The sequence below is a fragment of the Silurus meridionalis genome, chromosome 2, assembly GCF_014805685.1.
Source record: "Silurus meridionalis isolate SWU-2019-XX chromosome 2, ASM1480568v1, whole genome shotgun sequence".
NCBI lineage: Eukaryota > Metazoa > Chordata > Actinopteri > Siluriformes > Siluridae > Silurus > Silurus meridionalis.
In genome coordinates this window covers 5481259-5625437 of record NC_060885.1, presented here as the reverse complement: position 1 = coordinate 5625437, position 144179 = coordinate 5481259, and the positions used below count along the sequence as shown (strand labels likewise).

Here is a 144179-nt window from a genome sequence, read left to right as displayed (position 1 = left end):
TGACATAAAACTTAATCATGTAATTTTGACTTTTACAAACAGAAAATAAACAGATGTATGTATTTGTTTATTTATTTGTTTATTTGTTTGGATGTGTTGTTGTTTTTTTATTCCTTTTTATTTATGTATAGCAGTTTTATTAGTACTAATAGGGCTTTTAGTTGTTAGGAGTTAGTAGAAAAGACATCATAGAAACCTAAGCACTTACACGTGATTATTCTAAGCACATCTGATGGCTGCAGATGAAATGGGACACGTGGAGTTGTGCAGCAGCTTCGCTCATCTCGTTTCATCCCGCTTTTATACGAAACCCTCGGCATGTGATGGTGAACAAATGGGACAGTGGACCAACCGTGTCAGAGGAAAGAAGTTATGATGTGCTGCTAAATAATGCACGCCAGCCCTTTGCTTCTCTTCTCATCCTCATCCTCCTCCATCTCCTCCTCTTTCACCTCTCCATCCTACTCTTTCGCTCTTTCACCCGTGCACGTTGATTTTTTTTGTTTTTCCACTTTCGGTGATACGTTTTATCTGAAACTCTTCTGATCATGTGATAATTTGTTTCTTACATAAATTCAATGTTCCACAATCCAATATATGGATTGTGGAAGATTATAAGAAAACAAATAAATGCACAAAAAAAAAAAAAGAGTAATTCACAGAAAAAGAAAATAAATGAGTCGTGATGATCTCGGGGAAAAAAACATGGAAAGAAACAAACAAAATGAGCTTTGCAGATAGATAGATAGATAGATAGATAGATAGATAGATAGATAGATAGATAGATAGATAGATGAATAGATAGATAGATAGATAGATGATAGATAGATAGATAGATAGATAGATAGATAGATAGATAGGCAGGCAGGCAGGCAGGCAGGCAGGCAGGCAGGCAGGCAGGCAGGCAGACAGACAGACAGACAGACAGACAGACAGACAGACAGACAGACAGACAGACAGATAGATAGATAGATAGATGATAGATAGATAGATAGATAGACCCCACACTAAACCAAATAATACACAAATGAATCCATATAATAAACAATTAAATATAAATGTGTAATTGTTGATAGTGACATTTTTTTTTAGGATTTTTCAAATGTACTTTTATAAAAGATTGAAAGAGAAAGAAAAAAAGAAAGAAGAATCAAATAAAAATTGAAAATCAAAAAAAGTAGTTTTGACAAAAAAAAAAAAAAAAAAGAAGAATGAAATATGATTAAAAATGTTAAAAATTGTGTCGAGGAAATGCAAAGAAAAGAAAGAATTGAGAAAGAAATGGAAAACAAATTATCTGTGATTATATAAAAAAATACAAGAGAAGATAAATTAATCATTTGACTCTTTAATGCAAAATCTGAATCTGAAGATATCCAATATTTCTTGCCATGCAGATCAGCAGAGCCAATTTTCAGACACACACACACACACACACACACACACACACACACATCTTCACACACTCGTACACTCACGGCACTTGCTCAGATTTTGCTGAGACTCGGGGCTACATGCACGCATCATTGGCCGCTTATGAAGGGTCACAGCTGCCTCAGAGCTCCTCATTGATTTTTGATCGTTTCTCTCCTTCCTCTCTTGTCTTCTGATGATTCATTCATGGAGGCAAAAGAGGAGCTGTCCAAGACGTTTAATATCTAAACTGTAGGCCTCACACTAACACGCTGTTCCATGAAAGGGCTTCGGTGTTCAAGGAACGAAACCGAAGCTTTAGTTATCATTAGCAAACACTTGACACGTTTCACACCGGCCATTGAAAAGAAACGACACGTTTCCTAAGCTCATTCACGTAGCAGGTCAGCGATAAAGGAGATGACAGGAATGAAACCTGTCTTCTCGCAGGCTTCAGATACAGCAACCAAAGTGTACAAAGACCAGCCTTAATCTACTGACATGATGCAATCAAAGAGCAACAAACAGGATGCTGAAGCGGACAAACAGGAGCACCTGAATGATCATCTCCTCTCACATGGGCTCTAACAACATCCACTTACCACAACGCTTCACTAGATGGAGCAAATTCACCTTCTACTGCAACACGACCCTGAGCGTGAGGAGCTTCAGCTTCAGTTTTCTTTAGTGAACACTTTTTCTTCATCAGATTCAGATTGTTTTTTCTCTTATCAAGACTTCAAAAGACAGAGATGGTTAACACATGAAAAGAATTTACTATCTTGTAAGTTAATAACACACACACACATACACACACACACACACACACACACACACACACACACACATTAATATCATTATGGTTATTATTTTAAAATATTTATATTTAATTAATAGAACTAAAATAGACTTGTTTGTTATATGATATTAACTAAACAAAAATTCTTTTAATTCATGCTCATAACTGTTTGCTTTCATAATGAGAAAATCTGATGAAACATTAAAAAAAGAACATAATAATAATAATAATAATAATAATAATAATAATAATAATAATAATAATAGCTGATAATATCTTGTAACCAATTACTTTTTTTAGAATTTTTGCTTTAACTATGAGAAATTGTACATATTTCAATGGTATTGAATTTTATTATTATTATTATTATTATTATTATAATTATTATAATTATTATTATTATTATTATATTTAATTATTATTATTATTATTATTATTATTATTATTATTATTATTATTATTATTATTATTATTATTATTATTATTATTATTATATTTAATTATTATTATTATTATTATTATTATGTTTATTATTGTTATATTTAATTATTATTATTATTACATGGAAAAACAATGTCTTGTGTAACTCACGTGATTGTACATATGACTTTTATGTGATTTAAAAGACAGAGGATCCTATACATTTTATATGATCTACAATCATCTCATGTATAAAATTCAGGTGCAGGTAAGGGTTCAGGGCCTTGATCAGGGGCCCAGCAGGGGCGGCTTGGCAGTGCTGGGATTCAAAATCATGACCATCTGATTAAAAGTCTAACATCTTAATCACTGATCTACTATTTGACCTTTTCTTAAGTCCCGATGGATTCGCTGTATGTGTAATATTTATGCTATTCCATAACACTTCAGGAAAGAATCATCTGACCTTTGGTAGGTTTTCATCAGCAAAATGTGCAAGAAGGCCTCACCCTGCGATTTAAAATGTTATCGAGGCTCATAATTGTTAAAAAAACATTTAACACGTTTGCTTTGACTCAGTGAGCTTCACCATAGCTGTCACGTGCAGATCAACATGGTACACAAAGACAAAGACGTGTTTTTGGGAAAATGCGCTTCTTCTTCTTCTTTTTTCATGATTTAATGATTTTTATTTTATTTTTAATCACAGCATTCTATTATGAGTTACTGTTTCAATGTGTATTATTTTCCCCAGGTGATGGATTTTTTATTATAATTATTTGGTTATTTGTTAATGATATTTATTGTTTGTTTGTTTGTGGTTTATATATATATATATATATATATATATATATATATATATATATATATATATATATATATATATATATATATATATAAAAATAATGAATTCAATTAAAATGTATATATATATAATTTTTTTTTTATTTTATTTTTTTTACTTTTTAATATATGACGCTTTATTTATTTATTATTTATTTTTGTCATTTTTTTTATAGTAGGCTTATTTTTATAATTTATATATAATTTTATTTTATATTTGACTCATTTGTCATCTTTTACCTGCCATTTTTTTTCTATTTTTTTATTTGTTTGTTTAACAGTCACATGTTGTATTTCTTGTTTCACATGATCCCTCTTTTTCCACCAGATTTTATCAAAGAATTTACTCATTTCCACAATTTTCTCTTCTCTGTAGTGCATGTGGCTGTACCCTATCTTTACACTTGTAATTGTGTCAGTGTGAAAGAAAGAGGATAGGAACTACATTTCCCAGGAGCCCCTGCATGTCACACGTGTCAAACCACACACACACCTGTTTCATGTTTCACTTTAATCAGCAGCACTATTTCAGTTTTCTGTGCTTGTCTTTGTGAAGTTTCCGTCGGTGTTGTCAGATTGTTGCTCTGTTGGCCGGCATCTTTTTCATCATGTTCTGTAACCTTGAAGTTTTATATCGAACACGTTTCATTTATTTTCATGTTTGTTTCAAAGTGCGGTTTTGTATTTCACAAGATACACCAGACAAAATTATTTGGACACCTATAGTTTTAGAACCATTTACTTGTACTTTTCAACAATGTCCACACATCTCTGCACTGCTATTGCCTTTATATTTATTCACTATATATATATTTACATATTTACATACATATTACATGCTGTACATATTCTACATATTCATCTGCACTTGTCTAATTAAACAATTGTTACTTTTTGCACTTCTGGTAGATGCTAATCTGCATCCCCCATTGCTGTGTACCTGTACTATGGAATGATAGTTCTATCTATCTATCTATCTATCTATCTATCTATCTATCTGTCTGTCTGTCTGTCTGTCTGTCTGTCTGTCTGTCTGTCTGAATATGGTATTGTATGAGATTTTCATAATGATTATTGTTATTATAGATGAAGAGTTTGGACTAAAAGATATTTTAGCTGAGCTGATAGAAACTTCTACCATGTCACACATGATGATGATGATGATGATGATGATGATGATGAAGAGGAGGAAAGAAGGTAGAAGAGGAAAAATGTTCAGTTTAATTGTTAAGATTATTAGAATATAATTATTATTGGGAGTTCATATTTTAGGAAGAAATGAGTGAGACAATAAAAGATTGAATGCAAATGCTTGTATTTGTATTGTATTTCATTGCTGGTTTATTTACATATTTTATGCAAATCTCATTATTATTTGTGAAATTTTTTTTTATAACTTGTTTCTATGATCAAATAATAGATTAAGAGATTTGATAAAGAGATTGTATAAAAGAGGGGCAAACATTTTGTTTATAATTTATTATGTATTATAAATATTTATTATTTAGAAAGAAAGAAAGAAAGAAAGAAAGAAAGAAAGAAAGAAAGAAAGAAAGAAAGAAAGAAAGAAAGAAAGAAACAATCCTGTCACCTTGTGGTAATAAATGGCACTGCACCGTGAAGAAAAGAAGCTTTCAAATCCTTATACAAACCAGGAAGGAGGAAAAGAGGAAGGCCAAGGAGGAGGTTTAAGGATGTGGTGAGGGAAGACATGCAGGGAGTCGCGGTAAAAGAGGCAGATGTAGAGGACAGGGGGGTATGGAGACGGATGATCCGCTGTGGCGCCCCCTAATAGGAGAAGCCGAAAGAGGAAGAAGAAGAAATAATCCTATCATCATCATCATCTTCGTCGTCTGAAATTAAAATATAAACAACCAGAGAAATATTTTTAAATGTATATTATTAGCGTAGATTTATAATACTCCATTGTGTGTGTGTGTGTGTGTGTGTGTGTGTGTGTGTGTGTGAATACTAAAAAATAAAAAAGGTTAAAAAAGTACTTATAATTATTTCAGCTATTTGACTAATTTCAGTTGTAATTTTTTGTATTTATGTATTTGTGTGTTTTGTTATTAAGTGTTTTTTTAACGAATACATATTTTAATGAAAATGGTGTGGATTTTATTTTTATTTTGCAGCTCTGCGTCGATAATTAGACCGTTTATTTCATTTTTATTTAATTTATTTTATATATTTTGTATTTATTATAATTAATAAAAAATAATTTTTAACCCATACACATTTGAATATGTTAAATATATATTTTATTTATTTTCATTTTATTCCATTTATTTCATTTTTGTATTTAAACCCATACATGTTTAAATGTGTTTAAAAAATATATATTTCAATATTATTTCATTCATTTGTATTTTTATGCTTTATTCATTATTATTTTTAACCCATGTTTAAATGTGTTAAAATCAGACTTCACTTGATTGCGTGTTTGGGTTTGATATTAACATGTCCTTTATAATATTGTGCAAGATTTCAAACACATTTTTCATTTGGTTGTTTCATATTTGTGCAGTTTATTTTATATGCATTTGCAAGTTCTTGTGTTTTTTTAGGTGCATATCTTTTATTTACACCAGTGTGGTTACATTCGTCAAACTTGCATAAACTTTAACTGTATATAAACTTGTGGAAAATACTGAACACTGAAAATGTGTTTGGTTTTTAGTATTTTTCATCTCCCATGTCTTTCTATATATGTGTGAGTGAGTGTGTGTGTGTGTGTGTGTGTGTGTGTGTGTGTGTGTGTGTGTGTGTGTGTGTGTGTGTGTGTGCAGTACAATCTGCAGAATAATGTTTTCTGCACAGTGTGGATCTCAGTTCGCCTTTATACAAGTTTGATTACTTTGTTTACTGAAGCACTTTTGCTTCTTGCCACATGGCGTGAGAAAGTTTAACACTTCAAACTGTTTAACCCATTCATCATTAATCACCACCACATGCAGGAATACTGAAATACTAAAGCTGTGAGCTAGGAAAACTTGAAACACTATATATACAGTGGGCCAAATCACTATTTGACACGCTGCCGATTTTTCAAGTTGTTCCACTTACAAAGAAGTGAGAGATCTGTCATTTTCATCGTAGGTACACCTCAACTGTGAGAGACAGAATCTAAAAAAAATCCAGAAAAATCACATTGTATTTTTAAATAATTAATTTCCATTTAATTGCATGAAATAAGTATTTGATACAATAGAAAAATAGAACTTAATATTTTGGTACAGAAACCTTTGTTTACAATTACAAAGGAAATTACAGATCTCTCCGTTCTTTCTAAGTGGGAAAACTTGAGAAATCACCAGTATACACAAAAGTATAAGGACATCTGTCTTTTTCAGCTATTTGTGTTTTTTCAACAAACTGTCCAGAAAGTCAAAGACACACAACTGTAAAGGATAACTTTGAATGTGGTCTCATTAAATTATACTTTCACTTGAACTAGGAGACCGGAACCTGTTCCAGGATGACAATGCTCATGTGCACAAAGCCAGTTTCATAAAGATATACTTTACATGGTTTGAAGTGGCCTCAAGGAAGATGTTCTGCTAGATTTTGGAGTGTGCTTGTGGAGATTTGTGCTCATTCAGCCACATAGTAAAATCAGGTACTGATTCAGGTTCCGGGTTCCAATTCATCCCAAAAGTGTTTAACAGTGTTGAGATCAGAGCTCTATAGCAGGAGATCTTCCATTCCAAACCATATAAACATATCTTTATAGACCTAGTCAGGTGTCTGAATACTTTTGCCCATATTGAGCATTAGTCTATATTTAATCCTATTAAAAGTACAAGTTTTTGACAGTACAAGTCCTCACAAAATGTTAAAACACACACAGACACACACATGCACTCCTAAACAGATGTTCTTTATCGTTTCCAAATCTCAATTTCTGACTCACAATTTCCCATTTCCAGGTTAATAAAAGCCACATGCAATAAACAATAGACTCATCAGCAGGAGCTCTCTCTCTCTTTCTCATACACACTCCCATATGGAGATCCCACACACTGAAACACAGACATACACGAAGGCATTCACATTACACATTGGCTGTCTTTTCACCACAATTAGTCTGTGTTTTGCTTTTTAATTCACCCGACCGATGGTCATCCCCAAGGGGCTACAGCCCACAGGGGGTCACAGGGTTCACTGTTTTCTTTGGAGTATCCTGGAACTCAAATCGTGTATGTAGAACAGACCAAATCGCTCCTGAGAACTGTAATGTTACGAAGAACTAGTCCCATTTGTAACAGAAATGAGAGGATAGAGTGTGAACCATTTACTGAGGATATCAAGATATTTTAGAAACAGTTCATTTTGTTGCGCTTATGATAGCTATATAGAAGAACAGTTTGCCTTGGATCTTCTTCTTCCTCTTTCAGCTTCTCCTATTAAGGTTCACCACAGCGGATCATCCGTCTCCATACCCCCCTGTCCACTACAACTGCCTTTTTAAACCAACTACCTGCATGCCTCCCTAACCCTAACCCTCACCACAACCATAAACCTCCTCCTTGTTCTTCCTCTATTCCTCCTTCCTGGTGGCTCCATCCTCAGCATCCTCCTACCGATATACCCCATGTCCCTCCTCTGCACATATCCAAACCATCTCAATCTCTCCTCCCTCCAAAACGTCCTACATGCCCTGACCCTCTAATTAACTAATTTCTAATCCTGTCCATCGTCGTTACTTCTAATGAAAACCTCAACATCTTCAGCTCTGCTACCTCCAGCTCCACCTCCTGTCTTTCACCCTCTAAACCATACAACATCTCAGGTCTCACCACAGTCCTATAAACTTTCCCTTTCACTCCTGCAGATACTCTTCTATCACAAATTACTCCTGCTATCACTCTTCTCCACACACTCCACCCTGCCTGCACTCTTTTCTTCACTTCTCTAACACACTTTCCATTACTTTTGACCTTAGGTACCTAAAGTTCTCCACCTTCTCCACATCTTCTCCCTGCAACTGCACCACTCTACTGCCCTCCCTCTCATTCACACACATGTACTCTGTCTTACTCCTACTGACTTTCATTCCACTTCTCTCCAGTGTGTATCTCCCCCTCTCCAGGCTCTTCTTAACCTGCTCCCTACTCTCACCACAAATCACAATATCATCTGCAAACATCATAGTCCATAGAGACTCCTGTCTGACCTCGTCCTTCACCACTTAAAACAGGAAAGGGCTCAGAGCCAATCCTTGATGCAGTCCAACTTCCACCTTGAACCAGTCTGTCGTTCCTACTGAACACTTCACTGCTGTCACACTGTCCTCATACATGTCCTGCACCACCTTCACATACTTCTCTGACACATCTGACTTCCTCATGCAATACCACAACTCCTCTCTCCACCCTGTCGTACGCTTTCTCCAAATCTACAAACGCACAATGCAACTCCTTCTTACCTTCTCTATACATTCCGGGAGTGTAGCATCATGCTGTTCACAGAGTCATGGCTAACCAAGCTAACACCGGATATGACCGTGGCTCTGGATGGATTTGATTTACTGCGCGCTTACAGAACGATGGAGAGCGGTAAGAGAAAGGGAGGAGGACTGGCAGTGTTTGTAAATGATAGATGGTGTAAAACTGGACACATCACTATTAAAGAGCAGATCTGCTGTAAGGACATTGAGCTGTTAGCCACTAGCATGAGGCCGTACTATCTGCCGAGGGAATTCTCGCATGTTATCGCGATAGCTGCGTATATTCCCGCCTCTGCTGACGGTGAATCGGCATGCGATGTCTTGCATTCTGTTGTTAACAGACTGTTAACACAGAGCCCAAATGCACTTCTCATTATCTCTGGAGATTTTAATCATGCCCCTCCATCCTCCACTCTGCCCACATTCACTCAGTATGTTTCATGCCACACCAGAGACAATAAAACACTGGATTTATTCTATGCCAACTCAAAGGAGGCTTATACATCAGCAGCCCTCCCCCTTGGGAAGATCGGATCACAACCTGGTTCATCTCCTACCTGTGTACAAACCCCTTGTATGCAGGCAACCAGCTACCTCCCGCACAGTGACAACATGGTCTGATGAGACCAGTGAGGCTCTGAAAGACTGTTTTGAAACAACTATGTGGGAGGAATTGTGCAGTCCACATGGAGAGGATATTGACAGTCTAACAGACTGTATTACGGACTACATTAACTTCTGTGTGGAGAATACTGTACCCACCAGGACTGTATGGTGTTTTCCCAACAACAAACCGTAGATCAACCATGATATAAAGACTCTCCTTAAAGAGAAGAAGAGGGTGTTTAAATCAGCAAACAAGGAAGAGCTGAAAACTGTCCAGAGAGAACTGAGAAAGAAGATCAGGAAAGGAAAAGCATGCTACAAGAGAAAGATGGAGGATCAGCTGCAGCAGAACAATGTCAGCGGTGTGTGGAAGGGGCTCAAAACCATCACTGGTCATAAGGAGCCCAGCTATCAGGCTGTGGGTGACCAGAAGTGGGTGAATGATTTTAATCTATTCTTTAACAGATTCGATCAGCTACCCTCCCCTGCCCCCATCCAGTCCCTCCTGCTGCAATCCCCTCTCTCTGCTTCCACAGCAAGCAGCTCCAGCCCCACCTCTCTCTGCACTGCTATCAGCTCACAGACAATACACAACACACCTAACTTCCCCCCCCTGCCGATTCCCTCCAGCCAACACTCCATCCAATACACACTGCCCCTTACAGAAGCCCAGGTGAGAATGGAGCTCAGGAAGATCAAAGCGAGGAAGGCTGCAGGCCCAGACGGCATCAGCTCCAGGCTACTTAAGACCTGTGCAGACCAACTGTGCGGCATATTGCTGTACATGTTTGACCTGAGCCTGAAGCTGGGAAAGGTGCCACAGATATGGAAAACATCCTGCGTGGTGCCTGTTCCAAAGACGCTGCGCCCAAAAGACTTCGGAGACTATCGACCAGTAGCGCTGACCTCGCATCTGATGAAAACATTGGAAAGGCTGGTGCTCACTCATCTCCGACCTCTGGTGAGCCCATCAATGGATCCACTTCAGTTTGCCTACCAACCTGGCATTGGAGTGGAAGACGCAGTCATCTTCCTCCTAAATCGGGCTATTTCACACCTGGAAAAGGCTGGGAGCACTGTGAGAGTCATGTTTTTTTACTTCTCTAGTGCTTTTAACACCATCCAACCTGCGCTCCTGAGGGATAAGATGGTGTACATGGGAGTGGACCATCATCTGTCTGCCTGGACACTGGACTATCTCACAGACCGACCACAGTATGTGAGGACTCGTGACTGTGAGTCTGATATGATTGTCTGCAACACTGGAGCCCCGCAGGGAACGGTTCTAGCCCCATTTCTCTTCACCATCTACACTGCAGACTTCATGTTCAGCTCAGCAACCTGTCACCTACAGAAGTTCTCTGATGACTCTGCCATCGTCGGTCTGATTACGAATGATGATGACAGAGATTACAGAGGACTTATACAGAACTTTGTGGACTGGTGCCAACGGAGCTGCCTCCAGATAAATGCGGGGAAAACGAAAGAACTGGTGGTGGATTTCCGTAGGCACAAACAAACTCTATCACCAGTGAACATTCAGTGAAGGGACATTGTGAGAGTGGACTCTTACAAATACCTGGGTGTTCACCTAAACAACAAACTGGACTGGACAAACAACACTGAGGCAATCTACAAGAAAGGGCAGAGCAGACTCTTTCTGCTGAGGAGACTAACGTCTTTTGGAGTGCAAGGAGATCTACTAAGACCTTTTTGGACTCTGTGGTTGCCTCAGCCATATTCTATGGAGTGGTCTGCTGGGGCAGCAGCATCTCTACTGCAGACAGGAAGAGACTAGACAAGCTGATCAGGAAGGCCAGCTCAGTCCTGGGGATTCCCCTGGACACTGTACAGGAGGTGGGAGAAAGAAGGATGGTAACAAAACTATCATCATTGCTGCAGAACGCCTCTCACCCCCTGTATGTAACCGTTACATCGCTGAGCAGCTCTTTTAGTGACAGACTGATACATCCTAAGTGTCTGAAGGAGCATTTCAGAAGGTCTTTTCTCCCTGCTGCTATTAGACTTTACAACCAAAGCTGTTCCCAGTAAAACCAGTCACCAAAATACAACACTGTTATTACTTTTTAAGCTGTGCAATAACATTATCTGTGTGCAATATTACATGAATCATGTACAATATTATGTGCAATATTACCCGCAATTACGTGCAATACCACCTTGAAATATTACCTGAAATGCGTACTTTTTTTCTCCCCCTATTTGTATTTATACATTGTACTGTGTATATACTGTTATTGTAGTATATGTATATTCTCTTTTTCATATATTTGCATTTATTTTTATTTCTTTGTTTGTTATTATTATTATTATTATTATTATTATTATTATTATTATTTGTTTTTATTTCTCTGTTTTTATTTTTTTGTATATTCTTTTTTATTTATTTGCATCTATTTTTATTTCTTTGTCTTGCTGCTGTAACATAGAAATTTCCCCACTGTGGGACGAATAAAGGTTTATCTTTTCTTATCTTATCTTTCTCCATCAACATTCAACAAGCAAATATTGTGCAATATCTGTGGTGCGCTTCCTCATCATGATATCATACTGTTGCTCACAGATGGTCACCTCTTCTCTCAGCCTGGCTTCCACTTCTCTTTCCCATAACTTCATGGTGTGACTAATCAACTTTATTCCCCTGTAGTTACTGCAGGTCTGCACAGCTCCTTTATTCTTAAAGCTCGAGACCAGGACACTCCTTCTCCATTCCTCAGGCATCTTCTTTACCTTCCAAAATCCTGTTAAACAATTTGGTTAAAAACTCCACTGCATCTCTCCTAAACATCTCCATGCTTCTACAGGTATGTCGTCTGGTCTAACAGACTTTCCACTCTTCATCCTCCTAATCATTGCTCTCACTTCCTCCTTACTAATCCTATCCACTTCCTGCTTCACCATCTCCACACATCCAACCTTCTCTGTCTCTCATTTTCCTCATTTATCAGCTGCTCAAAATATTCCCTCCATCTCCTCAACACACTCTTCTCACTAGTCAACACATTTCCATCTCCATCCTTTATTACTCTAACTTGCAGCACATCCTTTCCAGCTCGGTCCCTCTGCCTGGCCAATCACAACAAATCCTTTTCTCCCCCCTTAGTGTCCAACTTCTCCTAAAGCTCATCATATGCCTTTTCCTTGTCTTTTACTACATCCTTCTTCACCTGCTGCCACATCCTGCCTACTTTTCTCATCACTCTGTGATCCAAATTCTGTTTTGCCAGCCTCTTTCCCCTTATGCTCTCCTGTACTTCCTCATTCCACAACCACTTCTCTTTGTCATCCTTTCTATCTCCAGATGTCACACCAAGTACCTTTCTAACTGTCTCCCTTATCACTCCTTCAGTAGTTTCCCAATCATCCAGCACCTCTCCACCACCACAGAGCCCCTGTATGACCTCTTCCCTGAACATCACACAACACTCTTCCTCCTTCAGTTTTCACCATCTTATTCTTCTTTCAGTCCTCACTCTCCTCCTCTTCTTCTTCACCTCCAAAATCATCCTACAGACCAACATCCGATGCTGTCTAGCTACACTGTTCCCCGCTAACACCTTACAGTCTCCAATCTCCTTCAGGTTGCATCTCCTACATAGAACATAGTCCACCTGTGTGCACCTTCCTCCACTCTTATACGTCACCCTATGCTCCTCCTTCTTCTTAAAATACGTGTTCACCACTACTATTTCTATCCTTTTAGCAAAATCTACCACCATCTGCCCTTCCACATTCCTCTCCATAAAGGCCATACCTATCCATCACCGCCTCATCACCTCTGTTTCCTTCACCTACATGCCCATTAAAGTCTGCCCCAATCACCAATCATTAATTCCTTCTCCTCCATTTCACAACCCACTTGTGGAGCATAAGCACTGATGACATTTATCATTGCCCCTTCAACTTCCAGCTTCACGTTCATCACCCTATCAGAAACTCTCTTCACCTCCACTACACTCTTACTGTACTCTTCCTTCAGAATCACCCCTACACCATTTCTCTTTATATCCACACCATGATAGAAAAGTTTAAACACCTCCAATGTTCCTGGCCTTACTCCCTTTCCACTTGATCTCCTGAACACACAACATATCTACCTTTCTCATCTCCATCATATCAGCTCCCTCTCTTCCTTTACCAGCCATAGTACAACATTTACCAAGTACCAACCCGAACCTCCACTGTCCTACACTTCTCCTTTCCCTGCCATCCCTGTAGACGTCTACTCCTCTCCTTCTCCTCCTTCGGCCAACAGTAGCCCAATTTCCACCGGTACCCTGTTGGCTAACGATACCTGTGGCGGTCGTTGGTAACCCGGGCCTCGACCGATCCGGTTTGAAATTCTGATTTGTGATCCGCATATTTAATTTGGCACGTTTTACGCTGAATGGCCTTTGTTTTAAAAATGTTGATATACACTTTATCCAACACATTAGGAGTATCACATCTTAAGGTAGGAAACACACCAAACCGACGCCAAAGAAAAGAAAAAAGCGGCCAACTAGTGTGTACGTTCTGTGCTTGCATTAGAGAACATAACTCTCCTATACCAGCAGGTGGCAGCAGTCTGTATTCAGCATCTAAACAGGAAAAAAATCATTATTAACAGATTCAATCATATCTGCTGAGTTGCAAATGACACTTAATGTCAACAGTCTGCTACACTCACTCAGAACTAGATTTTGCTTCTGATCATCATCACTGTACCCTGCAAAATGTTATATCTGCAATAAATGGACATTTGGCGCAACCCAGATGAGGATGGGTTCCCTCTTGAGTCTGGTTCCTCTCAAGGTTTCTTCCTTATGCCATCTCGGGGAGTTTTTCCTTGCCACAGTCGCCACCGGCTCGCTCATCAGGGACAAACTTACACTTATAAAGAACATCTTCATTTTTTATCACCACATTATCTGTGTAAAGCTGCTTTGAGACAACGTTCATTGTTAAAAGCGCTATACAAATAAACATGAATTGAACTGAATTTATGTGGATGAAGAAAAAAATGAAGAGTAGGGAGAAACCACTCTAAATGGGTGAAATCATGGATACTGCAGCGACACGATGCACAAGGGGCTTTTACAAACCTTCCTATCTAAATCAACTTACAATAATCTCATGAATACAACTGAGTAGTTCAGGGCCTTGCCCAGAGGCCCAGCAGTGACAGCTAAAAGAAGGTGGGATTTGAGCTCCTGACCATCTGATCAGATATCCAACATCTTAACCTCTGAGCTGCCCCTTAACCCAATACACAATTGTATAGAATGTATTTGGATGCAATAGGATTACATTTTCCGTTTGAACTAAGTTTGTGAAAAAGTTCGTAAACCCCGGCTTTGCACGGACTACATCGTTTCAAGTGAATTGCATCTGTTTCATGGTTTTCTCAGTCTGATCTTGTGTAAAAGTTATAATAATAATAACATTTGTTATAATAATAATAATAATAATAATAATAATAATAATAATAATAATAACATTTGTTTTGGATGTGACTGAAATATTCACTGTACTTTTTTCCCTCCAGTCCATCATGGCACACATGTGGCTCCAGCAGTGGGTGGTCATTTTAACAAGAACCTCTTGGCTATAAAAGAAATAACAAAACCAAAAAAAAAAAAAAAGATTATTTTATCTTTATTTTATTAAAGTAGCAGCAGTGACCTTTCCCAAGGGTTTCAATGTTTCTCTGATGGATTTGTTGATGTCAGTTATTTACTTTCACTAACAAGGAGAGTTTCCTTTGTGTGGAAAGTTTTCCTGATATTTCAGGACCTTTTTAATAAAATAGCTGCTCTGTGGGACCCTGGACTCTGTAAACAGGGGAAAAGGGAAGCAGAAGCAGCTTCTATTTAACCTTAATTAACTAAAAAAGAATAATAAATCAGTGCATGTGCATTGTTTATAATAATTATGGATCTTTCAGTTCACATGTACATTATCATCTGACAAATATTTCCATTCCAAATTTCTTAGCGGTGTAGAATGAATGATAAAATAGATCAAAAAGTAAGTGATAAAAACATACTGTATAGTTATAAAGTAATGCCGGTAGATTAATTAAACAAGAGAGAGAGAGAGAGAGAGAGAGAGAGAGAGAGAGAGAGAGAGAGAGAGAGAATTTGATAGAGAATGGTGAACAGAACATGTGGCATTGATAGAGAAATGGTTAAGGCTCTGGGTTACTGATCGGAAGGTTGCGGGTTCAAGCTGTGATTTTTGGGCCCTTGAACGAGGCCCTTAACCACCAGGGGTGCTGTATCATGGCTGACCCTGCTTTTTATTTTAAACATAAATAAGCTGCACCTGTCTATAAGCCGCACATTGAAACTAATGAACTTTACACAGGCTTTAATGAAAGACAGTGTCTGTTACATGGTGTAACGGGTGAAATATGTTGTGGCTCCTTTAAGAGCAGAGCAGCATTTTGAGAAAACGGTATTTTTTTATATATATACAGTGGAACCCGGTTATGTCGATGTCCTAGGGGGTCGCCAAAAAGCATCGAGATAACCGATGATCGAGATAAACGAAAATCAATATGGCGGCAATATATTAACGTGCTTGAAATTTCTTTATGTACATGATGTGCGTTAATAAATGAGAATGTGCATGCACTTGTTTTTAGAGGTTTTTAGACAACAGCGTTGCCGCGATTTGTTTGATGAAGGCATGCTATAAAAATGTACATACAGGCTGAGGCAAACGGAGATCTTAAAGAGGGATTTCAGGATCCTGGTGGAGACAGTACGCAGCACATCACCCACAGCGAGGATCATAGTGTCAGAACCTCTTCCCACTTACCAGCGAGGGGCTAAAAAGTTTAGTAGACTTTTAGCTCTAAATGAATGGTTACAGTCATGGTGTCGAGAACATAAACTTCTCTTTGTTAATAACTGGAACTGTTTCTGGGAGCGTCCTAGGTTCTTCCGCCCTGATGGCCTGCACCCCAGCAGAGTTGGAGCAGCAGTGCTATCAGATAACATCTCTAGGATACTTCACACCATCTGACTGGTAAGACATCAGGAAATCTTCGACAATGAGAACACGCATACTACAGACCAAATAGTTACAAGTTCACACACAGCCCAGTTTATAGAAACCGTATCTATTCCTCGTGTAGTAAAACCAAGAATTAAATACACAAGATCCAGAAATAATCTCATTGCAGTTAAAACTGAAAAATGCCAGATAAACAAACACCAAAAAGTTCTAAAGTTTGGTCTTTTAAACATTAGATCACTTGCACCCAAAGCACTGATTGTAAATGAGATGATCACAGAGAATAATCTCGATGCACTCTGTTTTACTGAGACCTGGATTAAACCAGGTGATTATATGGGTCTAAGCAGTCGACACCGTCAGGATATGTTTATAAGCATGAGCCCGTCAGACTGGTCGTGGGGGTGTAGGAACCATTTATACTGCCTCTCTTAATGTCAGTCAGATATTAGGATTCAGCTTTAAATCATTTGAAGTGCTTGTTCTTCAAGTTGTACTTTCAGACAGACATAGAAAACTCGCTCTGGTCACCGTGTACAGACCCCCAGGGCCCTACGCTGATTTTCTTCAAGAGTTTGCTTGTCTTCTTTCAGACCTCTTGATCAATTTTGATAAAGTGCTGCTTGTAGGAGATTTTAATATTCATATAGATGATGTAAACGATGCTCTAGGATTATCATTTGTTGACTTATTAAACTCTTTTGGGGTTAAACAAAACGTCACCAGACCAACTCATCGCTTTAACCACACGCTAGACTTAATAATATCACACGGAGCAGATGTCACTGATATAGATATTTTACCTCAGAGTGATGACATCACAGACCATTACCTCATACTGTACACACTACCGGTAGAGCAGATTAGCCGTGTTGCACCACGTTATCGACTTGGTAGGACTATTGTTCCAACCACTAAGGACAGATTCATAAATAACCTGCCTGATTTATCTCAATTTCACACTAAACCCATAACTGCTAATAATCTTGATGAAATGACTAACAACATAGATCTTATCCTCACTAGCACATTAGACACCGTTGCTCCCATCCGGTTAAAAAAGGTTAGAGACCAAGCACCTGCACCTTGGTATAATAGTCATACGCATGCCCTCAAGAGAACAGCCGGTAATCTGGAGAGAAAATGGAGGAAAACTAAATTGGAGGTATTTAGAATCGCGTATAAAGACAGTATGCTCAGCTACAGACGGGCGCTAAAAGCTGCTAGAGCTGAACACCTGAGCAAACTCATAGAAAACAACAAAAACAATCCCAGGTTCCTTTTCAGTACAGTAGCTAAACTAACTACAAATCAGGGCTCTTAAAATTGTGTTCCATCACAGTTTAATAGTGAGGACTTTATAAATTTCTTCACTGAAAAAATAGATAACATTAGAAAAACAATTGTGGCAGTTCAACCTCTGACACCATCTCCTAAAACAGTGTTACCTTCAACTCCACAACTCCACTGTTTTACATGTATAGGACAGGAAGAGCTGTATAATGTTATTACCAAAGCTAAATCAACAACATGTCAGTTAGATCCCATTCCTACTAAATTACTGAAGGAAGTGTTATATACAAGTGGTGAACCTCTTCTGAATATTATTAACTCTTCACTATCGTTAGGACATGTCCCTAAATCCCTCAAGTTAGCAGTTATTAAGCCCCTCATTAAAAAACCTAATCTGGATCCAAACACGCTATCGAATTATAGACCAATTTCAAATCTGCCATTTATGTCTAAGATTTTAGAAAAGATTGTCGCTGCCCAGTTATGTTCCTACCTGCAAGAAAACAATATCTTTGAAGAATTTCAGTCAGGTTTTAGGCCCCATCATAGCACAGAAACTGCTCTAGTTAAAATCACTAATGACCTGTTTTTAGCTTCAGACCAAGGCTTCATCTCGCTGTTGGTTTTACTAGATCTTAGTGCTGCATTCGACACTATAGACCATGATCTCCTCCTAGATCGCTTACAAAATTACATCGGCATTCAGGGACAGGCATTAAGCTGGTTTAAATCCTACCTGTCCGATCGTTACCATTTCGTAGATTTAAATGGAGAGCTATCCAGGCCAATGCAAGTAAATTATGGCGTGCCGCAAGGTTCAGTTCTAGGACCCCTGCTCTTCACAATATACATGCTTCCGTTAGGAAATATTATTAGAAGGCATGGAATTAGCTTCCATTGTTATGCTGATGATACTCAGCTATATATCTCATCTAAACCAGGCGATACAGCTCAATTAACTCGAATAACTGAGTGTGTTAAGGAAATAAGAGATTGGATGACCCATAACTTTCTACTTTTAAATTCTGATAAGACTGAGATTTTGCTCATCGGCCCAAAACTAGTATACAGACGCTCCAGCATCTCAACCTGCATTTAGACGGATGTTCTGTAACCACTAGTTCAACGGTAAAAGACCTGGGTGTTATTTTAGACAGCGACCTGTCTTTTAAAAATCATATCAACCAAGTTACAAAAACAGCCTTCTTTCATCTTAGAAATATTTCTAAGTTAAGAAACATGTTGTCTATATCCGATGCAGAGAAGCTCGTCCATGCGTTCATGACCTCCAGAATAGACTACTGTAATGCATTACTAGGTGGATGTCCTGCTTCATTAATAAACAAGCTTCAGTTAGTCCAGAATGCAGCAGCCAGAGTTCTTACAAGGTCAAAAAAATATGATCACATAACCCCGATCTTATCGTCCCTACATTGGCTTCCTGTTAAGTTTCGAATAGACTACAAACTATTACTTCTCACTTATAAAGCACTAAATGGTTTGGCTCCCATGTATCTATCCAGTCTTTTAACACGCTACAATCCGCCACGCTCCCTGAGATCTCAAAACTCTGGGCTTCTAGTAGTTCCTAGAATAGCAAAGTCCACTAAAGGTGGTAGAGCATTTTCACATTTAGCTCCTAAACTCTGGAATAGTCTTCCTGACAGTGTTCGGGCTCAGACACACTCTCCCAGTTTAAGTGTAGATTAAAAACATATCTTTTTAGCAAAGCCTACACATAACATACATCACATATCATAACCTTGTGCTCCAGAACATCTGATCACATGCACATTATCAACTTGTGCTGTTAATATCATGAACAGCAGCTACGCTAATTCCTCTCCACTGCTTCTCTTTCTCTCCCCATCCCGAGACACCCTGAGGTTTGGCCAGCTCCAGTCACCTCCCACCTCGTGATGATTACGGACCTTTGAAGAAGTAGATGCCGAACTCGCAAACATCCTGAACCATCTAGAGACGTACCAGTGCCATTTGGATCCCGCTACATGTGTGGAGTTTTGACATTGGACCTCCTGGAGTGTTTAAAGGCTCTGGCATGGAGAAGCTGATGCTGGATCTGTGGTGACCACGAATGCTGAGCTCATAAAACTCGGAGCTACTAACCATATAGACTGTATAAGACTGCAGAAAGAACATCACTTATAATCTTATACTCCAGTAATCATGTTAGTTCTCACTCTCCAGTGTTCTGTATTGTTGAAAGATTTATGATCAAACTCTTGATGTCACCCAGATGAGGATGGGTTCCCCTTTTGAGTCTGGTTCCTCTCAAGGTTTCTTCCTCATAACATCTAAGGGAGTTTTTCCTTGCCACAGTCGCCACGGCTTGCTCATCAGGGACAAATTCACACCATTCACCATCACTGTTGATTTGTGTAAAGCTGCTTTGAGACAATGTCTGTTGTGAAAAGCGCTATACAAATAAACTTGACTTGACTTGACTTGACTTGACTTGACTTGACGTGCCTTCCCACCGGTACTCTCTCAACGGCTGCGCTTTTCTTCCCAAAGCGCATCGCGGATTCCCCCGATCCTGCAGTTGTTCATTCTATGCTTTTGCTGCTCATCCCACGTTCTCCCTTGTGCTGTTCAGCGCCGCGCTTCTACTTTCGCCTCCCGTTCATCTCATAACATTTAACAACAAAAGGCATATGTGCACTAACTAACAGCAGAGATTCACCAGTATACAACACAACACCTGTAGCATCTGTAACGCTTGATTTTTCCGCCACTTTTGCGAGTTCTTCTGCGGCTGCACAGCGCCGATCGAGATAACTGACGTTTAAATGGCAAATTTTTTTCCCCTTGTGCTCGAGATATCAGGGTTCGGCGACATAAAAAAGTCGACATAACCGATAAAAAAAATGCTTAGACAAAGCGAGAATTTGGCGGTTCCACTTCAAAAACGTCGACTTAATAGGGTTGTCGAGTTAACCGAGGGCGAGATAAGTGGGTTCCACTGTATATATATATTTTATTGCTGTCTATTGTGTAGTGTGTGTGTGTGTGTGTGTGTGTGTGTGTGTGTGTGTGTGTGTGTGTGTGTGTGTGTGTTCCAGTTTCCTCTCTCACCTCCCATAAACATGCCAGTGACATGCCTCTTAATTTCCCCTGTGTGTGTGTCCAAGATAAAGTGCTGTACTGAAGATAAATGAATGGATGAACATACAATATATGGGCAAAAGCATGTGGTTCCTCCACAAACTGTTACCACAAAATTGGAGGCACACAATTTTATAGGGTGTATTTGGATGCGGTTACATAAAATTTTCCCTCCATGTAAACTAGAAGACCGAACCTGTTCCAGCATGACAATGCTGTGCAGATTTGCAGTCTGCATTGCTTTTCCAGGAACATGATTTTAAATGCAGCTCACCATCCGGTCTTTGGCACAATGCCGTCTGGTTGAACGTTTGCCAAAATAATCAGTGACGAAAGATTTAGATCTCTGCACGAAGTCCAGGTGTGTGTGTGTATGTGTGTGTGTGTGTGTGTGTGTGTAAGTGAACACTTGGTAGGAACTAAAAGAGACGCTTTTAGTTTTGCTGCCATAGCTAGTCTTACTGGACTATACAGCAGAACTATTGAGCAGCATCCCTGTAAGAAAATGTAATATCACATGGAGCAACATAAATGTGTTTAATGGACCTCAATGACTCCAGACCTGAACCCTATTGAGCACCTGTGGGGCATCCTCAGGCGGAAGGTGGAGAAGCACCATGTGTCTAATATCCAGCAGCTCCGTGATGTCATTATGGAGGAGTGAAAAAGGGTCCCAGCAACAACCTGTGCACCTCTGGTGAATTCCATGCCCCGGAGGATTAAGTTTTGAAACTTATAATAATAATTTTGTATATTTTTTTGTATATTTTTTTAGTATATCAGTGCACTCTTTCTAATATTTTATGAATTCTATAGCAACAACTTGTGTACAGGAATCCTGCAAATAAAATATAAATATTTATAAAAATATAAGAGAAACACTTGGCCACTCCATTGCCTCCACCTTCACCTTTAGCTTCCTTCAAGCCACCCATCAAGGCAGTTGTCCTCTTGGCAGTCTGTTTGAGGTCATTTTCCTGTTGGAAAACTGTCGTTCGGTCCAGTTTCTGCAGGAGGGCATCATGTTCTGCTTCAAAATGTCACAGTACATGTTGGAATTAATGCAGCCTCAGACCATGATGCTACCACCACCATGCTTGACTGTATTCAGGACACAATTTTCTTGGTTTTCCTCACCAGGGTGTCACCACACATGCTGGACACCAGTATTGGGCAGTAACACGTTACTAGTAACAAAGTTACTTTTGACAGTAACTAATACTGTAACGCGTTACTTTTAAAAATAAAGTAACTCCGTTACCGTTACCGTATGGTGCGTTACCCGTTACTTTTTTAAATGAATTAATTTGGGCTGAAGTGTAGACTGCAGTCTAACCTGTTTACAGCAGCGTCGCATTGTAGGATTGGTGGATGAACCACTGTAAACACGAAGAAGACACACTGTGGGCGTGTCTCCGTTTATTCAGGTCTGTGCGGCAGTAATGTGGAAATATGCTCATTATTTCACTTTAGTTGAGCATAAATACAAAAACTTTTTAGTCAAATGTAAATGCTGTGTCTTTCTGGTTCGAAGGTCGTATCTACTGCGATAGCAGCACCTCCAGGAACTCCATGCCTCGACGAAGCTAGAAGCTAGAAGCTAACCCGGTGTTCTGTTCTACATTGTTGATAGTTTTCATACTTCAGCTGTGAAAGGAACATGTTTAAGAGCTCAACACAACAGCTTTTATAATGCAGAAGCCACTTTAGTTTTTGATTGTGAATATATTATTCAGTTTGTTTTGTTATTTATTTCAGAAATCCTTGTGATATATTCAGTTTGTGCTGGTCTGACTTTAATAAAATAGTGTTTAAAAATTACTTTGTGTTTAAGTCAGTTTTGTGTTTGTAGACCATAACGCATAAAAGGGCATTAATGGGAACATTAAAGAACGTCCTTTAAAAAAGTAACTAAAAAGTTACTTTTAACAGTAACGCATTACTTTTTGGTGTAAGTAATCAACAAAGTAATTGAGTTACTTTTTGAATGAAGTAACGAGTAACTGTAACTAGTTACTATTTTTTAGTAACAAGCACAACACTGCTGGACACCATCTGTGCTAAACAAATTTATCTTAGTCTCATCAGACCACAGGACATATTTTCAGTAATTCATGCTTTAGGACAGGTCATCTTCAGCAAACTGTTTGCAAGCTTTCTTTTGAGCCAGCTTCAGAAGAAGCTTCCTCATGGGAAGACAACCTGCAAACTGACTCGCTGCGGCGTGTGATGTATGTTCTGAGCACTGACAAGAGGACCTTCCACTTCTGCAACCTCTAAAGAGATGCTGCAGCACTCATACATCTGTTTTTTTAAAGCAGTTTCTGGACCTGACACACAGCACGAGGACTCAACTTTTTGATGGACCCTTGTGAGGTCTGTTCTAAGTGGAACCCGTCTTGGAAAACCTCTGTATGACCCTGACCACTGTACTGTTACTCAGTTTCAGGGTGATCTTGATCTTCTTACAGCCTCGGCATCTTTGTGAAGAGCAACAATTCTAATTCTCAAATCCTCAGAGAGTCTTTACCACGAGGTGCATGTTGAACATCCAGTAGTCAGTATGAGAGAATTGTACTCAAAGCACTAAATATGAACTGCTCTAATACAAGATACACAAATTTGTATGGTTCTGTCAATCAGACAACATGTGGCTTTGCACGTTTACACGACGTATAGCAACAGTATAATCATTTAGGATGTACTCACTTTTGTTGCCAGTTATTTAGACAATAATGGCTGTATGTTGAGTTATTTTAAGAGGACAGCAAATCTGCACTGATATACAATCTGCACATTGACTCCTCTAAAATATATCCAAGTTGTGTTTTATTATCTTAAAGCACAATTTAGTGATTGACTTTGGAAGGTTGTGAGTTTAAATCCCAGCACCACCTTGCTGTCACTGCTGGGATCATGAGAAAGGCTTTTATCCTTCAACTGCATCGCTGAATAAGAGCATCAGCCAAATGCCATAAGTGTAAATCTAACTATCAGGATATAGTTTAAATCATTTACTATTAAGCTCTAGATTTAAAACAAAATATGGATGTAGGTAGGGAACGAGGAGCTTATTTCTATTTATATATAAAGAATGATCAACAGCTGCAGGATCTCACAAAAAATAAGTGCACCCCTCACATTTCAGCAACCATTTCATTATATCTTCTCAAGTGACAATACCATAGAAATAAAACTGTTTTTCTTTCGGTTCTTTCAGATGTTTTTCCCAGCACTTATAGCCTGATTCAGCTTTTTGCTTTAAACAGAAATGTGTGATTTAGGGATTGTATTGCCCAATGTTGACGTTACATAGAAACTACATTGTGTCTTTTTAATAAAGAACATCAGGAGAAACACCTGGCTTCAATAGGCACTTATTACAGATGGTCTCTTGAGTCCCTGAAGCTCTTTCTGGTTTCTTTGTTGTTCATCTGTGCAAAGGAAATGGTGTCGGCTGTGATTAATTTCCACCAAATCAATTTTCATTTTCAATTTTCAAAAAGGCTTGCGTCTGCTGCTTCAGGTTCGCTCTGGAGTGCTTCAGAGTCTCTACTATTGATTAAATGTGCTACATTAAATATATGATAAATATCTTTTATTTATTTTATTTTATTTATTTAATAAATGTTTAGTATTTTGTAAATCTGGTCTTCATTTATTTGTTGATGATGTGTTTGTTAGCCATTGTGTACCATTAGGACATCACTAGAAGGTTATGTGATTTCCATTACATTTCAATTTTGAGGAAGAGTGTCAACTTTTTGTAGGTGTGCTCCAAAGGCAGCGTAAATTACCATTATCAAGAGGTAATTGAGGGTAATCTATTAAACTACAGTAATAAAAAAAATAGACCATTTGTCACAAGGTCTAAAATAAGTCTAAATCTCCAAAAATGGATTATGCAAGTTGGCAAGGGTGGATTTGTTTCCAAAACCACACATCCCTCTGATTTCGGAATAATATTCCCACTCACCTAAAGTGGTAGCTAGATTATCTAAATGGACAATAAACCGTGATTTGGTGGACTTTTAACTGAAAGTGTCGCAGTTTGAGAGAACAGGATCAGAAGACCTAAATAAATGAGACATTACATGTGACTGTTTACAGTATGGGATGTAGTGTTTATGGATGAAGAATGTGTGAATTCATGAGTGTGTGTGTGTTTGTGTTTGTATATACAGTATGTATGTGTGTTCATGTGGAATAACTCAAGATTCCAGGATTTTTTTCTGTTTCATTTCACCAGATGTCAAAAGGTCCAGCCCCGGAGTCACATATCACCAGATTTGAGAAATGAAACAGAAATTCCAGAACATTCTCCTTATGTTTTTCATATATTTTACATATATTTTTTATCCTTTTAAACAGGCAGCAAACGTAATTCTCAAGGCTCCAGGTAGATATTTATCTTCTGCCTGAAGGAATTAAACAGTTTAGACTTGTGTCCTGAGAGGCATCTGTGGACAACACTAACAGGAAATGATGACTGTAGTTCGACGCATAATATGGGCAGCTCTGAGTAAACCAGTTCCTGGACTCTCTGGCAAAAAAAGAGAGAAAGAAAAAAGCATGTGTGTGAAAAAGAAAAAAAGAGCATTTAGCAGACATCTGTGTTGCTTACTCATGTTTAGAACTTTGCTCTGATGATTCATGGTCATGAGCTTAACCATGTCCCCAATACTTTAAAACTGAAAAAAAAAAAAATTTAGTATTCTTTTTCATGAAAAAAAAAAGAAAAAACCCTCGTTTGCGTTTTTTTTTCCATAAAATCTGTCTATATAATGAGCATTAATGAACATATTATGGTGCATTCATTTATGCAGCTACGTATGTTTTTAATGCATATAAAAACTCCTTCATACAAAAAGCAGCCTTTGTTTGTCACATATTTAATGGATCACCTTGAATTCTTCTAATATTGTAAGGAAGTTGCTGTCAGTGCACAGGGTCAACAGTGGTACATTGCTCATGGGGTAGAGATGATGACTTGGGCCTTAAGGCGCAGTTTTCAGGTGCTGAGGCTTGAACGTCTGCTTTATAATTAACCTTGACCATTGAGCTACAACTTCCTCTGAACCTGAACAATTTTTACCTCACCCACACTCCCTCTGATCCTTTACTACTGCTCACATGGACCCACCACCTCTTATGGCACATTGAAAACATACTATACTTTGAGACCCTTTTATGTTCTGGTGGAAAGACCTTCCGCTTGATGCCCAAACAGCTCTATCAGTCTTCAAACAATGTCTAAAGCCCTTCCTCTTCCAGCAGTACTTATTACTAGATTACTTATTACTCATTACTAGAGATTTAAAGCACTTTTGTACGTCGCTCTGGATAAGGGCGTCTGCTAAATGCCGCAAATGTAAATGTAAATGTACTTAGCATTTTGCATAGAGACGCCTTTAGTGCGATGTCACGGTTATGTTATGGAGCAAGGTAGAGGCAAAACAAAAGGAAAACTTGAGCCTGCCAATTAAAATGTTTACAAAGTCGAATACACAAGGAAGGCAAATTTTATCTTGTTGTGTTGTTGGGAACCAGAATCGATAGCTTTCAGGCTCTAATTTTATCATTTAACTGCTGACAAAAATACGGCAGCTGTGATTAAATGCAATGAAACAAGCATACTGGACAGAAACAATGATCAAAAATGCTCATGTTTGCAGTGCACATATTCTTAATCTGTCTCTATACTCTATACAACAACCGTTGTGAGCAGAAGATCTTGTGAAGATCTTGTGATAACATGTTAGACCTTCAGGTGAATGCATTACAACAGCAGAAGAACACAAAAGGTGTTACCTCCAATGCAAACACTACAGTGGGCACAGAACGACTGAAGTGGACTGTCAAAGATGAGAAAAACATCTCCATTTTTGTCCAATCTTCCAATCTTCAATTGCAAAATTTCAGTGAACCGTTACCATATCAACAAGGCGTGTATTTGTTTCCAGCTCACTGGATGTTTTCACAGCACTCTGTTGAAACTCTGGACTGTGTTGTGGGTGAAAATCCCAAGTGTTCAGCAATTGGTGAAATACTCATACCAGCCCTTTCTGTTATCAGCAAACATGCCCAAGTCACTATGATCACTGTTTTCCTTTCGTTTGATGTTTGTCGTGAATGGAAATTTGTATCTCCATGGCTAAGTGTCCTGGACTATTTGTGTAAAACTGCATTTTATATCTGTTGCTGTGAAATATAAAGAGATTGCTAGGATCAGAAGGGCATACAGTGTTAAATAAAGGTAATATTAGGGTTTAAAAGAAAATGAGAATTTATATTTTGAAAAAATTGCTGGTGTGAAATGCAGGGCACTGATGGGGCACACATTATGGGGCCAAACAAAACTCAAATCCTGATTAACTATCCCACATGGGACCTATGGAGGGACCTCTTGGTCTTGGGTTGGTTAAGTAAACCTACACAAAGCATTGCAATGCCAAAGTCTTGTATGGTCTACAATTCTCTCGACTCCACCATCTTGATGTATGGAAAACACCATCAGCCGAAAGAGATTAGAAAACTGTGAACTGCTGAACTCTCTTTACCTTTCCAGATGTATTCGCTTCAAGACTTTTGACTGCCAAGCCCATTTGATAAGCGCAAGTCTCTGATTTCTGCCATTTCATAGATGGAACACAAGATAGCGTTTACAGTACAGTCATTATGAAGAGCAAAATAAACAAATCTTGCCCCTAGGCTTCTGAGGATTCAAATCTCTCTGTTTTGTGTATTCTCCTTCTAGAAACCTAAAGATGTGTTTGATATAAAATGGCTTTCTTCCAATGATGTTGGGATGCAGGCAGTTTTAGGGAAGAAGTTATTTTAATTTACTGACATTCAGTCAAATTTGCACCAAAATGACACCAATGAAAAGATTAGCATCTGGCTCAAGTATAATCTATAGTACCTCATACATTGGGTGGCACACTAATTGACTATCTACTGTATAATTTATTTAAAAATGATGCACCTAAGAAATCCAAGCTCTATAGAAAAAGTAATTCACACCCCCACACAAAAAATAAAAATAAAATAAAAAATGGAGACCATCATCTTACAACATGATGATACAAACCTACCGCATTTAAGATCAGCTTTCACTTCTTTCAGCAAATCATGTGGCAGAAAAACAGTGCATAGTATTACACCTTTAGTTCCTGAGATATAAGAATGAGGAAGAATTTGAGTGATCTCAATGACTTTGTGGTTTGTGTTTTCAGAATCTGCTGACCTCTGATCTCAGGAAATGCACAATGAAAAGAAGAGAAAAGTCTGAAGTTAGAACCTGTAGGTAGACTGATGAGAGATTAAAGGAACTAGACTGTTCATAAAACTAACCCAAATAACCACACATTACAATTGTGGTGTGCAGAAAAATTTCTTACAATATGCTGAATTTTCAGGTGGATGGCCAGCAACAGCAGAAGCCTACATCAGTTTTTATTTCTGTCATCTGAGAATACAAAGGCTACAGTAGCTCTAATTAAACTTTCTTTCGGCTTCTCCGATTAGGGGTCGCCAAAGTGGACCATCCGCATGTTCAATTTGGCACATAAAAAAAAAAAAAAAATTTTTATTGCAATATTTCTTCATTGCTACAGTATTTTGTGTCAAATATGTTGTAAATTGCATGTTATTATGCTGTCTGTTTTTATATGTTATTATTTCTGTTCTGCTTTATTTATTTTAACTTTTCACCTTTTATTGTGTTTTAGAAAATAATCTGGAATAATCTGGAATAAAATAGCATTCTCTTGGATAGAAAATGTGCCATCACAATAACTTTTCCTTCTGTAATATTGCATACTCAACAACTCGCTATTCATCATTTCCAGCTCGAGGCTATATACTTCACTGCATTCTTCATCATGCTGTCTTTAAAAAGTCTTTTAGTTTTCCCGTTCATCAGAAGTTAACCAGCTGAAAAAACATGACTTGATGAGTACCTGGAGATGTTAACAGGGTGCTGGGTGCTGACTCAGGGGTCAGAAGTCAATGCTAATGTGTGTTACTGTATACTGATTGCATTTCCATAGGCTAATTGTTAAACCATTTCACAGATTTAAAAGTGGGAATTCTTGGACTTGAAGAGTCTAAAGGTAAATTACTCAATTCTGTTTCCGATACATAACCTATGGAGATTTTGTAATGCTTTGTTCTTTGAGACAACATCGCATTAAAGACTCAATCATCATGAACGAATCGTCACTAATAGCCACAGGACTACGACACTCTTCTTCTTCTTTTTTCGGCTGCTCCCATTAGGGGTCGCCACATCGGATCATCCGTCTCCATACCCCCCTGTCCTCTACATCTGCCTCTTTCAAAACAACTACCTGTATGTCTTCTCTCACCATAAACCTCCTCTTTGTCCGTTCTCTTTTTCTCCTTCCTGGTGGCACCATCCTCAGCATTCTCCTACCGATATATACCCTATGTCCCTCCTCTGCACATGTCCAAACCATCTTAATCTCACCTTTCTCACCTTGTCTCCAAAACGTCCTACATGCACTGTCCCTCTAATAAACTTGTTTTTAATCTTGTCCATACTCATCCATATAATGAACATCTCAACATCTTCAGCTTTGCAACCTCCAGCTCTACCTCTTGTCTTTTAGACAGGACTACAACACCCAAACCACATAAACACACGTTCACAGTCACCCAGTTTCTAATGAGATACACCTGTTTCCAATTTCACAAACACTCGTGCTGACTATTTAAAGGGCTCATTCATTGACTATTTGCAAAGTATACACTGTTTGCACTCACTTTAACTTAATACTAAGTCTTGATATTAGTGTGCTGATTTCCTGGGTGTTGATCTTTTGGCTCTTTGCCGTGTTTGCTGACTGACCGACCCATCAACAGGTTTCTGACTTTGACCCTGGTTCGCTGTTTGAATATGTTTTCTTTTGTATCATTCAACTGCTCAAACTGTGTTTGCATCTCTCTGAGCTGTAATTACAGAAATACTTATAGCATTAATCACTGAAATATGGAATGCATTCACAATATGGATTCCTTTTTTTTTAACTGGGCAACTTGTAAAATAGATTGTGATCCAGCACATCATCTTGCTTTAAGTTTTCCTATGGCGTGCTCTCGCAGCTTCTCCTTTACACCACTTGATAAAGTCATGAGATACAAAATGGAAATCATTGAATGATCACTAAGCATTCAGTGGTGTAATGCTTGAATTAGCCCACCTCTTAATACTATTATGAAAACACGGCTATAGAAACCATCAATATTGTAGAGAAACGCAGTGTAACAGAACGCTGCATCACAGACAGGAATCTCATACAGCGAGAACGAATGTCATTCCTAAAGCAAGAAACCCAATGAACACAATTCAACAAGTCTCCTTTCACTGTAGCCACAGCTGCACCGACCGCATACATCATCTCTAGCAAAAGCATTAATATTAACATATTTGAAGAACATGCTATATACGTTATATACATGTAGGTTAAGTGTAGACTAAATTTAGGCTGGTGAATGGAATACTGAACCAACATGGCTACCATTCCATACTTCAACTCACACAATGAAATTTCGCCTGGACAGCGATTATACTGGAACCAACTTCACCATACAGCAAGACAATAAGCCAAAGCGTACATCCAAGCTCTGTAAGCATTATTTCGAGAGCAAAAAGTCAGCTTAATTGGGTTATCTATCATGAAATGTCCTGCCCAGTCACTGCACCTAAATCCTGCACCTTATACCTACATCCTATCCTGGGGAGGTGGTACCTTAGTGGTTAAGGCATTGGATTTTGGATCCAAAGGGAATTAGTTCATTTCCACACCAAGGTGCCACTTCTGTGCCACTGAGCATGGACATTTAACCCAATAGCTGCTGAGCTGTATCAATGATATAAATGTAAGTTGCTATGGATATGGGCGTCTGCCAAGTGTGGTAAATGTAAATGTAATAAACGGCACTGATATGAACTGGATCACAAGGTCTGAAAGAAATCTTTAACTAGTGAAGAACACCTTTGGCAAGTTTTACAAGAGGCATGGCAAAGTATTTCAGTTGAAAGGTTGTGGAAGCAAACTGTCTTGTCCAGTGTTCTGATGGAATCCAGCTCTAGCTAATGACTTCAGAGCATTTTGTTCAGAGTGGAGCTCTGACACTTGTTGACTAATGCTTCCCGTTATAAAAGGGTCATTGACATACTGAAATATTTCTTTCACTTTAAACTAGTCATGTGATTGCCTGTAAGATGTTTGGACTGGCAACAAGCAGCTCTATAATGTCCTGACTATCGAGGGCCATGCTGATGTCAGGAAAGAGTTCAGTAACCTGGTAGAAATATTGTGTTTTTCTTGGAGTCCTGGTATTTCCTTAGAACAACAAGCTAAAAATTTTTCAAAATCAAATTTTGGAATGAAACAAACGTTTCTGTGTTTGGGTCACATTCAGATCATCGCTATTGTTAGCAAACGGAGATGTAGAAGCAGAAATAGAACCTAGCCGTCACTGGTAAACATTTGATACTGGAATACAAAGTGTCAAAGGCTGCATTAGTCGCTGGGAAAGCTCAATATGGGCCTCCGGGATTTCATGTTGATGAGCCATGAGTTAAACATTGAAAGTATAATTCACTGTTTGCAATCAGGATCAAGAGAAAATATAGGGAATGAAATGTTCTTGGGTGAATAGAGAACCACTCAGCGGGGAGGTGGCATTTTCGTGGGAAAATGAGAAACAGCTGGATGAAATGCATGAGCGGAGGTCCGAGGAAGGAAAACAGAATACGAGAGGAATACAGGAGGCCTTCCAGGCGTTCAGTCTAAAAGCCAGACCTTGTTGACTGATTACGCTTGTTTAACTCTGCCGTAGAAGGCCAAAGCAAAGTGGCGGCATAATTTAATGTCTAGACACCTGCTGATGGCTTGATTACTAAATTCTCCTTCAACAATTTGCTGTAACATTTTAGGGAGCAGGAAAAGATTCCATGCTGAGCTGCTGTTGTGTGGCAGCGTTACATACTGACATCTGGAACTGGTTGAATTACCTGCTACCAGATTCTTGGATGGAAAAAAGGGAAACTATTGAAAATGGAGCACATTTAATCCTACCGAAAGTTCATCTCCGTACCCTCCTTTTTCTCTTTCCTCTGTTTACCGGTATCTTCCAGAACCAGATGGTTGCAGTTGAAGCTGGGCCTAGAGTTAAATGGCTCCACATTCTCTGCGCTAGTGTTCAGCAGCTGTGTTGATAACTTGCAAATTGCGTCATTACGATGCAGCCAATCAGATGGCTGTTGAAGAAGAGCCAGTTGTTTTGGCCCCGATGGATGGTGATTACGCAAAGTGAATCTTGCTTCAAACTAAAAACACTTTCGAGAATCATCTCGAAAACTTTTCCATGACCTCCTGCTCTGGCTCTCAAACCTCATAGATTTGCCCTTTTTCGCTCTGCTGATACATCACAGCAACCTTCATTACATCTGTCCGTTACATTTACATTCACGGCATTTAACAAACGGCCTTATAGCGACGTACAAACGTGCTATCAATGTCTCAACATCAACATTAAAGTCCATTTATATCAATTTTAACAAAGCTTGGTGAAATTCTAAGAATGCTAAATAAATCATTGATTGTATTTAACAATGATTCATTTATCTTTTACTTCCTCAACATTTTGCTGTAACATTTTAGGAGCAGGAAAAGATTCCATGCTGAGCTGCTGTTGTGTGGCAGCGTTACATAAAATAAACTTGTGAAAAATCCAGTTGTTGGTTGGCTTTAGGAAGAGGAATGAAAGGAAGATAGAAAGAGCATGCATGCATGGTTCACTAAAAGTACAAAACCATGGTCTCAGTTTATTTTCAGATTCTATGAAACATGTTGGAATGCATTATGGGGTTGAAACGTATGTGCACAGTATGTGTGTGTGTCTGTGAGCATCCATTAGCACAGCTTGAGAAAGATCAGATTTGAATCCCCCAGTCCAATATAATAACTAGGCATGTACTTGCATATAAATAATTTCCCTTTTATAGCAGATAGTAATTTCATTACATTTCATTTTAAAAGAGTATTGTCTATGAAAGCTGAGGTCCAAACAGTGCAGATTTCTGCAGGCATGCCAGAGGCCCTGCTCTCTAAGGAACATCATTAGTCCTTCAGCCAAGAGGCTCGATTTGCCGTAAATGTGCTGTAGCAAACACACACACACAAACACACACACACACACACACACACACACACACAAAAACAGACAGGGTGTCTGTCTGATGTCAATGTTAGTCATGATTTTAGAAATTATTTCCTAGAGGATGTACAGCCCGAGGTGTTTGCTCGATGTTTATTTTAGGTATGACGCAGATCCCACGCTCCTGATATGGACATGCACTCAACTCTTATCAGCTCCAGTGCCGAACACGTCTGACAAGAGGATGGAGTGCTGGAGGAATGTGTGTCGGGTCTAATTACACTCCCACTATCAGCAAGACAAGCTTTAAGAGGCTGACAAAGGCTTTTAATGCATGTGAGGTTAGAAACCGACAGGCTCTGATTTTAAGACTTGTGTTTGTGTGTTAAAAAAAACAAAGAACCTGCGAACACCTGCAAACGTCCACTTTGATTTACGAAAAAAACGACTGCACGTCTTTCAAACTGACAAAATGGCAAGTCTGGTTATATAGATATGCAGTTTGAGGCTAGTCTATGTAAAAATGAAAAATATCGGGGTTGATTGATTGAGTTGGCGCTTGCAGGGTGATTTACTGCAGCCCTGAAAGTCAATTGTGTGCAATTAATGACCAAAGAAGGGCAGGATTTACCAACTTAATACAAAAAAGTTGGGACGCTGTGCAAAATGTAAATAAAAACAGAATGCAATGATTTGCAAATCTCCAAAATATACAATATCATATTTGATTTACAATAAAACAACAAAAAATGTGAGAATATATACTATTTTATGGAATGAATAAGGTCATTTTAAATTCGATGGCTTCAACAAGTCTCAAAACGTTGAACGTGACAGGGCCATGTTTACCACTGTGTAGCATCACGTCTTCTGGAGACTGAGGAGACCAGATGCTGAATTTTTGGGAAAGGAAAGTTGTCCCATTTGTGTCTGATACAAATGTTGCTCAACGGTTCTGGGTCTTCTTTGTTGTGTTTTTTGTTTAATGATTTGTTTAATGAAAATGCTTCATTATTTTAATACAGGGTCTTCCACAGATTGGTAAAGCTCTGCCCATCTTTACTTCTGAAATTATATGTATATATATATGTATATATCTAGCATTTAAAAAAAAAAAAACTACAATGTCTAACTGCCAAAACATTTTTATTTTAAGTCACAAAACAGATAAAGATATCAGTCTGGCGTCTTGAGCATAAGCTCTTCCCTGCACTGTACAAAAGATAGCAGCAACACGTCTCATGCCCTATGACCTGCTGTGTCTCGCAGTAAGATGATAGTGCACATTAATGTAACATACGTACATCGCAGACTCTCCGTATAGCATGGCTCCAGGAGAAAAACCTGAAGAAACAGGAGTAATGTGAGCGATGAAGTCTTTTAACACTACCCAGCTGTTTTGGTGGCCTGAAGCCAGAAATCCATTTTCAACGAGTTTACTGGCACTTTGAGCTATTTTTGAGTGAAAGTTAAATTGATTTTCCCAAATATAATAAAACAAAGTGAGAAATTCAATAAAGTCCTAAAGGTATATAAGACACCATTGTATATAAGGCATAATTTTTTATTTGTATTTTTTTAGGCAAGATGCTACAGATTTTTGTATGTATTATATCCATTAAATGTCTTCTTTTAAACTGTAATTAAGTAGATGATCTGTTTTCTTAATTCGCATCTCAGTAACATGAAATGCTGTATTTTTCGCATTATTATCTTCTCGCTAAAATAAATTAGAGGCTGATAAGCAAATAGCTGCTTATCTCAGCTTTAAAAAGAGACACAAAAATATTTGCTAAGAAAACTTGGACACATACCCTTTACCTTCATAACTGTCCCCTCCCTCATTCATATCCTTTGAACATCATTTTGATTAATTCCTCTGTAATATTTTCTGGGAATCTTCGTATCATCTCTCCCAAACTGTTTTTTTTTCCTCAATAACTCTGTTATATCTCAGCCACATGTGCACTCAGTCAAGAATAATAATTTTGTTCATTTTTTCTCTGTCTGGATTGTTAACCTGTTGCAGGACCTCCTGTGGGGTTTCAAAAAGATATCACAGAGCTATGAGCTTTTAAACACCCAGTGATACTTCCATCCCAAGCTCTACATTTCCTGGGCTTTGTGTGTGTTCTTTTTGTGCCTAGTAGACATGATTGAAATTGCTGTCAGTTGCTTTGAAGGAGCCATCAGACATATTTCTTAAATCAATAAGCAACAATTCTATGAATCAAATGATTCATTAGTGTAAATTAAACTTGGTCAAACTATCAACCCAATTTCCCCTGTTCCCACAATTGAGTACAGTGTACTGTATAAGCCATAACCATGATAAAACAGGGTATAAAATAGTGAATTCAATGTATTATCTCGTGGCACATAAGTTTTTAGCTGTTGGAGGATGATTTTTAGTGATGGACGAAGTACACAAACCATGTACTTAAGTTAAAGTAGAGAAACAGTAGGTAAAATATTACTCTAATTAAAGTTAAACTATCACTTAAGTAAAAGTACAAAAGTTTTTGCCTTCAAATGTATTTAAGTATCCAAAGTACTGTGATTTATTATGTCTATAATGTTCTTATTATTTAATTTTTTTTTAACAAGAATTTTGCTTAATCGACTCAGTTATGTGAAAAGACTGTTACTCTTAGTACATCAATCTACTAATAGAATTATATTATTAAGTCAAACACTGATTGATTTCTATTCAAATGAACATGAGCCCGAAACCACGTGTGTTGTGGAGTTTCTTCCATCATTTATTCCTCTCGAAATGTTCTGCTTGCTGTTGAATTGATGCTGAACTGTATGTTGGTGATAAGTAGATACCACAAAGTGGCAATTAAAACAAGCTTAAAACAGAGCGTGAACTCGACCCTGAGTGGTTGATCAGATTAGTTTCTATTTGCTCGTAAATAAAAAAAAAATATTTGAGTAGTGAAGTAAAGAAAAATGTCTCCCGAAATGGAAATACTTTAATAAAGTACAGATATGCAAAAAAAGCTATTTAAGTACAGTAACGAACGACATTTATTTAATTACTGTCCTTTACTGATGATTTCCATCAAATTTGTTAGAACGAATTGAAAAGTGTATAACCTGACTCGGAATACGCATAACTTTTCCGAATATGTAACACTTAAATGAAAAAAATACTGAAATTGCTGAGTCTGGACATTACCGTGTGAGTAGAAGTGCACAGTATAAACGTGTATGCTAATTCCAGTACACAGTACATGCAGACAATTAAAAAGTGGTCGTTTGTTTTTATCCTCCTCTCTCTCTCTCTCTCTCTCTCTCTCTCTCTCTCTCTCTCTCTCTCTCTCTCATCCCGCAAATTCCCCAATTTCCAAGCAAGTGCCCCAGTTAGGAAACCGCTTACGCCCCTCTCAGTCAGAAGTTTGAGCTCCTACATTTTTCCCACAGGGTATGTACCGATATTCAGGGAGCACATTTCGACAGATGCCATCAGAGAACAAGCATATGAGTTACCAGGCAGGCTGCCATCTCTGAGTTCACACAGATTGGCATTAATATAGGATTAAGAGCCCAAAACAACAACAGCACAACAACATGAAAGCCCAAAACCACTGGGACCAGGTAAAGGTTTCATCATTTTATATATTAATGTCTTGATTAACAAAGACTCAAAAAAAAAAAAAAAACTCAACCGTCAGCGACTCCAAAAGTTGATGCCAATGAAACTGCTGGTGGAGTTCAAGCACTTTTGCAAGCGGTAAAAAAAAGTCATTGAAACACATCTTAATGAATAAAATATATACCACTGTTGACCATGACTTATTCAAGAGCCATTACATATTCATGTTTACGTTTATGGAAAACACAATTGTTTTTCAAATTAATTGGTGGTAAATATTAGCATTGTCCAATTAAGTCACTTTAAGAATATTGGGAAAAAGAGATTAGCTTCTGAAATGCATGCCAGAAGAAATTATTTAAGGAATGAGGAGAGATTTGGCACATGTGTGTATGTGTGTGTGTGTGTGTGTGTGTGTGTGTGTGTGTGTGTGTGTGTGTTGTGTTTTTTGTTGTCTTTTTCCAGGCCATTTTTAGCACCCATTGCGTCTTTAAAACTTCAGAAAACTGTATACATGACAGTAAAATGTGTCTGATGTTTGTAAGATTATACAAGAACAATGTAATATCTTTAATTTAAACATGAATACGTTTATAAGTAAGTGAGAAAATGGAAAAGTTTCCAAGCTCTGTGGTGAGATTTAGGTTTACAATATATAGACGGTATTTCAAGATATTTCAATTAAATTCGATTTGTATAGCATTTTAAAATGGACATTGTCCCAAAGCAGCTTTACAGAGATAAATATTTTATAAAAATGTAAATGTATACATACATATTGTGCCTATAAGTTTAGTCTCTATAAGTTTATCCCTAATGAGCAAGACATTGATGAGAGTGACAAGAAAAACTACCTGAGATGGCATGAGGAGAAAACTTGAAAGGGCCTAGACTCCAAACTTCACCAAACTTTTTGAAACTGAGAGCTACTTCTTGGGTACTGATTATTGTGACGGGCTCCCAGTTTGATACACACAGTTTTTAGTTCGATCTGAAATAACAGATTTGCTCAATTTACCTTTTAATATATGTTATTATTAATAATTAATGATATTTATCTATGTGAAGACACTGATCATGTTAATGATTTCTCATAATAATTATCAACAATGATTTAACAAAGTAGGAAACAGCTATTTTTAGAAAAGGCCCACAGGCTACTAATGTAGTCCTTGCGGACTACCTGGTACCCACGAGCACCATGTTGGTGACCCCTGCTCTAGAAGGAAACCCATCCTCATCTGGGTGACACCGGAAGTCCATTCATTATAGCTTTATCATTGTTGAGATGTACTGTTTATTGAACTGTTTATAAATGGACGCTTAAATGTAGAACTGTTCATGCGTAGTATTTGTGTGGCATTGTGGGGAAAACTAGTTACATTTAAATAAATAATGATTAAAAATTAAAACAATAATACAAAAATAACGCTTATTACGAAATGCAATTACCAATTTTTCATTGAAAAGGGCCAATTTTACAACTGCAAAATGAAATCAATAAATAGCAACTCCTTTGAGACGATCAGTATATTAGTGACTTTTATTAAAACTGCAATTAAATGTTCTTTAAATGCAATTTCCCCCCAATTTTCATATCTTATTAAAGTTTCAAATGTGAGAACCCTTACAATGTGTTGTTTTTAAATCTGCACTATATGGACAATAGCTTGTGTACACCTGAGATTGTTATGTGCTTTTGAACTTTCCACATTTAGACCCCATTTGTTGTTATAATGACCTCCATTCTTCTGGCAAGATGTTCCACTAGATTTTGAAGTGTGCTTGTGGAGATTTTTAAAATTGCATTTCAAACAAGGGTATTAGTAAAGTCAGGTAAGGTGAGGAGGCCTGGGGTGCAGTCAGTGTACCAATTCATCCCAAAGGTGTTCAATAGGGTTCTTTTGACAGGTCTTTCAAGATCTTCGACTTCAATCCATGTGAAGCATATCATGGAGTTGGCTTTTTGCACTTTGTGTCATTCTGGAACAGGTCCCATGTTCAAGTGAACGGAAAATCCAATACAATTGTGTGCCTCAATGTATATCCTTTACCAACATGGATGTGTATTCACTGATAATTTATTTTGAAAAGAATAATAGTAACGTAAAAAAAATTCAAAATTGAGGAAAAACAAGAATTTAATCCCAAAAATGAAAAATAAACAAATGTTGGGAATATACTGTGTGGGGGGGAAAAACATTGAAACTATTTGAAAAATGGGTGAAGCGTGCAATAAGAACCACATATGTCTGGAATCCCAATACTCTGTCCATATTGTATATTGTGGATGAATTAAAATAGAAAGTCAGATAGTAGTAGTGAACTTAATGGTGCTCCTCGCTCAAGCTGATCACATGCAGAAAAAATATCCAATGTCTAATTCAATTCAATTTAATTCATTTTGATTTGTATAGCGCTTTTAACAATGGACATTGTTTCAAACCAGCTCTACACCAGTGGTGGGCAGTCAGGGCCAGCAAAGCCTTCTCTGCTGGCCTAAACACTATCAAAAGCACTGACCTACATTTACAACCTAAATTCTCATATTTGTTCCATGAAATTGTATTAATTTATTCCCAACAGTTTATTCTCTTCATTTCATAGCGTTTCTCGTGGCTGCACTGCTTCCAGTACTTGTATGTGCGTGTTAGATTTTTTTGTCCAATCAGATTTCAGCCTCTATGTGCTACAATGTCAAGTCAAGTCAAGTCAAGTTTATTTGTATAGCACTTTTCACAACAGACATTGTCTCAAAGCAGCTTTACACAAATCAACAGTGATGGTGAATGGTGTGAATTTGTCCCTGATGAGCAAGCCGTGGCGACTGTGGCAAGGAAAAACTCCCTTAGATGTTATGAGGAAGAAACCTTAAGAGGAACCAGACTCAAAAAGGGAACCCATCCTCATTTGGGTGACATCAAGAGTTTGATCATAAATCTTTCAACAATACAGAACACTGGACAGTGAGAACTAACATGATTACTGGAGTATAAGATTATAAGTGATGTTCTTTCTGCAGTCTTATACAGTCTATATGGTTAGTAGCTCCGAGTTTTATGAGCTCAGCATTTGTGATCACCACAGATCCAGCATCAGCTTCTCCATGCCAGAGCCTTTAAACACTCCAGGAGGTCCAATGTCAAAACTCCACACATGTAGCGGGATCCAAATGGCACTGGTACGTCCCTAGATGGTTCGGGATGTTTGCGAGTTCGGCATCTACTTCTTCAAAGGTCCGTAATCATCACGAGGTGGGAGGTGACTGGAGCTGGCCAAACCTCAGGGTGTCTCGGGATGGGTAGAGAAAGAGAAGCAGTGGAGAGGAATTAGCGTAGCTGCTGTTCATGATATTAACAGCACAAGTTGATAATGTGCATGTGATCAGATGTTCTGGAGCACAAGGTTATGATGTGAGACGTATGTTATGTGTAGGCTTTGCTAAAAAGATATGTTTTTAATCTACACTTAAACTGGGAGAGTGTGTCTGAGCCCCGAACACCGTCAGGAAGACTATGTCAATTTAATCTGCTCAGGGCCTTCAAAGTCAGTACTGCTGGCTCACTGGCCATTGAGAATATTTGCAAAATCTCTGTTTCTTTAACCAATCAGATTTCATATTCTCATCACAGGGCAGCTAGCTGGCCCAGAATAGTGTCAGCATTTTTTCGTTCTCTGATTGGTTGACCGGAGAGAAACTGTTACAGCCAAGTTCGACTGGCAAAACACGTGTGTAGCTCTGCACACATTAATACATCTGAGTCAGACTTTTTTTACGCCTACGGAGGAAAAGAAAATGATTTGGTCTCGGACATACTTAAAAACATCGTGAGGAGAAGTCGGCCAACCCCGAAGCTAGCTAGCTTGTCTCAGCCCTGGAAAGGGTTTGTTCTCCACTTCCAGACCAGTGAATACGAGCGGTACCACTGGATTACAGCCTCTGAGGAGCGGTGCTAATTATGAGTCTGAATCTCTGGTGAGCAGGTTGTGTTTTATTTACATTTTTAATGTTTTTGTCATGTTATTAGACAAATATTGATTTTGAACTGCTCTGAACTGTTTGAAGTTTGAAGTCTTAACTGGGTTTCTTGCTTTAGTAAAATGGTATTCACCCTTCATGTGAAATGTTTCTCTCTCTGTGATGCCATGCGTTGTTATATTGCGTTTTTGTACAGTATTGAAGGTTTCTATAATTGCGACATGATAGTGGTGGTATTAAGAGGTGGATTAAGTCGGGTAAGTTCTCACTGAAGGCCCAGGTACCAAATGCACGGCCCGCCACTGCTTTACACAGATAATGTGGTACAAAAAAATGAATAAGATGTTCTTTATAAGTGTAAGTTTGTCCCTGATGAACAAGCCTATGGTGACTGGTAAAGGAAAAACTTCCAGAGACAGCATAAGGAAGAAACCTTGAGAGGAACCAGACTCAAGGGGGAACCACATCCTCATCTTGGTGGCACCAAATGTCCATTTATTACAGCTAAACGATTTTGATGTGTGCAGTGATAGTAATCAAATGCAAACTGTAGTCCTGGGTCAGTCTGAATGGGGAAAGACTGGATTTGTACATAATCGAGACAAAAAGAATAATACAGTACAATAAACAATACATAATGTATAAGAGAAAGACTAAATGTGAAAAGCCTGAAAATGCATTTTATGTAAAAAATAATGAATGAATGAATTAAATAAGTGTTGGTGTCGTTTGTTTTTGAGCCGTGCCCTGTTTACTGCGGGCAACCTACCAGGCCTAAAAAAAAAAACCAGACCTCATTCATGAATGGTAATAAAGATATGATGTAAAGTGGTAACTTCTGCAGTATGGTCTTATGAATAAATAACAGGTAATGGAGCGTGCTGTATGTAGATAAAGATGCCCAACCCGAGCATCAAAAGCATAACGAGGGGGAAAAAATAGGCCATTAATGCTGAGTGCACGGTGATGTATGGGATCCAGGTTTAATCTTCTGCTGCTGTCTCAGCTCCTCAGCGGTCCTGTGCAGCGTGTGTGCTGGCCGTGTGTATGGCTGCCTTCTCTTCCTGCACTTAGCTCTTTGATAATGGCTCGTTTTTTTGTTTTTTGAACGCACAGGCTCGTGTAATGATCAGAGATTCACTCATGAAGATGCTGAGCTTATATACGATCATGTTTTTGCCTTGAGTTGCAGATCACTTCAGCTTAAACAGTGAAATTACTGTGCGTTCACACAGTATACGCTGACAGCAAGCGGATTTTCCCGCGAGCTCGACCACCCACAGTAGGATCATTAAAAATAGGGGGTTTCTAAAAGGAAGTTCAGGGCCTGAGCTGTTTTTTTTGACTCATTATTCACTCAGTACCTCAATACAGAACGTCAGAAATATTTATGTGCTTTTATTTAGTTCCTGCACATGTCATCGGGCACATATTTTCACATGAAGACTTTTTCATGTGTTTTAATGTTTTCATGTGAATCGTTTACTTTATCATTTATGTTCAAAGGATGAATTTTTTATTTCATTGTAAGATTTTTTTGCAATTCTTTAATTTTCACAATAATTTTTTTCCCCATTTAAAATAACTATAATAATAAATTATTATTATTATTTTTAACATATAAATTATAATAGGATGCAGTTGTTTTTCTTCATTATTTTCAGTTTCATCATTCAACATACGATTACCTTCTTTTCATCTGGATCATTTTCCTACATTTTTTTGTTCATATTATTTTTTCCTGGAAAATGTCTTCAGAAAATTAAAAGTTTTTGTCCAAACATTTTATTTATTACCCTTCAACATTTAATGATTTGATAATTATTTTTTCATACTATGATTTTATACAATTCATTGATTTTAACAATTCTTTTGTTCAACTGGTTGATTCTTTTACAGGTTTTATTTATGTACATGACTTTCTTTTCCACATCAATCAATTTTACATATGATTTAATTGATTTTTTATTTTTTTTTATTTTTCACATTTCTGTACATGTTTTTCTGTACATTTTAATTACATTCTGTATGAATGATTCTGTATGATTTCTGAAAAGAAAATGTTTTTTTTTAAAGGATTCATGTTATTTTTTTCTACATAGATAATATTTACATATCATTCTTTTTTTTTTTGCACATGAACTTTTCCCCACATGATGCATTTTTCCGTTATTTTTTAGTGTTTAGTGTTTAAGGCTCTGGGTTTCTGATTGGAAGGTCAGGGGTTCAAGCCCTAGTATTACCAAGCTGCCACTCTCGGGCCCTTGAGTAAGGCCCTTAATGCTCTAGGGGTGCTGTATCATGGTAGACCCTGTGCTTTGACCCCAACTTCTTAACATCACTGAGATATGCGGAAAAACATTTGCACTGTGCTGTGAAATACGTGACAAGTAAAAGCTTCTTTTTATTTTACAGTATATGAATCATGACATGGTTTTTGCATATGATTTATTATAAATTATCTATTTATTTCCATGTGACCTTTTACCCACATATTTTTCTCTTCTACATTGTACATTTTTCACATTTTCCTGCAATTTTTTTATTCACATATAATTTCTTTACATACAGTATGTATCTTCTAATGATTTACTGTCACATTGACTCAATTATATTTCCCTTTGCTTTTTTCATAATTTATTTTTACACTGTGTATAATATTAAATTTTTTGTTTTTGCGTTAACTTTTTTCTTCTTTAAGTTGTTTTGTTTAATTATAAAATATCTTTACAATCTCTTTCATGTATTTATTTGTTTGTTTTTATTTATCAATGTATTTATTCATATATATATATATATATATATATATATATATATATATATATGTATTACCAATTGTTTGCATGTAAGATGTGGTTTTATTAATTACAATAATAATTTAATATTCAAATTTATGCATACAAATTATTATTATTTTTTTTTACCCGTAGTCATTCTTTAAAGACGAAATAATCAGGTATTACTAAGTTTAAGGCCTCACATGATGAAATGCACTTTCACATATTTTCATGTGACCACATATTTCTAACATGAGCAGACGTGAAAAACATACTAATACGTAAAGTGTATGTGGCTTTTGTGAACAGGCAAAAGAAAGTGAAGAAAGAAAGGATGGAAGAAGGAGGAGTAGACTGACATGGGCTGTGTTTACGAAACAAATCTCCAGTGATCATCAGCAGCAGGCTGTGCTTTACGGAAAACTGCTGCTGTTTCCTTTGAGGGCTCCCTCCCAGCCAGCCGGGGGGAGGTGGAGTATCACAATCCCACCCAGTCCAAGTGCTTTTTCTCACACACACATACACACACACACACACACACACACACACACACACACACACACACACACACAGGAAAAGCTGGAGACAGTCTCCACAGCACCTCACACAGCAGCCTCGGTGCGCCTCTGCTGCCCAAACGGGATCCTCCTCTACTTTGATAGTTGCTTAATTACTCATGTGATGGCACCACGCAGATGTCTGGGATGCTCCAGCTCCAAGTTCTCCTGAATAACTCGCTGACTGACTGAGTGACAGGATCCGAGGGGAGGCAGACGTTTAAGGAGCGGTAGGTGCAAAACCAGGACTATTTATAATTCATCAGCGGAGCAGTTTACGGGCTGTCACGCAGCGTCCCTGCAGCTCTGCCATGATGCTAAACCATGATGCTACTTGAAGGGCTGTCGGTTAAATAGTTCTTTGTGTACCAGGTGGCGGCGGGGACTTTGAACAGAAAACACATCTCGCTTCTGAAGCGTTGCTCTGATGTCATGATTATTTATAAGAGGCAAAAAGGCAGGGAAGGAGAATAAGACTTTAACTTATTATTATTGCTTTTATTACTTACAGTTTTTGGTCATTTGCTTGTCAGGGTTGTGCAAATAGCTTTATTATGCACTGGTGCATATTACTATCCAGACATCTTTACTGGAGAGGAGAACATTTATGTGGATCATGGCATAGAAATTCAGTAGAAAATCAAGATTCAGTATAAGAATGTGCAAAGAAGAACTTTTTTATGTTTGGGAACGGATGAACTTTCTACTTAAAATAGAGAAAAGTTTATTATTTAATAAAAGTTTTTTATTATTATTAAATGAATATTAAAAATAAAGAAAGAACTGTTCAAATTGTGATTAACTCATATAATTAACTAAAATGAAAAAATATTCCTATTAATGAAAAAAACAGTGGATAAAGTTTAGTTCAGTTGACAATAAATTATTTTTAGGGGGGAAAAAATACATTAAATTACTTTATGCTACCTAAATAAATCGAAAGGGGAAAGGCCTCTAAAATGTTTGAAATGATTGTGTATATATAAATGTGGCTTAAAAATAAACTTGGGGATAATGTACGTACGATGTTTAAAGCAATATAAAAATAAAACTGAATTCAATTCAATTAAATTAAATTGAATTGAAATCAATGATAAATCATAAACAATTTTTTACCTTAAATAAAATCCAGCATAAATTCAGTTTGCAAATCATAAAAAACTTGAACACTAACAATTAATTACTTACGATTTTTTAAAACCATAATCCAGAGAATTGACCATTTTTATTACTCTAAATAGCAATAAACCCTGGAAAGAAAAAAATGTAAATGCACCACAAGTGTAAATAACAAGTTGAATGTTGAAAATCTCTTTTTCAAACAGAAAAAAATTCAGAAATCAATTTTCAAAAGACCCCAAAAAGAGAAAATTGATCAGAAACCTTTCGAACTGGACGCTTCACAATAAGCTGTTTGTTTAGAACTTTGAATCAAGTCTGTGATGTGACTTGCAACTGCGATAGATTTGCCGTACACTCGCAAACACTCTTATCCACCCCCCCCATTCCACCCCAGGGTTGCGTAACCGTCTTTGCGAAGCGCTCCAGAAAGTTTTGCTTCTTTCATGTTGAAGTGACTCTTTGTTTGGGAAACTGCCATTCTGAATCTTAAATCCAAACCAGAGGGAAAAAAGCATGTTGAGAAAACCACATTTGTGGAAACAGTGCACGCAAGAAAGGCATCAAGGAGACAATAAATAAATAAATAAAAGCGACAGCCCAAAAGGTCTGGCACGAAGCATTGTGCCATTAGCAGCCATGCCATCTCTGATGGGGCAGGCGACAACTCGTCCCGTAGCACGTCGGTAACTCGTCAAGGCACGCTCCATCTGTGCTGCCTCACTAAACCTCTTTTGAAGTAGTGAGGAAGTTTCACAGATCTCTTGTTGTACTTTTAAGCAATTCTCTTTGATACGTTTGTGTTTTTGAAAAGGGGATACCTACATTTGTGCTGTTTTGTAAAAAAATCTATAATATTTGGTCAGAAAATAGACTTGAGTACTAAAATTTATGCTTTCATCCTCTGTTTATTTTCAGCCCTGGCATGTACATAATTGGAGTTGATCTGTTAATCGAACCAGCCGACACGTTCAGCAATGGTCCCTCTGATCCTACGCACGCTCTTGCTAACAGCCATCATGGCCTCCAGTGGACTCACTCGAGCAAACCTCACTGATGCGGTCACTAGCAGCCTGTTTCCCGCGTCTACTATGAATTCCATGAGACTCGTCAGCCAAGCGGGAAATATCTCAGACTTTCGTAACCACAATCTCTCCAAAATCATTCCCATCAGGTGCAAGGAACCCACTTCCATTACAGACACCTTCAAGGTCATCAATACCTTCATCTCATGTGTGGTATTCATGATCGGCTTGGTGGGCAACGCCACAGTGCTGAGGATTATTTACCAGCACAAGTGCATGCGAAACGGACCTAACGCTCTGATTGCAAGCCTGGCACTGGGTGACCTCATCTACATCATCATAGACATTCCCATCAATGTCTACAAGGTAGGGTGATGACTTCAGCTCATGTAAAACTTGTCTTGACCTGTTGAAGATCTTTCTATGACACACCATAGACTTCTGTATGTTCACATTGACCAAATGTGGATCAGTGATGGATCGTGAGAACAATGGTGATCAGTGATTGGTTCTTGGAATCTATGATGAACTTTGATTTTCATTTAGCAACTATCGGGATCTGTGATTGGTTGTTGGGATTTTAGATGGTCTTTGATTTTCCATTAGGGACAATGGGGATCAGTGATTGGTTGTTGGGATCGATGGTGATCTTTAATTTTCCTTTAGGAACTACAGGGACCAGTGATTGGTTGTTGGAAATAATATGAATCAGTGTTTTGTCTTTCGGAAGCAAAGATGATTAGTAATGAACTGTTGGAATCAATGTTGAACAGTGATTGGTGTTTGGAAACAAATGTGATCAGTGATTGGTTGTTGGGGGGTAATGACAGGTAATTGGTTGTTGAACACACTGGTGGTCAGTGATTCATATTTGGCAACAATGGTGTGTCAGTAATCGGACCTTGAAAAGAAGAGACCAGTAATCGGAAACAGTAGTGCTTAGTTTTCCAACTTGTATAATCCAACTTCAGCAAAGTCACTATTGTCTGGCCAAATAGTTTGTTGTTAGGAATTTTTTTTTTAAATATAAAGTTACTAAAGGGGTCTAAAGTCAACCACTCTAGATAGATAGATGTCCTATAATAAATACAGTTTTGGATATTCAAGTTTGGGTCAGGCTGTTATGATTAATTTGGTTGAAATAGACAGACTTAGTAGTAAATTTTCAGTTATCCTGGTCTTTGTGCAATAAATACAGTGCCATAATAATAAAAATAATAATTATTATAATTTTTACATGTGCAGTAACTTGCATAACTATCACTGTGGTCTGACTTTCCTGTCATCTGTTTCACTGCTGCTATACATTTCATTTCACTAAATATATAACATAAGATATATATTTTATTTAAATTGCTTATATTTTATTATATTTCATCTTCAATTTAATTTCATTGTAAACAGCTGCAACCCAACAATTTCCCTATTGGATCAATAAAATATTCAGATTCTGATGATTCTGACATCTAGACTTTCCTGTAAAATCAAATACTCTAAAAGTTGATCAACACATTTACAGCATTTGGCAGACATCTTGATTCTGAATGAATATCAAATTATCACATTTATCCAACTGAGGTTTCAAGGTGTTGCTCAGTGGCCAAAGGCCAAACAACAGTAGCTCGATTTGTGCTCATGACTTTTCAATCAGAAGTCCAACATCTGAACCAATGGGGTACCACCTTCATAGATCTGGATCTATTTATAGATCTATGATCTCATCATAGATAGTGTGAAGGTAAAATTACTTTCTGCTAAACTGCTATTTGCCTTCCACTGTCCTCTGATTCAAAAGTTTTATATTCGAGCATTTTCTAAAAAGTGTAAAAACATTTGGCTTGAAAGAAACCTCTTTTTCACTTTCTTATGACTTCATCGACCAAAAAGTTGACCAAGTAACACAATACTTAACAAATAAGACCCTTCAAGTGTTCTTCAGTTTATCTCACTGGTGCAATCCATAAACATTCGATACAGAGCCCTACAACAGAAGGAGTTTCATATCACAATTTGAAGATCCTTAAACTATCCCTAAGAACCCTCAAGAAGTCTTTTTTCTGTTTTTGGTTTCTAAGAGTGTCTACGTTTTTAAATCTTTTAGCTATAGACAGATATCCCCCAAGGCTGGGTATCTAACCTAGTGATGCTTTGCCAGGTCTGTGATGCTAGGTCATGCAGCTATTTTTAGTCTCCTGTTTGTTTGAGGGGCATTTTGCCTTCAGTGTTGTGTTCACTGAGTGCTCAGGTTGAGGGATTGATCTAACCAGTCAATAATATTCCATGAAAAACACCAGTGCTTTCATGTGTTTCGGAACATTCTGTTTCCGCAGGGTGAAGTGACTTCTGCTGAATTTGGACGCATTTGGTTGGATTTGATCTATCATGTCCTGTCTGGTACAGCTTCATCCGCTTATAAGATTACTGTGATTTTTTTGGTTCTGAAGATCTATCAGAGCTTTAATCGGAACCTTGCGATGTTGGCGCACTCTTCAGTTTTCCAATTATTTTGGAACATGTTAAATCAGTTCCTTCACGGTTAAACACATTGGTTTGTTATGCACTGTGGTCTTAAAGACTGATTTGCAGATGCTCTTATGTTCATGCTTCCTAACAATCGGCTGCTTGTATTTATTAATTTTCCACAAATCACTGTTATGACTTTGATTGATTCACTTGGATTTCTTTTTTACATTCATGATGGTCTGCTGGTCGTGTTGAAGAACAACACCGATGGATTCCACATGCGATGTCCAATCTTAAGTCATTTAGACACACATTTTTGCCTGACTTGGATGAGATATTAAACCACTTGCTGGGCCACCACTGCCCTAGATGTCTACTTGCAGGACTTTATGATAGTGGAAATCACAAACATATCATTGAAATGATAATAGTTAACCAACTAACAAACAAATAATTAAATCTGATCCAAAACAATCTAAATTTATACCTATATAGGGTCCAGCGCCATTGTCCAACAGTGGCAATTTATAAGTGCTGGGATTTGATCTAATCAGAATCCAAAATCTTGCATTAAGCTGCCCCTTCCTTAAAAAGCATTGTTGTGAAATGTAAAAAATGACCCAAGGTGGCTTATAATCATCTCATTTATACAACAGAGTAGATGCGGGTTAAGGGGCGGCAGCTTTGTGTTTTAGACTTAAACTCATGATCTTGATCGGAAGTCCAACGTCTTATCTATTGAACTGGAAATATAAAAAAAAAAACTAAAACCTAAATATAATCATGTAATAAGTTAAAATTTCTTTTTAAATTAAATTAAATTTAATTTAATTCAATTTCACTCATTAGGGATAAACTTGATCTCTTTTAAACTGCTTTAAGACAATGGTCATTGTTAAAAGTGCTCTACAAATACAAAGAAGTTGATTTGAATATGAATTATTATAAAACATTGACAATAACTGGCTGATACTTTGCCTATTAAATCCTCTGGAAACATTGAGAGTGTACATATTCATTCGTAGTTTTTCATGGCTTTACCATTTGGGTTTTAATGAATATTAATGGCACAGTTTATGTTTATGGCATTTGGCAGACACCCTTATCCAGAGCGACTTTATCTCATTTATACAACTGAACAGCTATGGGGTTAAAGGCCCTGCACAGGGGCCCAGGAGAGGCACATCTCACATGTTGTCTCTCATCTGAGACTGTATTTATGTACATTTTTTTAAGATCTGATAAGATCCAGGTGATTTTTATTAAGTCCTGATGTGTAAAATGTAGTGAGGAGAAAAAAGCAAGGTTATAAGGTTGTAAATTGAAGACTGAGTTCGATCTCCCTGAACAATGCACTAAGGGTTAGAGAGTATGTAAAAATGAGGGAAGCAGGAATCTGGCCAGCTCAAACAATTCTAGAGAGCAGTGGCCTCAGATAGTGCAGCCTGTTATCACCAATTAAACTCTGTGCTTTTATCTCGTCTGATTGTTCACGGCAGTTCTAAACAGCACTGAGAAATACAACAGGGTCAAATATCCACTTAAGCAGGCTGTACGAGCCAAAACTGACACGTAATGTGTACTCTGAGGTTGATAAATTCATACAACTGGAGATCCAGGAGCAAATAAAAAGCTGGGGATGTGCTATTATGTGAAAATAATCAGTAGAGGGGTTTCATGATAAAGTGAGGGTAGTGTCATCAGCCTGAAGTTGATCCGTATACAATAATAAAAGTGCCGTATTCTTTTGATATTACATCAATTTTATCCAGGTACAATTATTGTTGTGTCTTATAAGAATTAAGGAAGGTGCACACAGGTGGACTATATTCTATGCAGGAGAGGCAACCTGAAGGAGATTGGAGACTGTAAGGTGTTGGCAGGGGACAGTGTAGCTAGACAGCATCGGACATAGGATGGTTTTGTAGGTGAAGAGGAAGAGGAGGAGAGTAAGGACTGAAAGAAGAATTAGAAACTGAAGCAGAAAGGCTGTAGAGTGAGGTTCAAGGAAGAGGTCAGACAGGTGCTTGTGGTGGTGAAGAGGTGGAGGATGATTGGGCAGCTACTGCAGAAATGATAAGGGAGACAGCTAGAAAGGTACTTGGTGTAGAATAAGGGAAATGTGACGACCTGCAGTAACTACAAGGGGAATAAACCATGAAGAGGTGACCTGTGAGCAACAGTATGGTTTCATGCAGAGGAAGAGCACCACGAACGCATTTGCTTTGAGAATGTTGATGAAGTATAAAGAAGGTCAGAAGGAGTTGCATTGTGTGTTTGTGGATTTAGAGAAAGCGACAGGGTGCCGAGAGAGTATATGTGGTGTTGTATCAGAAAGGAAGTCAGGTGTGTCAGAGAAGTATGTGAGTGTGGTGCAGGACATGTATAAGGACAGTGTGACAGCAGTGAAGTGTGCAGTAGGAACGACAGACTGGTTCAAGGTGAAGGTGGGATTGAATCAAGGATCGGCTCTGAGCCCTTTCCTGTTTGCTGTGCTGATGGACAGGTTGATGGAAGAGGTCAGACAGGAGTCTCCAAGGACTATGATGTTTGCGGATGATATTGTGATTTGTGGTGAGAGTAGGGAGCAGGTGGAGAAGAGCCTGGAGAGGTGGAGGTACAAGCTGGAGAGAAGGGGAATGAAAGTCAGTAGGGGTAAGACAGAGTACATGTATGTAAATGAGAGGGAGGGCAGTGGAGTGGTGTGGTTGCAGGGAAAAGAGGTGAAGAAGGTGGAGGAGTTCAGGTACCTGGGGTCAACAGTGCAAAGTAATAGAGAGTGTGTTAGAGAAGTAAAGAAACGAGTGCAGGCAGGTTGGAGTGGGTGGAGAAGAGTGATAGCAGGAGCGATTTGTGATAGAAGAGTATCTGTGAGAGTGAAAAGGAAAGTTTATAGGACTGTGGTGAGACCTGAGATGTTGTATGGTTTAGAGACAGTGGCATTGAGTAAAAGACAGGAGGTGGAGCTGGAGGTAGCAGAGCTGAAGATGCTGAGATTTTAACTGGGAGTGACGACGATGGACACGATTAGAAATTAGTTTATTAGAGGGACAGTGCATGTAAGACATTTTAGGGACAAAGTGAGAGAGGCCCAATTGAGATGTTTTGGACATGTGCAGAGGAGGGACATGGGGTATATGGGTAGAAGAATGTTGAATTTGGAGCCATCAGGAAGGAAAAAAATAGGAAGGCCAAGGTGAAAGAGAGAAAGAGGCAGATGTAGAGGACAGAGTAGTGTGAAGAGGGATTATCTGCTGTGGTGACTACTATTCCATCCTTCTATTAGTTTTTTATGAAAGACAAAAAAAGCCTGTGTAATTTAAATTTTTCTGTGTAACTTTAAAATTCAGGTTTATCTTATCTTTGTAAAGAAATGGAAATTTCCTCACTGTGGGATGAATAAGGGTTTCTCGTATCTTAACTTTTACTATAATTCAAGTCAAGTTTATTTGTATAGCGCTTTTCACAACAGACATTGTCTCAAAGCAGCTTTACAGAAATTAAAAGTTAAGGTGAACGGTGTGTATTTATCCCTGATGAGCAGCCGTGGTGACTGTGGCAAGGAAAAACTCCCTTAGATGTTATGAGGAAGAAACCTTGAGAGGAACCAGACTCAAAAGGGGAACCATCCTTATTTAGGTGATATCAAAAGTGTGATTATAGTCTTTAAACAATACAGAACACTGGAGAGTGAGAACGAACATGAGTACTGGAGTGTAAGATTATGAGTAATGTTCTTTCTACAGTGTTATACAGTCATTTGAGATTATGGAACCAGAAGCTTCTGAACAACTCATAAAATAGCTCAACAATTGAGATAATCATAGATCCAACACCAGCTTCTCCATGCCAGAGCCTTTAAACACTCAAAGAAGTCCAATGTCCAAACTCCACATAAAGTGGGATCCAAATGGCACTGGTACGTTTCTAGATGGTACGGGATGTTTGTGGAGTCGGCATCTACTTCTTTAAAAAAAAAAATATATATATATATATATATATATATATATATATATATATATATATATATATATATATATATATCAGTGCTGGCTTTTGGTAGTTTTAAATCCAGGTTGCTTGAAGATGTTGTTTAACCAATCAGGCACATTGAGGCCCCCTAGCTGGCGTCCAGTCACGGCATTTTCACATCCTTTGATTAGATGGTCAGAGAGCACGCTAGTCAGACTTGCAACCACATCTGTAGCAAACTGCACAAGTTTAAAAATGTAATAGCTGTTTTGTTTTGTTTTTTCATTCCACAATGGCTGACAAAGGGGAAGAAATTGATTGGGTCACAGATACACACAGGGATATTTCTAAGACTGACTTTTTTTTTAAGAAAAACTGAATGTTCTGAGGAAAGGTCTGATAAAACAGTTCAAGACAGCTGTTAAGCTTTTGCATGAACCGTTTATATTTTCCTGTAGAATGCAACACAATTTGCCTTTATATCAATTTATTTGGAAAACTGTAATGCAGGAGAAAATGCACAGAAAAATAGGGGTCATTTTATAAGGTTAATATCGATGCTTCTGCTGAAGATGATGTATGCGGGTGGTGCAGTTGTGGCTGCAGTGAAAGGAGACTTGTTGAAATGTGTTTATTGGGCTTCTTGCTTTAGTAATAACATTCTGCTACTTATTATTGAAGCTTTTGCTTTAATAATAAGAGCATTTGCTGTTGCACGATTAAATTTTAAATAAAACAGTTAATGGAGCGCTTTGACAGAAATCAGAGATGAGTGACAAGGCAGAAACATTTCACAGGCCAATCAGAGTTTAGCTGAGACCAGTGCCCCTGTGGCCCCACCCCTGGATTCACCAGTTCATACATATGTTATTGGATACTATAGAAAACAAAAAATTGCATTAATCTAAACCTTGTAGCTTGTAACTGCTGTAGCTTACACCTGCTGACCAATCAGATCACTGTGGTATAAAACACGAGTAATTCATTCGCGGGATTTTTGTTTTTGGGGTTTTTTTTTTCAAAAAAGAAAAACGTCATTCACTGCATAACTGCTTTGGCCTGCATTATACTGTATACTGTGATTCAGGTTCTAGACCTATCCACCTGCACCCACTCATTCATACACACATGCATTCACATACACACAGTGTTTGTTTGTTATTATAGTCAGGATGCACCCGTGAAGTGTTTCCTCCATCCTACATAATCCTCCTTCCTCCTGCTCAACAAAAGCCAGTTCCTACTCACAAGACTTCTGCCAAGGCCACGGCAGCCTCTCAGACCACCAGACCACAGGAACTTGGAGTAGCATGAGAGCTCTTTGTCCTTTGCTGGTTCCTGTAATAGATCCCAGGCTAAAGAATGCGATAAACATGCACTAAAGGGAGCGCAGCGGTTGATTTCTTTACCAAAACACCCAGAGTCTAGAATCAGGATTAGATTAGCTGACATATGGACCATGGATCATGCCATTGCCTAAAGGCATACAGACGGATACATTTCCAAAGCTTAGAAGTGGCAGACTAGCGTAATCAGTGCAAGATGGTTGACACTGAAGCACAAAAACTGAGCTGGTTAAAAAAAAATCATTTGCAGTGCATCTAGTAGTATATCTTAAAAAAATAAAATTGATAAATTAATAAAAGGAGAATTGATATAATAATGTTACAATCAACAATTAAGGTTCAGGAGCCCCAGCACTGCCAAGCTGCCACTGGACCCTTGAGCATGGCCATTAGCTGTATCATGGCTGGTCTTGCGCATTGAGCCCAACTTCTTAACAACATAGGGGAGTGTTGTAATGTACATGTGACAAGTAATATCTGTTTCTTTTTGGAGGTGCTACCTCAGTAGTTATGTTGAACTTTTGATTGGAAGGTACTGAGTTTAAATCCCAGTACCATCAGACTGCCACTGCAGGGTTCCTGAGAGAGGCTCTTCACTGCTTAGTTGTATAAGTGAGATTAAAGAAAGTCACTCTGGATACGGGTGTCTGCCAAATGCTGTAAATGTAACATACAAATCTAAAGCTTTTTATGAAAGGTGGCAGCATAGTAGTTAAGGCATTGGACTCTGGATTAGGAGGTCACAAGTTGAAATTCCAGCACTATCAAACTCCCACTGCTGGGGCCCTTGAGCAAGGGCCTTAACCCTCAACTGCTCAGTTGTAAGTCACTCTAGATTGCTGTAAATGTAAAATGCTTTTTATAGCTCAGTGGTTAAGACATTGCACTCTGGATTTAAAAGTCATGAGTACAAATCCCAGCACTAACAAACTGCTACTGCTCGGCACTGAACCCTCAACTGCTCAGTTTACGCATATGCAACACAGTCTTTTACATAACCTTGTTGTCACTTTATCTGTGTACAGCTGCTTTGAGACAATGTCCATTGTAAAAAGCACTATACAAATCAAATCCAGTTGAACTGAATTATGATGCATTTCCCATTTGATAGGAAACGTGTTATTTCTGGCAGCTTTGTTTACATTTGTCTTCGTAATTCTACTTGTGTTCTCCATACAGTTTGAAGCCTCTCTTCCACTTTCTGAAAGAGGATTCGTAAGAATTGTTTGTTACATGTCTAATGAACGTTGCTATTTAGAGTGTAGTAAAGGAGTCGGAAACACAGGAGCCATGCTAAGAAGAACGCATTAGTGAGTGTTTGTGCGAAGAGCCTATAGCATTGTTAGTAAATCAAATCTTTTTAATAACCCATTTTTCTGGGAAGATGTTCCACTAGATTGTGGAGATTTGTGCTGATTCAGATACAAGAGTGTTAAAGTCAGGAACTGATGTGGGTTAGGTGAGGGGGTCTGGGGTGCAGTCAGCGTTTTCATCCTAAAGGTGTTAAATAGGCGTGAGGTCAAAAATCAATAGTAGGCCACTCAAGATTTTCCACTACAACCAATTTAAAGCAAATCTTAATGGAGCTTAATGGGCAATTTCAATCATGTGTGGTAACAGTTTGGGGAATAAACACATATGGCTGGAAAAGTCAGGTGTCTCAACACTTTTGTCTGTATAATGTGTAAGGGGAAGTGGGGAAGAGGCGAAAAATTGAGGAATTGTTAAAAACAAAAAAAGCAATGTAATAAAAATGTATATCTCTTTTTTTGTTTAATTTAATCCCTTTCACTCTCAAGTAATCTCTTTGAAGTAGCTCAGTGGTTAAGGCATTAAACGTTGATCTGATGATTGTAAGTTCAAATTCCAGCCACGACAAGCTGCCACTGCTGGGCCCATGAGCAACCCCATAGCTGCTCTGTTGCATGAATAAGATCAATTGTAAGTCCCACTGGAGAAGGACGTCTGTCAAATGCCGTAAATGTAAACGATGCATGTGTCTCAAAAAACATAAAAGACTCTTGAGCGGTGCTGTATTTCAAATGATGATGATACCATCTATCTTAACAAGGTTACCTCTACTACTGGCAGAGAAGCATCCCCATAGCATGATGTGACCACCACCATGCTTGACCGTTGGAATGGTATTCTTAGGATTGAAGGCTTCTACTTTCTTACGCCAAACATATGCAACATCCATATGTTCAAAGAGCTCCAGTTTAGTCTTATCTGACAAGAGGATGGATGACCAGAAGTTCGGATCTCTATCTTGGTGACCCCTCGCAAAGGCCAGGTGCACACCCGGTGTCTCTGGTCAAGGAGTGATGTCCTTCTGGTTTGATGTCCATGGAGACAACCGTATTGTAGAATTTGCTGAATGGTGAAACTTGATATCATTGAGTGTCTATTAGAGCTTTTGGTGGTGATACGGGGGTTGTTGTTTGCATCGCTGTTTGATCTTTCTAGCCAACATCTTGAACTTCTTGATGATACTCTGTACGGTTGATATAGGGACACCCAGTTCTTTCGTAATGGCCTTGTAGCCTTTGCCTCCTCTATGGGCATCGACAACATGCGTACGAAGATCATGACTGAGTTCTTTCTTCTTGGCCATGGTGACAGTGACTAAAAATAATTAAAGCTTTGCTGATATACTTTACAGAGCAGGTGTTACCATTTAACATAATTAGGCCTTAATTAATTAGACATTAAGTGATGAAACTGATTATAGTTCAAAAAAGAAGGAATTTTTTCTGAGATTGGAAATAGGGTATGATTTATTTTGAACAGGCTCAAAAGAGAATCTCTGGCCATCTCTATTGGTATACAAATAAAGTTTAGCTAACACATATTTGGGTTTGTGCATAGCAACTAATATATATTGAATACAATAAAAGTTTCGCCGAAGTAATTTTTATAAATGAAAAAAAGTATTGCAATATAAAGTATTGATTTGTCCAAGGGGTATGAATTATTTTGAGCACAACTGTAAGTTTCCATAGAAGAAGTGAAGCTGTTTTGAGAAGGAGTAGCTCTTTGGTAAAGATTTCTGATCAAAAGGTTGACTTCAAATCCCACCACCACTAAATTGCAGGGCCCTTGAGCAAGGCCCTTAACCCTAAACTGCTCAGTTGTATGAATTCTAAAAGTCGCTCTATAAGGGTGTCTGTTTTAAATGTAAAAGTAAAGAATCTGATGCACTTGTCTTAGTGTTTCTCCCATTCCTAGACACATTTCCTGTAGTCATATTTTGTCATCATGTCTGCATTTTTTCTCCTTCCATGGTTGTAAATCTTTACCCTTTCAGTCTATTGGGAACAAAAAAGAAGTCTCAAAGATCTGGCAATACGGTGGATGTTGAGCAATAGACATGTTGCTTCTGGTGAAAAATGACTCAGTTGACAACTCAGGGTGTCCAGCTCTAGACACAACACAATCTCCAGATATTTTCTTTTGCTTTTTTTCCCCAGATGCTTTCCCGTACATGTCTAAACACTTCAATAGGAAACTGATGTGTGATTTACAATCTGTCCAAAAGGAAAAACTTTTCCCGAACAAGTTCGTTAATGTGATCATTATTGTCACGTCACATATGAAATCCACGAACAGTACCCTTAAGTGATATATCATACATATAGCTTTGTGTTCATAGAATCTTCACATGATTTATGCAATCTTTGTCCAATTTTAACACCCATCTCACATCCATGTGTTTTCTAGATTCATTTTCTTTCACCTAGACAGGAGTCTGGTTCTATACAGAGTGGACCGATTTTACTAGAAAGATTTGATCACTGTATTAAGTTCTAAAAACATTATTTAGGGAAGATGGGTATTCATCAATGGCATGACCAATTTATCCATTGTATATAGAAAGTCATGCACTATATGAATTCAGTAAATGAAGACTAGGACTTGCAAAGTTCACTTAGCAAACCTGAAAGTAGAATTTGTTTAAAAAAAACTATAATTTTATATATATTTCTAAAGTCATTTTAGAATTTGAATGCTCAACAATGAAGACAGCCCTATAATTACTTAAACCATTAAACATTTTACATTTACAGCATTTGATAAAAGCCCTTATCCATTTATCTCATTCCAGAACATGGGGTTAAGTGCCTTGCTCAGGGGCCCAGGAGTTGTGGAAGGGATTTGAACTCATGACCTTTGAATATAAAGTCCAATGCTTTAACTATCAAGCATGATTGACCACTGGGTTAAATCAGTTTTATTTGTATATTGTACAATGGATATTGTCCCAAAGCAGTTTTATGGAGAAAAATAGGTTATGCCCTTAATTAAAATAAAAATGTAAAATAATTAACTTAATTTTTTTCTAAAGTTTGTCCCTAAAAATGGTGGACAGTAACATGTAAATGTACTGTAAATGTAAATGTAATTTATTACTGTATTTAAGTAGCTTTTTTGTGTATCTGTATTTTACTGTATTAAGTACTTCTATTTGTGGAGACTTTTACTAGAAAGTCTTCCTTTCTACCAACTACATTTAGCAAAATCATTTCATTTCATTTATGAGTGGATAAAATGTAACTGGACAAACCCACAGCAAGCGACCAATTGGGGTAGAGCACTGTTTTGAACTTGTTTTGATTGCCGCTTGGCGGCATCTATATATATAATAAATCACAGTCCTTTGGGTGCTTGAGCACATTTGAAGGTAAATACTTTTGCACTTTTATTCAAATAAAAGTTTAAAGGGACACTTTTACTGCAGTAATATTTTATCGAGTGGATCTCCACTTTAACTTAGCTACATGGTTTGTGTAAGTTCGTCCACCACTGATCCCTAATAAACAAGAAAGTGGCGACTGTGACTCCCTGAGACTGTATAAGGAAGAAACCTCCGCAGAAACCAAACTCAAAAGGGAACCCACCATCTGGGTGGCACCGAATATCTATTCATTATAATTACTCATTTGAGGAAATCATTACAGTGTTTCAAAAAAAACAATCATATAGCACACCTTCTTGATGTGGTTCCTGATTGGTCAATATTAGATCACGGGATCATGTGATAGGGTAAAGTAGGTACATCACAAATTTTAACAGGATTCTGATAATGCTGTGCAAACTGTATCTGTACTATAGCTAAATGTATCACACAGTGCCATAATGATAAGTAACGTAAGACAATCTCAACTTTGTTTCTCTTGCAGCTTCTAATGGGAGAATGGCCACTGATTCAAACCCAATTTGGTGTCTTCCTGTGTAAACTGGTGCCCTTCGTTCAAAAAGCTTCGGTGGGCATCACAGTGCTGAACCTGTGTGCACTCAGTGTGGACAGGTAAGTTCTTCTGTACTTTCAGTTCCATCATTCTTGCTGTGTTTTCTCGCATACTGTGATGTTCCAAGCGATTAAAACATAATTCTATTGAATCATGGATTCACACAAAGAGAGGTTATTATGAAAAAAGCATGTAAAAGCAAAATAAGATGTAAACAATAGAACACCAAACAAAACATGAATAACAGTGTTAGTGTGTAACTCCCTATACAGCACTGTCACCAAAAATCTTTGTATTATTGTAATTATACTATTATAAAATGCAATTCACACATGTGCATGCTACTCAGGCCTCTAAACAGAAGATCACCAAATTACTGCACAACACACACAACTTTGACCTGCTTTTTCTTCCCACACACATGCATATAGCATAAAAAAATGCACATTATTAGCATTAGTTGAAATACAGCACCGCTCAAGAGTTTTTTATGGTTTTTGAGACACGTTTTTTTTGTTTATATGCACTCCCTTTATATGGCAAAAACACACAAGAACTGGACAGTGAATTAATAAAAGAAAGTTCTTTGAAGTCCAAATCTGACATTTTTGGCTTTAACAGAAGAACATATGTAAGATGGAGAACAGGAGAGAAGATGTTTGCAGACTGCCTCACCCCCACTGTCAAACATGGAGGTGGAGGTTTAATGGTTTGTTGTTTATTTGAAGCAGGGAAGGATGTAAACTTATTTCAGGTGAAAGAAATACAGAACCAACATGGCTACTATTCGATACTTCACCATTACACAATGAAATTTCGTCTGGAAAGCAGCTCATTAGGACCGACTTCACCATACAACAAAACAATGAGCTTGAAGCAGAAGTTCAAGTCCTGCAAGCGTTATTTACAGAGCAAACATTCAGCTGGAGTATTATCTATCATGGCCTGCCCAGTCACTGCCCTGAAATCTTATTGAACTCCTTTGTGATGAACTGGATTGCAAGGTCAGAAAGTAACTTCAACTAGTGAAGAACATTTTTGGCAAGCTTTACAGGAGACATGGCAAAGTATGTGGAGAAAGAATTGTCAGGATGCCAAGAGTCCGTAAAGCTATTATTCCTTCTAAAGAAAGATTTTTAATAGAAATAAAGTTTATATATTAATATATTTGTTTGTTCAAAAGATATACAAGTTTGGTGCATAGAAACAAAAGGAACATAAATGTGTCTCTCAAAATGGACTATTTCCAAACTTTTGACAGACACTGTAAATATTCCATTTAAATTGTATTGTATTCTAGATTTTCAATTACATTTTTAAAAGTTGCTTTTACTCTTCTAATTCTATCAATATTATATTTCATTTCATGTTATTGTCATGAAGAGCATCCAACTGCACCTCGTATTGTGTACGGTCGTGTATGTAAGAAATAAAATTCGAATTTGGTCAGGATTTCCTTTTCATCAAATCACATTTTCAAATCCTTTCAGTGTCCGTTAGATGTGAGAAATCAGAGATCACAGGAATGAAGCATAGTGCTGTAATTTTGTTCAGTTTAGTTTAACACACAACACATTCACCCTTTAGACCTTTGACCCTGAGGCTCAGCTGAAGAGAAAGTGTAGGATTTCAGGAGTAGGGTTTATGTTTGGGTTCAGAGTCAGGGCAAGAGCTGAACAGTGAGGATTTACGTTACCAAATGTTCAGACAATGTTTTAATTATTATTATTTTATATATAAATATGCAATGTTTAAGACAGAACTCCTTAAACTCCCAGATAAATCAGTCGTATAAATTTTATATTTATATAATATGGGTTCGAGCTTCTGCTTTGTAGCCAGCTGTTGATATGCAGCATCAAATCAGGAACATATGGTGCTGGAGATTGTTTGCTCAGACTGAGCAAAGGAATTCATGCTCCTTGACTTTAGATTTTTGTTTGGGAATGTCACATTGTGTGCAAAATAATGTAACATGGCAGCTTCTATGTAACATTTAGCAATTAATCTGCCATTTGTGTGTTGTAAATAATTAAATAATTTCGTTTTCTTATGCTGATAGAAATGATATGAATAACGGGACACAGTCACGCCCTGCCGTGTCTGTATAACCAGTTTCCCATGAAACACTCAGCAGGAAAGATTAATGGATTCGCTCATTTGGGGTGGTGTCTGGAAGTGGGGAAAAAAATGCCAGATGTGGGTTACGGCGGCCAGAGATGTCCCAGAAGTGTTTTGTCTTTTTTGCATATCTATCTATCTATCTATCTATCTATCTATCTATCTATCTATATATATATATATATATATATATATATATATATATATATATATATATATATAGAGAGAGAGAGAGAGAGAGAGAGAGAGAGAGAGAGAGAGAGAGAGAGAGATAGATAGATAGATAGATAGATAGATAGATAGATAGATAGATAGATTGTACATCGCTCTGGATAAGACCATCTGCTAAATGCCGCAAATGTATATATATATATATATATATATATATATATATATATATATATATATATATATATATATATATATATATAAATTTTTTTTTTTTTTTTTAATTGTTAGAAAATTTGTAGTAAAGAAAATTGCCACTACTATCTCATACACATAGCTTTGTTTGATTATTATCCACTCAGATTGGAAGAACTGTCATGTCTTATTTTATTCACATCCCTGTGTCTCTCTGTTTAAACATCTGAAAGGTATATACAACATCACTTGGTGAAATAGTAATAGCCCTTCGTTGTTGAACATGAACGTACAAATGAGTCATAAAAAATATAGTTACGCATAAAAACTTGATGCACCGTTTTACAGGAAAGCGCACCCAAGAGAGGAGTTATTAATGCAGCACACAAGCAAACACAGATTTGAAGAAAGAAAAAAACAAGCTTATTTTACATCCAGAGGTTCTTCAATATTAACACACAGAAGACTACTTTCCATTAAACTCATATTAATGTCGCTCTGCAAACACTGCAGATTGTTCTGGAATTGCTGGATGCTAACTTGTGGAAGGATTAATATATGACAAGTGCTGTGCTGTTTTAGGAAAATAATTAAGAAGAAGAAGAAGAAGAAGAAGAAGAGCACTACATCTATAACACAGTGCCTTATTCCCATTATACCACAGCAATTACACAGCTATTACAACTTTAAAATATTCATAAAGGAAACATTGAGCTTTATTGAAACTTTTTACTTTTATTCTTATCAACCATCCACAAGACAATTTTGTTCGTTGTCTCACTTCTTATAACATACTGTATAGCAGTGATAAACATTTGTTCCTCTGCTAGTCTTTCTTTTTTTGGGTCTCTTGAATATAATAAGGCAAATGCTTGACCTGTAATTAAAAAAAAATTGACACTGACACTGGAGATCCACAATAGGACTGTCACTGGAAATCCACACTGGAGACGCTACAATAAAGGTGGGACACTTAAAAAAAAGCATTTTAAACAATCACAATCATCTACAAATGCAGGTATAATCTCTATCATGCAAAGAAGAAGGCATACGTGAACATGATCCAGAAACGACACCACTCTCTCTGGGCCAAAGTTAATTTAAAATGTTCTGAGGAAAATTGGAAAACTATTGTGGTCCATAGACACCACGTCCTCTGGACTAAAGAGGAGAGGGACTATCAGGCTTGTTATATGCGCTCAGTTCAAAAAGCCTCTGATGTTATGGAATTGCATTAGTGCCTGTGTATTGGGCAGCTTGCACATTTAGAAAGGCTCCATCAATGCTGAACAACATACTATACAGGATTTACCACCTCTCTTTAGTAGAAAGGCCACGCATATTTGTGTAAGACAATGCTAACTGTAACTCCATTTATTACATTAGCACAACTTTGTAGTAGAAGACTCCGGGTGCTGAACTGGCCTGCCTGCAATCTAATCCTTTCACCATTTGAAAACATTTGGCACATCATGAAAACAAACAAAAAATATAACAAAGGACACCCAAAACTGTTGAGCAGCTAGAATCCTGTATCAGACACACAAGGGTCATCATTTCTCTCCCAAAACATCAACCACTGGTCTCCTCAGGCTCTGTCCCAAGTGTTGCATCCATCAAATTCAAAATGACCTTGTTTTTTTCTAACATGGTATACAGTCTCAGTTGAAACGTTTTTTTTTTATTTTTATTTTTTTATTGTAAATAGAAAATGGATTAATGAGATTTGCAGATCATTGAATTCTGATTTTATTTACGTTTTGTACAGTGGCCAAACTTTTTTTTACGAACACTGACGTAACTATCATGACTCAACGAGAATAATCTGTCTCAGATAATTTGGTCATGTTACACCTATGCTGTATTAACCTACAAGTTGTCTCGTAAAAGAGCAGGTGTTAACTGTCATGTTTGTTCACCATTATGTTTATTATATAAAAACATAAAATAAAAAAATACAATCAAAAATCATTAACACACAGTCGGTTTTTATTATATATTATGTTTTATATATTATATTTATTTTACATTTTTTATATGTTTATTTATTTTAATTTATGATAAATGTATTGTTTATATTTAATTATAAAATAAAAATTAACAAATGTCTTTGAACATACATTAAGTAAGGAAAATTGTTGCAGGGTTTCGTGTCAGTGTCTTCAAGTTGACGCCAGATGAAATTGGCATAAAATGTACTCAGTCTTGCTAATTTACTAATGTTTTTAAATAGTTTTGGACCAGAGTTTGACAAGATGTCACATTGCATCATGAGGAAATAATGTCTTAGTGAGTGTACATCGGATGTACACTGAAAATCAAAGTGCATTATGGGTACAAATGAGTCAACTTTTCAAGGTTAATAAATTAGTTCTGTTTGGAAACCTTTATGAAGAAAACCCTCTATTCTATAGATTCTTCAAGAGTTCACTCACAGGAGCAAACTAAAAAACTTGATTTATCTTCAAATCAGGGCTAAGGATATTTGATATCATATCGCTCGTAAATGTCACTTCTAGGTCCTTGAGCAATAGCCCTTAACCCATTACAGTCCCAAGGGTGTAATTCAAACAGTTGACCCTGTGCTCTTACCCCGGCTTCATTCCATGTGAAAAGCCAGATTCCCTTAGGGTTTACTAAAATACATACAGTGGGGTCCAAATGTCTAAAAGTAATAATGAAGGTGCTTTTGTTTGGTTATTTTTTCACAAAGCTAACACAAAGGGTTTTATTACAAATAATAATCAGAAAAATCCTGAGGTAAAAGTTAACTCCGAAATGCTTTTATGAGTTTTTCAGTATTCACTTCATTCCCTTTTTCAATTTAAAACTCAGAGAGAGTGAACTTGAGCTGTCATGGACTACACGGGTTTGTCTAGAACTTTTACGATTCAATATCAGAACAAATCCATCATGTCATCTGAACACGTTGTAATGGAAGGGATAATACTCATGTAAAATGTGACATGTACAAATAATTAAATATCACAGATTTAGCGACCCTAAAAATTCTGCTGAATTTCGAATAGTCAAGACGTTACACAATATTTCTAGTTCTAGAACTTTCTGTTTAAATCAGTTCTCTTATACTAATAATGTTGTATATGGTCTCATACTTTTGAACATGAATTATAAGTGTTAAGCCAATGCACTTAAATGATAATAGAAGTAAGAACTTATTTTCGAAGCCAAAAAGCCATTTAATTGTTATAATTTTAAGCTCTGCCCATTTCCCATAGAATAAAATTAAATAAAATTAAAGCCAAACTTGAATTATGCAACAATGTGCACAAATTATAAAAAAATAAAATAATTCTATACTTTTGATAATTAAGTTAATTAATGATGATGATAGTTAATTAATGATAATTCTAAAAAAAAAGACATGTTGGATGAGTTGATTGAAAAGCTTTGGAAATGACACCCAACCACAGGAAGGGATCTTAAGTCCAACATATTGTACTGACCTGACTTTGGCTCTATGTTGTAGGTTTAGGATATTAGGATAGCAAAAAAAAATAATATTAATCAGACCTTCAATATGCAATTTCAGAGTGTATTTATCTATGCAACGGTGGACAGTAACAAAGGAGAATGTAATTTGTTACTCTACTTAAGTAGTTTTTTCGCATATCTGCACATCACTGAATTTTTCCATTTGGCGAGACTTTAACTTTACTACAAGTCAAATATACTACTTTTTACTCAAATACATGTGGCTAAATCTCGTTCCTTTTCAGGGTTTTGAGCTTGTTTTGATTGTCGCTTGGTGGTATCTACTTAGCACGATCATACAGTTCAGTGTCAGCTTAACAGCAAATTAATGATGGAAGAAAATCCTGACACAACAGCCTTGGACTTATTTGCATAACTAGTTGAAAAGAAGGTTTTGATATGATCATTTTTAATAGATATCAACCATGTTTGACTCATTAATATCATTCTATTAATAGATTGGTGTGTTAAGAGGTCTTTTTACGTAAACTAAGTTGTTTAAGCAAAGAGTCTTGTGACAAAACATTACAGCCATAATAAATAGTATTTTGGATACTTTAGTACTTTCAAAAGCAAATATTTTTTTCTTTTTTATTTACTTTTATCCAAGTGAAGGTTTAAAGGGAGCAATTATACTTTTACTGGAGTCATATTTTTCCTATCTGTATCTCTATTTCACTGAAGTACATTGTTTGTGTATTTTGTTCTACTCAGTTTGACTGTGTCTCTGCTTCACAGGTACAGGGCTGTTGCTTCTTGGAGTCGTGTCCAGGGAGTTGGCATTCCTTTACTCACTGCTGTAGAGATTTTCGTCATCTGGGTGCTGTCAATTATTCTGGCCATACCAGAAGCTATCGGGTTTGACAGAGTTAACTTTGAATACCGCAACATATCTAAGAGCACCTGCATGCTCGACCCTCTGCTGTCCTCCAGATTCATGCAGGTAAACATTCATAGCATTTGTAAGATACATTGCTTATACATTGATCAGGCATAACATTATGACATTATAACGTTATGAGCGGTGAAGTGAATAAAACTGATTATCTCTTCATCATGGCACCTGTTAGTGTGTAGGATATATCAGGCAGCAAGTGAGCATTTTGTCCTCAAAGTTGACGTGTTAGAAGCAGGAAAAATGGGCAAGCGTAAGGATTTGAGCGAGTGTGACTAGTGCCCAAATTATGACCTCTAGACGACTGAGTCAGAGCATTTCGAAAACTGCAGCTCTTGTGAGCTGTTCCCGGTCTGCAGTGGATCTTTCAAAAGTGGTCCAAGAAAAGAACAGTGGTGAACCGGTGACAGGGTCATGGGCCAAGGCTCATTGATACACCGATCCAACTGACGAGCTCCTGTAGCTCACATTGCTGAAGAAGTTCATGCTCGATGGGTCACGACTACAGCAAAAAGGGGACCAACACAATATTAGGCAGGTGGTCATCATGTTACGCCTGACTTTATGAATCCAAGCAGTTAAGATTTGAGGACCTTGCTCAAGAACCCTGCAGTGAGCCATCCTATAATTACTGTAGCTATTTTTTTTTTACTTGGAAAAAATTTTAAACGGCATTTAATTTCACAATGTTAAAAAAGAAAAAAAACATTTCCTGTTTTCTGACTTTGTCCAGAACAGTCTGTCTCAAAGCTTTGTTGAACTCAGAAAACACTAATTTAAAAGTAAAATAAGATGGAGACAAACACGATGATCCAAGGGCACAGAGTTGAGCTTTCTTGCTTACGAATCCGGTGTAGTTAATTGATGACAGACCTTAACAGTGTTCAATTGGAAGCAGAAAGCCAAACCATATGTGTGGAGCAGAACTGATCTTTCCCCTGCAAAACATCAGCTAAAGAACTCTGAGACATTGCAGCTAGAAATGTGGGTTTTCATTACAAAAAAAATCTAAATGTGCAGGTTCATCATGTCCATCATCCAAATTTTGGATCATAAATCAGAGTCTATTCATGAAATTTAGCACTTCAAGTAGAATCTCAGTTCATGATTATATTTTCTTATAGTTTGTACTTATAGCAAACTGTACAGATGGCAAAACTCTTATTATTATAATATTATTTAAGTCCTATATTTACAATATGTGATCAAAGGTTTGTGGATTCCTGAGTATAAGAATTTTGTGTGCTTTTTTTGCATTGTTGTTATGGTACCCTCCACTCTTCTGGGAAGATTTTCCCCTAGATATTTGAGTGTGCTTGTGGAAATATATATATATATATATATATATATATATATATATATATATATATATATATATATATATATATATATATGAAAATACTCACCCTCAAAGGTATACTTTTAACTCACAATATATAATTTGAAGTCATTTTCCCTCTTAATTAATCTTTAAAATCCCTTGTGAACAGCATTCTTTCCTGCACTATCTTCAGATGGTTATCACCAATTGTGAAAATTGCTTCGATTGCTGTGCTGGATGTAACTGAGCTGGCTGATCTTAACCTAAGCCTAGTGTATATATTTTATATATTTTCGAATAATTTGTGCATGAAATCTGTTCCAATCTGCAGTTCTATGTACAATCAAAGGACTGGTGGCTGTTTGGATTTTATTTCTGCGTGCCCCTGGCCTGCACAGCAGTTTTTTACACTCTCATGACCTTCAAGATGCTCAGCCACAGAAACGGAGCTCTCCGGATTGCCCTCAGTGAACATCTCAAACAGGTAAACACAACACTAATCTTTAAGAACTGCTCATGTGTTTGTCATAGGGGTGGGACTCTCTGGGTACACTCTTTATACCCTGTAGCAAAAGGGGTCAAATTGAATGCAGTGTACTTTTAAAACCATTTTAAAACACAAGCAAGGGTGTAATTATGCCCCATGTTTTATTGGAGGGTGGTGCCATGGTGGTGAAGGCTGGTATCGTTTGCCCCCCTCAAAGCTCCATGGTTCCCTTTGCTCCTTAGTGTGAATTGTGTTCTGTATTTAACTGGCAAGATTTTCAGGGTGTATACCAGTGTCATTCCCATTGTTACTGGGATTGGTTCTGGATACATCACAATCCTAACCTGGGTAAAGCATTTGAAACTAAATATGAAGGATTGGATGAAGGTTGGGAAGACTCGCAATGTTCACTTTTCCAGTCTGAAAAACGTAGACCAAAGGTACAAAGTGTTTACTATTGAGGTTCGATCACAATGACAAATAAAAAACAATTAAAGAGTTGTTTATTACATATTTACTATTAGTACATGTGTATTTGCGATATAAATGATTCTGGAAATATAAGAAAATATATACAGGTAGTCCCAAAATTTGACTTGCATTTATTACGATGACAATAGTAAAACGACAATATTGTTAAAATATATTTTAAGTTTCCCGCAGCAGGCAAAAGTAGCAGAGCATATGAGGTATGTTGAGATGCTGCCAGGATGTTCAGCAGCGATGTTTCCAAACCCAATTTTAGCTCTCGTCTCTCTTCTTTTTAGTGGTGGACAAAGGACACAATCCATGTACTTGAGTTAAAGATACACTCTGTAAAATATGACTTTAGTTAAAGTAAAATTGCATCCTTTAAACTTTCACTTGAGTAAAAGTACAAAAGTAGTTGCCTTCAGAAGTACTAGGTAAATAGATACCACCAAGCGCCAGTTAAAACAAGTTTAAAACAGAGCATGCACTCGACCCTGATTGGTGATTTTGAGTGATTAACCAGTTAAGTTTTTGTCACTCATAAATAAAAAAGAACAACTGATTTTGCCAAATGTAGTTGAGTTGAAGGTATTGGATTTGAAATGTAGTCAAGTTTAAGTAAAAGTCTCCCTAAATGAAAATATTTCAGTAAAGAACAGAGACACGAAAAAGCTACTTACAGTAAGCAATTACTAAATTACTAAATTATGTAGTGTGATATGTTAAATTACTAACAAATTACGGTATACTAACTCATACTGATCACCATTCTTTAAGACCCCTGCATAGGCTAGGCCATGTCTCAATATTTTCAAGCTACAGTGGGGAAGTCATAACACATCTCCATCATAAGTTGGGAACTACTTGTATTTGGGTTAGTATTTTAACAAACCAATCCCTGAAGTAATGTGAATCACTGAATAAATTTAAAAAAAGTGTGTTTACAGCACAGCTAATCAATGTTTAGCAACGTGCACAAAATGGCATAAAAACTCAAGTTCACAGAAGATAAAGATGGCAAACAAGTGTTTCCTAATATAGAGATTTAAACAATTAAACCTTGCACCCGTTATTCTTCTGAAAAGTAAACCTGTACAATCTTGAAAACTCTCAAAGTACAGAAACCTTGGTTAAAAATAATGTCCAAGTTCGAATGTACAGCAAAAAAGTTTGTAGATTACAAACGATGGAATGTTGGACTCTTCCTGTTCTGCAGAGGCGAGAGGTGGCCAAGGCTGTTTTCTGTCTGGTCTTAATCTTTGGACTCTGCTGGTTACCCCTGCACCTCAGCAGAATCTTGAAGAAGCTGATGCCTGGTCCTGATGATGAAAATCGTTGTGAACAGTACAGGTGAGTGCTTATCCAGTTCCATACATTATGATCTTAAGTGTCCCTTTTTCGAGGCTTTTCACTGAATAGTTAAGAGAACTGTTATATACCTTACTCCGTTTGTTGAGTTTTGGATCATACCTGGTTAGACAAAGATCGCAATTCTCTTTAAACCGATAATATTCATCTTAGAAGAATGAAAGCACTATATACACAATAGATAAAATTTTTCTTTTTAGCTTTCTCTTGATCCTGGATTATATTGCCATAAACATGGCATCCATCAACTCCTGCATCAATCCCATCATCCTCTACTTTGTCAGCAAGAAGTTTAAGAATTGCATTAAGGTGAGTCGAGCTCTACATGCTAACACAAGTCTCCTAACACATGCAAAGCATTACCATCGCTTCCTTTCTCTGGGCCTCTGCAATCTGAAAGCAGTGGGCCTCAATTTCTTCTACAGACTGAAAAAAAGCAAGGCTTGATTCCTGGAATTGCTTGGAGCTATACCAGTACCTTATCCATCACAGGCACATGTAGAGATAAGCAGAAAGGGTTTAGGGAGAGAAGATTAATAATTGATGTGTAATTAGTGTCAACAAAGCTATATAAAAGAACAAAGCTATGACGCCTTCAGGGATTGGTCCAAATCAAAAGGTTGTGGTTGTTAGTATTATTTAATAAATTGAGCTAAAATGATAGTTTGTTGTGTATTTTTCAATAATTTATGTTTGATCTTATTCTTTCCACCCTTGTAGTCTTGCCTGTGTTGTTGGCGCCGCTCAAAGAACCAAGGGACCAGCTTGGGGCAGATGAACGGCACAAGCAACCAGGGCAAAACCCAAGAACCCAAAAACGTCCAGAAGTACAGCTCTTAAACAAACTGTCTAAGCAGATATTGGTGATTTCCAGCTTGGTGGTGCTTGGATTCAAACTCACTACCTACTCCAGAGCCTCTAACCACCACTTCTTACTCATAGTGCCACCTCTTGTTTAAAACAACAACCAAGCTTCATCAGAACTATGGTTTGTTTCAGGATGAAGACACCACTCAGTAATGCCACCAATGAACATTTGAAGTTAAGCATGAAACAAGAAATTAGTGCTACTCTGTGCTGGACACGGAGGGCCAGATACTGTTTTAACCATCTCTTGTAGCTTATGTAGTGTATATATATATATATATATATATATATATATATATATATATATATATATATATATATATATACACACTACACAATATATGCAAAGTCCTGCTCCCAGAGCAAGCTGGAGTTTTTATCCCTGAGAGTGAAGACAAGGGTGGAGGAAGTGAAGGGTGGGGGTCACAGGACGCAGCTGAACATCAACTATAAATGAACTCAATCAGAATCCTAGGCTACACAAATACATTCATAAGCTATGTGTATACTTTCTCAAGGGACAGGAAAATGAAGGAAGGAAGAGTCAAGTAGTTTTTCCGGCATATGGTTGCAAATATGGACTATGCTAAAAAAAAAAAAAAAACTTTTCCTTCCCATTGCTGCTTATGACTACTTTCTATATTCAGATCTATTCAGATCCAGGAAGACTTTGTCATTATTTTCATGACTCAGATCCCACACGTCAGATTGTCATAACATTTTCAATATTTTTTTCAACCTGGATGTTCCTTTTGTTTTATAAGGATGGGTTAGGTTCAGAGGGACGAGACAATTTCATGTAAAACGCAGTGGAAAAAATTTTTTTACAACTTCCACGTTTTTCCAGATTCAATCAAACCTTTGGAAGCCAGAATAAATTATTTGCTGTTATTTTTTTTATTTGTAGAAGAAATTATTATTATGATAGTACTATTTAAATTCACAGCTATGACTTTTGGCAGATGCCCTTATCTACAGTGACTTACAGAAGTGCTTTGAAGTCTCTGTTAATAAATGCATCCTGATACTGGTTCCCTCGGTCACAGAAAATGAATACTATCAGTCTAAAATCTCTGTTAAGGAGATAATATAGTTAGAAAAGATTTTGTAAAATGATAATTTACTTCTGGAAGTAAATTATCATTAGAACGTCATTAAAACAAGTCCAAACGACCACTTTAAGATGTCTAAAGATGTCACTGACCAGCAGAAGCTACTGTAAAATACACAGATTAGAATAAAGGTACAAGAAGTGATACTGAGGCTTATTTATTTCTATTTCAGACTGTAAATTCGCATAAAATATCAGTTTTTTATGTGTTAGAGAGTGTATCAGGGCTTCAAGATAATAACATTGTAGCTAGATAATTAGCAAAACGTATGACGAATAAAAATGGACAATGACAATATGTTTTTTTTTAATAGACTTTTAATCAAGTGACCACAAAACTATGAACCCAAAACAATGTTCACGCAACTCACATGTTGAGTTGCATCTATAATTATTGAATAACAATTACAAGATTGATTTGCGCATATTTGATACCGATTAAATCGAACTTTTTTTTTATTGTATGCCTCTGCTATTACTGTCTTATTAGATGGATGAGATTAAATGAGTATTGACTGTACAGTGTTCAGTTTCCTGATCGTATCCAGAGAGATCGAGAGTCTATCCATCTGTTCATAGTTTGATGAAAACTTCCGTCTCTTTTGATCATCCAAGTGTTTTATTCCAAAGCTAAAACAAACAATAATGTCAGCAGTTGTTTATACCCTGCTGCTCCAGCAAACATTGGAGTTTTCCAGATTTTCTTTTGAAGGGTCATGAACTCTGATATATCCACATTTTTTCATTCATACACTTCTTTCTCATAAAAATAAATTCCATTCACCTTTGTTTATATTTTTTACTATTTCTAAACGATGCTCTTTTTGTATTTTCCGTATCAAAATCTCTCTCTCTCTCTCTCTCTCTCTCTCTCTCTCTCTCTCTATATATATATATATATATATATATATATATATATATATATATATATATATATATATATATAGAGAGAGAGAGAGAGAGAGAGAGAGAGAGGATCAGAGGTCATTTGGACTGGAGGTCATTGGACCAGTTGTCATTGGGACCAGAAGCTATCAGGGCCTAAAGCCATTTGAACCAGTAGCCATAGGGATCAGAAGCCATTAGAACCAATAGCCATTGGGACCAATAGCCATTGGAACCAGTTGCTACTGGGATAAAAATTAATTAAGAACAGTAGCCACTGGTACCAGTGGTCATTGGGACTAGAGGTCATTGGGACCAGAAGTCACTGAGGCCAGAAGTAATTAGGACCAGTTGCCCAGTTGCTATTGGGAAAAACAGTTCTGAATACAGTTGAAGCAGTGGAGATTGGTACCAGTAGTCACTGAGACCAGAATTCATAAGAACAGTAGCTAGTGGGATCAGTAGCCATTAGAACCAGTAGCCACTGGGACCAGAAGTCATTGGAACTAGAGGTTATTGGACCAGAGGACATTGAGACCATTTGCCATTGGGACCAGAATCTATCAGGACCTGAAGCCATTTAAATAAATATCCATTAGGACCAGTAGCCATAGGGATCAGAACCCTTTAGGAACACTAGCCATTGGGACCAGAGGTCATAAAGACCAGTTGGCACTGAGACCAGAAGTCATTAACACTAATAAATTAGATGATAAAATCAAGCCTTTCAATATTTCCTGACTTGTTGTCTGGCAACAGATCTTGATACAAAGATTTGTAAAAAATTTTAAACATTTGCTCATAGTTTATAATTGCAATACATTTTTTAAGCCCCAAAATGTACCAATATGACTAAGTGTCCAATTCAAATGAATAAAGAGCTCATTACTGATTTTTAAAAGACATTATCAGCCCTGTGCTGAAATGCAGAAAATCAGTCATTCCTGAAAATATTCATGTGTCATTACACTGTACAGCACTGAGTCAATCCATTTCTTCTATTGGGTTCTGTATAAACCTGCTTCCATCACAGCTCTGTGAACACGTAAATAAAATGGAAGGTGCTAGAAGCTTGATTAATTGCCCAATGATTGATCATCAGTGGATGATTCCTTCCTGAAGTTCTCCAGCTGGTTTAACTTGTCTTGTCTGGCCATTCAGTTAGAAATACAGAGGATAATGACTTCTGACCCTTTTCAAAATTTAGAATTAGTTCTCAGATTCTAGCCAACTTCAACAAACCCTTGGTAATAATGTTGGAGGGGGAAAAAAAAAGGGGTGGGGGGGGGGGTGTGCGAGAGACCATTCCTAAGTTCAGAGAGAGGGCTTGGGAACCAGGAGGCCTCTGCATTGAAGTGAAAAACAACCAAGAGGGCTAAAAATGTCTCTTCACTCATAATACTGTGAATTCTGTAATGCTTACATATTAGTCACCGTGTATCCGTGCTGTATTATTTCTTTTGTATATACTATATTCACGCTGAAATATACACGTACATGAATATATTCATATATACTGAAATATAATATAAAGGTATAAATTTATGACATTGTATGGAATGTTGCCGTATATAGCAGATATTTGGACGTTTCAAATCGTCAAGTCGTCTAGAGAGAGAAATGATGTAGATTTTCTTCCAGCTGTTGTATTGTACATGGAGACTAATTGCATTCCTTTTCATAAAAGTTCATTTAGATTATTTAGATCTAGTCTGTACAACATTGTTCTCACTTTTATACTATGCAAACCAGTGCCAGTGTTTTAGTGTTTTTCCACTAAATATAATCAGCTATTTCTCTTTTATTTTTATATATTCTTATTTTTGGATATAGTCATCTCACAGAATGTATCGCTCCATGATTTGTCAGCAAAACAAGCAATCCAGTTGCTTGAGTGCTGCAGAAGGATTTTTTCAAGACTCTTTCGAGAACTTTATATAAAATTGACTCAAGTTGTTATTCATAAATTTGCTTTGTTCGTCACTGGCCTGGTATCTGCATGCCCTGGTGATTGTAATGCCTCTGAGTGTTAATGAAGAGTTTTTCAATCAAATAAACACAATATAAGGGACATGCGTTGTTTTTCTTCCTGAAAATGTACATGTATTTATTAGTTTCTTGTTGCATGTTTCACATGTCCTTCAAATCCTTTTCATGTTTTTTTCCCCCACATTGTATTCCAACATTTATTTATTTTCCTTTTCTGAGATATAACTTTGTTTTTTCTCACTCACTTTTGCCCATGAGGCACATAATTGTATAAAGGTCTTTGGATTTGGCAATTGTTTTCCTTCACTTAATGGATGAGACCCAAATCTGTTCCAGCATGACGATGCCCCAGCTCCATGCTTTACACAGTGTCGAGTGGAAGATCTTGAGTGGCCTGCTATCAAGTTCTGACCTCGATCTTATTGAACACCTTTGGGGTGAATGTGAACGCTGACTGCACCCCAGGCCTCCTCACCTCACCTACATCAGTACCTGACTTCACTAACAACCTTGTGTCTGAATGAGTCTCACACAAATCTCCACAAGCACACTCCAAAATCTAGAGGAACATCTTTCCAGATAAATGGCGGTTATTAGAACAGCAAATGAGGACTAAATGTGAAATAAACTTTCTTTCGGCTTCTCCCATTAGGGGTCGCCACAGCGGATCCTCCGCATGTTTGATTTGGCACATGTTTTTACGCTGGTTGCCCTTCCTAACGCAACCCTCCCCAATTTATTCGGGCTTGGGACCGGCACTAAGGTTTGTGCAACCCTAATGGCTGGGGTTGGTTCCTGACCGGGGATCGAACCCGGGCCGCAGCGGTGAGAGCGCCGCATCCTAACCACTAGACCACCAAGGAACCTAAATGTGAAATAAGATGTTTAAAAAGGACATAAGAATCTTATAGTCGGGCGCCCACAATCTTTTGACTATAGAGTCTATAAGTTTTTTCATAAAAAAAATATAAATACAACATTGGGGAGACTTTTAAGACTCTCTACAGTTTCAATGCTCTTTCTGGTGCTCTATCCTAAATATTTCCACTGATTTGTTGCAGTTAGGGAACTAGTAAAGATATAAATTTTATTTTTTTTAATTGCATGTTTGTTTTCTCTCATAACACTAATGCATGCAAACAGGTGCTGCCTTCTTGAGAAATCTGGCAGTTTCTCTTGATTTTGGTTTGTAAAGATGATTTCATCATACAGTAAAACCCCGTTGGACAAGCATAATTCATTTGCGAAAATTGCTCGTAGGTCCATTTGCTCGTACGTTCGAACAAATTTATCCCATAAGAATGAATGTAAAAGTGATTTAATCCGTTCCGAGACCTCATTTTTGATCACTTATTTCTGCACTTAAAAAGTATTTGTAGCCTATTCTAACAAACAAATACACCGCAACTTACTGTACAGTAAACATCATTTAACACTTACCCATGTGGTAGTGGTTGATTGCGAGTGTAAGACACACACCACACTACTTTTTGACTATTTCCTTCTTGTTTTCAATGGTTATTCTATTTACTTTTGTTTTCACAGCACCATCACTGATTTTCTTGGGAGACATTTTTCAAGATTTCTAGTGAAATAAAAATATAACACTAAAAAAAGGTTTTGCTGCACTGAACACAGAGAGTGACTGAGTGACACAAGATAAACTAAGCGACTGATGCTACCCTCAGCCGAAAGCAGGAAATTGGTAGCGTGGGTTTGCTCGTGCCTTCTAAATTAGGTTATTAGGTTATATTAGCGAAATAGGGTAAAATTTTGCGAGCAAGTTTGCTCGTATCCTGGTTTGCTTGGACTATTAGTTGCTCGTACAACAGGGTTTTACTGTAGTTTCTTTTGTAAATACAGGGTTTTTTGTTTTTATTTAACTCTAAATTAGATTTGGATCAGTTTAGAAATAATCGATAATAAGTACAGTACCTGTCAAAAGTTTGGAGACAGACTTTTATTGTTGTTTAAGACACATGTATGTTCCTTTTGCTTATATGTAACAAACCTGTTTATTTAACAGTTTAAATTTACTTTCAACAAACAAATGTACAAATGTTAAACTTTATTTCCAGTAAAAAATCCTCCCTTTGCGTTCCCAAAGCCTTCCGACGCAGCGTCTCGTTCCCTCGGGGAACCAGGGTCACATAAGTAACTCATAGACGTTCTTCACTAGTTGGAGATTTCTTTAAGATCCAAGTAACTGGGCAGGTCATTTCATGAACGATATCACTCCAACCTTTTGTTTGCTCTTTAAAGAACTCTTACAGAGCTCAGACATACGCTTCGGCTCATCGTCTTGGTGTATGGTGAAGTCGTATAATGAGCTGCAGTCCAGACGGAATTGTATGGTGTTGAAGTACGGAATGGCGGCCATGTTGGTTACATTTTTCTTTCACCATCTGGAATAAGTCTCCAACCTTCCCTGCTCCAAAACAACCCCAAACCATTAAGCGTCTACCTCCATGTTTGACTGTGGGAGTGAGGCAGTCTGATCACATCTTCTCCCCTGCTCTCTTTCTTATAGAAGTTGTTTTATTTACCGTATTTTTCGGCTTAAACAACAAAGCGGCTTATTTATGAATTTTTCCTGGGTTTTTCCCGGTTTCACAAATTTCAAGCCAAAAAACTGAACCCCATAACATTAGACCAATAAAATTTCCAAATGTTAACGAAAAAACGCACCTCACCTGTGTTCTGAGCTGCACGGCATCGGGAGAAAAACGTTTTTTAAACGCTGTTTAGATACAAGCCGTTGTAGCGCGTTGAGTCTGGGTGAAGGGAGAGCTCACTAACTCCAGTTGCAACAGAAATCATATAAGCACAGACAGGTTTCCGAAACTCGTGCTTTTTTATTTTTCTTGGCAACAGCGTTAAGGGTTAGTCAAAGAAACGTAGAAATGAGCATCCGAAAATAATAAGGACATATTCCTCGGTCTTGCACACATGCAGTAAATGCCGCTCTGCTCTTAAACGAGCCAAAACATATTTCACCCGTTACACCGTGTAACAGACACTGTCTTTCATTAAAACCTGTGTAAAGTTCATTAGTTTCAATGTAGACAATGTGGCTTATAGACAGGTGCGGCTTATTTATGTTTAAAATAAAAATCTTTGTCAAATTCAGTGGGTGCGGCTTATATATATGGGTGCACTTTATAGTCCGGGAATTATGGTAGTTTTGTGCAATAGAACAAAAGGCATAAAAAACATAAAATGTTTTAGGTAATGTACAATTAGAGCCATGAGTGAGATCAGTGAGATTATGTGTACACAATTAATAAGCATGCTTTTATTGTACATTCCCGTCCATAACATCAAGCCAAGTGAAACATAAAATGAATCATTCAAGGATAAAAAAAAAAAAACAGAAATAATCCAGGAGACAGTTCTGATTTACCAAGACCTTTCTGAAAACTTTTCAGATGACTCCTGTTCGGTTTATATACTTTTTTCTCTCTCATGGTCTTATGAATACTGAAGAAAAAAGACAAGTGAAATCCTGCCTTTTGGGAGAAGGGAGGATGGTTTGAGGAGGAAGGAATTTGGTGGGAAAAGTTTGTGCTTGCCAGAGAGGAACTGAGTTCACCTCAGAGGACACGGAGAAGCAGAAAACGTCATTTTTTACTACGTCGTTCAGACTCAAAGCTCTTTTTAATTACCGTCTGTTAAAAGTTGAAGGTTTTCCACTCGACAAAGATCGGAGAAAGGCGGGATGATTGTTGAGATCATCCTTTCCTAATGATCAAGTGTCTCTCTCAAGCTTGTGATTTATCTGTGCTGCGTTCCTCTAACTTTAAAACATGACCTCAGGAATGACAAATGTATTATATTAAAAAAATAAATTAAAAAATGGGAATGGGATTTCAATGATTTTAGCATGAGAACAAAATGCTTCACAGGGATCATTCTAAAAGCTGAAAATCAAAAAGATCGATTTATAAAATTTCATCAAAAATGAAATAATCATTAGGCATTAATATTTTCTGAGATTTGAATGAACTTTAATCCCGATCTTGATTTTAGTCACTGAACTGCTAAAATCTGTATAAATGTTATGCAAAAAAACGATAAATGCCAAAAAAATCCATCCTATACTGATTCATGAGCATAGTCAAGGGTGCTTTTTCTGTCCATCATAAAAAGTTTCATGCCATCCTCTTGAGAAGCGAGCGAGCGATCCGCTTTGCTCATGAGAAAATGATTTTGCTGTGCTGAGCATTTGCCAAATTCAACAATTTGTATTCATTAGTCGTACTGATCACTTTTTTACTTATACCTCAATTCTCCAAATGGATACATTTCAGTAAATGACAATTTAAATCAAATATATGATATAGCATTTTTTTTTTTATTGAAACCATCTAAACACCCGACTGTGTGTGAAATTAAAGAGAGAGGCTGTTGTTTAAAAAAAAAGCTTTGGCTGAAGTTATCTATCCAGAGTATTCTGAAAATCCACAAAGGAAGGCAAGGACAAAGCAAATTTGTGGGAGTTTTGTTCAAAACCCTACCCAGACGCCATCCTGAGACCAACACAGGAAATATCTGACATAAAGCTAACATATGACAATACAAGCATTCTGTCACATACAGTAACTCACACACACACATCCATAAGGACACTGATTTATCTTGGGGTGGAGAATATGTAAATATATAGCTGAGAAATTGCTGCTGAAAATGAATGTTTTCAAGGTTTCTGTTGGTTCCTATAGATTCAGTGGTTAAAAATCGTTAGGGGATGCCAGTGGGGGGTCCCCAGTTGTTGTGTAATTCATATATTGATTACTAAAATAATCTTGATGACCCCCCCCTAAGTCTATTTTTTACTTGTCATGAGGGGTCTCAAATCCCACCAGCCCAACCTAAATTCGAGCACTAGGTAATGCGATAAAGGGGTCCGATTCGGAAACTTTTGCCAGGTAGGATCTTTATACAACTTTTAAAGGTAATCCCACCGGAACAAACTTAAAAAAACCTCTCGTAATGTTTAACAGGTGTGACAGATGATTTCTACTGCGGTCTCAGATGTTAAACGTTTCTTTGTTGGACATAAATAAATAAATAAATAAATAAATAAATAAATAAATAAATAAATAAATAAATAAAGGTGCTTTTTACTTATCACGTGTTCATCTCAGCACAAAATTCTTTCTTTGCATATCGCAGTGATGTGAGGAACCTGGGGTCAAAGTGCCATGATACAGCACCCCTGGAGCACAGATAGTTAAGAGCCTTGCTCAAGGGCCCAAAATTGTCAGCTTGGCAATACTGGGGCTTGAACCCCTGACCTTTAATTAGTTCCATTTAGATTTGAAGGTTTAAAAATGGTTGGGTATTGTGCTCTTCAGAAAAGCTTTTAAAGGTATACTAAAGGGGTTCGAAACTAAACCTAAACTTTTAAAGGTAATCCCACAGAGACGCAGTATAAAAACTCTGTAAGGTTCTTTAAAGATCTCCTAATGGTTTAACATTTTGTCACAGATGAAAAATGCATTTCTACTGCGGTCTGAGATGTTGAACTTTTCTTTTATGAACATCAAGCATATGATTGGGTGGTGTGATTTATTTATTTATTTATTTAATAAAATAACAGCCAACAGTGATCATTTTCTATCATACTTTTAACCTGTATATTGTTCCTTTTAGTGTTGTAGAATCTTTAGGGCATAATGTTGCAGAGAAACTGCAAAGACACTCATTCTAAACACTTTCTTGTGTTGGAAATCTAAGTTAAATATCGTAAATTTTTTAAGTTACAGCTCCTCCTATGACTGAGAAAAGTGATAAAAAACTTCTGACTGAACAAAATGCAAAATTCAAGAGGAGTATGATAACATGAAGTATGGGTTGTAAATATCGCCACGGAATCCTGGAATGTTTTTCCCGAAATTTCTAATTAAATGTCATGTTTAAATGGAAGCAGTTATGACAATGTGGGCTGAACAAACTAAATCATAGCTACTGTATTTGGCAGGAAGGAAGTACTATTAAAATCCTGGTGTAATTCTTGGCTGCTCTGGTTTTGGTGTAGTTTTCATACATTATAACAAAAGTTCTGCTACATCGATGTTCTTGGAAACATCATCAAGAGAATAAGAGTCAGTGTTATGTTCTGGTTTTAATCTATTACAAGGCTAGGATTTCCTATTGTAGCAGGTTCACAGAATTTAGAACAATTCACTGGGGCCTTCTAATCATCATCAAGTTGCTTGGAAGGGATTCAAGAAAAAAGGCTCTACTCTCATCAAAGTCCCCGGTCAGGGAACCAACCCCAGTCATTACTGTTGCACATGCCAGTGCACTCTTAGTGCCGGTCCCAACCCGGATAAATGGGGAGGGTTGCTTTAGGAAGGGCATCCAGCATAAAAACATGTGCCAAATCAAACACGCGGATCATTAATACAGATGATCCGCTGTGGCAACCCCTAATGGGAGAAGCCGAAAGATAAGCAAAATTAACACAAAGATGGTTAACTGGCTACAAATCAAGGTCCTGCCCAATCTCCTGATCATCCCAGTTTCCTGACCTGAAAGCCTGTAGTGTGAACTGAACATCTCAGATCCTTTGCTGTACATTTTCTTATCTCATAAGCCATTAAAGGAGTGACTCAGAGCTGTTATCTTGGCAAAGCGAGGAAGCCAAATATTGACTAAAAGAGTGGCAATAATTGTGCCACACATATATTTAAGTTTTTATTAATTAATTAATTAATTTATTTATTTATTTATTTTTAACTTTGTTGTCTTTGCAATTGTTCCATATCCAAAAAACATGGAAACATATCCAAGAGTATTTTTTTTTATAAAAAAAAAAAAAAAAAGAGAGATATCAAAAGTAAACCAATTAAGACCATTTTCATAAATGTATTTACTCATAATAAGCAAGGGTGAAAAAGCAAATAATTTGCCCTCCTAAGAAAACATTTTCCCAGAATGCTCATCCAATGGCCCACATGACCAATTACATGGTCTGCTAACTTGTTTTATTTTCCTGGACTTCTAAACATGACAACTTTTGCACAGTCACTATGAATAATTCTTGGTAAATACTGTAACAACATTTTTGCTGAATCATCGGGAACTTTTGCTGTTAGCTTCCTGCAAGTATTACTACCTAGCTTTTTTTTGCTAGCGTGCACAGTTTTCTGATATTGACCACGTGGGTCTAGCTTATTGAGTTCTTCTTCACTAGGTTAAACATCTGTCTGCTGATCACCTGATTTTTTTCCCTCACTTTATTGACTTGATTGATTTGGGATTTTGCTGATTCGGTTAATAGACTGACTAGCGATATTTGTATCCAGGATATCATAGAGTCAAAGGTCAAATGATCTGCCACTTTGGTTTAACATTGGTGAAACGTGGAGAGGAGAAAGGTAGATATCTTGTGTGTTCAGGAGACCAAGTGGATAGTCCAGGAACATTGGAGGGGGGTTTAGACTGTTCTATCATGATGTGAATGAAAGGGGAAATGGTGTAGCGGTGATTCTGAAGGAAGAGTTTAGTAAGAGTGTAGTGGAGGAGTGATGAACATGAAGCTGGAAGTTGAAGGGGTGATGATAAATGTCATCAGTGCTTATGAAGGAGAAGGAAAAATTCTGGAGTGAGTTAGATGAAGTGGTAGAGGCAGCGATTAAGAGTATGAAGAGCGGAAAGACCAGAGAAGCATGGAGATGTTTAGGAGAGATGCAGTGGAGTTTTTAACCAGGTTGTTCAAAAAGATTTTGGAGGTAAGAGGATGCATGAGGAATGGAAAAGGAGTTTGCTGGTGCCAGTTTTAAAGAATAAGGGAGATGTGCAGACCTGCAGTAACTACAGGGGAATTAAGTTGATCAGTCACACCATGAAAGAATGGGAAAGAGTAGTGGAAGCCAGGCTGAGAGAAGAGGTGACCATCTGTGAGCAACAGTATGGTTTCATGCCGAGAAAGAGAACCTTCCCCAGTATTCTCTTAACCCTATCTCTAATGTCCTCTTAAACTTTCTATATTCTGTAAACGTTCTACGAACCTAATCTTTACATTCTTTTTAATTTCTTTCAACCTTCGCCTAACATGCTGTTAACTTTTTTATAATGTTTAAATCGCAATTGTGGGTTCATACTGATTCTCTAAAAAATAATCTGTCAGATTTTGCATTTTCCACATGCAGTGTTTAATAATGAGGGCATCAAATTACTCTGGAGCCACTACAATCCAAACAAGATAAAGCTCTTCCAAATCTATGTTAATACATATAAATACAACACAATACGATACACTGTAAGATGTGGAGTATGTTTTCTTGCCCAATCAAGACTCAAAATATACAAATCTATCTTTCTTCTCACTTGATTTAACTTTGCTTAGTGTTTTACAGTTTTAAAGAGTCTAACTAAGACCTCAGTGTTATTTATATAAAATTGGCTAACATCCCAGATACAAGAATTTTGGGTTTCTGAGCGGCACGTCAACCATAGATCCATGAGAAGTAATTAGTTTTATTCCTGACAGTGTCACAACTTTTTCAAGGCAGCTAAACTAACTGTATACTCTGAGTGGGAGGAGCTACATTACTCACAATGATGCTAGCCAATCCCAGTTGATTGTGTGTATGCAGAAGAGTGCAGATAGCATTTTGCCTTTTTACTGCCCTTTGATGCAGCGTGAGCAGTTGTTCATAAAGCTTTTGAAGGAAACCCATATCTGCTTCAAACTTTCCAGTTGGTAGCTTTCAGTTCTTTTTAGTTCTTGTCTTTTTTCAAGAAGAATACCAAGGACAAGCTCTTCAACATTTTGCATAATGCCTACTACCTCAACCTGTTTTTTGGGGGGGTTTATTTTTGCAAATGCATATTGAAGACATAATGAAAGAAAGAAAGATGAATCAAGTTTCTTTATACTTGTCACATGTACTTTACAGCAAAGTAGAAGAATTTGAGCTTGTGTCAAAGTGAAGGGTCAGCCATTTACAGCACAGAGTGTTAAGTGTCTTGCTTAAAGGCCCCAAGAGTGACAGCTTAGCAATACTGTGGCTTCAACCCCTGACTTTTTCTGAACAGTAACCCAGAGGCTTAACCACTGAGAACCGCACATTACTGCAGATATTTGAAATCATTTGAACTGTTTCTGCATTCTGGAAGGTAAATCAAGTTCAAGTTCACATTTATCTCTATAGCACTTTTCACAATGGACATTGTCTCAAAGCAGCTTTACAGAATTTAAGAATTAAAGTAAACGATGTGCCAAGAAAATACTCCCCTAGATTTTATGAAGAAGAACCAGACTCAAAAGGGAAACCCATCCTCATTTGGGTGATATCAAGAGTGTGATTATAAATCTTAAAAACAATACAAAACCCCAGAGTGAGAACTACCATGAGCACTGGAGTGTGTGATTATGAGTAATGTCCTTTTTACAGTCTTATACAGTCAATTGATTTTGTGGAACCAGGAGCTACTGAGCAACTCATAAAATAGTTCAACATTTGCGATCATCACAGATCCAACACCAGCTTCTCCATGCCAGAGCCTTTAAACACTCAAGGAGGTCCAATGTTCAAACTCTACATGAAGCGGGATCTAAATGGCACTGGTACATCTCTAGATAGTTCAGGATGTTTGTGGGCATCTAATTCTTTAAAGGTCCACAATCTTGATAAGGCGGGACGTGACTGGAGCTGGCACAACCTCAGGATGCCTCGAGATGGGTAGAAAAAGAGAAGCAGGAAAGGAATTAGCGTAGCTGCTGTTCATGATATTAACAGCACAAGTTGATAATGTGCATGTGATCAGATGTACTGGAGCACAAGGTTATTATATGTGATGTGTCTCATGCGTAGAACATCTTTAATATGCGCTTACACTGGGAGAGTGTGTCTGAGACACGAACACTGTCAGGAAGACTATTCCAAAGTTTAGGAGCTAAATGTGAGAATGTTCTACCACCTTTAGTGGACTTTGTTATTCTAGGAACTACTAAAAGTCCAGAGTTTTGAGATCTCAAGGAGCATGACGGATTGTAGTGCATTAGAAGACTGGGAAGATACATGGGAGATAAACCATTTAGTGTTTTGTTAGTAAGTAGCAGTAGTTTGTAGTCGATTTGAAACTTAACAGGTAGCCAGTGTAGGGATGATATTTTCTCCACCTTGTGAGAACTCTGGCTGCTGCATTCTGGACAAACTGTAGCTTGTTTATTAATGATGCAGGACAACCACCTAGTAATGCATTACAATGATCCAGTCTGGAGGTCATGAATGCATGGACGAGCTTCTCTGCATCAGATATAGACAACATGTTTCTTAGCTTAGCAATAATTCTAAGGTGGATGAAGTCTGTTTACATTAAAATGCATTGATAGCATTTGGCAGACTCCATTTTCCAGAGCGACGTTGATCTCATTCATACAAATGAGAAGCTATGGAACTAAGGGCCTTGCACAGGGGCCCAAAGGTGACAGAAAGGTGTCTGAGATTTTAACTCAGAAACCTCAGAGCCAAAGGCCTTAACTATTAGACTAAACCTACCACAGTTACATAAATTTCTGCTGAAAATTCTATATTATTTTATTGTTATGCCTAATTCAATGTTTTATTTTATTGCAATTTGCTTTCATTTAATTGTACAGGGTGGGATTTCACCAAATGGGAAGAAACTCTCTTCTATTACTTATACTTACTTACATATTCATCATGGCTGCATTTTTATTATTTTAATATTAACATTAAATAAATTCTCCAGCATTTTTAAACCTTACGATTCATTTTTTTAAGATCTCCTGGTGTTTTTTTTGTGAGATTGAGTTGTCACCTTACACCTCCATGTTTGATTCCAGGTCTCTGCACCTGTAAAAGTTTCTTTTTGGTTCTTCATTTTCCTCCCAGCTCCAAGAAACACATCATCGGAAAGTGGATTTTCTTCAGTTGTGAATAGGTGTGTATGGCCTTCCAAGAACACCATGTAAAGGCTCCATATCCACCCCAATCCTGACCAGGATAACTGCAAGAGAGCAAAATATATTTTAAATCTACAACCATTTTATAGTGGACTCCTGGAAAGTGGTTTCATTACATAGTGATTGTTAGATCTTTATTGGATGCCATTCGAGTAAAATCCCATTATAGTTAACTAAAACAGCATTTCAAAATTGTTCGTAAGATGGGAATCCTTCCCATTAAAGAGCTCATGTGGCTAGTCTATTAAAGTTGCCTGTGTTTGTAGAAATCCCAGTTGAAATATGACCAACTAATCTGTTATCAGCCATAAATGTGTTTTATCAGCTCTCTCATTTATTTTCCAGTCACAAAGGCCTGAGTTAAAGCCTGTATGCCCTCAAGAGGGATTAATTCAAGACCTCAAAATGTGCTTAATCTTTAAATATGTCTCCTGCCTTCTCAGACGGAGCAGCTGTTTGTCTCTCCCTGCCCTAACACGGCTACGACGCCGTGCCATTTTGCACAGCAATCGCTCGCAGCGAATCGTCTCTGCGCTCGACAAAGTCTGTGGCAAGAGTCATGTCTAATTTATAAAAAGCCAAAAGGATCGATTCAATATTCATGCACAATCTGTCCCACCAGAGCCGGTCGTTCCTGAGATTAGGGGCAGTGAAATAACGGCACGATGGCACAAAGTGAAAAGGTTTAAACAAGCATCCATGCGATCCGAATCTGATCTTTGGGATAGTCAATTCATTCCCAGTGCTATACCCTGGCAGCTTTTTTTTGTTTTTTTTTGCTCTTCTGATCTGCAATATGTTAAAAAAGTGGCAGAACAACTTGCTGGCGGAGAAGTGAGCTGCAGCCGATCTCCTCCTCCTCCTCCAGCCTGCTAGCAAAAATAACAAATATGCAGGGTGTTTAGCTTTACGGCGTGCCTCCGCTCTCTAAAAAAATCAATCCCTTCCCACATAAAACACCATTAAACTAGAGATTGTCATTATCTGGGTAATCGAGACGGGGCTGCAATAGTTCAGTAAAGCAGACGTGCTACGAGGTCTCTGAGGTCATCGAATAGGACTTGTGGAGAAAAGGCAGTCGTAGTGACAGAAACATCGGCCAAGCAAATGACATCAGTTTGTTTAACGTGATTACAGTTGTAATTATCAGCTGTTAGATTATGGCGGTCAGGTTCTGGGGCAGCTGCATGATTTTGCTGTTTTTTCTACAACAAATTATACCAAGTTATTGCGTTTTTTACAACAGACATTGTCCCAAAGCAGCTTTACAGAATTTAACAGTTAAGGTGAACGATGTGTATTTATCCCTGATGAGCAGCTGTGGCGACTGTGGCAAGGAAAAACTCCCTTAGATGTTATGGGGAAGAAACCTTGAAGGGAACCAGACTCAAAGGGGGAACCCATCCTCATTTGGGTGACATCAAGAGTGTGATTATAAATCTATAAACCTGTGTAATGTTCTTTTTACAGTCTTATACAGTCAGTTGACGTTGTGGGACCAGGAGTTACTGAGCAACTCATAAAATAGCTCAACATTTGAGATCATCAATCATAGATCCAACACCAATTCCTTTATGCCAAAACCTTTAAACTTGTTATGATTACCTCTAACAACATGTTCCCTATAAATGTATCCCAGTATATTCATTGCTATTCGTATGATCATAATTTTGCATCCTGCTGTTCTATGGGATGCACCATGTGTTGTTTTTCCTGCCTTTGCAAACCGGTCCCAACTTGCCAACTCATCAGAAGCACGTGTTTGATTAGGGTTAGGGTTAGGGTTAGGGTTAGGGTTAGAGTTAGGGTTAGGGTTAGAGTTAGGGTTAGGGTTAGGGTTAGGGTTAGAGTTAGAGTTAGGGTTGCCACTAAGTTGGAGTTACAGAATTGTATAGAATGTCTATGGATGTTGTAGAATTTCATTTCTCTTTTACTTGCACTGAGACCCCAACCTGTTCCAGAAAGACACTGATCCTGTGCACAAAGCCAGCTTTATGAAGATATGCTTTATATGGGTTGGAGTGGAAAATCTCCTGCTATAAAGCTATAAACCTTATTGCACATATTTGGGATAAATTGAAGCAATGACTGCACCCCAGGCCTCCTCACATCACCTGCATCAGTACCTGACTTTACTAACAGGCTGAATGATCTCCACACAAATCTCCACCAGGACACTCCAAATTCTCGTGGAACATCTTCCCAGGAGAGTGAAGGTTATTATAACAGCAAATAGGGATTACATGTGGACTGGGATGCTAAAAAAGCATTTATATTCTTGTGGTCAGGTGTCCACAAACATTTGTAATATAATAATACTATACACACTATACAAGTCTATAATAATCAAGAAGCATGGCTGAGAAAATGATTTGAGGAAAGAGTTTAAACAAGAACACACAATATATGGATCTATCATGTAGCATGCATTTGGAAACTAAAACCTAAATGAATAATAAACCAGAATTCATGAAACTTCTTCCACTGTTTATATTCAATTAGAGTAATAAAGGAATTATAAAAGTGATCCAGTGTGTCCATAGTGTGCAACTAGTACAGTATGTGAAATGATGATTTGGGAGGCTTAAATCATTAAAAAATTTAAATAAATTAATGTATAAAGCTTTTCTTTTTGTGTAAAAAATATATAAAAGTGGATTTAAAATTGTTTTAGCTTAAAACTGAATTGTAAATAATGCTGTATGTGTGGAAATAAATACATTCTGGGGAAAAATATATAAATAAATAAATAAATAAAGGCATCCTGTATTACATAAACATCCTGAATAACAGGGAAAAATCCCATGTGGAAATAAATAAATTGTAAAAAAGAAATTATGTTAAAAATAAATACTAATGTAGGAAAAAATTATGCTAATACTTGTAAATAAATTGAAATATATTATGGAGAAAAAAAAATGTATGTGGGAATATAAAGAAATAAATTTGTCATAAGACATGGGAATAAATTGTAAAAAGAAATCACATTAAAATAAATAAATCAGGGAATGTATTCCTAGGGAAATTAATGAAAATATATTTAAAGTACTAAAATTAATCTAAAAAAAAAACTGAATCCTGTGGGAGGCTGAGAAAGGAAAAATAACAATACGATTAAATGTATAAAATCTAACATTTGAAGTATATCGTGTGTTTATTCCTGTGAAGTTTGTGTTTATTTCTGTACAATAAAAAAATGATTTGATCTTTTTTAGTTTTTAGGGAAAATACAAATTCTAAAAGAAGTTTTCAGATCAGAAGATCGTGAATCAAAATCCGATCACCACCAAGCTGCCAATGTTGGGCACATCAACTGCATCAAAGTTGTATAAATGAGATACTTTAAGTGCTTCTGTATAAAAGTGTCTGCCAATTGCTGTAAATGTAAATTGTAAATTGACAGCTTTTGAAAACTTAATAAGCTTTAATATAAAATGAAACCAAATTTCCACTGAACATGTGCAAAAACTGCACACTTCAGTATAGAAACCATGGAAGTTTGCTGAAGGTTTTCAGAGTTATGTGTAAAAATGATTTTATTATATTCTGTATATTTTTTTGGAGATGATGATAAGGGAGGATGTTAAAGAGAATGATTGTGAAAGGTTTTGTGTTTAAGTCCCACAGAAGCCTGACTGTGTGTCCACACTGCCATCTGTTGGTGACCTGCTGTCATGCTTTCTGACATCTTTCCCTCTTTACTCCACTGTAGCCTCATTTTCTACATTAATATCTGCATCAGTTACCATGTTTTGATTGTTAGATTTGTTTTGTTATTGAGGGAAAAGGTTAAATCGGGGTGGATCTTAAGGTTGTTTGCGCTGTCCGGTTTCTCTTTAAAGGTGCTATGACAATTTCAGAACATTAAATGTAAAAATACCTATAATTACAAAACATATATAATAGTATAGGAAAAACTTCCTTAGATGTTATGAGGAAGAAACCTTGAGAGGAACCAGACTCAAAAGGGAACCAATCCATATTTGGGTGATATCAAGAGTGTGATTATAGTCTCTAAACGATTGCATTCGCTTTTACTTTAAAATAACTTTGTGTCTGTCACTGATTGACAACTTACACATAAGTGTCCGACACTTGAGAAGGAGGCTGTGAGATCTGCAACTTTACAGTCAAGGACAATATAGCAACCCTGAACCTGTAGACAAAACTAGTGCAAAACACACTAACAAATCCGAAAACAAACAAAAATTCAGACAAACCGGAGAAGGTAGATAAAGTTTGCGAATGGACAACTTGACGATCATTGGACGAGACACCTGTCATTAAATATATACAGGAAGTACAACATATTTTTTTATTAAGCTATTAGAAATATACAAACAACATGAATTTACATTACAATACACAGAACAGGTGCATGAAAATACAAATATGTACACATATATTGAGGGGAAAGAGGGAAAAAATAGATAAATAAATAAAATGTATAATAATAATAATAATAATAATAATAATAATAATAATAATAATAATAATAATACAATTAAATAAAAAAGGATAAAAAATAAACAGGGCTATGGTTTATTCTCTAAATCATATTTTTCTATAAAGGACAAAAGATTCATTGCATATTGCTTTTTAATCACTTTAAGGGCTTTTGTGAAAGAAATAAACTCATTATAAAATGCAAAAAACGTCGGTTTCACTTTCAAGTATTTCGATTTGTGTATATAAAATGTTCCTATCAGAAGAATATTATTAACAAGAAAGTCGTCTTTGTTATTGTTCATTACAAGTCCAAAGATAATGTCCTTCACAGTGAAATGTCTTAGATAAGGAGCATTTGGGTAAAGCCAGTTATGGATATCAGACCATAAAGCGTCTGCAGTAACAGTCTGCCGCAGGAGAAAGTTGGAACGTATGCGTAAAAGTGTAGAAACTAATTTTTATGTGATGATACACTGCAGCTTCTCCAACATCACTGCATACCCTCAAAGTAGCTTTGAATTCATTACATTTTCTCCTTGCTTGCTAATGTTTTCTTCTGTCATTTTCTTATATTTAAAGGTGCACTAATCGAAATAAAAAAGTTTAAAGTAAACGGAGAACTTTATACATGTACAAGAAACCAAGTGATAAGATTTCATACTTCCTGTATATCTTGAATGACAGGTGTCTCGTCCAATGATCGGTAAGTTTCCATTCTATTAGAAGACTGGAGAGATACATGGGAAATAAACCATTTAGTGTTTTGTAAGTAAGAAGCAGTAGTTTGTAGTCGATTCGAAACTTAACAGGAAGCCAGTGTAGGGATGAGAAGATAGGGGTTATATGATCATATTTCCTCAACCTTGTGAAAACTCTGGCTGCTGCATTCTGTAGAAACTGTAGCTTGTTTATTAATGATGCAGGACAACCACCTAGTAATGCATTACAATGATCCAGTCTGGAGGTCATGAACACATGGACGAGCATCTCCGCATCAGATATAGACATGTTTCTTAGTTTAGAAATATTTCTAAGGTGGAAGAAGCCTGTTTTTGTAACATGGTTGATATGATTTTTAAAAAACAAGTTGCTAAAATATCTCCCAGGTCTTTTACTGTTGAACTAGTGGTTACAGAACATCCGTCTAAATGCAGGTTAAGATGCTGGAGCTTCTGTGTGCTGGTTTGTGGGCCAATGAGCAAAATCTCCGTCTTATCAGAATTTAATAATAGAAAGTTATGAGTCATCCAGTCTTTTAATTCTTCTTATTAATAATATTTCCCAGGGGAAGCATGTATATTGTGAAAAGCAGGGGTCTTAGAACTAAACCTTGTGGCACCCCATAATTTACTTGCATTAACCTGGATAGCTCTCCATTTAAGTCTACAAAATGGTAACGATCAGACAGGAGGATTTAAACCAGCTTAATGCCTGTCCCTGAATGCCCATGTCATTTTGTAATCGATCTAGGAGAAGATCATGATCTATAGTGTCGAATGCAGCACTAAGATCTAGAAAACTAACAGAGATGTAGCCTTAATGTGAAGCTAAAAACAGGTCATAAGTAATTTTAACTAGAGCAGTTTCTGTGATATGATGGGGCCTGAAACCTGACTGAAACTCTTCAAAGATATTGTTCTCTTGTAAGTAGGAACATAACTGGGCAGAGACATCCTTTTCTAAACTCAGACATAAATGGGAGATTTGATATGAGTCTGTAATTTGATAGTGTGTTTGGATCTAAATTAGGTTTCTTAATGGGGAACTTAAGAACTGCTAACTTGAGGGGTTTAGGGACGTGACCTAAAGATAGTGAGGAGCTAATAATATTCAGAAGAGGCTCAGCAGCTGTATGTAACACTTCTACCAGTAGTTTAGTTGGAATGGGATTTATCAGACATGTTGTTGATTTAGCTTTGGTAATAACATCATACAGCTCTTCCTGTCCTGCACATGTAAAACAGTGTAGTTGTGGAGTTTTAGGTGAGATTGGATCAGGAGATGATCTCAGAAGGTGGATCTCCACAATTATTTTTAGAATACTTTTTCCAGTGAAGAAATTCATAAAGTCCTCACTACTAAACTGTGATGGAACACATTTTTCAGATACCTGATTTGTAGTTAATTTAGCTACTGTACTGAAAAGGAACCTGGGATTGTTTTAGTTGTTTTCCATGAGTTTGCTCAGGTGTTTAGCTCAAGCAGCTTTTAGCTTTCTAAATACCTCCAATTTAGTTTTCCTCTATTTTCTCTCCAGATTATAGGCTGTTCTCAAGGGCATGAGGGTGATTATTATACCAAGGTGCGTGTGGTTTTTCTCTGATCTTTTTTAACCGGATGGAGGCAACAGTGTCTAATGTGCTAGTGAGGATAAGGTTTATGTTGTTAGTCATTTCATCAAGATTGTTAGCATTTATGGGTTTAGTAAGAAAGAGCTACAGGCACAAGTCTGAAAGACGACAAAACAATTCATGATTATTTAAAAGTTGTAAAGTTCAAGTTTGAAATACAAACACGGAACTCGCGGTAAACGAGTCAAACACCGGAAGTTACGTCACAGGAAGTTAGCATGAGCGCTAACCCGTTTCAAGCTGCGTTTGTTTACAATGAATCAGCTGATTAGGGTCAGGGTTCCTCCGAGTTCTTTAGTGTTTCTCAGAAGCCTGTGTGATATTCCAGCACAGCGGATCTCTAGCTGTATGTGAGGAGGAAGAAAGGAAGAAGAATTGAGCAGGAGAAGATGCCGTGCACTTGTGGGAACTGGAGGAGATGGATCAGACCTCTGGTGGTGCTCCTCTACATCTTGCTCCTGTTGGTGGTTCTCCCTCTGTGCATATGGGAGCTGCAGAAGTCCGAGGTCTGCTTCATTATTAACGGGAAACTTCATCATTATACACACATCTGTTCATACTGATAGTCTCAGCTGCACACTGCTCTCTTAGTATTGCTGCTCACCACTAACTTATTACCACTGTATATATATATATATACACCAGTTCTTCTGTTTATAATAATAGCAATATATTATGTTCACCGTTCACATCCTGTTGTAAATCTCTGTTTATAGTAATCTATAAATCATGTCAATAGTACATATATACTCATCTGTATATTACTGCTCATAGTACATATTAGATTAGATTAGATTCAACTTTATTGTCATTACACATGTACAAGTACAAGGCAACGAAATGCAGTGTATATACTCACCTGTACATTATTGTTCCTAGTACATATCTATCCACCTGTATATTATATTCATAATACACATATATTCATCTGTATAGTATATTTATAGTGTGTATAGTGTGTGTATGTATATATATATATATATATATATATATATATATATATATATATATATATATTCATCTGTATATTCATAGTACATATACATCTGTAAATTACTGTTTATAATCCTATATTCAATTCTATTTAACTTATGTAAATCATGTAACACTGTATATCCTGCACTTGCTGTTATTGCACTCTGGTTAGACCCAAACTGCATTTTGTTGCCTTGTACTTGTACATGTGTAATGACAGTACAGTTGAATCTAATCTAATCTAGTCATGTAGATCCTGGGCTCAGGGATGGTTCAAGGTGTAGTTTTCAGTAGCAGTGATGTTTAGGGTTTAGATTTTCAGGAGCGGTGATGTTTAGGGTTTAGATTTTCAGGAGCGGTGATGTTTAGGGTTTAGCTTTTCAGTAACTGCGGTGATGTTTAGGGTTTAGATTTTCAGTAGCGGTGATGTTTAGGATTTAGATTTTCAGGAGCGGTGATGTTTAGGGTTTAGGTTTTCAGTAACTGCAGTGATGTTTAGGGTTTAGATTTTCAGTAACTGCGGTGATGTTTAGGGTTTAGATTTTCAGTAACTGCGGTGATGTTTAGGGTTTAGGTTTTCAGTAACTGCGTTGATGTTCAGGGTTTAGATTTTCAGGAGCGGTGATGTTTTGGGTTTAGATTTTCAGTAACTGCGGTGATGTTTAGGGTTTAGGTTTTCAGTAACTGCAGTGATGTTTAGGGTTTAGTTTTTCAGTAACTGCGGTGATGTTTAGGGTTTAGTTTTTCAGTAACTGCGGTGATGTTTAGGGTTTAGGTTTTCAGTAACTGCAGTGATGTTTAGGGTTTAGTTTTTCAGTAACTGCAGTGATGTTTAGGGTTTAGTTTTTCAGTAACTGCGGTGATGTTTAGGGTTTAGTTTTTCAGTAACTGCGGTGATGTTTAGGGTTTAGATTTTCAGTAACTGCGGTGATGTTTAGGGTTTAGTTTTTCAGTAACTGCGGTGATGTTTAGGGTTTAGATTTTCAGTAACTGCGGTGATGTTTAGGGTTTAGGTTTTCAGTAGCGGGGATGTTTAGGGTTTAGTTTTTCAGTAGCTGTGATGTTCAGGGTTTTGTTCTTTAATAATAATGGTGTTCTGGGATTAGTTTGTACTGCAGTAGTGATATTTGAAGATTAGTTTTTTGCTGCAATATTGATATTTGTGATGTTCAGAGTTTAGTTTTTCTGTAACAGTAAATTTCAGCGATTGTTTTCAACAAAATACAAACTTTATAACGGAATATTTTGGTTCTTCATGATGATCTGTGAGGTTCTGATCCGATCTTACGGAACATTTTTTTCCTGACTTACAGGTTGGCACCCACAACAAAGCCTGGTTCATCGCCGGCATTTTTGTGTTCATGACAATTCCCATATCACTTTGGGGGATACTTCAGCATCTAGTGCACTACACCCAGCCTGAGCTGCAGAAACCTATCATCAGGTGAGAACAATATCAAGCATTAGAGTTATATCAAGGCAGTGTATTTTAATGATCAGTATGAGGTTAAACAATTCATGTAGCTTTATATGCTTAAAAATTATTAAAAACCCATAAAAAAATCCCCAAAAACAGTAATGTTAAAAAAAGAGGAAATAAACATATGTTTAAAAAAAATGATAAAATTGTGGGGTCTAAGGGTCTTTGCTCAGGGGCCCTATAGTGGCGACTTGGTGTAGCCGAGACTTGAACTCACAACCTTCAGATCCAAAATCCACCTCCCAATATAGCGCAGTGTCAGTCTTTCAACACTCTACACTTAAACCCAGAGTCTTGAAGCGTTTTCACGTTGCCATGTGTAATTAATTTTCCCCTTTTCTTTTTTTTTTTTTTAAGGATATTATGGATGGTTCCGATATACAGCTTGGATAGCGTAAGTATTATTCCGTCTTACTTCTCTAAACCGCTTCCAAAGTGCTGCGTCGGAGCCATTTTTAGCATCGTGTCCGTGACCATGGTGTCCATTCAGCAGCGTCGATTGAGGACTTAACCAGCAGAAAGCACATGATTTCAGTTTGGGAGTCCTGAATTTGCAATCTGATTATCAAATGTGCGTCATGCGTTTCTCATTCCTCTCCAGCAAACGCTAAACAGTCTTTCTGATCAGTTTGTTCTGATTATAAGAGCGCTGTTGAATTCTCGATTCTGATTGGTCAGAAGGTTTAATACGTTTCATAAGACTATACAGACAAAAATTTGGTACGAGCGCAACATCGGTTTGTGCTTTATTGAACATCCAGTTCCATATTTTATCCCCATTTGCTGTACTAATAGCCTTTCTCTTTTCTGGGAAGATGTTCCATTATTCAGTTACATGGGTGTTCGTTAAGTCAGGCAAAAATTCTAAACAATTCTAAAAAAAATTTCCATCTTGTCAAAATCTAATGTCTATTAAGCATATTTTGGCATTAAGGAAAAAAATTTTAATAAAAGAATTTTTTTTCTCGGAAGAACCACATATGAGTGAAAGTCAGGTGTCCTAATACTTTAGTATTAGAGGAATAAAACACTTCAGCGACATCATAATATATAATAATGATCATAATCTTTATTTCATAGAGCGCCTTTAAAAGTTGCATCTCAATGCGCTTTCCAAGCATAAAAATAGAAAATAAAAAAAAATAATAATACAATAAAGAAATAAAATAAACGTCATATAAAAATTTAAAAATCTATCCTCAAAAAATAAAGTTTTAAGAGCCGATTAAAAAACATTAAACACGGGTCTTCAGCCGGGGATCCGCAACCCGTTAAAGGTACGGACCTTTTTTTATTAATTTTTTTTAATTAATTTATTAATTTTTTAATTTTTTGCTTCCTTTTTGCTGATTGTGACACGTGGTGGATATGCACAAATAAATGTTTGGTTTTGCTGCATCACGTAGGAACTCCGAGAAAAAGGCATTTAACTGTTTATCAGCAACAACGTAGTTAATCGTGTTTATGTTTCGAATAGAAGTTCAACATCATTTAAAAAGTGTTTTGCTCCTGATTTTCATTTCAATTCAACATCTGGTGCATCACATTGCGGTGTCCATCAGACCAAGCATTGATGGATTCCAGATCCCCTGATGTCGTTTTTCCATTGTACCAACGTCCCAGTGAAACCTTTCCAGGTGTGAGTGGAGGAAAGCGGATTTTGAGGGACATGTTGCACTTCATTGTTTTGTATGAGAAGTTTGTCTACCAGCTGAATATAAAACACTGCTCGGTCATTTCCAAGAAAATCGTCAACAACGTCAAAGGCTTTCCACGCAATCTTTTCTGGCCCAACTCACAGACCTCTGAACCGCCTGTCACTCAAAAAAGCCCTCTTTGATCATACCCTTAGTTATTGTTGGGAACATCTCTCTTAAATTAACGAAAACCATCGCCGTCTTTGTTCGTTGCTTTCACAAAATCCCTCATAAGTCCCAGTTTTATGTGAAGACGAGGAAAAAAGACGTTCGACAAAACGGTTCACGCGCCACATTTTTCTGTCCTGGAACTAACTTTTTTTACACTCCTGTAACTCTTTGGCACGACCGTCCCATTCACAGATAAAACAACAAGCACTTTGTGTAGCCGAGCTGCAGTCTCAGTAACAGAACAACGACTTTCAGATCTCCACAGATATTGCAGTAGGTACTCGCGCATTTCCATGTTCTCGTCATTTTCATTTCTGGTGACAGCAAACACCATTACTGCAGTTTTGAAGTGTTTGGGTATTCAAATGACTTGAGTCAGCAGACACATTGGTCAAACGGAAGTAACAGTGCGTCACGTGGTCTTTCTGTTCTCGCCTCATATCATCAGGACGGCAAACGGCATTGTCTTCTGAGTGCCTCTGAGCCGAGCTCTCAGACAGACAGCACACGTCACGCAGTACACGTGAGGCACCGATTTTACAGCTCGAAGTACAGTTTCTTCACAGTCAGCAATCGTCTCTGATGAACAAGCGTATACTCGACACAAATATAGCAGAATGCATCGCGGCTGTTAAGACAGCGACGAGACGTATCGACCGACACCAATCGTAAAACATCTAAATCAGAGGTCCGCAACCTTTTTTGCGCCACGGACCGGTTTAACGTCAGACAATATCTTCACGGAGCGGCATTTAAGGTGTGGTGGATAAATACAACAAAATAAAATGATACGACCATAAAAACGGATATTTTCTAAATGTAATAATAAACATGAATCCACTGTGTTGTATTTTGTTCGTTTTGTTCGCTTGGGGGTTTGAATTTAGCGGTAATGTTTTATGTGTTAGCGGCCGGAGCCCCTTTAAGAAGGTAGTGGATGGAGGTAAGACATGTGACCGAGGCATCATGAGATGCATCAAGAGTGAGTCATAGACAGATGTGGAGGAGAGAATCCGGTCATTTTCCAAAATAAAACCGTTCAGAATCAGATAATAAATAAAACGGAAATAATGCAAGTTATGTATTCTTTCTGTGCGGCTCGGTACCAATTGACCCACGGATCAGGGGTTGGGGACCACTGATCTAAATGACTTGTTACAGCGCTATTGAGGCAATGCTATATTCTGAAACACTACATACATGTCGTTGATATTAATCCAATGAGCAGCATCTGTGCATGTAATCCACTTCTATAAAGTGTCAGGCTGACTCCGGCCTACTCCTGTCCTGAGTTCATGCCTGGACATGCCCAGACTGCACAAAATATTGATCATAGGTCTCTTATGGAAACTGTTTGGACACAAACAATAAGAAAAAACATTTTCGTGATCAGCAGCCAAATATCTATAGGGACCAGCCAACAGTGTTCAAGAACCAAAAATGTTGTTTATGCAGTGTAATTAATGGGTAAAAACATTAAAGATTATAATATTTTTGAAAATGACCCCGAAAAATCGCATGCCAATGTAATCCAGTCCACCTGAAAGGAAAATATGTACAAAACTGCAAATCTAATAAAAATAAAAGACAACTGAAAATATACAGCATGTTCAACAATCCTAGTTCTACTTGTCTTAATATACCTGCTGTAATATGATGTTTTTTTATTAATATAAGTGGTTATGTTTGACACACTTTGTATCAGAGGGTCTCTGCCTCGTGTCTCAAGGCGTCTTTGACCTGAAAAACGTAACCCGATGTCTCTTCCTGCCTGTAGTGGATTGCTCTGAAGTACCCGAAAATCGCGATCTACGTGGACACGTGCAGGGAGTGCTACGAAGCCTACGTCATTTACAACTTCATGATTTTCCTGCTAAACTACCTGGAGAAGCAGTATCCCAACCTGGTGCAGATGCTGGGGGCGCAGGAACAGCAGAAACACCTGCCGCCGCTCTGCTGCTGCCCGTCCTGGCCCATGGGAGAGTGAGTACTTCATTAGAGAGGTTTGTGGTGGTCATGTGATTCAGAGTTACGTGCATGGCCACTCCTGATTGACCCATGGGGATTTATTAAAGGATGGAGGAATCACCAAAGTTCTTCAGTAACTTAATGAGTCTTTAGGCTGTTGAGGTGAAACTACTCTCAGAAAGTTTACCAATGAATTAGCCTTCAAACCAAATTTGTTTTTTCATCACATCACTTCAGCACTGATTATTGTTTGATTACATCCTGATGTGTTGATTTGTGATTGTTGAATGCTGTGTGTGCAGGGTCCTGTTGCTGAGATGTAAGCTGGGTGTCCTGCAGTACACAGTCGTAAGACCCTTCACCACAGTCGTGGCAATGTGAGTGTCCCATTTACTCACCAGGTGATCGCAGATGTTGAGCTATTTTATGAGTTGCTCAGTAGCTCCTGGTTCCATAATCTGATCAAATGACTGTAGAAAGAACATCACTCATAATCACCCACTCCAGTGCTCATGTTAGTTCTCACTCTCCAGTGTTCTGTATTGTTTTAAAGATTATAATCACACTCTTGTTGCCACCCAAATGAGGATGGGTTCCCCTTTTGAGTCTGGTTCCTCTCAAGGTTTCTTCCTCATAACATCTAATAGTTTTTCCTGGTCACAGTCTCCATGGCTGCTCATCAGAGATAAATACATGAATAGATGTATTTATCCCTGAATGAATAGAATGAATAGAATCATCTTGATGAAGAATTTGCATGTTTTGTGTGTGTGTCTTCAGGATCTGTCAACTTTGCAACGTTTATGATGAAGGCAACTTCAGCTCCAAAAATGCCTGGACCTATTTAGTGATCATAAACAACGTCTCCCAGCTCGTATGTACCTCTTTCTTCATCGTTCTCGCTACTACAAAACATAGAAATATGCGAAAGAACTGAAATTGCTCCAAGTTTCACCTCACACAGATCAGTACAACTTTTTTTAGGGTGTTTATATTTAGATCTCAATAAAGTCTCAATAAAGTCTTGGCAAAATCGTCACTTTTAACCAGAGCTGAAACGATTCCTCGAGTAATTCGAGGGGCGAAGAGAAGCTTCAGGACAAAAAACACAGCAGTTCAGGATAATTTGAAACTAAAACACAAAGAAAACACCATACAATGTGTTTACCTTTTTTTTTTCTTCTGTAATTCGAAATTTATTTTTTATTATTTATGATTTTTTTAAATTAGAGTTATGAGTAAAAAAAACAAGCCAATACAAATAAATGAATAATAATTTTTAAATAAATAAATAAAAATATAAAAATCAATTTTGCATTACTTACGAACATTTATTTTGATGTAATCTGGCAACTAAATGCACTAAATGGGTTTATTTTTTTCTGATATTGTTGTAATTTCAGCAATAAAAATTTCAATTTTTTCTGAAAAGGAAACAAATTACTCGTTGATTTTAAGAGACCTGTTCCTTTTGTTCTTCAATGAAGAAAAATTACTTCTTATCCGATTCCTCAATTAATTGATGGACCCTGTGGTTCTTACCCAAACTAACCACATACTTGGAGGCACACAGTTTTGTTGATGTGACTGATCTCTAGATGACTCGAGGGTTAGCAGAACTCTCTCTCCAACCCAACATTTAGCCATTTTCACATTTTTAAAGCTTGTTTTTTCCCCCTCAACTCTACTGAACAGCGTTTCAGAAAACTACCTCATATACACTATATCGACAAAAGTATTGGGACAGCTACATTTTCCCGATTTTTTTTTCTTTCTCAAAACTGTCACCATCAACTTGGAATAATACAATATATTATATACGATGCCTTTGGATGCGGTAGCATGAAATTTTTCCCTTCATTTAAACTTGTAGACCCAAACATGTTCCAGCATGATGATGATGCGCTCCATGAAGATATGCTTTACATGGTTTGGAGTGAATGATCTCCTGCCATAAAGCTCTTACCTCAACCCTATTTAACACCTTTGAAATGGGCTTGACTTTACTGAATGAGCCCAAATCTTTGCAAGCTCACCCTAAAATCTAGTGGAACAACTTCCCAGAAAGTGGAGGTTATTATAGGGGGGATTAAATGTAGAACGCAATTTACTGTAAAATATGGGGTTAAGTGGTATAATTCAATTTCCATATCCATATTTTCAACTTCACTCCTTTTAAAAAAACAAGTACAAATAGATGATAGCTTGAAATTATTCTTGCAATTGCCTGAGACGACCTTTTCTTTGTACTTCTCTGCATAACAATTAAACATTATTAAGGCATTCCCCAGACAACATGAAAATAATAAATGAAACAAAAAAAGTGGTAGAGGAAGACATCCAGGCAGTGGGTCAGCCGATAAAACAGAATTGCAAAAATATCTATGTATATAATATATAATAATAAATCTAATATATACTGTATATACTTATAGCAAGTAGATCGTAGTCATGTGACCTTATACATCACGATTGGCTGGTTTAATTTCCCCCCCAAAAATCAGTGACCTTACAGATAAAATCAATCTAATTTTATCATAAAATCTAATCTAATACAGCGTTTACTGTTTCCCCCTCAGTTTGCCATGTACTGCCTGGTGCTGTTCTACAAAGCGTTAAGAGAAGAACTCGGGCCGATCAAACCTGTGGGCAAATTCCTGTGTGTCAAACTCGTCGTGTTCGTCTCCTTCTGGTAAGCAAACACAAATACATCACGAACATGCTATGCTAGCATACCGTATCCCTGAACGAGCAGAATTATTTATATATACACACCGATCAGGCGTAACATTATGACCACCTGCCTAATATTGTGTTGGTCCCCCTTTTGTTGACAAAAACAGTCCAGACCAGTGTAAATGAATACCTTTCGACTTTTCAACATGGACAAATATTGATGCTTAAAGCTAAATAAATGTTTATTATCAGTGAAACCAAACTCAACATAGAGCACGAAGACCAAATACTCTTGTAAACGTTCTAAAGTATTTACAGTGTTTTAAACGCCGAAAATCATCAGGACACCAAACGGAACTTTTGCTGTTTCCACACGGACGGATATAATCGCCGGATGTGTGCATCATGGCGGATTTTGGCGTTTCAAGTTGAAGGGTTTGGTTTGATTGGAGTTTTTTTTATTCGATTTTTTTTAAATGTGTAGCTAAATTAAGAAAAGAAGTCTCGAATAAACGTGTTGCATTTAAATTTGTTTGTTTATATATGTATTAAAAATGCGGAAATGCGAACTGCATTAATCGTGTGTTAATTCAATCAGTGACATTAAAATTAATTTGCATTAATTATATTATATATATATATATATATATATATATATATATATATATATACACACACACACACACACACACACACACACACACACACACACACACACACAAACACACTGCTTACGGATTAATTAGAAGCTGTAATCCTGCAATATCTTCATTACATGATGAACAGATGATCTGTTGTACAGCTGTACTTAAAAATACAATCTGACTCTCTGTGTTGAACACAATGCTAACCCACAAACACTCTCACACAGGCAGGCGGTGCTCATTGCGTTACTTGTAAAGGTTGGAGTGATTTCAGACTCTCACACGTGGGACTGGGACAACGTGGAGGCCGTGGCCACAGGACTGCAGGTACTCCGTGATTTCACTTCTGCATATCTGCCTGTTTATTCCATCTACTTCAGTAAACCTGACTGATCTGCGCTTGTGTGGCAGGACTTCATCATCTGCGTGGAGATGTTTCTGGCTGCCATCGCTCATCACTTCAGCTTCACATACAAGCCGTATATTCAGGAAGCAGAGGAAGGATCCTGCTTCGATTCCTTTTTGGCCATGTGGGACATGTCGGACATACGGGCCGACTTTTCGGAGCAAGTGCGCAACGTCGGTGAGGAACTGATGAGCTTCAGAAAATGGGTGGATAGATATTTGGATAATGGGAGGGAGGGGCAGATGGGTGGGCAGGCAGACAGAAATAAAGTAACTACATATGTATAGATAGATACAGACAGATAGATATTCTGTATACAGAGGATCTACTCGTGTGGATACATAGAGATATACAGTGATGGATGGATGGAGGGATAGAGATAAATATGGATAAATATCATTGATGGATGGATAGATAGATGGATGGATAGAAAAATGAATGAACACATGGGTACAGAAATAGAAGAATAGAAGCATAGTCAGGTGAAAAGTAAATTGGACTGAAAGACAGGATCATAGACGGATAGATTTGTGTACAGAAGGGTGAATATAGAGTTTGCCAAAGAAATTAAAAGACTGGTGAGTAGAAATCAGATGGACAGATTCAGATTGATGAATGGATAAGTGTGTAGAAGGACAGACACACGTTGATGGATGCTAAAAGCCACAATCGGCAGCAATCGACAGACGAGACGAGATGAGAGAGGGAATGGAAAGGAATATCACAGTCCTATAGAATAAAGATTCCAGTCTTACTTGAATCTCATCGTGCCACTGGTTGTTCTCCCACAGGCCGAACGGTTATGGGTCGTCCCAGGAAGAGCTACTTTACCCGTGACGCAGAGCGCGACGAACACCGGGGGCTCCTGTCCTCCGGCTCTCAGGACGCCACCGAGGCTTCCTCCACTCCTCCATCTCCATCGGGCCGTTATCAGGGTCTGGGACACACCCGACCCCCTCACTCCCACTCTGCCCCTGCCCAACTCTGCTCCACCCCCTGGGAGGGAGACGTAGACGACGTAGACGACATCACTCCCACCGTGCTCTCTGAGGATCCCAAACACCACCAGGCGCACACAGACTACGCCCAGATCACTTAACACCTTATTCCCCGGGAACAGCAGCTTCAAAAGGGCACAGGGATTTCAGTCCATCCAGGGATTTTATTTTGTGGGGGGGGTTTTATTTCTATTGACTAAACATTTAAAAAATGTTTTTTTTAATATTCAGCCTTTCGTTCCTCTGCAGAAATGCATGTTTAATATTTTAGTCACCCCCTGTTCTCTTCACAATATTGTGAGGTTGCGGTAATAAAATATTCTATAATAATTAAAATAATCCAACACACACACACACACACACACACACACACACAGTGGCGAAGTGCTGCTTTTGTTCCCCCATCATGCCTGAGAAAACTGAACCATGGCCAAGGATAATGAAGCTAACGACTAAGCGGAGGTGCTAAAACTATACAGCTGTAGCTTTTAGAGGGGTTTCTCCAGTACTACTGTATTATGGGAATAATACAGCCAACAGTGATTGACTGAAGGGGAAAGGACGGACAGATGGGGGAAAATTATACAATCCCTTGTGTTCAGTTCATTTCACCTCAGCCGGGGTGGGACTGTGGACAAAACCAAATGGTGGAGATTGTTATATTGTATGTAGTGTTTTTTTCTATTGTTGGTCCCACATCTAAAAACCAGGTGCTGTTTCATCCATGTTCATGGTAAAATTTTCAGAGTTGCAAAATTCCAGGAATTCTCAAGACTGGAAATTTTCCCTGCGAATTGCAGAATAATTTTGGTTCAAACGACCAGATTTAATGCAATTTCATTTGAATTTCTCCATAACACAGCATTCGTTTAATCCTGCGCACAAAAGTCCATCTTGGCGAGTATTCAAGGAAATGACAAATATGACAAATTTACGTTTAAAACTTTAAAACACGCAAGCTTTAGTACAAGAAAAATTATACAAATCAGTCAAAAATTTCATTTTTTAAATCCATTCTTTTCACGTGCGTCAGATTACACCGCGTCCGCCAAGTGTTCCAAAAATGGATTCAATGCATTCATTATTTTCCTCAAAATTCTACAAACAACGTAATGACGACGTGAAAGAGGCGTGTTTAAAATCTTTGCAAATTTATTACAAATAAAAAAAAAAATTAAATACAAAAATCGCACAAGTATTTACAGCTTATGCTATGACACTCAAAATTGAGCTCATGTGCCATTTATATAGCCATTTCTTGACCAAATAGAATTTTCTCTCAGGATATAGCTCAGTATGAAAGGTAGGGGGCGTGGCTTCCAATTACCAAAGGCGGAGTTTCGTGTTAGGTACTGTTTAAATGCTTAGCAAAGCTTACTCTTTAAATAAATACGGAACTATTCCGTTTTTCGGCGAAACAGTTCTCGTAGAAATGTAAATACCGACTCGACAGGCCAGATCGTGATCGTCTGGAGGATGTTTCATTGAATAAATAAAAAAACGCAAATATTGGATAGGAAACATGTCTGGGCTGATTAGTAAAAAGATTTTTTTGGTGGTGGGGGGGTGAAAACGGGAGAAAAACTTTTTTTACATGTAACCATAATTATATCCATTAATAATAAAGTATATAAAAATATGATTAATTGTAAATGATACTGGTGTGATATTTAAGATGACTCGGACAGATGTTAATGCCGAGTCCGACTCCTGATTATTCACCGCTTTATAACTGCACTGCTCTGTTATAGGTGACGGGGATCTGGGTAGCACGCCTGTCTGTCTTCTTCCATGTTATAACATGTTTATACACCATTAAACATAACAGGACGATGTATCTCGGTGTGCTTGGTTGCTTTAATGATTCCTCTGGTCGCAAAGGCGCACTGATTTATGAAGGTCGGTGCTCCTTGTGACTGTGCGTGCAGCCTTGTGCTGCCATCTGTTGGCGAGTTACAAAACCGGTGTCGAACATTTTTGATATCACCTCGTATGAATAGACGCATTGCAGCTTTCTGTGCTTCATTAGGCCCGCCCCCTTTCCCTTTCGGGTTACTCTAGATGTCCGTTTTGCGTTTTGTGCTTACGGACCCCCGCACTTAAAACACTTCTTACAGAATTCACACAATGATAAATACCATCTCGTTGTCCAAAAAGAAAAGAAACACACTATAGACTGCATCTACCCCAAAAAAATAAAAACACGTTCTCGCTTTAAAAGTGCGACTTTTTTTTTTTTTTTTTTCTTTTTTAAAGTCTTTTCAAATCTAGAATTGTAAAGTTTCTGGCGTGCACGTGCTCCTTCCATTTCAAACCCATTTTCCTTAAAATCCGACCCATTAGGCAGATTCATTACAGTTTACAGGTTTGAATAAATGGAACGGGAAATGCTTAATTGCTTTCACCGAATGCACCTTCTCTAATTCGTTGAAGTCCACAACCCTTTCCTTAATGAACTGCAGTTTCCTCCTTTCGCTCCTCTCTGACAGCTGTCATAGAAATGCTGCTCTTGTGGAAAGAGACACACAGTCTGACCCAGTCACCTGCGCTGACCACCAGGGGGTGCTGCAGGATCACGGCCACCTGCTTCCAGTGTGAATCCGGCCTGAACGTGCTCACAAATATATCGGAGTCCAGGTAGATGTGGTACCAGAAGGGGATGGCTGTGACCCTGCCAGAAGCATTCACTCGAACCTGGACAGGAACAGGGACAGGAAGTCATTATTTAGTGAGGACACACTGTATGTAACATACATGAACACACACTGGGCTGAACACATCCGTTCCTGCATTATTTCCTACTTTTCAGTCAATATGTTTGTCAGATCTCTCCATATCTACAGTCTCACAAAAGGGAGTACACCCTCACATTTAAGCAACCATTATATTATAATACTATAGATATGAAACTTGGATATATTTGAGACATAACTGACATTCTAAAGAACATGTCGCCCTCCCTTCAGAAACTGGACCGAACGGCAGTTTTCCAACATGAAAACGACCACAAACACACCGCCAAGGTGACAACTGCCTTGATGAAAAATGGTGAAGGTGATGGCCAGGTTTGTCACCAGACCTGAACCCTATTGAGCACCTGTGGGGCATCTTCAAGCAAAAAGTGCAGAATCGCCATATGTGTAACATCCAGCAGCTCCGTAATGTTATTATGGAGGAGTGGAAGAGGATATTTCTTTTCCTGTTCTGTGTGCAGGAAGTTACAGCTCTACCTCTGCCATGTTAATCTGTATTCTATATGACTCTCAGGACACGGCTCGATCTCCGTTTTGTTGTGATGCTCGAGAAAATATTTAGCAAAGAGAAATCGATCTTCATATCAAATACTGGTCACTTTCTGAATAATAGAAGTGTAGCACCTCTAGTAATAATTCTATAGAATTACATCGTTTTTTTTTTTTGAAAGATGCAAATATGTTAAAAACTGCCGGCAGCAGTGAAACATGGTGGTGGAGGTTTCTTCACGAATTTGGAGCTGCATTGAATGGTGTCCTCAATACAGGAGAAATACAGGCAGATACTTATCCATTGAGGTGTCTGATTGGCCCTGAATTCATTCTGCAGCAAAGCAACAACGAATAACTTACAGCTAATGTCGTTCAGACAAGAACCGGGGGTTCCTGCAAGTAATCGCTTCGGCCCCCACAGAGCCCTGATCTCAGTGTCATCAAGTCTATCTGGGATTACATGTTTAGACAGAGTGGTAGCCTAGTGGTTAAAGCGTTTGGATCTGAAGGCCCCAGCCACACCATGCTGCCACTTTTGGGCCCCTGAGCAAGGCCCTTATCCCAAGTTGTGTAGAAATTAGGTCAATTTAATTCGGTCTGGATAAGGGCGTCTACCAAATGACATAAATGTGAAGGATTTGAGGCTGCCTACACCCACAGAAAGGGGGGTGATTTCTTAGCGGAAAACGGGCAGCGAGCCAAAAAGCCATTACGGAGTATCGTGGTCTGTTCCAGAAAACCGGCCTTGACACTACCCAGTGACTGCGGATGTTAACAGAGAGGGGCATTTTGTATACTTTTAATCATCTGACCAAGCCAACGTTTGTAAACACTGGCACGTGTTCAGGAGACACCGCATTCCTGTTTGCAAAACGTGCATGTGTGCAGCTTTACCCGGACGTCTCTGCAGCTGTAGTTCTTGCTGCTGTCCATGAGGTCGAGGACGAACATCTCGGCCGGCGCGCTGAGACGCGTGCACTCCAGCGTGGACAAGTCCAAAAACACGTGAACGGGCACCTGGAAGAAGTCGGAATTCACGCTTTAGTGACGTTAACGCACACAGAAAGGGCTCGCGTACAAAGCTGTGAAGTGAAGCGTACGGTGAACTGGTTGATGAAAGGGGCGATGTTAAAGCCCAGCGTGGGTTCTGTTCCCTGCACCGCGCTCTCCTGCAGCAGTGTGTCCGATTCCACCAGCACGCCGTGGATCACGATGCGCTCGGGGAAAATGCGGCCGCCGTCCTCCAGGAGACACCTTCAAAAAAAAAAAGTGAAGTCTGTCATTTAAACCGGGACGCTTTTCTAAACCAAAGAGTCTCGTTTCACACCAGTAACGGCAGATGATGTCATCAAGCCAAAACAGGACCTCCTGATCTATACTTTATATAGTTTTATGTATGTAAATAGCCGTGTCATTATACGAGGGGCGTTCCAGTCAAACCGGGACTTTTGAGTTTATAAAATAAAAGAACAAATTTCAAGGAGTGAAAACTGCATTCATTCATTCATTTATTTATTTATTGTAATTGTATTACTGATACATTTATACAGGGAACCACCACGAGATCTTTGATACGTTTCCACCATTCAGATGTCTTACTGCGGCTGAGCGTCTCGTCACCATACTGTACTTCAAGTCTTCTGTAGATATCTGTTTTTTTTGTTTTTTTTTTACAAAGAACTATCACCCCACGCTGTTCCATGCCCTCTGCCGTCTAGATGAACAGTCTAGACACACTAGCCACTTAATACTGCACGTATTAGCGCCACGCTAGCATCCATTTTTATACCTGTAGCATTAAAAGTCCGGGATTGACTTTATAGCCTTCACCTAAACACGAGTTTATTCCCCAGTCAAGAGATGAGTTTTATGGTTTTTCCACAGCTAACACCTGAGACTTCAGGATTTTAATCCTTTGTTTTTAATCTTCAGGAGGTTTACACTACCCAGACATGGCTTTTTCATGAAGACTTGAGCAACTTAAACCAGATACTCCTTCTTACATTTATGAAGTAATAAAATAAGAGGAAAATAATTCACATGCAAGTTATTTTACTTGAAACTGCACGACCTGAAGTACTTCGTTCCTCATACACTACAGCAATCTGACTTTATTTTTTAATTTGTAAAAAGAAATTTACTACAATTTAGTCAGTGTATTATTATATTTAATTCTGGGGAAAGTACATGAAGTTATTTTCTTGATACCATTTAAACAATTGATTTGGTGTTAATAAAATCGAAAATACAGCTCGTCCTGTCCCTTAGAATCCCAGAAGACGAATGTGCTTGGCGTCTTAAACGTGAGGTAAAAAAAAAAGAATCAAAACCCAGCTAAACATGGCTTTTATCAGATTTCCCCTGCCAAGACATGGTTCTGGGTTTTACTCCACTAAAACATGTCTTTTTTTGTTTTTATCCACTAAAACATGTCTTTTTTGGGTTTTACTCCACCAAAACATGGCTTATCTTAGGTTTTACTCCACTAAAACATGGCTTTTCTGGGTTTTACTCCAGCAAGAGAAGACTGGTTCTGCCCCACCAAAACATGACATTTACCCTGCCAAGACGTGTCACCTGTGTTGCTCAAAGACATGAAAAGCTGTATGTTTTTTTTTTATCTTATTAACTTCCTATAAAGAGGAGCTGGTGAAAGACTAATATATATATATATATATATATATATATATATATATATATATATATATATATATATATATATATATATATATATATATATATATATATTAGTACCAGGTTTGAGTTGCCCAAGTCATCATATTTCTGTTGTTTGTATTGAAGGAATCGGAGGTAAAGCTCATACCGAGCGAACGTGGCCTTCTCCATGAGGTTTTGTCTGAGCAGGCCACAGATCTCCACGCAATCCAGCATGATGGCGCTCCACAGCTTTTCCGAGTCGGGCCTCTGCAGGACAGCTGAGTCGTCTTCCACATGGCCGAGCCAGAACTCGAGCGCATCCACGCGTACTCCGTTTTCCCGTGCCAGGAGCCGCAGCAGAGCCTGATGCTGCTGCTTCTCCACCGAGCTGTAGGCTCGCACCGGTGCTAATCGCGCTGCCATCAGAGAGAGCACTGAGAAACCTTCAGAGACGTCCAGCACGTACAGCGGACCTAAGGAGGAACCTGATTCCTCTATGACTTCTGACTGACGTGATTGGAAGAAGGAAAAAAGCTTGGCCAGTGCTTCCTGGAAGCACTCGTGATAATTGGCGTTGTTGAGGAGAGCGATTTCAGAACACTCCAGCAAAAACGGCTGAGCTGGAAGCTCATGGTCCGTCTGGAGGCCAGCCAGAGCACTGCAGAGCTCCAGTTCAGGATTTGAAGGCACTTCAGCAGAGGCAGCTTCATCCATGTGGGGCGTTTGGCTGCCGCTTGTTACCCCAGTGCAGGATACTCTCAGGTAAGCGTCTCTGCAGGAAACTTCCACCAGCAGTTCATCGGTGCACTTCACACTGTAGTCTGGAGGCAAAATCAGAATATTAACAGCGTTCTAGATCATATCACAGCGCTGTCCAGGTCTCCAAAGGGGCGGTGATAAATTCTCTCTAACAGCAGCTCGGACAGCTGTGCGGCAAACCGTGAGTCTATAAACACTTTTTTTTCTAAATAGATACTACATTTCACCCTTTAGACGTTTCTTTGAAAGTAGTCTTACGAGACGGGACTGGGTAGATGGCCTGCTCCCAGCACGTGTCCTCGTCCGGGCCGGTAGAGATGCTGTTCTCCTGGTCCAGGTGCAGCTGAAACCACACGGCCAGTGCGTCAACATCTCCGTCCTTTATCAGTGGCACGCGAAGCTGAGCTGCTTCCCTCAGACACAGGCCTTCCAGCTCCTGCAGCACAATCGATCAGAGTTAATGAAGAAAAATAAAGAACCTGTTGTAACCAAAAGTGTTAGCGATCATCATGGTTGTACACGCCAATTACTGATCCAAATGATACCTTTTCTGCACGTTACCTGTTCAAGAACTGCATTTTGATGCCTAAACACGAGTTTATTGGATTCTATTCCCCTGCCAAGAGATGAGTTTTATGGTTTTTCCACAGCCAACACCTGAGACTTCAAGATTTTTACCGAAATAGCACAGGGGCTTTCTGGGCTTTACCGATTTGAGCTGCTCTGAAACAACCCCAAAACATTAAACATCCACCTCCATGTTTGACTGTGGGAGTGAGGCAGTCTGATCACATCTTCATTCCTGTTCTCCTTCTCATAAAAGTCGTTTTATTAAAGCCAAAAATGTCAAACCTTCTTCCAGGTTTTTTTTCCCCAGCTTCTTCTTGTTTTTACCTTTTAACAATTTTGTTGCATGTGCCCCAAAAACCCTACTTTTGCCAAGCACTACATATAAAGATGTATGTATGTAAGAAAGTATGCAAGTAGATAAGTATTTATGTAAGATAATAAAAAAGTTATGTTCCTTCTTTTCAGCTTTGAAAAGTGTATTTAACCAAGAGTGTGTTAATAACTTGAAAAGAAAAAAGAGATAGAAAAACACAGAGCGAGAGAGAGAGAGAGAGAGAGAGAGAGAGAGAGATAGAGAGGTTAAACAATATAATGAAAACATGCTGTGTTTTGTCCATGTGTTTGTTCCAGACATCAAACTTATTAAGGATAAAGTTCACCAGGACTCAATTGAGAACTAGCTGAGTTCCTGCAGTGTGTGTGTGTGTGTGTGTACCTGTGGGTTGTTGAAGTTTATACTCATCACTCTGCAGGGCTCAGTGAGGGCAGTGAAGCCTCCAGGCAGACGGCTAAGTCTCTCTGTGGTATACGGCTCTGACGACTCGTCTGCGTCCCCCGAACACTTTACAGGACCGCGGATGGGTCCTGCTGCAGCCAGATCAAGTCCCCCTACTGCTCTCACACACAGCCTGCACCAACCAACACACACACACACCATGTTATTAATAAGTGCCGGTTATCTCGTTCTTAACCATCTTTATACTATAAGATCTTGTATATACACTGTACACAATAGTGATGCGCATCTCCGTAACCGAGGCCGATGCGATTCTCATCTCGATGCATAGGCAAGGATACGATACATAAAAAGATACATATAGAGCAGCTACCGATGCGATTCGCCCAATTATGTTGCAGTGCGATTCGATCGTTACGAATGAAAAATCTACAAAGCTTGCAATTGAATACGGTGCAGACAGTTTGCTTTTATTTCTTCGGTTCACAGACAGAAAATCTCCAATTTACTTAAGTGACTTCTGCTCTTTCCACAAACAGGCCTCTAAAGTGCACAAAAAAAGTCAACAAAAAAGATTAACTAAAACCGGTTGTTCTTTCCCTTTTCTGTCTCCAGATAGATGCAGCTCTACCTCTGCCATGTCAATCTGTATTCTACATTGGGACAAGCCTCGGTCTCCATAGTGTTGCGATACGTCATGTTCGTGTAGCAGCGGTGGCGCTGAGAAAAATCAATCTATATAAAAAATATGACGATTGGTCATTTTCTAAATAATGAAAATGTATGCATCATGTTACACGTGCCAGCTTGAATCTTGTTGAGAAATGTATCTAGTTCGGTTTATAATATAATGATATATGATATTAAATAATAATAACAGCAATAATAGTAGAAAAGTCAGGTTTAATAGGGTTGGTGAGTGCAGGTGCATCATGCACTGTGCAAAATTCAGTCAGAAGTGATGAATGGAGCTGCCTATGTGGTTAAACACCTCGGCTATGCGGAGAAAACAGAGACACCGCATGACGTCTGGACTCATCTTGCATAAAGTTCACCCATGTAATTTAGTTTAGGTCAGCTTCCGATATTAGTAGTAAAATCTAGAATCATATAATATCATTTAGCAATATGCTCCAGATAACATATTACCACTTATATTAGTTTAAATTCAAGCGTAACACATATAACCATTACTCAGCATTAATATAGTATAATACTCCGCTTCGCAGAGAATAATCTAAATGCTTGTAAATGTGATAAACGTTATGAAGGCGAGTGAGCAGATACGGCTGATGGATTAGGTTAGGGATTAGAAAAACCGGCAGTTTTAGAAAAATAAGGGGAAAAATGGAAAGAGTAACAGGTTAATAGGCACAACACATCGTCAGATAATAAAGAACGTAGGAAATTAGATTAAAAAATTTGTATAAGAGGTACAATGTCCAAAACACACAGGAAGTAAGATGTTTCGGTGAGAGCATGAGCTGAAGATGCAGACAGGATGAGAGTAAGACAGGAACTGTTATATAAAGAAGTATTATGGCATAAAAAAAATATATTTTAAGAAGATTTTAAGAAAAAATTGCTGGTGTGTTAAAACTAAAGTCCTGGTTTGTAAAACTAGTAAAAAAAAAAACTAACACTTTTCTATACCACGTCTACACAAAACAAAACAAAGGATGATTTGCAGACAGAGGGAAAAACCCAGACGAGATTTTAAGAAAAGGTGTGAATATTGCGGTGAAGGATCTGTTGCATTGTTGAGTGCAAAAGTGCACGATCAGGGGATTTTTTTTTTAAGACAAGGTCACTAATCAAGAGATATTTTTTGTACATAGAATCGTATGGAGGTGAATGAGGCCTCCTGGAAATGTGGGAATTTTACTAAGAATAGGTAGAAACTTACCAGAAAACACGTGAGCAAAAGGTGGGATATGCAAAGCCAGTAAAATGATTGGTGTATGTAAATTGTGAGGGAGGAGATATTAGAAAAAATATGTAAATTTTACTAGGTGTGAGATATAAAAAGTAAGGATTGTTTATACCAAATTCGCACTCGCATGTGAAAGCTGACGGGTGCCATTGCTGTCAGGATGGTTCTCATCAGAGAGCTCCATGAGATGGGTCTGAATTGGGTTTGTTTATGTATTATTTGAAGTTTTGAAACTTCTTGGTAATTGATTAGTAAATAGCTAAAACTAATTTGAGTATTGAGCCACTTAATTATGTCGTCTACTCGGACATGGGGTCTGAGTTACGACAATCTGATGCACACTTTTTTAAACCAGTGCATCACATCGTTGCGTTCCGTGCTGAATGCAAATCAGTGAATCACATGCCGTCCATAGTACACACACACACACACACACACACACACACACACACACACACACACACACGCCCGCGACTCTTGACCTCTCACCTGTGGTGCCTGCGGATCTCGGGGCACTCCACGGCCATTGCGAACACGGTGGCGCCGGCGGGAATGACTCGCCCCGTTCGGGAAGGAATGGAAACTGGAACGTCTTCAGAGTTCTTGCGAGAAGGTAGACATTGCAACATATGAATTATTTCCCACTTCTATACGGTCTCATTAAGACAGTATAGAATACAGCCATATTCTAACATGTGTAGCACTCGGGCCAAGAGGATTCTGCAGGAGGACAGCAGATTTGGAAAGGATGGGGAAAAAAAAAAAAACTAAAATGATTATGAAGAAATAAAAATGAATAAAAAATGAATAAATAAATAAATAAATAAATAAATAAATAAATAAATAAATAAATAAATGCAAAAAAAACTAAAGAAAATGTAATATTTTAAAATAGTTTTTTGTATTTATTTAAAAATAATAAAAAATAAATAGTAATAAAAATAATAGTAATAATTTCAGAAAAAACCTTTATATTGAACCCTTACTGTCGGGTTTCTGCATTCCCCTTTAAAGTTTCAGAGAAATTTGATGAAAAATTTGTCATCAAATGTAAACAAATATGTGGTTCTTCTTCAAACTGTTACCACAAACTTGTAGTTACAGAATTACAATTTTGCCTTCACTTGAGCTCCATGAAGATATACTTCATAAGGGTTGGAGTGGAAGATCTCCTGCTATAGAGCTCTGACCTCATCCCTATTGAACACCTGCTCCAGCATGGCAATGCTCCTGTGCACAAAGTGAACTCCTTGAAGATCTGGTTTACATGCTTTGGAGAGGAAGATCTTCAGTGGCCTGCTATAGAGCTCTGATCTCATCCCTACTGAACACCTTTGGGATGAATGTGAATGCTGACTGTACCTCAGACCTCCTCACTTGTATCTGAATGAACACAAATCTCCACATGCTCACTCCAATATCTAGTGGAACATCTTCCTAAAAAAGTGTGGAGGTTATTCTAACAGAAAAAAAAAGAATTAGGATGTTCAAAAAGCACCTATTCAGATGTCCACAAACTGTCCTCAATCCTATTATAAGACCATTAGTATAAAAATGTCTATTATACTATTATAGGATATAATTGTTATATATAAATAAATTAAATATCCTGTATTTAGACTGTTGTATGAATAAAATGTCTAAGCTGAATACTTTATTGATCCCACAGGAAAATTGTTGGCTTGCAGTTGCTCAGAGAAAAAAAATAAAATCAAGAAATTAAAAGACACGTTATTTATGAAGTATAGAATAAAATACGGAGTGTAAATAAATGAGGAATGTATTCGGACCTCATGCTATTAATATCGTTCTCATAGAAAGTGGTGTCGGTCGAGTAACTCGAAAAAAGAACCGAATGAGGCAACTTACAGGCGGCGGTAAGAGCAGATGCTTCCAGGCGTGAATCAAACTCTCAACGATTCCCTCTCCGAGCAACCCGGCGTCCACCGTTTCCGTGACGACCAAAGACACCCTGGCGAAAAAAAATACAAATACAAATGACACTAAGGCGGAAATGCAGATTTAGTATTAATAATAAATAAAGAGCACAAGCGTGTGTGACCTGTGGGGAATGTCTCTCGGGATTTCCATCTCAAGCGATTTCTTGTGTAGGATCTTGATGCTGTCCGCCATGTCGTTGGCCGTGACCACCTCGCACGCCAGCTCGTACATGGTCTTCGACAGCTCGCAGGCGTACACTTCCCTCGCGCCCGCTTTCTTCGCGCACATCCTGACAGAAGGTTTCAAGTTGTATCATCAGAAACATGGTTGCTACAAAAGGCTTAGGGCTACGAATGTCGTGAAACGGATTTGCATCGGTTTAGAACCTCGACAATGAAGGAACTGTAATGAATGGACATTCGGTGTCACCTCAGGGAGGATTTTTCTTGACACTGTTGCCACTGGCTTGCTTATTAAGGATAAACTTATAGGGTGTGTGTGTGTGTGTGTGTGTGTGTGTATGTATACACACACGGTATCTCACAAAAATAAGTGCACCCCTCACATTTCAGGAATCATTATATATTGGAGTAAATTTCTCCAGAGCTGCACAGGTTGTTGCTGGGATCCTTAGGTGCCATGTTGAACATTCAGTATGAGAGAATTGTACTCAAAGCACAACATTTTAACTGCTCTAACACGAGATACGCAAACAGACAAAAACAAGAACGTGATGAATACGACGTGTGGCTTTGCCTGATTACACGATGTACAGATGTTATCGCTTAGGGTGTACTTACTTTTGACAATAATGGCTGTATGTTGTTATTTTTTCAGAGGACAGTAAATTGACTACTCTAATATATGTTTCTACAGTATTGTCGCTTGAGAACAATATATATATAAAAAAAAAAAAACTATGGGCGATATATTCCTGGACATACCTACAATAATGAGGTTATAAGTCGATCTAATGATACAAGGCTCTGGATTCTCACATGTCTAAAGTCGAGTAAAAGCACTGCTAAACATGCTATCCTGACTCCACGTGCTCTTACCCGAGGATACCCGTGCCGGTCCCGATATCCAGAACGCTCCTACAGCCGTCCTGTACCGCCCTCTGGATAGCGAGCTGGTACTTGCGATTTCGCCCGTTATCGTTGAGCATTAGAAAGTGCCAGCGCTCCACCAGCCAGTTAGCCACCCTGTAGAAGTTCTCCTTGGCTTCGGGGAAGTCCGGCTTCAGTTTCAGGGCTTTGTAGAAATGCGCCGCCGCCTCGTCCCTGAAACCCATCCTGAGATCCAGGCAAAAATCACAACATCTCACTCTCCTGCTGCTTCCGACGAGGTACATACCGTGAAAGAAGAAGTGTACCTGAACAGGTGCTCGCCCATGCTGTTGACGATCACCTCGTCTTTAGGGAACAACTCCAGCGCTTGCTCGTAGCAGTCGAAGAGCTCCTGGATGCGCCCGACTCCGTCCAGCTCGTCGGCCCATTTCAAGAGCGTGAACCTAAAGGACTCCTGTGGGTTTTCCGAAAGACAACGGATTATAATTATGAGCGCAAAAAAGCTAGTAAATAGAAAAGGAGCAGAAAAAAACTTGTAGTAGCACCAATGCAACACTTGAGGCAGTGGTTCTTAAAATTGTCAGTGATTATTATTATTATTATTATTATTATTACTATTATTTTGCCAGGTTTCTGTTTTGGAAACTAGAAGTCGACCGATTTTACTGATACCGATAACTAAGTTGGATCGTTCTCGCCCATAACCGATTTTTTAAATGCACACTGGACAAAAAGAAATAACGGTAATAATTTATTAAAAAAACATAACAATCCACATACTTAATTTTATTACCAAAATAAACAAATAAAAAAAAAACTGGATTATGAAAATGTGTTACATTAAATAAATATATGAATAATATTAATAAACAATTATATAAATAAATTATAAATGACAAACATTAACTATAATAAAGCAAATAGCACGTGGTGTCAGTGATTCGCCTCTAGAGGCCGCTCTCGTAATGACAGCGGGCCTCATCTGCCGCTCCAGCAACAGAAACTACCCAGAAAAACTATCTGTATGGATCTTTCTTGTCAGATCTTTCAGAGCCTAGATCTAGCAATTTGAGTTTGATTTCTGGAACTTTCTCTGATCTTTTTTTTCTTGGCAGATCTTTCAGATCCTGGATCTAGCAGTTTGAGATTTAACTTCTGGAAGCTGGTCTGGTCTCTTTTTTTCCAACAGGAGTAAAAAATTGTTCTAGCATTGCGAGTTTCACTTCTGGAAGTGGGTTTGGTCTTGTTTTTTTAGCAACAGTGAATGTATCTTACTCTTGCCAGATCTTCCAGAACCTGGATCTAGCAATTTGAGGTTGACTTCTAGAAGCTGGTCTGATATTTATTTATAGCAGAAGTGAAACTATCTTACTCTTGCCAGATCTATCAGATCCTGCATCTAGCAGTTTGACTACTGGAAGCTGGTCTGATCTTTTTTTTCCCCAAAATCTTTCAAATCCTGGATAGCAGTTCTGACTGACTTCTAGAAGCTGGTCTGATCTTTATTTTTTCCTCCCAATCTTTTAGACCCTGGATCTAGGAGTTTTGACTTCTAGAAGCTGGTCTGAGCTCTTATTTTTCCAACAGGACTAAAACTATTCTTGATCTAGCATTGTGTGTTTCACTTCTGGAAGCTGGTCTGATCTTTATTTATAGCAGGAGTGAAACTATCTTACTCTTGCCAGATCTTCCAGAGCCTTGATCTAGCATTGTGAGTTTCACTTCTGGAAGCTGGTCTGATCTTGTTCGTGAGCAGCAGTGAATGTATCTTACTCTTGCCAGATCTTTCAGAGCCGGAGCGAGGTTTAGGGCCAGGAGGAAGTGGACGAAGGCGGTTCCGTGATCTTGCTGGAGGAGGCAGTGCTGTGCGCTTTGGAGAGAGTTGGAGACGAGCTCGTTTCTCGCCGGATCTTCTCTCGGAGCTCTGCTGCGGCGCCTGCTCCTCTTCCCCTTCACCGCTGCTCCATTGCTGTTACTGCTGCCGCTGTTAGGCATCTCGGAGTTACACAGATGGATCACGATTTCAACCGGACAATCAGTAACCTGACATTCTCCAGACCTCGATATCAAAAGATAAACAAAGAAGAAAAAATCCCCATTCCGCAATCACTCATTCAATGTACCTGCATTTTATCAACAGCAGTAAGAAGCAAAAACTTTACCCTAACACAATAACAAACATACTTAATCTATAAAGAAAATATCACACCCGCTGCCTTGTTTTATAACCAGAATATTTTTTAAGCATTAAATTAACATTTTTCCATCCATCTCTTATGTACGTCTGCTGAGCCTATATGTCCGTCGCGTAAAGATTCCCGTGAGGAAACAAACTCCACTCAATTAATGATTCCGCTTATACCCAAGAAGTACACGGCCACAAAGCCGCCATATTGAAAAGGTCAAATTTCCACGAGTAGTTTTTTCTTTTATTATTATTGTCATTATTGTGCCCAAACCTGTTGAATAATCAATTTAAATGATAATAAAACAAACAAATAAATATTGCAATTATACATTCGAGAACATTTAATCCCTATGAAAAGAGAATATAATACAAAAACCAGTCTGAATTACACATACTGTCTGTATTATTCAAAATAAATAGAATTAAAACTATTAGCTCACGTTAAACACGTATCAATTTATGCATAGAATTAGCGTACACTTAGTTTGTATTCGAATTTGTACTTGTTGCTAGGTTGAGTGTAGTTGCTAGGGAGGTGGCTCCTTCAAAAGTTTTCCCAATAAGCATTTCCCCCTTTTATTCACTCTTCTCATACATCAAATCAAAGGTTACCCTTATATACACTATATTTCCAAAAGTATTGGGTCACCTGGTCATGAGTACGGTATGTGATTTTTGAGTAGTGCATTCCACATTTAGTCCCAATTTGCTCTTATAATTCTCTCCACTCTTCAGGGAAGATGTTCCACTAGATTTTGGTGTGTGCTTATGGATATTTGTGTTCATCAGCCACAAGAGTGTTATGAAATGCAGGTGCTGATGTAGGTGAGGAGACCTGGGGTGCATACACAAAGCCTCCAGAATTGTGGCTGACCACATACATAAGACATTGTCTCAAAGCAGCTTCACAGAATTTAACAGTCAAGGTGAATGATGTGTATTTATCCCTGATGAGCAGCCATGGTGACTGTAGCAAGGAAAAACTCCCTTAGATGTTATGAGGAAGAAACCTTGAGAGGAACCAGACTCAAAAGAGGAACCCATCCTCATTTGGGTGACATCAAGAGTGTGATTATAGTCTTTAAACAATACAGAACACCAGAGATGTGAGAGCTAAAATGAGCATGTGTGGTTATGAGTAATGTCCTTTCCACAGTCATATACAGTCATTTGAGGTTATGGAACCAGGAGCTACTGAGCAACTCATAAGATGGTTTGGACATGTGCAAAGGAGGGACATCAGTAGGAGAATGCTGAGGATGAAGCCACCAGGAAGGAGGAAAAGAGGAAGACTAAATAGGAGGTTTATGGATGTGGTGAGGGAAGACATGCAGGTAGTTGGTTTTCCGATTCGTTAATTTTTGAAGAAGCCTTCAATGTGACTCAGAAGAATGAGTCGTCTCGAAGAGTGATTCATTAATTTTATATTGCACGAGCAAAGCATTGCAAAATCTCTGTATCTTTCAACTCTTCTAGTCCAAGTCGTTCGTGTCGTTTATCACGTGACTCCCATGTAGTATACGGTATCCAGTGCATTACACAGGAAACATAATTGAGTAGATCATCTCATGTGTCCTCTGGTCCGAGTCGTTCGTTCTTTTGTCACGTGACTCTCATATATACGCTACACAATGCAATATATTGTGTTATTTTTTTTGTCAGAATCTTGACAATTATTATGGGTAGGAACGACACGGAGAGAAAGATATGAGAGGTGAAGCTACTCATTCTGTTCTTCATAATATGTCCTTGTCATATTTTCATCATAGGTGTCAAAGTTCATGTATGTAGATGTGTTGGGGAATATTGAACATATAACATTTTCTTTCTGATTAAAGGAACGAAATGAAATAAATGACAAAAAAAACAAAACATTTTTGATAAACGAGATTCAAAGAACCAAAGAACTGCAGTGACAATCTACTTTCCTATCCAACATGGCGGTCCAACACCTCCCATTCTCTTTCCTCCTCCTCCTCTGACTTCTCTCTTTTTTTTATTGATTTGTGACGTCACTATGACCACATACGCCCCGCCTCACAACCCAGTGGGAGGGGCTTGAACTCAGCTCTCCAGTCTGTCATTGCAAATGTTTGGGCGACGTGGAGCTTCATCTTGATCCAACTTTTGTTTTATTATAATAGTTATTTTTTTTCTTCATATTTCAAAAGTGGTTTATGATTATTACGATTTGTTTTAAGATCCAAAAGAGGGCGTGTTCATTTTTTTTTTTTTTTTTGTGGAGATACTTTTTTTTAATTCGGCTCATACAGAAATAGCTTTTACACTTGTGAAAACTGATCCGGATTAATCCATAAATTAATCAATAAAACTAATGTAGCGTTGAGAGTCTGTTTTTTTGGTTATTTTGTAGCCGATTTTGTTACTTTCAAGACTCAAAGTAGCGACCAAGAGACCAAACCAGAAACATTTGTGTAGAAAGAAGGGAGAAGAAATGGGTTTGCACCCGTTGGAGTTTAGTGAATGTTACTTGGACAGTCCAGGATTCAGGGAGAAGATCAAAGCTCATGAAGCAGAGCTGGATAAAACCAACCGCTTCATCAAAGAGCTTTATAAAGACGGGAAAAATCTCATCAACGCTACAAAACGTGAGTTTTCACCTGCTTTACTCCACCATGCTTTTATTTTTTTATTTTGGTTTTGTTTATAAACAAAATAAATCCATGCAAATAACCAGTAGCTGCTTTCTCAAGGATCTTGCTGCTTTTCACATCTACCATATCTTCACTTTGTTTATTGTGTTTATTCCATTCAAAAATATTTTGCTGCCCCTCTTGGGACTGGGACTTTACCTCCCAGTAGGAGCTCTCACCTGGACCTGGTTGCCATGTCTCAGAAAAACACTCAATAACATGTGTCTGATCTCTTTCGAAATGCTAAATGCATGATTAAGCAGATAGGAATCAAGGCTTGGTATAAAATGATATTAGCTGGCGTGCTGGTGGACACTTTACACCTGCTGGGAACGATCTGATCTCTGATGACTTCATAGCTCTTGAGTTTCCCCCAGAATTCCCCTCAAGGATCGTTCTAGCTATGTATCGACACAACGTGGACAAAAGCATTGGATTCCTATGTGCTTTTGAACATCTCTTTTTGTATTTAGTTCTCGTGGTTATACCTCCAATGTTCTTGGAAGATTTTCCACTAGATTTTTGGAGTGTCCTTGTGGAGATTTGGGTTCATTCAGCGACGAGTGTATAAGTAAAGTCAGGTACTGGTGTAGGTGAGAAGGTGAGGAGACCTGGGGTGCAGTCAGCATTCACATTTATCCCAAAGGTGTTAATAGGGTTCAGATCAGAGCTCTATAGCAGGAGATCTTCCACTGCAAACTATATAAAGCATATCTTCATAGAGCTGGTTTCCAAATCCATGTGCTCTATCCATCTATCTATCTATCTATCTATCTATCTATCTATCTATCTATCTATCTATCTATCTATCTATCTATCTATCTATCTAAATATATATTTGTCTGTCTGTGTCTATCTGAATATATATTTATCTATCTATCTATCTATCTATCTATCTATCTATCTATCTATCTATCTATCTATCTATCTATCTATCTATCCGTCTGTCTGTCTGTCTATCTGTCTATCTGAATATATATTCGTCTGTCTGTCTGTCTGTCTGAATATATATTCATCTATCTATCTATCTATCTATCTATCTGAATATATATGTGTCTGTCTGTGTCTATCTGAATATATATTCGTCTATCTATCTATCTATCTATCTATCTATCTATCTATCTATCTATCTATCTATCTATCTATCTATCTATCTGAATATATATTCGTCTGTCTGTCTGTCTATCTGAATATATATTCGTCTGTCTGTCTGTCTGAATATCTATCTATCTATCTATCTATCTATCTATCTATCTATCTATCTATCTATCTATCTATCTATCTGAATATATATTTGTCTGTCTGTCTGTCTATCTGAATATATATTTGTGTATCTATCTCTATCTATCTATCTATCTATCTATCTATCTATCTATCTATCTATCTATCTATCTGAATATATATTTGTCTGTCTGTCTGTCTATCTGAATATATATTTGTGTATCTATCTATCTATCTATCTATCTATCTATCTATCTATCTATCTATCTATCTATCTATCTATCTGAATATATATTTGTCTGTCTGTCTGTCTATCTGAATATATATTTGTCTATCTATCTATCTATCTATCTATCTATCTATCTATCTATCTATCTATCTATCTATCTATCTATCTATCTCAACCACTGGTATGTGCGTGATTCGTCTCACAAATATTTATGACATAAAACTAGTTTGGAGTATTACAGCGATGAGGAAATCAATAGTTAGTCGTGTTGCTGGAAATCGAGTCATCAGCCTCCCAGTGTGTAGCGTGCCAGTGTCCTTACCAGTTCCACAACCCCCATGTACATGAGTATATACTGATAGTAGGGAAATAATGAGCTCTGGGAGACACAACCACTGACACCACTGACTCCTCACATGTTGCCCCAACAGTCAGCAGCTATGTGTCTCTATGCCGCTGTAGGAAAAGTCAAATAATTAATTTCTATGAAGCGGGAAAAGGCTATGAGAAGTCCACCTAGATTTTTTTCATACCGATTTTATATTCTTGTAACACCGCGGATTGGCTGGAACCCGTCTTTGAGGTTTTATTCAGTCGGGACTTTTGACGAGAAGTTTGGCTTTGCCTAGAAATCCCAAATTGCACTTCTTTTTTTTTTCAGCACAGTGGCATCTGTCCAGATTTCTTGTCAACACACGCACTTCGGAAAGTTATTAGTCCACACAAGGCGTTGACGTGATGGTGTCGTGTTACAAATGTTAATAGTTTAAAGTGTAAGCTCTGAAACAGGTGAAGGTTCTGACCATGTACTTGTGACCAACTCCTGAATGACCTTCTCCATAACAAAAGTGTGTATGGTGCGATTCAGGAACACGCAGTCATTTCTTGGAAAAAAAACAGCGTGGCTAAAAATATAGTCGGCATGACTTTCATGGCTTTGGGACTTCAGGCCTTTTTTTGGGTTGTTGTGGAGTGTTTGGAGGAGTGAGTGTGTGTGTGTGTGTGTGTGTGTGAATCTGCTAAAGAATTCTTTGCTGCATTTAAGTGCAAAACAAAGGGATTTACTGAGAAATGAAACATTTAAATGAAGTAAATTAGACATGCTGTTTTTTTCCTGGTAATAGAATATGTACGGTTTGGTTTCATCATTAAATGGTTCTTCAAGGTATAATGCAATGGATCAAGGTTCTTGGTTTACCAAAAACAATCTGTTTAAGACCCTTTTGCTCTTTTCTAAGGGTTCTTCAAAGAATCTTCAAGGTTTTTTTCTTATTTTTTTTATCAAGGTCCGGGGGCAATGTTAGACCTGATCGAGCTTCTCCTACCTGTTTATATCCAAATAAAATGTGAAGAGTTTCGGCTAAATATGGGTCAAATACTCTTTAGTCATCCATCAACACAGGTCTGAAAAAATACTCCAAAATGACCTTCGCTAGCTGGCTCTGAGGAAATGTTCTGCACGTAAGGTCTAATAGAGCAACGTTTTCTATGGTACAGATACTGTAAAGAAATTCTTACTCCATTCCGTTAAAAAGTCAACAACTCCAGTATGATTTGAGTAAAATCTTTCGACTATATGAACTGAATAGCGCGCATGAGTATTTCAGTCATATTGATTTGAGGCACAAAGATACACTAGTCTTCAACACGTGTTATTGAAAAGCAGAAAACAGTTGATTTGTGGTGATTTATTTCCTTAAATACAAATGAAATTGTGCACGTCAACACTGCATTCACCTAAATCGACATCTTCAACATGCCGGAATCAAAGACAAACAACAAAAAAAGGCAAAGAAGTAAAGCATACTTTTAAAAAGGGATCTTCAATTAACACATAAAATCATTATCATGCCACAAAGAAGAACCAGTGGTATTTAATGAACAAATAAAATGAAAGTAAATCACTTTAGAAAAAGTTAAACCAAATATTCAGAGGTGTCTGATTGTAAAAAAGTACACACACCGATCAGGCATAACATTGACATTATAACATTATGAGCGGTGAAGTGAAGAACACTGATGATCTCTTCATCATGGCATCTGGTAGTGTGTGGGAGATATTTATTAGGCAGCAAGTGAACATTTTGTCCTCAGAGTTGATGTTAGAAGCTGGAAAAATGGGCGAGCGTATGGATTTGACGAGGGACAAATTGTGATGTCTAGACGACTGGGTCAGAGCATCTCCAAAACTGCAGCTCTTGTGGGATGTTCCTGGTTTGCAGTGGTCAGAAAAGTGGTCCAAGGAAGGAACAGTGGGGAACCAGCGACAGGGTCATAGGCGGCCGAGGATCCTTGATGCACCGATCCAACAGACGAGCTGCTGTAGCTCACATTGCTGAAGAAGTTCAGTCTGTTGATGTTAATGACTGTTTTTGGCAGCAAAAGGGGGACCAGCAAAATATTGATATTAATGAGGTGGTCATTATGTTGTGCCTGATTGGTGTAAATTGAGCAGTGAGTAGAAGTTGCCTATATCAGGGTTAGGGTTAGGGTTAGGGTTAGGGTCATGAGTTCTGTGACAATCTTTTCTCCCACAAATCATTTCTAAAATATTAGGCAACAGATAAGATGTGAAATTTCATGTCAGATATAAAAACATAAAAATGCTCTTTCTTTTAACTTATTTTTAAACCCCGTCTTTACAGAGGTGCCAATAATTCTGGAGCTGACTTTTGCGTATGTACTTTTATTGATCATTGCTTTGTCATCTCATGCACTGTGCAACAGATGACCACCGATGGCTCATTGCACATTGTCATGCTTCCTGATTCGTACACTTTTGTGGTGTGTGTGTGTGTGTGTGTGTGTGTGTGTGTGTGTGTGTGTGCGTGCGTAAGTTTAACCACAAAGCTTCCTGAATTACAAGGGGCAAATGTTAACACAAGAAGTGAGAACCGAAGAATAAAATCTGCTTGTTTTGTTGTAAAGCTCATGGTGAACCCATGTCTCCAGAACGTTATGGTTGTGTGGCAGGAAGGATAGTGGTTTGTTTTTTCTTCTCTGAAACACACTGCTGTTTTTTATCCTGCATGATGCTTCAGCTACAGTGACGTGTTTGGGTTTTCACTGTGTTTCTGGTGCGCTGGGATGTGGTCTGGACATCATTAAGGGTAGCGCGAGACGTTATTAAACATAACACTCGGCCATTTTCACATTCACGTCCGACTTTCCGAACAGATTCGAGCTGCTGTGTCTCTCGTTGAGTGTTGTTTAGGGAGACGTTTCCTCGATCCTCAATGTTTATCTTTATCTTTCTATACTGATCTATCTATCAGAATATATATTCATTCATCTCTATCTATCTATCTATCTGTCTGTCTGTCTGTCTGTCTGTCTGTCTGTCTGAATATATATACATTCATCTATCTATTTGAATAACCATCCATCCACCTACCTACCTACCTCCAGCCAACCAACCAGAGGTGGCAAAAGTACACACATCCTTCACTTAAGTAGAAGTGCAGATACTCGTGTTTAAAAAATACTCTGGTTGAAGTTCTGACTACACTTTTTTTACTCAAGTTAAACACGGACATGGACAAATATTGATGCTTTATGCAAATGCATGTTTATTATTTGTGAAACCAAACTCAAATAGAGCATGAAGAAAAAATATTCTTGTAAACCTTTTTTAAAGTAATTATGGTGTTTTAAAATTACATAAATTATCAGGACACCAAACGGAACCTTCGCCATTTTTCCACACGGACGGTTAATGAGGTGATACCGGAGAAACTGCACCTCTTATAACTTTCATATGGATTAAATTAATCAGAGAATATTTGTATTCGATTTGACTTGGTTTATTAAAAAATATATATTTCGAGCTTTCTTTATTTATATTTATTATGTATGTGAGGCAAATACTCACTGAGATCCAGAGTGTTTTATTTTATTTATTTGTGTGTCTGTAAAGAGAAAAGACAGATCGAAGAGATCGCCCCTGAATGTGTACTAAAAAAAGTAGACCCTTTACATATTTCGAATGATGTATTGCTCTTATCTGTACGATCAAAAAAGTTACACGGGAAAAATGCCACAAAACACGCCGGCACGTTTGTCGACCCCCAGAGGGATAATTGTGTGCATAAAGGCGGATTTTGGTGCTTAATTGAGACTTGGCACATTAGTAAAACAAATGTAAAAATAATTTTTCGGTGTTTATTTCTTTCTTATATATGAGCAAAGAAAAGACAGTGAATAAATGTGTGTTGCGATAAAGATTTTAAATTCGCCTCTTTTATATCTATTTATTTACATTTCCATAAAAAATGGTCAAGCAGAAACGCGCACTGCATTAATCACACGTTAATAAAACCAGTGCCATTAAAATTAATTTGCGTGATGATCAGGTGATCAGGAATGTCTCTGTTCTCAGACAAGGTTTACGTCGCTGACTCCCTCTGTCTCATCAGGCTCATTGTTAGCTTCGTAAACTAGCCTACATCTGTGGTGTGTAAGAGCCAGGAAATGATACACTAGTGTCAGGTTGAAAAAGCCGCGCAATGACAGGAAATAGGCTGATGGTCTGAAAACTGTGCAATGAGAAGAAAAAAATTGACATTTCACTAAATAGATTAAAACTAAAGTGGTTTGAAAATGGAAGAAGTAGAAAGTACAGATATTTGTGTAAAAATGTAAAGAGTAAAAGTAAAAAGTTGCCAGAAAAATCTACTTGAGTACGAAGTATTTGTACTTTGTTACTTTCCACCTCTTTTACCTACCTACCTACCAACCTACCGAGGGGCGTTCAGGTTAAACCGAGACTTTATATTTTACAGGTATAAAAATTGTTGATTCCAGTCGTACTGGTTCCCTGCCACAGCGGTCATTCCTGTGAACATTAAGTGCGTGGAATGCCCGATCCTGCATAACAGAACTTGGTATGGTACCTTATGGATCTAGTATGGTTCAGGTATACTTACAAATGTCTTAATGCAGAATCTTTGCAGGCATTATTTAAACTCTGGGATAAATGGGAAAAAAAGGGCAGGGAAGAATGTTGATTCAGCTTCCTCTCCTTGAAATTTGTTTTTTTTTATTTTATGAAAATCGAATCAACCAACTAAGGCTGAAACGATTTCTCGAGTAATCCGAATACAAAAAAAATAATTTGCCTCGATGCTTTATTTAGTTCATTTAACTACACTAATTAATTTAAATAGATTTTTACATTTTTCGTTTTTTATTTATATATTTGTATTTGCATTTTGATGTAATATGTCAATTAATTGCACTAAAGGGGTTTAGTTTTCAAAGATATTCTTTTATGCAATTTCAGCAATAAAAATTAAAAATTTTCTAAATAACGAAACATGTAGTACATATTAAGAGACCCGTCTTGTATATGTAGTATTGCTCTTTAATTGAATAAGAAGTAAATTTTTCTCCATTATTCGATGGGATATTCGGTAGAATACTCGATTGCTAAAACAATCCATAGCTACAACTAGCACTGTACACCAGAAAAGTCTCGGTTCCGCAAAGTTTTACATGTGACTGCGCCCCAAACTTCAAGTTTAAAGAACTCGCCTGCACATTCATATAATGTGAAGACAAGAGACAGATAAGAGATCGATGCTGTACATCACAGTGTGACTTTTAGAAAATGCAAAAAGAAGAAACACTGATCATAGTGGTGTTGCAACATCTTGTTTTCTAGAAAGATTGTATATTTTAACATTCTCATATCCTGTAGCTGGTCATATTCAGAGCAAGAGTTTGACAACGATTTTGCTAAGTTTGGTTTGGCTATGGCCTAAGTCCTGAGGGATCAATAAAGGCATTCTCAGACATCATCAAGGTACTCTGACAGAACAAGGTACAAATGGAGCAAGAGCGATACAGAGCGATACAAAGAACAGGCAAACACAGTAGAGTAACACAGCAACGGCAGATAACGCACATGATGTGAACTCAAAATAAAATGACATGAAACAAGTTGTTGCGCTCTGAACCATACAGCACGTCGATGGGGTCGGAGTTGTGATCCAGCTATGCTATGATATGCTATGCTATGCAATGCATGTATTTGTGCCAAGTATGTCCAAAGAATTGACGACCAAAGGCTTTTCGGAGCGATCATGACTGGTTCATTTGTCATTTGTCATGTTGTCACATTTTATACTGCAATCATTTATTGAGGGGAAGTTATAAGGAATTACAAATCACCAGTTTTTAAGGTAGTTTGTATGTTTTTTAATGCAAGCTCATAGCAGTAGCATGAATTTTATTAGTTCTATATATTGTGCCTAGCTTGATTCCTTTGTAAGGAGTTCCTGCAGAGGTCTATTCTCTCTATTCTTTTCCAATAAGACAGATCTTTTTGCAATTCCTATCCAGTCGTTTATCTGCTGACTATGCAGCTCGGTTAGACAGCAGTAAGAGGCGTTTAGTTTAAGTTCAACCAGCTCCGTATTGCTTACATGCTGGATCATATCCCTGCTGCCTGCTGAGTGTTTGCTAAAAACCTGCTGAGTTTTGATAAAGAGGACAGATAAGGACTGCTGAGTCCTACAACTGGAGCAGAATTTAGTTTAAGAAGTCAAGGATAAATTGAAGTGGACACATTATTGACCAGTGTAATGAATGATTACGAAATAGCTGAAATTGTCTTTTTTTTTTCTTTTTTTTTTTAATTACAATTCATTGTAAATGTTTTCCTTCGTTAAAGAAATTGGATCAGGGGATCATACTGCAGATAATGAAAAATTAGCTTTGTTATCATGGGACATTTTTTATAGTTAGTCACGGTGTATATTCAGACTATTACCTCAGTGCTAAAAGAAAAGTCAAATTTTTCATTCCAGTGGCTCTATTCCCTGCTGAAACTCCAGAAATATGTATGGATTTCACAAAATTCCTCCCTCAGGAACTCTAAATCGTATGCTCATATCAGCCAACTTAAGGAATTTCCAACCTTTTGACTAGGAAGGGGGAAAAAAAACTACTTTACTCAGAAAATCTGGAAGGTCTCATTAATCCTGAGCTCAGCAAGTGACATCAAATCAACATGGCTGCCCAGTAAACAAGTAGTATGTCTAACGCAAACACGTTAAAGGTAAAAATTAAATAACATGCAGACTGGTTTACCTGTTAAATCGGTAACTATACAGTTGAGGAATAGTGCATGTTTACCGCCTAGATTGAAAGCATACAGGTTGAAACTGAATAATTCCAAGTTCCCACTTCGAACACAGTTTCAACCTTGATAAAACATTATTATGCCTAAAGGCTGAAGAACACGATATTGCCGTTTAACATACTGTTTGTTCGACTGTTGAATTGGATTTAAGAAAAATTTGTCGGCACACCACACCCAACCCCCAGCTAATCTCCAGCGCTGTGACGAATGAGGTGGTGTGAGGGCAATTTGCAAGGTGACGTCATACGGAGAGCCGCGCATGTTTGTTAATCATTATTGCAACATTAGGCAGTGCATTACTGATAATGCAGGAGGCTGCAGAATGCAAGTAATGAACTACTTGCTGCAAAGTGTCACTATATGACCAAAAGAACTGTATATGCACTCAGGACAATCGGTCCAACATGATGCTGTTCTCCATGCATAGTTAATGGTAGGTGTTACAGAAGGTCAGGGGTTCAAGCTTCTTGGGTGCTCCAGGGGCACTGTATCATGGATGACCCTGTACTCTGACTCCAGCTTATTAGCATCACTGGGATATGCAAAGAAAGTATTTCACTGTGCTGTAATGTATTTGTGACAAGTATACCTTCAAATTCAAAGTTGGAAGCAATGTATATTATGGTGAGGTTGTAGCTTAGTGGTTAAGGTGAAGAGTCATGAGTTCAAATTCCAGCTACACCAAGAACACTTCACTGCAATTAAGAAACCCAAACACTGTTCCACCATAATGATATTGAGCTTCATGAAGATATGGTGTGTAAAGGTTAGAGTATAAGAACCCAAACCCCTCCTGCAGAGACCCCTGACCTCAACCCCTACTGAACACCTTAGGATGAACTGGATCCTCCCTCCGACATCAGTACCTGACCTCACTAATGCTCTTAGTAGCTAAAAGATCACTACAGCAATGGCCCAATATTGAATGCAAAGCCTGGCAGAAGAGTACACCTCATTATACCAATTCCATATTTATAGTTAATGTGTGGAACTACTGAGCCCTTGGTCATCAAGGTATATGAGAAGAAAGAATTTCATGAAATGTGCCGCAGATTACATGTGACCAGTATTAAACACCTTCAAAATAAGTTGTAAATGTGTATATTGTGGGGAGGTGGTAGCTTAGTGCTTAAGGCATTGGACTTTGGATCTAAACATCATGAGTTCAAATCTGAACATTTAACCCTCAACTGCTGAAGCTGTAAAAATTTGATAACTGTAAGTTGCTTGGGATTAGGGCGTCTTCCAAATGTGGTAAATGTAAATGATGGGTCAGGTGTGGTCAGGGTCCACATTTTACATTTTACAGCAGTTAGCAGACGCCCGTGTCCAGAGCGACGTACAAAAAGTGCTTTGAGTCTCTAATAATGAATGAATCTACACTGGTACGCTAGATTACAAATTTAAGATAAATCAGACTACAACTCTGTTGAGGGTTTTTTGGGGGGTAAATAGACAAAGCAAACCTGGAAAAGTGTTAGATAAAGTGTTTCAGGAAGTGGTTGGTCTTCACTCATCGATGGAAGATAGCCAGGGACTCTGCTGTTTGGTCATCTACGAGAAATTCATTCCACCACCTCCGTGCCAGAAGGTAAGATGGTGCGGGTACGTTTTTGGCCTTGTAGTCAAGCATCAGTGTTTTAAATCTGATACGTGCAGCTACTGGAAGCCAGTGGAGGGAGCAGCAGTGGGGTGGTGTGGGAGAACATGGGCAGCTGCGTTTTGGATCGTTTGCAGTGGGCGATTTACGGTTGTCTCCCAAACCACACCATTGACCACACCATGTAGTATATTTAACTTTCTTTCGACTTCTCCCATTAGGGGTCGCCACAGTGTATTATCCGTATTCATGATCTGCATGTTTGATTTGGCACGTTTTACGCTGGATGCCGTTCCAAACGCAACCCTCCCCATTTATCCGGGCTTGGGACCGGCACTAAGAGTGCACTGGTTTGTGCAACCCTAATGGCTGGGGTTGGTTTCCTGACCAGGGATCGACCCCGGGCCGCAGCGGTGAGCGCACCATGTAGTATATTGACTGGTATAATATATGGGACTCACGACTGCTCAATGGTACACAAAAGACTACTATCACTTTATTGTGGAGACCAATGAAGAAAGAACAAAACTACATCAAGAGCTTGACTTATTGGCTTATTATTTTAGCTCTTTTATATGGGCAAACGTTTGTGGACACCCAACCATGTGCTTTTTAAACATCTCAGATGTTCCACTAGATTTTGGAGTGTGCTTATGGACATTTGTGATCGAGTCAGGTACTTATGTAGGTGAGGAGGCCTGGGGTGCAGCCAGTGTTCCAATTCATCCCATAGGTGTTTGATAGGGTTGAGGTCAGATTTCTATCTTCCACTCCAACCCATGTAAAATATATCTTCATGGAGATGGCTTTGCGCACAGGGGCATCGGTCATGCTGGAACAGGTTTGGGTCTCCTAGTTCAAGTGAAGGGAAAATTTCAAACTTCATAAATTCCAAAGACATTGTGTGCAATCAGGTGCCTCCAAGTTTGGAAAACAGTTTCGAAAAAAAGAACCACATATGGCTGGAAAAATCAGGTGTTCACGACTAAATACGGAATGGGATGTTCAAAAAACACATACAAATCAAACTTTTTTCCATAGGGCTTTCTTTACAGTTTTCTTGTAATCTTTGTCAGATAATCCGATTGGTGGAAATTTGAACAGTAGCCAAAGTGAGATGGTCATCGAGAGGATTTAACTCCAGTCTTCCTGTATTTGGAGATCCAGGAGGATGTGTGGGGTCACAGAGTCCTTGATTCAGAAGGAAACAGAATATGGCAGACATGCAACACACGCTCGCTTACTCACACACACACACACACACACACACACACACACACACAGCTACAGGGTGAGGTCAGGCAAAGAGGATGCGTTCTGGTTACTTTCCGTTTCCTCATCAGTGTAATGTTTGCGCCTGGTCACAACTTTTTGTTTGCACATATATCCTCTCCATTTTCTCTCATGGGCGTGAACTTCTCTTGTGTCCATCACTTATGAAATATTACATCAGAAAACGATTTCTTTTATTGCCCTCGTTTGAAGGTATGGTTTTTAAAGTTCTTTTCCCAGCTGTTGTTTATATCCGTAATCAGACGCATGTGTTCCCCTTTGCCAATTTTTTTCCCTAGCGTCTTGGGTCCTGCTTCACTTCTTTCCACAGTTTGCAATTACAGATGAAAATGCGATCTGATGTCAGCCAGTAAACGAGAGGATCTTTCATTAGAATGGGATTAAGGTTCCTGTACTAAAAAAGTAGATTTAGATTTATTATTATTTCATCATGAAATTGGCTTTTTTTTTTTTTTTTTTTTTAAGGTCCAGGACTCGAAGAAGCAGATTTCGATGAAATACTCTAACCAATCAGATTAGCTGTTTATCTTGGATTTTCAAGAATAGAAATAACGTGTTGTATAACAGGAGATGCAGCGTCTGTGAATTATACCAATAAAGGGTTTAAAAAAGTTAAAAAAAAAAAATCAATAAAAAAAAAAAAAAAAGTAAATTTTTGGTCTTTAAAATGTCTTATATTCACTGTTTTAGGTCTTAAATCATTTTAAACAGGTCGTAATTTTCCTATGTCCATGTAACACTGCATCCAATGCTCATTGAATCCAAATAATTGAGTCCAAATATAATTTTGCTTTTACAAATGAGACCAACATTCATCAGCCAATCAGCCTTCTGTTATTGGAGCGAATCTCTCTCAGATTTAAAAAAAAAATAAAATAAAATAAAAAAAATAATTAAAAGTAATTAATTTAGGACTCGTTTAAGGCCAGTCGCTACGTCCTAAAAAGTCTTAAATTTGACTTTGTAAAATTATCAGAAACCCTGCTCTTATTGTTGTATTTATTTATTTATTTATTTATTTATTTATTTATTTAAATGCTGTAATTTTTTACTTATTTTTCTGTCAGATTTTGTTCATCAACTTTGTAATGTTGTTTGTTTTTTAATTCATTTAATTTTAACAGTGTTATTTTTTAGGATGCAGTAAAATCTATTGAATAAAAAAATGCAGCCCAAAGAGTACGCGGTAATAATGAGACACTATATGAGCAAAAGTTTGTGGACACCAGAACATATGCTTCGTAGATAATTTTTTTAACATCCCTTTCTTTCCACTTGCTTCCGCTGTTCTTTCTTTTGTTATTTTTCTTTTACATTTACTTCCTCTTTCTTTCTTTCTTTCTTTCTTTCTTTCTTTCTTTCTTTCTTTCTTTCTTTCTTTCTTTCTTTCTTTCTTTCTTTCCATTTACTTTCTTTCTTTCTTTCTTTCTTTCTTTCTTTCTTTCTTTCTTTCTTTCTTTCTTTCTTTCTTTCTTTCTTTTTCCATTTACTTTCTCTTTCTTTCTTTCTTTCTTTAGTTTTTCTTTCTTTCTTTCTTTCTTTCTTTCTTTCTTTCTTTCTTTCTTTCTTTCTTTTGTTATTTCTTTCCATTTACTTTTTCTTTCTTTCTTTCTTTCTTTCTTTCTTTCTTTCTTTCTTTCTTTCTTTCTTTCTTTCTTTCTTTCTTTCTTTCTTTCTTTCTTTCTTTCTTTCTTTCTTTCTTTCTTTCTTTCTTTAGTTCTTTCTTTCTTTCTTTCTTTCTTTCTTTCTTTCTTTCCTTTTGCCTTTTTTTTTTTTTTTCTCTTTTCACATTCATACATTAAGATTGAGGTCTCCTACGCCTGATCCACAGACACTTAGATTTTTTTCCCATAGTGTGAAAAACCGGAGGTGGAAACCATGAAAGAGACCTCGGGAAGGAAAAAATCAAATGAGTTTCAGTAAAGCCGACGTGACCGTAGAAAAAAAAACGTCACTCACACAGGAAGAATCTGCAGGGGTTTAAAGGGATGTACATGGAAACACGCTTGTGCTCCCGTGTGACCCTCAGAGGCGCCGTCTGATTACAGAGCTACAACAATAATAGCTAAAATAATAATATAATAATAATAACACTCTCACACGTGCCAGAACACACACTGTGGAGCCGTGATAAATTTGCTTAATGGGTTTTCACAGAACACAAAAGACTGAAAAAAAAAGGATGTTAAATCAAAGAAGCCTTTATTACCTGAGATAAAAAAAAAAAAAATAGTATGTAATATTTTTAATAAAATATCATAGAAAAATGTCTTGAGGCTTTCTGTGACATTTTAAGGGTAAATCTGTCCTGGAGGTAAACATGACCGTGTCAAATGAGAGAAGTATTTAGAGAAGAAAAACTCACAAAGCCTGAGGTCACTTTCAGACAATTACTCAGAACTATGTGAAAAGCAAAATCTTTCACCTGCTTTATCTTTCTACTTTTTTTCACCTCATCTTCTTTTTCGACACTTTCCCTCATGTATTTTATTACTTCTCATGTTGCGTGTATCTCTCCTCTTTTTTTCAGTGTAGTTTTCTTTTTTCCTGTGATATTTCTGATATAAGTGCTGTTTTGGACACAGTCTAGTGGTTGTATGGAGTTAGGGGTGTAACAATACACTTTGGTTACAAGTCAGGATTTATGATTTAATTCAAAAAAGAGGAAAATGAAAGCCTTTTTAAAAAAATTATTATTATTTCTGTGTAGTAATCTAAAACTTATATATATATTTTTGTCCTGTTTAAAAAGTTTCATTTGTAGTGACATTTGAAATGGCAGCATGTCATATCTAACTCATGTAATATCTCAGCTTGTTTCCAATCCCATAATGTCATGTCTTGTCAGGTCTTGCCATCATGTCTCAGCACCTGTCCTGTCTCATTATCTCATCGTCTCGTCTTTTTCTGTTTTGCCTCATCATACCATGTCTTGTCCCATCATCTCCTGTTTTGTCCCATTAACTAAATCCCGTCCATCATGCCATCATCCTCTTGTCATGTGCTGTCCCATGTCTTTTCTCTTGTCTTTTTAGGGTTACCGCAGGGTCTTAATTTCAAAAATCTAAAATTTAGGCTTTAAAAATTTTAAACAGGTCTTAATTTTTCTATGTTAATGCAACGCAACCTCTAATGCTCATTGAAACACTCCTGCAGCACATTTGAATGTTTTTGTTTGTTAGTTTCCGTTATAATAATCTTTCTTCCGCTGGTCCAAATATTTCGCTATATTACGACTACAAATGAGACCAACATTCAACAGCCAATCAGCTTTCTGTTGCTGGTGCGACTCTCTTGAATTGTACCACACACGTAAAATGTTATGGCCAGTCGCTGTGTGTATTTAATGTGATGTATGTAATGTTAATGTGTGTGTCTTAAATTTCATTCTTAATTGTCATAAAAAGGTCTTAAATTTGACTTTGTGAAAATTGCAGAAACCCTGCTTGTCCAGTCATGTCCAGTCAAGTTCTAGTCCCGTCTCGTACCATCCTGTCTAGTCTAAGCCCTCCCTGATGAATTAGAACACAGTGACTTCACCTCAGGCCCAATCACCTCGCATCAGTACTGGACTTTACTAACACCTTTGTGGTTGAATGAGCACAAAAAAACAGCAAAGCAGCAAAAAAATTACATTAAATGGGGACTAAATGTGGAATGGGACGTTCAAAATGTTTACAAAAATCTAAGTTCAAGTTTAGTGTTTATATGAGGTGGTATCAAGGTTTGAAAGTAGCTCTCTTCACCTTCTGCAATGGTGTCAAAACGGTGAGCTTTGAGCCTGATCTTCATCTTTGGGAAGAGGGCGAAATCCATAGCAGCCAGTTTTGGCTAACATGATCATGACATGATCTCCGACGATCATCATGCACAAGTTGCTGAATGGTTTGGACATTTTCGGGGGTTGAGCTTGTTTAATGTTTTCTGTTCTCTCGTCATGTTCCAGAGATGTTCTTCCGCTCAAAAGATCTCTCTGGCAGATTTGGCCAGTTTCACAAATAATTTCACGTGTGCTCTTTGTCCTCTGTGTTTATGATGAAATCGTAGACATGGTAACACCGGAATAGCAGCAGTTAGCACTTTTAGTTTTAAAACTTTTTGATACCAAAGAGTATGTATATATTGACTTTTAATAGCATTATATTTTACATTTAATGTTAAAGTTTCTTTTAGAGAAAGCTCAGTGTTAGCTGGGTGTGTAAACAGGGCAGGTTGAGGAAAAAAAAAAAGCTTTATGAATAAATAAAGGGAGAAACATATCAGTTGTTATTGCACCAGTAAAATATTTAGTTCAATCTGCAACATGACATTTAGAAAAAAAAAGAAAAAAGCTTTCGGCCATCTTGATCCTGAATACATCTGAGATGTTTAATGACATCACAGCTTTTCTGTGTTTTTGAGGTTTGGTGGTCATGCAGGGCAGACAGATTGTGTCACACAGATTTAGCTCCCCAAACCCTCCAATCATCATCCTGTAGCTTCAGAGCGACTCATCGCTGTGTTCTGTTTTTTAATGCTGAACTGTAGCCTTCCTGGCACCAAATATTCACATCGTACATTAATTAACGTTGATCGCTTGTTATTGATGACGTGACAAGGCCAGGGGGGTTTTTATTTTCTCCACTCTGAACAGTTTAATCGTGCAGGAAACAGGAAAGCAAGCACTTCCACCATTTCATGCTTAAAGGGCAAGTAAAGGAGACCATTATGATATTATCAGCCTTGAAGTCAGGAACTGCTTGTTGGCAGTGGCGATAACGTAATACTCGGTTGTATGCTGGGTTTTTATTTACTTGTTTTTAAACACAAGATTTTTATAATTTTTTTTACATATTAGTTTTCAGGTGTCATGAATGCAATTTTGACTATTGCTGATCGCTTATATTTGTCTGCAAATGCTGTTATAGCCATCTTTTGTTGTTGTCGTAAAGTGTTACGCTTAACAGTTTGTTGGAGGTATTTTTATATTTTTTTTAAGAAAGATTTTGTCTTGTTCAAAACACTGAATTATTATTATTTTTACTCTTATTTCTGCGCTGGCATCCTGAAGAAAATATAGCTAACTGGTGTTAAAGCAGGAGGTCTAATGCTAATTCATGCATTCTGAGTTTATACACTGTTAAAGATTTGGCTTCTCATGCTAAACATGAGATTTGGATGTATGACGGAGTATGTCTGTGCCAAATACACTCCTTTTGGGTTTTTCTCCCTGGAAGAGCTTGGCAGAGCTTGGCAATTCTCTCGGAAGATCGAGCGCAAGAGCGCACCCATCACCATGCTTCATTCGGTTACGGAAGTCGTCGACAGCAGATCCCGAGAAGAACGCCTCTAAAGAAGCGTGTTGTTGGATGTAAGAGAAGAAGAACCTTGTTCAGTACTTGTACCATATAGATGCGTCCTTCTGTAGTCGTTGCTGCTGTTTCATTTCAGACTCTGGATCTGATTCTGGATCGACTATAGACAGCTGGATCTGATTGTTAGTCATAGTTAATTAAAGACTATGACGCTTCCGTTCCTGTTTTAATTATAGCAAAGGCACAGTTTGTAGATGATATAATTTATTGAACATGACTGATTGCAGGCTTTCGAAATATTCCTTTGACCGGAAGCACCAACGCCCCACTGATGGGGAATGTGAAATAATGCAGGGGCGGTGCATCCAGACTACAAAACCCACAGGTAAAGCATTCCAAGTGCACATGTCGATTGTGATTGGTTATTAGGGGACAAATGGATAGTTTTCTCACGGTTTGATGCAGTTAAATTGCAAAACTCCTACATTTACATTAATGGGATTTGGCAGACGCTCTTATCCCTTATTTTATTCATACAACTGAGCAGTCGAGGCTTAAGGGCCTTGCTCAAGGGCCAAGCAGTGGCAGCTCTGTGGTATGTAAACCTTCTGATCAAAAGTTCACTGCCACCTCCTACATGATCTGCATAAATGTGTTAATATAAATTGGAGTCAACATGACCAGACATAATGACATAGTAGAATCGTGACCTTGATGCGATTTCTGTGTAAGAAACGTTACATTCCGTCGTCCATTAACGTGTCAGCCACGTTTTCGTGTTTTACTTTAGCTTCAACTCATTAAACGTCCAGTGCTTTTCACGTGGCCCTCTTCCAGAAAGCACTAAACGATACTGATAAATGGGATGCCGTAATTCTTTTACTCGCAGCGCAAAGGGCTTTTGGCATCCTACGGGAAAATCACAACACTTTCCCTTGTTTCTTCTTTGGATGCCTTTAAAAGGACAGGAGGCTCAGGGCTGGAAAATGTCTTCAGCGAGTCCAGAGCTTGCACGGATAGTTAATCAGACCCAGCAGCATTCATCTTTGAAATGAATGCATGCCTGTTACATGTTTGGGTTCTCAGGTGCAATGGAGGCTTTTGTTTAATCTGAAGCAGAATCCAAGGAATAATATTATACTATGTGTCGAATAAAACGTGAAACCCACCGACTGCTCTTGACTGAAAACAGCATGGAAATATACCGAAGCTTATTTAGACATACCTCGAAGACACATGCGTGTCTGGGAAGAGAGACGAGACGGAAAAGGCTGTGATTGATTAGTCTGCATTTATTTATTTATTTATTTTATTATTGGGTGTGGAACTCTAACACAGATATTCATGGGACCTTTTGGGGGGAAAAACATTATGTAAGTGCAGGGGAGTCAAATTCTCCTGCTTGCATACCAGTATTTGTTTTCTTTCACAGGATTTTAGTATTTGTGGAAAAAATAATTGTGTGCCCATTATTTTTTATCTGTGTTTGTGTTTGGACACAATTTATATACTTAGGATACTAATCTTTACATCTTGGACTTCTGTCCACACTCGGATTGCTGTTTTGTCCAGTAAGAATGGAGATTTTGAATACGCTCATTCAAGTGAATACATTAAAAAAAAAAAAAAAACTTTTTCCCCCCATTTATAATGTAGAATGGTAAAGGAAAAAAATTTGGCTATTAAAATCTATGACGTATTTTTGGTCATGTGACCCATGTGATTCAAGACACAAGATGGTAGCTGGTGGTGTACTGCAGTTATTGCTGCTATCCTAGCTTTATGGTGTGGTTTAATGGTTACTGTCTGCCTTTACAGACATTTCGGTGTGGAGAGAACGATCCTTCGAAAGCGTTTGAAGACACTAGTGTAAACATTAAGAGAGTTTTCAAGAGTAAAGAAAGGTTTCAAATCAGTCTTCACTTACTGAGAAAAGATGTGTGTAAATGTTAGTGTAAGGCAAACCAAACTTAAAAAGAAATCCCGTCAGATTCACAAACATTTATGAAATGCAGAGATCAGTTTTTCAGTTCTCGAGCGTGTATGTGTATGTGAGTATGTTGACCAAAGTCATTTATCAGCAAAGTGCGAAAGGAGTAATCTTTACTCATATCACCTGAGCCTGTCACACCTACACTGAAAATTGATCTTAGACAGTACATGATAAAGTCTGATCATGTATACAATTTGTGCTGATGATAAGCAATTTTGAAAATAAATGCATCCCAGTTAAGTGAAGTCTATTACAAAAAATTAAGCTTTCATTGCTATTGCTTGAGGTTCTTAGCCGTTTGCTAGGAGAGTGGCCATTTTGTCCACCTCAGCATGTTCCTCGTGTCATGGGCATGGTTCCTACACTTGGCATATGCAGAATTGTAGAGAGGAATTGCATGGATGAGTTGTACACAGGAGCACTGCAAGTTCTAAGTAGGAATTGTTGGTAAGTAGGTAAGGGTTGTAGGTAGGACTTGTACTGTAAGTAGAGGTTGTGGTGAAGAATTTTAGGTTTTGTAAGTATGATTTGTGTGACTTATAAGGTAGGTAGGACTTGTAGGTAGGGGATGTAGTGAAGAATTGTAGGTCCAAGTCAATTAGGCTTTATTGTCATTTCAACCACATAGAGTGCAGTACACAGTGAAACGAAACAATGTTTCCCCAGGACCAAGGTGCTACAGCAAACAACATACATTAACAAACGGGAACACAAAAACTACACAGAACTCTAAACTAACAGGTAGGGGTTGTGGTGAAGAATTTTACAGGGTTGTAGGTAGGAATTGTAGGACTTGTAGGTAGGGATTATGGGTAAGAATTGTAGGATTATAGCAAGAATTTGTTAGGAGGAATTGTTGGTAGGTGCTATAGGTAGGTGTTGTAGTGAAGTATTTTAGGGATTGTAGGTAGGAATTGTAGGTAGGGGTTGTAGTAAAGAATTTTATGAGGTTGTAGGTAAGAAATGTAGGACTTATAGGTAGAGGTTGTGGGGAGGAATTGTAGGGTTATTGCAAGGATTTGTAAGGAGAAATTGTTGGTAGGTGCTATAGGTAGGTGTTGTAGTGAAGTATTTTAGGGATTGTAGGTAGGGGTTGTAGTAAAGAATTTTATGAGGTTGTAGGTAGGAAATGTAGGACTTATAGGTAGGGATCATGGGGAGGAATTGTAGGGATATAGCAAGGACATGTAAGGAGAAATTGTTGGTTTAGTCTATGGGTAGGGGTTGTAGTGAATATTTTAGGGATTGTAGATAGGAATTGTAGGTAGGGGTTGTAGTAAAGAATTTTATGAGGTTGTAGGTAGGAAATGTGGGACTTATAGGTAGACGTTGTAGGGAGGAATTGAAGCGGTTGTAGCAAGGATTTGTACATAGGAATTCTAGGGGTTGTAGGTAGAAATTGTTGGAATTGTAGGTAGGGAAGATAATTTTTTTGAAAAAATAAAGAATTCGAAGTTATTTTAAATCATGTTAAAACTATATACATAGTATATTTATCAGCATACAGCACTCGCAAAAGTCAAAATCCAAAGCGTTGCTCTGATCGTCTTGGTAAATTGTAGCAAATCTTTCATACCTGTACAGAACTGATTTAAACACTGGCTTTATTTTTCCGATAAGTAAACCTTGCACTTGCATTGTAATATTCATTCTCTTTTGCAGGATATTAGTTTTCCAGAACTTTAATGGCTTGTGTCAATGCTCCTATGAATTTACACGTTTTTTTTTTAATGAGACCCAGTACCTGTTCTGTCTGAAGAGCATATTTTTATATATGCACATCAGATACAGCCCTAGCTTTTTAGCTGAACCCTCCACATGGCTACATTTAGAGGACGTCATCATAAATGACCTCACTGGCTTTAACGCCTGAACATGACCTAAGAAGGACTTGGGTGCAGGAAGCCTGTAGCCAATGCATTTTTGTGTGTTTAAGGGTGGACTAGAGCTACAGTGTAATAAAATTAGATTTCTGTTTTTGGTTCTCTTCTGTGGAAGAAATATATTTTGGAAGATATATATTTAAGAGCTACTTGTATATGCTGAGTATGATGTCACAAAATCACTCAAAACATCTGCCATTGGACAAATTGTTTGTGGGAATGGTAAATAGGTAGATAGAATTGTATGTAGGAATTGCAGGTAAGAACTGAACAAACTGTGGTTGGAAGGGAAGGGATTGTGGGAAGGAATGTGAGGTAGGGGTCCTGCTCTTGGACAATCTCTTTTGTTAAATACATTGTACAAATAAAACGAAATTGAATTGAATATGATAGGAATAATCGGAATTTTGGGAAAAGATTGCATGTAATGTAGGTAGGAATGGTAGGATCCTTTTTAAGGAATGGGGTTAGGAATGGCAGAAATTGTAGCAAGAGATTATGCGTCATGCATGCTTTTAGTAATTTTAGGTGGTAATGGTAAGGATTGTAGCTATGGATTGTAAGAATTTTTGGTAGGAATTATGAATAATAGGTAGGGTTGAAAAGTTTTGGGAATTTTCAAGACTGGAAATTTTCCATGGGAACATTAATGGGAATAAACTGGAAACTTCGAAAATTGCAGGTTAGCCAATAACAGGGTTATTAAATGTAGTTTAAAACAACCTGATTTTATGCAATTTCAGTTGAATTTCTACCATACACACAACCAATCACATGCAGAAGCAAATGTGCAACAAAATTATTTAAATCAAAGCCAAAAATGTCATTGAATAAAAAAAAAATATTAGTTAGTTTGCGTGCATGTCAGCTTAGGACCAAACAAAATGTTTGTATATGATACAGTTTATATATATTTCCCCAAATTTCTAATAATTTTTTATGAATATCAATTGCTAGTAAGTTTCCAATTTAGAATATTTTCCAAATTCCCCAGATGAAGTTCCAATAGAAAGTTTCTGGAAATTTACAGTAACTTTTCCACCCTTTTGCAACCATAATAATAGGTAGCAATGGTAGTAAAGACAATTTAAAAACTAGGAATTTGGGGGTAGGAATGCAAGAGGTTGTAGTTATGGATTGTATATAATAAATGTAAAAGTGGTAGGTGGGGATTGTGTAGGAATTGCAGGTAGGAACTGTGGGAAAGGCTTGTTGTATTTCTAGCAGCGTGCAGGAGACACACAAGACCTAAAACATTTTTCTATCAGTATATAAAACATTGAAACCAGAAAACATTTTACCATATCAACAGTATTTTAGACAGATGTATTGTGTACTTATCTAACACTGTGGATATTACAATACATGGTGATATCAGCCGGCCCCAGAAGCCACCACCCAATGTGGTATGTCGATTCCTCCTGCCATCTCGCTGTTCCTCCAGCTGCTTCATTTAGCTTCTGCTTTTCTTTTCCATGAGAGTGTGTTGTTTTACAGCCGTTCCTTTGAACCTGCATGAGACGTGTTGGTGTGAAAGTGCCCTCACGTCTAAAGTTACTTGCCAGATCATCTGTTTACACCAGGCTGGGCTTTAGTGCTTCCGTTCTCAAAGAGCTCTTCCGTGGCAGTGTTTTGGAAAGGGTGAGCACTAGTGGACGAATGTTTTGTTGTCCTGAGATAGACACTGGGAGGGGTGACTTTATTTTCCACTCCAGTTTTCTCAGCACAGTGGAGTGTTTCACATTCGCACAGCTTGGAGGACAGAGGAAAAGTATAGGATTAGTCGTGGATGGTCAGAGCGCAACACAGGGCCGAGTGTTTGCCTGAAAAGGTGTAACTCTGTTTAGCAGGTCTAAGTGTAATTTGGCGTGATGTAATTGAGCGGGTATGGGGGTATTTAGGTGGCAAATTTGCCATTTCTGGTTTACGTCAAAGGTAATATATTTAGCATTTTTTGCTGCTCACCTTTATTTAAGCGTAAGCTATTAAGCACAATGATCACGCTGTCTTCAAATGATCCCCTAAGCCTAATATTATCCAAGTCCTAATAGCTGGTTTTGAGACAGATAAAGTAGTCCTAAGTAGGGCAGAAATTACAGAGCAGAGGGAGGTGTGTCTCTGTAAGACATTCAGACACTGAGGCTTTGTGTCCTGCCAAGCACAGTTCACCTTGAACAAGAAGTCTCTTGTGTCTTTTGTTTACTCCATGTCCCTGAGACCAGGTAGAGAGGGGAAAAAGGAACAGCTCAAAATTCCACCAACAGCTCCACTCTTTTAGGAGTCGAACCATTGTGAAGGGTTCTGGGCACACAAGTGTTCAGAGGCAAAGTATAGACAGAAACACGTTAATGGATAACAGAAGGACGAACATGACCAGATTTACAGA

At 37.8% G+C, this 144179-nt stretch overlaps 4 protein-coding genes across 4 annotated transcripts in view; 3 read left to right on the top strand and 1 right to left on the bottom strand.

The window, feature by feature from the left end:
* Positions 1-44056: 44056 nt before the first annotated feature.
* Positions 44057-72539, top strand: ednraa (endothelin receptor type Aa). Its single transcript, XM_046873476.1, has 8 exons — positions 44057-44308; positions 46116-46588; positions 59184-59311; positions 65970-66174; positions 67779-67931; positions 69622-69755; positions 69974-70082; positions 70494-72539. The coding sequence occupies exons 2-8, from the start codon at positions 46175-46177 to the stop codon at positions 70611-70613; spliced, it is 1263 nt and encodes a 420-aa protein (XP_046729432.1). The 5' UTR covers positions 44057-44308; positions 46116-46174; the 3' UTR covers positions 70614-72539.
* Positions 72540-92579: 20040 nt separating this feature from the next.
* Positions 92580-105219, top strand: tmem184c (transmembrane protein 184C). The gene is made up of 10 exons (XM_046871842.1): positions 92580-92873; positions 94656-94786; positions 95180-95216; positions 98468-98673; positions 98961-99035; positions 99439-99532; positions 101238-101350; positions 102206-102305; positions 102390-102561; positions 103176-105219. The coding sequence occupies exons 1-10, from the start codon at positions 92757-92759 to the stop codon at positions 103481-103483; spliced, it is 1353 nt and encodes a 450-aa protein (XP_046727798.1). The 5' UTR covers positions 92580-92756; the 3' UTR covers positions 103484-105219.
* prmt9 (protein arginine methyltransferase 9) lies at positions 104517-118629 on the bottom strand. Its single transcript, XM_046871830.1, has 13 exons — positions 118479-118629; positions 118068-118353; positions 116600-116748; positions 116283-116519; positions 115346-115513; positions 115153-115255; positions 113773-113885; positions 111330-111522; positions 110303-110480; positions 109452-110106; positions 107728-107881; positions 107522-107644; positions 104517-106076 (listed from the first exon to the last, which is right to left on the bottom strand). Exons 2-13 carry the CDS (start codon positions 118287-118289, stop codon positions 105831-105833), a joined length of 2541 nt encoding a protein of 846 aa, XP_046727786.1. The 5' UTR covers positions 118290-118353; positions 118479-118629; the 3' UTR covers positions 104517-105830.
* A 1908-nt stretch (positions 118630-120537) lies between these two features.
* Positions 120538-144179, top strand: part of arhgap10 (Rho GTPase activating protein 10) — a 97345-nt gene continuing 73703 nt past the window's right edge. Inside the window, 1 exon segment of the mRNA XM_046869114.1 lies at positions 120538-121091. Coding sequence (XP_046725070.1) covers positions 120938-121091 — 154 coding nt within the window. The 5' untranslated portion in view covers positions 120538-120937.

What these genes read in the sequence shown, in the direction of transcription:
- ednraa (XM_046873476.1), top strand. Translation starts at nt 46,175, where the DNA reads ATGGTCCCTCTGATCCTACGCACGCTCTTGCTAACAGCCATCATGGCC. An exon ending in TGTGCACTCAGTGTGGACAG is followed by an intron (nt 59,312 to 65,969) that starts GTAAGTTCTTCT and finishes TCTGCTTCACAG; the next exon opens with GTACAGGGCTGTTGCTTCTT. An exon ending in TGTCCTCCAGATTCATGCAG is followed by an intron (nt 66,175 to 67,778) that starts GTAAACATTCAT and finishes TCCAATCTGCAG; the next exon opens with TTCTATGTACAATCAAAGGA.
- prmt9 (XM_046871830.1), bottom strand. Translation starts at nt 118,289, where the DNA reads ATGCCTAACAGCGGCAGCAGTAACAGCAATGGAGCAGCGGTGAAGGGG. An exon ending in CTTTCATCAACCAGTTCACC is followed by an intron (nt 107,645 to 107,727) that starts GTACGCTTCACT and finishes GACTTCTTCCAG; the next exon opens with GTGCCCGTTCACGTGTTTTT. An exon ending in ACAGCTGCAGAGACGTCCGG is followed by an intron (nt 106,077 to 107,521) that starts GTAAAGCTGCAC and finishes GTTCCTGTCCAG; the next exon opens with GTTCGAGTGAATGCTTCTGG.
- tmem184c (XM_046871842.1), top strand. Translation starts at nt 92,757, where the DNA reads ATGCCGTGCACTTGTGGGAACTGGAGGAGATGGATCAGACCTCTGGTG. An exon ending in GTCGTGTTCGTCTCCTTCTG is followed by an intron (nt 101,351 to 102,205) that starts GTAAGCAAACAC and finishes ACTCTCACACAG; the next exon opens with GCAGGCGGTGCTCATTGCGT. An exon ending in GGAGCAAGTGCGCAACGTCG is followed by an intron (nt 102,562 to 103,175) that starts GTGAGGAACTGA and finishes GTTCTCCCACAG; the next exon opens with GCCGAACGGTTATGGGTCGT.